Raw genomic sequence first — 144,179 nt, 5'->3', positions numbered from 1 at the left:
GTAAATCACATGATAGACGCACAGTGAAAAACCTGCATTTAATACTGAAGTAGTTGGGTTTTTTTTTCTCCTGCACGCTCTACCTCTTCATGTGGCATCTACAGGTGAGTAGCTGCAGAAACGGTGTAGGCCGAGAAGACAGGACAAGCACTGCATTTAAATAGACATGGTGTAACATTAACAGTATAATGCATAATTCAACCCCACACTGTGGATTAAGCCCTGTGCCCCAGCTGTTACAGAGAGCCACTTAAAAACAGCATGCAGCACGACAGCCAAGGCCCCGAACTCTTACTGATATCATGAGGTTTCTGCACAGTTGAATTTTAGTCAGGAAAGAAAGAAAGAAAGTCACTCATATTTATGTAAGTGCTCATGTTTGCCAGTGCTGTTTGGGGGAAAGAAAAAAAAAACTTTACTCTTCAAAACACACATTTCCAATCTGAGGGGGAGATGTGGAAAAAGTTCAGTTACAGAAAGTTCACAGACATGTTTTTTTTTTTTTAATACTCACACTTAACCAAACACTCTCTCTCTCTCTCTCACACATCCACACACACACACACACACACACACACACTTGAGGATAGTGTTTTCCATAGACAAATAGCCCCTATCAGAAATTCCAGTCCTTGTTGCCATGGCAATGATTACATTTACCCCAAACACCAGTTTCTTGGTGCCCTCCACCCCATCCTTGGGGAGAGTGTTTTCAACATAATACACAGGAATGCAACCATGGAACAATATTACATGGGGCCAATTGATCAAAGCTGACACACACACACACACACACACACACAGTTAAAGCTCGGTGTGCACACGGAGCTTGATTTGGTAATAACAAAGAAAAGAAGTACAAACCTCTGCCAACATTTACTCCCTTAGACTGGCAGTCTCATCTGAAGACATCACACCTGTCACTTACATCTGAAGAGTTTCTACATCTGCATGTAAGATTTAAAAAGTGCACACATCAGTGATCCAGACTGCCACTAAAGTCTACAGTATTAAATTCAACAAAAGAAGAGAACAGCTTTAAAAACCTACTACATTTAAAATAAATCTTTTTTTTTTTTATTGTTATTAAGGCAAAAGACAAATAAATGTTGATGCAATGTCCCTGCACAAAAACTAAAACCTGGTTAAATGTGATGTCATCCAGCAACATCCTGCGCTTTGTAATGTCATTAACATAATTGTACTGTTTACCTCACAGTCACTGAGATGGAGGATAAAATAACTGCCTCCATGATAACTTTCCAGACTTCTTCCCCATGGCATCATAAAGCACTAGCTGTGGTTTTTGGCCGCTGATAGGCCTTCTAGCAGTCAGGACTCTGTGGATCATATTTTATCATCTCACCAGTACATTTACACAGTGACCAATGCCACCAACTGCTATTTTTTTAATACAGCTCTGTTTTCATATTAAACGCCCAGGGCAAGAGTATAAACTCATAATAAAGTATATATATTTATTTATATAATTAGTATTTCAACTAACAGAGATTTGTATTATTCATATGAAATATATTTTCTTGATTAATCAATAATTTAGCCTGAAACATCAAAAAAACTAATAACTAACTAACTAAAAACAAATTGATGAACTAATCATCATAAAAATACACACAACCAGGAACTCTGTGCATCCCTGTAATGTTTCTGTTTTTTGTGAAATCTGTAACTGCACAAATTGTTTTATTTTGCATCAAAATCTGCCACAAACTTTAGAGCCCCAACCTACATTGTGTCACGATTTGTTACTGTCCATCTGCCTTTGACAAATCTATATTGGATTTTCGCTTGTTTTTGATGCATTCAAAATTCTAGCTGTGTAAAATGCATCACCTCCCATCAGAACATTCATTGCCAGATCAATGGTGATGCTAAACAGCGCACTCATATTTCTGGGGAGATTAAATGTTATTGAGGAACATTTGCCACATGTTATTCAGAGCTGAGCAAGTTTTCAATGACTTGCATGTAGCCTCTTGGCAAGTTTCCTTAAAAAAACACACACACAGCAGCCTGCAGTGGAAAAGCTTACTGTACAGCAATCACATCAGTCAGAGTCCCTGCGCCCTGACTGTATTTTAATGGGCGTAATAATTTCCTAACTGAAAATAAATCTCTTGGTTTATATGTACAATACCAACACTCCTTCACACACATATGCTAATATTTATGTGGTAAATTGCCATGATACCATGTACTGATTTGGTGTCAGATAATTTGGTGTGTAAAGTCCAGTTTCCATCTTAATTTTTCAGTTGTACAGGACCCAAAATGACTATTGAGTCAACACATTTTTGCCAGTTGTTTTATTTTAAAATACCCCCTTTTTTTAAATATTAAGGTGCCTAATGTCTTTTGTTTGCATTTGTCCACCGTTGCAATATTTAGATGCCTTAGCAAGAACTAGAACTAACAGGCAGGACCAAGGTAGGGTGTTGGAATCTTGTCTTTGGCACAGCAGGAAATGCTGCACCTATTTTTAACCACAAACATGCAGTTTTTCACCAGGGGCACATGGGAGGGCTCCAATTAGCTCACAGGAAACCCACAGAGGCAAACACTGAGATAACTAATAATACGTCTTTGCCCACATGCTGACATACTGCACTAGAAGGGAACAAACAACTTGGTATGTGTAGAATGATGTCCTTGGTTCTGACATATTTAACTAATGAAAATGACGTTCTAAGTTTGATATGTCTTTGTCAGCGGGGTCCAGTGTCAGGCTTTGTCCTATATGGCATGTGTGACGTGTATTCACGTGTATTTTATTCATGAGCTGAGTGTTCGTGAACTCACTCATCATGATCGACTCATTCATTCATTCTTTGACACAGTCATTTATTCATTCACCCCCTGTTTCATTCACACTCCCTGTCTCATCCATTCATTCATTGACTTTTTTCATTCATCAATACATCTACTGACTCACTCATTCATTTAAACCTTCATTCTGATCTATTGATTGATTCTTTAAACCACTTATTCACCCTCTGATCTGCAAGTCATTCATTCACTCATGTTTTGATTATGATTCATTCATCACCTTTTTTAGCCATTCATTAAATGAATGTTATTCACTGGATGACTCTATACAGTGTAACTCATTCATTTCATTCACTTCATCATTTATGTTTTCTTTCATATTGACTCACCATTCATTCATTTTTAATTCTTAATTTCATTTAGTTTACCATGCCTTGTTATTAAGTAATTATATGTCGAATGATTGATAGAAAAATTTTCATTTAAACTCGTATGTTCTTTCTTACCACTCTGTGATGGACTGGGGACCTGTCCAGGGTGGACCCCTGCCTTTCACCCAGAGAGAGCTGGGATAGGCTCTAGCAGATCCCTGGGACCCTGGTTAGGAATAAGGGGGTACAGATGATGGATGGATGGATGCTCTTTCTTACTTTTTTAATTGATTTTCTTTTGAATTTAGTGATAGATACTTTATTAATCCCTGAAGGGAAATTTCTGCATTACAGCAGAGGAAAGCAAAAAGCTTCAGAACTATATACAAAAAGCTAAGTAACTATAATAAAAAATAAGTTTAAAAAATTCACTAATTAATTATTTAGAAATTAAGTCACAGACAGATTCACAGACAGATTGATCGGAGCCAGTCCCAGCTGACAAGGGGCGACACTCCAGGACTGAGTGAGATGGGAAATGAACAATGATCTATTTATAATGTATAAATATGTAAATAGGGACAAAATTAATGGAAATTGGATAAAATTACATGTTAGCAAAATGATATAATTAGGAAGATTTAGTTCCACATTGACAGTTTAACTACACAGCGATATTAAATAAAATCAGTGTCAGCGTTATTTGCTCCCCTGATAATACCAATAAAAAGATTTTAACCTCCTATCAAATATTAATTGCAGATAGTAAAAACTAGTAAGAGCCACTCTTTTTTTTTAATTATACTGCTTTCAGACTGTGTGTTATGTGTGTTCTCTTCTGCTCAAACCTGTTATTACTCTAAAGTTTAAAGCAGTTTTTACTCCACAAAGTGTGATATGTTTATTTTATTATTATTGATTTTATCTCTATGCTATGTCTAAAATTGCACTTGCATAGCAGCTGGTGAGAAACAGTGTTTGAGTTTGCTGTCTGTGACTTTATGTATCCTGTTAATCCAAACAGAGTTAACATGCAGTGGTTAAAGCTCAAACTTATAGGCGGCTGAATGTGTTCTAATGTTGCACACGTCTGAATGAATGGCTTACTGTATTACAGGCTTAGTTAGCTTAAATACCTAAATAGCAAAGTCAATAGCCCCCATTTTCAAATCTGCCTAAATTCCAAAAATCATTACAATCCTATTCAGATGACTTTAATATGGTGAAATTTCACTGTTACAAATATTGCCAGGTTAAGTAAAACAGCTAAGATTAATTAACAAGAATGGTGTGAAAGAAGAGATTAAAGTGAAGGTATTATAATATCTATTATTAGATATTATCTGCACTAATGACAGATTTTGGTAATTGTCTCAGTCACAGTAAAGAGGCCTCGACTATGTGATTTATACCTTGTGCAGTAAAATAATTCACTTTTAACTGTAGAGGCTGTCTTCATGCAATAAAATCACAGAGACATCTGAATCATATTCAACGATAGGAATATTATAACATCTTATTCACATTTACTTGTTTACCTTATCTGATATTGCTGCTGTCTAACATGTAAGAAAAGCAACATGATCAGTTATTTGTACACCAGATAGTGGTGAAGATCTGTGGCCCACACAAAGAGATACTGTGACTGATGGAAAAATCAACAAATCAACCATTTGTTAACAGTAAAAATTAAATGGAATTTTCCGTCAGTGCAGTGGTAGTAATTTAAATCTGCCAACTCTAGAGTCTAATGTCTAACAAAGAGGCAGAAAACCATGACTGTATAAAACCAGGAGTTGGCTGGAGGGAAGAAGGATTTACTGTTAGTGGTCTGAGAAGTAAAACAAAAATCCTAAAAGAGGACGTTGTGGTTTCTCTGCATAATCAAACAGACGTCAGTGAAAGCTTTCCAAAATAGCTGCGTGGACCTGGCCCAAGGAAAATGAAACTGTAACGTCCCTTGAACATAAAGATGTTTTCACCCTCTGAGGTATGAGCACAGCCAAAACTGGTAATAGTTGTCCTGCTGGGAGAATTTATTTTTACATCATATTTTTAATAACGTCATAGCATTTACGAAATCATCTACAAAATTTATAAAAACACAACTAGTTGGTAAAACAGTACCAGCAGCTTTGTACTGGCCGTCCGACAAATTATTAACTGACGTCAGATCCATGAGAGCAGAACCAAATAAACATGATGGAAGTTGGTTATGATTTCAGCTCCTGAAAAAAGCTGGTGTCCCAATTAAACACTGTCACATGTATGTATACTCTACTTTCATAATAAGCTCCCCATAATGCTTCGAGTGTCAAAAGGCAAAGACAACGGCAATTCACCTAAAACCTGCATAGAATTTACAGCAAAGCAATAAATAAAATTAAAAATACACACAAAACAAAACAAAAGCTTTGGCTAATGTATAATTCAGAAATTAATCATTTACAGATATCGGCACAGAAAATAAAAAAGTCAAACAGAAACAATCAGGAACACTCTAATTTGAGCCAAAGTGGATACGATCAGCATAGAGACCCAGAGCAGAATGGCACAATAATAAACTGTCTGAATGTGAGGTACAAGAGCATAAATAAATTAAAACTGTCCCACTGCTGTAAATCAAACACAACAGGAGCCAGTGGGAGGGTGTGTGCTCTGTGTAAGAGCGTGTGATCAAAGGAGGCGACAGGGTGTGAGGGAGGGACTGTTGGAAACAGTCAAGCTGTTTGCTTAATCACACACACGTCTCGAGTTTACGTTGAACAGATATTTGCAGAAAAACTGTTATTTGGGGAAGAGAGGTAGCTGAAGTGAAAGGTCATCCAAGTCCAGAGACATGCACAGACATGTTTGTGCCTGATTCATTGCTACCCCACCACTGTGCTGTCCAGATGCTTCATCTTTAGATTTGTGTTTTATATTAAACATTATACTCTAAGAATAATTACTCTGTCTAGATTTACAATTGATGTATTTTACTCAGAATGATGAATTATTGTAGGACATTTTAAAATATGCATGTTTATATGCAACCAGTCATATTTATGTACAACTGATACAGGCTATTACAGGCTAATCTGCTTATTGTTTTCTTGATTAATCAACTAATCATTTAGTCATCAGAAAACATGTACTCCCAACATGTGGTACTAAAAGGTAAAATCCTTGCATCATAGTACTCCCAGACATGGAGGAGGAAACAGTTGGCTGCTGACAAATACAGGATATCAGGGCTGTCACTTCACACCTCATGCATGGGTGAAAATGTACAGAAGTTATTTCATAGGATTTAATTCCTTTCCTTCATTGTCCTCACTCCACAACACATAGAACATCATTTTCTACTCAGCTCGTCCTTTATCCTGTAGATCCTCCACCAAAACAGAAAACAGGTATCAGACGTTTTTTCACCATCCAGAGTTTAAGTAATAGGCCAGGTAGTAAACTAACTAGAGTAACCACACTAATCAACATCACCAGCCTTTATCCAGAGGAAAATAATGACAACTCATGTCAACTAGGTTAGTTCATGTTAACTAGCAAGCTAACCCTGTCCTTGTTGTCTGTAGGTTACACATACACAAAAATGTGGTTTTATTCCTCATTGACTTACATTCATTTCCTGGAAACTTGTGCAGTACCTGCCTAACCCTAACCTAAAAACCAATTCATCTCTTTAAAATGTAGTTATTTACATGATGGGGACCTGGATTTTGTCCCCACATGTAACTGTGTAAACAGGTTTCAGTCCCCACAATGTAGGAAAAACATGACACACACACACACACACAGGGATGGGGGGTGTCTGTGTTTAGACCAAACCTTTAGGCGAAGCATATAGCTGCTGAGTAAATCACCACAACCATCTCTCCATTTATTACCTGTGCCCAAACCACAGACCTTCTTCCTGTGAGATGATGGTACTAAACACAGCACCACTGTGCCATCTCATCTATGCAATGACAACTACACTGTGTGCACTCACACAATTACAGGAGAAGAAGCTGAACTGAAAAAAAGTGAATAGCACAACTAGTGATGAAAATGAACAACAATAAAACCAACACTCTTTGTTATAAATATATTTTTTAAAATCGGTTCAGAGGGGAACTTTAGCAAAAGACAGCAAAGGAGCAGTGAGGGGCTTCAGGTGCGATAGACACTGTTGTGTGCACATCATCTTGTAAAGAGCAATACAAAGTTAAAAACGATGTTAGATGACCAGGAGCACAAAGCAAGAGATGCCATCGTTTACAACCAACATTTCATTTCACGCTACTAATACTACACCTCTTTGATTGATTGATCAGAAACAAATATCTTGGTGAGGTTTTTACACCGAGGGTTGGTTTGACTTATGGCAGATTTTTCCTGCAACGCTGTTGGAGCACAAAAAAAAGATACTGTCATCTCATACAAGCAGCCAATTGCACTCTGACAACCCCACTGTTTTAAAAATCATGTTCTCTATCCCTTTTTCATCATTACTAAGCAACAATAACATTTCCCATTAAATAGGCACACTATGAATTTAATTGTTTGCAGCATTTTGCACACATCAGTCTCACCTTCAACCTCTTCCTCCCACTGTGACCCTCATCTGAGTGTCCTTACATGTGCATGTGAATTGGCACTAAAGCGTTATGGTACACCAAACCATTTTCATGGATCAAGATTAAGTGTGTGTGTGTGTGTAATGGGGGGGGTCTCGCTCTTTGTAGACCATGAAACTGACTCATCTTCTTTTAAACAAGTCAAGCCCTGGCACGCTGATTGGTTGCGTATAGCATTCGCGTGCGTGCGCACACACACACACACACAAATGCGCACAGTGAAATACACCCCGGGCCCTTTAGAACGAGCATTAGTCACTCCGCATAAAAGCATCTAGTCACTCCAAAGCAGGAGAGCAGAGCGAATGAGTAGGAGACGAGGGCTGTAGAGGTCTGGTCATGGCAGCCATTTCCCAACATGTACAAACGCTGCTCAGGCAGGACAAAAGCCGAGAAAGCTTTAATGTTAGAGAACCAGGCTCAATTTTACATAACGGTGATCGATACAAGAGGAGACACCCTCTGATACAGACTCATTTAGGATTAGTGTTTTCCATGTCCACGCCAACCTCGACTGACCATGGGGTGAAAGCTGAGGTCGTCTGACTATAATTCATGTTGACTACACACGTGGAACTTGCATAACTTGATATTGCCTATCAGCATTTAATATTAATTTAACATTACTGTCCAAAACTAGTGGAAAAAACTCATGCATGTATTCAGTTGTAGGTGTCAATAAATAATGTCCTGATTTTTGTCTCTAAGATAATGGTGGCATACTACTTACCGTATTTTCTGGACTATAAGTACCACCGAAATATTGGGCAGCATTTTTACTTGTGTTACACCAGGAATTATAGTTTAGTGTAAACATAAGCTTTTTTGCTTTTTTGCCTAAAAAAGGTTCCACTTATATTTTGGAAAATACGGTGCTGACAGTGCTATCAAATTGTGTAAGATGAAACCACTAAAAGCTTTAGTCAGGCTGCTGAGCTCTGAAAGGCCAAGAAAAGTGCAGGAGTTTTTGGAGAAAATGACAGAAGCAGAAGAGGGGCTGTTACTAGTATTACAGAACAACACAATAACATAACGTTGTGTGTAATGAAAAATCGGTTCTCATACTGGTCAGTGCTATGAGATGTAGCCTACAGTACATCTAACTGTAGACACAGCTTTTGTAGAAGAAGTTAGTAAGAGCACTCTACTCCTGCTTTGACTGCACCTCCAGTTTTTATAGCGGTAATCAAGCACGTTTTGAGGATAATTACTAAAAATGTCCTCAGTGGACAATTTGTTGGTCTGCTGTTTTGATCAGTGTGTACACTGGTGTAAACTAGTTCGCCTCGTGGCCTTTGTTTTGCATGAATCATTCAAAGAGACGATGTGCACTGACCCCTGTCTTCCAGAGATTTACAATTCTAGAAATTACATTTTCTATTAATCCTCTCAGAAAGGTTAAAAAACACAACTTCTTGTTTCTGCTTTATCAAACTGATGTTCACAACAAATGAAACTCTAATGTGGAATTAGCTGTAGGATGTGATCTTACCTGTGCTGTCGTCTTACATTGAGGGTCTGCATAAGTATCATAATTTGATTGACCATTGGTCAGAACTGCCAAGAAGCCTTATTTGTGTGACAATATTCTGCAGTATATGTCCACAGAGCAGATTTTTTGATTGAAAAAAGTTGAGTTATAAATTAACATGTTCAGTTTGTGCACTGCAATGTGTCCAAGTGTCTCATATTTTAAAACGGGACAGAAAACTAAAATCTAAAAATCACTTACAATAAAATTTAAAAAAAATCTAACAGCACAAGTGTCATATCATATCCAGACTGATGCATAATAATGTAGACAATCAGAGCACATTAATGTGATGCACCGCCTGATCCCACCATCACTGTGTCATCAGGTTCGGTTTGTCCTAGACAAGTCCTTGTGGTGTACAGGCAAAGGGGAATTTGTCTGTTGTCTAATGTAATCATGAATAGCTTGAGGTATTTTTAGACACACTGTTTTGACAGCATGGTCGGCATTTAATTGCAGTTCTGACCATCACTGAGCCGACGCGAAATGACGAGTAAAATCAAATTAATCAGCAATAACTTTGGGAGGCAAACGTATTGTGCTGACTGTGAAGGTCTGAGAAAAGTAAAAGTAGATTTAAATAGTTATTTTTTTCATGTTTACTAATACAAAGTCTAAAGTTGAAAGTCTTACTAAGAGCTATGAAGGTCTACCTTCAGAGACTGTCTAATGTGGGCTGTTTTTCCTATTTTTAAATTATAATATATATATAAAGTATCCTAAATGAATCTTTAGACAGCTGAATGTTTACATTACATTTCACAATAGGTGACTCTATTAAGTGCATGTATGGCTAACGTGTTTGTTTGTTGTTTTTTTTTATTCCTGCAGCTGATAATCAGCATCTGCAGCTCCTCAAATGTTTACAGGACCAGCAGGGTGCCTGTCCTCTGCTCAACAGCTCATATTCACAGGGAGCAGGAGAGAAAACTTTTTATGGTTGAGCAGCTGCTCCATTTAATCAAATCTCAAGCTTGTTCATAAAAAAACGCAGTGGTGTGAGGTTTTAGGTACCACTTTGGAAAATGAGGAGAAAAAACTCTCAACGTGATATGACAGATCTTTGAAATGCTTACCTTTCCCAATGCCATAACAAATCTGTAATCCTCTGTTGCCCCAGATTGTCCGTGTGTGACAGCAAACTTAATCAACATTTTGACCACACATAGTTCTGGGGACCCTGCAGGTAAACTGACAGTGCAGTATACTTTATTGATTTGGACATATTGATTCATATTGATTATTTCCCATCATTTTGGAATCTATAAAACCAAAACAGCACTTCTCCTTTAAACATATGAGATGCAACAACTGCTGTTATTAATAACTGTATGGTGATATCATTAAAAAACATACAAAAGAAGCAGATTTTTCTGTGGATGGAGAAACCCAACACGGTGGCGTATGTGTATATAGCAATACAATCTACTCGTCTAGAATGAAGTAGCATAACAAAGCCTGCGATACTGTCAGATTAAAGCAGCAAATTAGAAAGAGGAGATGCAGCGCAGGATGCAAAGAATCAGGTTGCTATGCTTCAACAGAGGGACGTTATGTAACTGCTACATGGAAACCATGAGCTGGTTTAAACTTACACTTGGGCTCTAATCCCAAGTGTGCTTTAATAATTGCCCTCATCAAACTATGAACACAGTGTTTCTGTGGAAAATGGGAGATAACAAACAGTTTTTGTGGAGTATGTGATGGGCTGGCGCAATAAAGATAACATGGACCAGATAAATGGTCAGAGGAAGGGCAAGTTGTCCAATTGACTGTTACATATGCAGTTTATAATAACAATTGTGAGAGATGAACCATTAAATTGGTCATTTTTGAAACAATAGAAACTTGATCTCAGATGGGTAAACATTAGCACACTCCTTATTTCTGTTGGTTGATTTTAATGACAACAGCCGCTGGCTGATTTTATCAGCTGTGGCTAACCAGCCAATTGAGCTTAGCGCCATGAGTAAGTTGAAAACACCTATTCCGGCTGACTTTTTAGTGTTTCCAGCTGACTCTTGTAAAAGGGATCTTAAACACTTAATAGCTACATACATAATATTGTAATAAAAGATTGAAGTGAACACTAACAAACCCCAGGCAAAATGTCAGTTAACTAATAGACATGTTTGGTGAACATAATGCAGTCTCAAGTAACTTTGCTGCAGTTGCTGTAGTGTAAACTTTCCCAAAGCCAATAAAGGGCAAGGCATCCAACTAATTGAATTTTTAGCCTAAACTCTGATAGCATCAAGGACCGGCTGCAACACAGTGGGTGAACTCTGCAGTGCAGCTGCCAGGCTTTTTAAATGTAACACACTAATGTTGTGTTCATGGGCCTTAGACCTAATGGGCTATAGATATACTGCATACATGTAGATACAACCTCTGGCTTCTTAGGTGCCATCCTCCTATATATTTATACACACAGAGTCACACATTATTTGCTATATACAGTGTATGTAGTCCAGCCATTATCTACCATCTATCCTGTGATGTTTGTGTTCAGCCAATCAGAAGCTGGAAGATACCAATTTACTTTGTCTTTCGTTCTTCAACCGTCATCTGAGATGGTATCTTCCAGCTTCTGACTGGTTGAACACCCCTGATCCAGGTAGTCAGCAGTTGGAAAACAAGTGTGGTGCACCCTGGACAAATCACCAGTCTGTCACAGGGCAGACACATAGAGACAGACAAACACTCACATTTACACCAGTTAACCTAACTCCAACCTGCATGTCTGTGGACTGAGGGAGGGAGCCAGAGTACTCGCAGAAAACCTGTGCAGACAGGGAGAACATGCAGACTCCACTCAGAAATGTCCACAATGTATGTAGTACACTTGACAAGTCTCTGAGTTATGTGAGCTTATGTGTGGACCTGCTGGTTTTATTGATGTATTAGGAGGCACAGCTTCCTTGTGGCAATGCAGTGGTTACTCTGACACATTTCTAACACTGATTTTTGTGTTTTGGTTTTAATAAGTATGTAGACACCATTAACCAAACTCTTTAAAGGTGCAATAACTAAAACTGGTTCCACTGTCTGATACATGAAGTGTTAGCTATACTATCACACTCTGCTACTTACAGGACTTCTGTTTCTATTCGAACTTCTCTTCGTCGCGTTGTCAAAGTACAGTTTGTAAATGAAGCCCCCATTTTGTACGTCCAGCCATGGAGGATCTCTTCGTAGCTACAACTCCAAAAAAATCCCTGCCAGACCAGAGGCAGGCAGGCAGCAGAAACAAGGGTTAAGATTTGTTTGCTGTGTTTATGTGGAGCTTTTTTAAATTGATTTGATTCAGATGTGACATTCTTCCTTTTGAATGCATTAGTATGGAATGTGCATTAGCGACCTAGCATGGTCATGATTTTAACTTCGTATTGAAATAACATGAGTTTCATTTGAGAGTAGTTTGACTCTTATGTTTACATTACGTGCTTTGTGTTGCAGTAGCAGCAAACATGGTGATCTACTGGATTACAAATGCACATGTTACACACTAGGTTTGGACTGGAGTCTCAATTTGTACAATTTGTCATAACCAGGCATCCGTAGTTCACGTCGTAAGTAGGAAACAGGATGGGATGATAAAGGAAACAGGATGGGATGTGGCGAAGAGCGGTAAGGAGTGTGAGTTTGTTTTGAATCTCACTAGCCCCTTTGGTTGAAAGGAAATTGGGTAGAGTAACTTTAACTTTAAACTTTAAAACTTGAGAGGACTGTTGTGACTGGTTGTAGTTGTTAAGTTGTAACTGACCCCCCCAGAGAAGCAGTGCCAAGAAAATGCTGGTCATGCATTCTCACCTGTTTAACAGCTTGTTTTTGCTTGTTTCTCAGCTTTCTCTGGGCAGCAAATCAGCAACAGTCAAGAAGAGTCTACCTCATTCCTGAGGTCAATGTGATTAATCAGTCCCTTTCTTTTTGGACCATTTGTTAATGATTTTAGAAGAAGGTAGCTCAAACCTTCTTATTTTTAAAAGGAACAATAATTATCGTAAATACTTGCACTATGACAACAGCTTGGATCGTCTGTTGCCTGTGTTGGCAGTGCAGCTCGCTGACAGCCCTTTATCAGGCCTGATTAATGTACTGGCAACACAAATGAGTGGGAAGATATTCCAGCCCCATGGAATTCCACTGTGTCTTTTTGTTTTTTCTTTTCTTGTTGCTTTGGCGACTTCCAAGGAAAATATTTTATCAGTAAGGCATCGTGGCTCATCTTTGAATACATAATTTCCAATGATTACTCAAAATAATGCATTTAAGATTCTTTACTCAAACAGGCATCGTTATGTTGTTCCAGGCGATGTACTTTTGCTTGATTAATGCTTTTTCCACAGAATCATTGTGTGTATGAAGGAAAGACTAAAGACCATGACCAACTTTCCTGGTTCAATTCTTAGCGTTTAACTGTTGATTTCTCCATCCATCCATTAGCTCTATTCCTTATTCCTATCATACGGCTCATAGGGGGCTGCAGCCAAGCCCAGATGACATTGCGTGAGAGGAGGGGTACACAGACACATAGAGAAAGGCAAACAGTTGCACTCACATTCACACCTATGGGCAATTTAGAGTCACCGCTCAACCTGAGCTGTATGTCTTTGGGCTGTGGGAGGAAGCTGGACTATGCAGAGAAAACCCACACAGACATGGGAGAACATGCAAAGTCCACACACAGAGGCCCTGGAGCTTTCTTGAGGCAACAATGCAAAGTACTGCTCAAGCATGACGCCCACAGTTTCTTTTTTCGTAGGCACTAATGTGCTCATGCAATGTTGTGTATGTGGTGATTTCACTTATTCAGTCCTGTTCTCAGGACTGTTATGTGAGCGTGTCCATATTGTTTGATTGAGATCTATCTTCTGTTAGGGTGGCACACTTTACAATGTTATAATACTATTATGTGTTAAGTGAATGCACGTATCACTCAACACAGAGGTCACCACTCAACCCAAAGTGGCAAACTCACAGCTGTAGAAAAAGTAATGCAAACACAGCAAAAGAGGAAAAAAAAATCTTTTCTGTTGTCTGCGAATGCTGATTTAGTAAGTTTCATTCATGGCAGCAGCAGTGGACCTACTAGGCATGCCAGTGACGTAGTCCACACTCCTTCCAGTGGTTTCACACTATTCCACTGCTCAGCAGGTGGTGGTGATGTGGCAAGAAAAGCAGAAATGCTCTACCAGAGACAGAAGACTGGAAGCTGGCAAACCTCAATCTAAACAATGTACATTTGAAATCAGGCTGAGCACATGTTTTATGAGGAAAGAATGGATTGAAGAAATTTGTTGGTTCTCAAGTATGAACACAACACATTGTAGTGATAAACACACAAAACAAACACAGCTAATGTAATCATTGCCCCCTCTAAGAAGTCTGGTATCACAGCAGTGATGTAATCAGCCTTAATAACTAAAACATAACGAAAACTAAAGCAATTCTGTTGTAAATTTACACTGAGAGATCAAATATAACAACTGACACTGCCAAGAGTGCACTAATAATATAATAAAAACCTGCTACTATATTGAATCATCACTGCATTTCATCACTTCTGTTGCCATATTAATGACAAAGTTGGCCACTGCTGCATGTGTGTAATGTCATACTACTTGAACAAATGCCAAAAGCATTACATGGACATATTGTGAAAACGTAACATGTGGTTTGAATGCCTTCTGTCTAGTTACTGACCACTACTATGCTTGACAAGGAAGAGATATCATGTAAAACACCTTAAATTTTAAGTAGGAGCACCAACAATTAAATGCAATGACTGATTTGATGGGATATACATTCAGTAACAAGTTTTTTAGATACATCTAGTTAAGATGCAACAAGGCAGCACAGTGGTTAAGTGGTTAGCACTGTTGCCTCACATCAAGAAGGTTCCTGGTTTGAAACCCATCAGGGGCCTTTCTGTGTGGAGTTTGCATGTTCTCCCTGTGCTTGTGTGGGTTTTCTCCAGGTACTCTGGTTTCCTCCCACAGTCCAAAAACATGTATGTCAGGTTGATTGGTGACTCTAAATTGCCCATAGGAGTGAGTGTGAGTGTGTGAGGTTGTTTGTCTCTATGTGGCCCTGTGATGGACTGGGGACCTGTCCAGGGTGGACCCCGGCCTTTCACCCAGAGAGAGCTGGGATAGGCTCCAGCTGATCCCTGGGACCCTGGTTAGGACTAAGGGGGTATAGATGATGGATGGATGGAAGATGCAACAGTATCTAATACAACAGCAGCAGGTATAATGACAGTTTGTATAGACTACAAAAGGTAGGACTACAAAGGAAAAGGACTACAAAGGAAAATTGGTGACTTTAGCTGCAGCCCCAAAAATGAAAACAACATTAAAATTAAAATAGTTTAATCAAAAACTGAAAAGTACAGGGAGGAAACTTGCAGGTATGTTCCTTTAGTTTTACTGTAGCTTGGTGTACAAACAGTAGGCGTTGATGTACAATGACTGTACGGTTGTCATAAGTGGTGGAGTATCATCATCAGCAGTGTATGTATGATCTCCCTGTCTGTGTGTGGGATGTCTTAGGGTGCTTCATGCTTTGTTTGCTCCATGGATAACTGGCAACTTGTGGTCCCTGCCTCTCACCTAATGTATCCTGGGATGGGATCCAGCACCCAGTGACCCTGAACAGGATGTAGAAGATGGATGGATGTCTTGGCTGAGCTAGCAGTCATTGTCCGAAGAGCTAAATGAGCAATTTGTCATCGGGGTCAGCCGTGACTTTGAACTATGGTTGTCAGCACAACCTGTTATGCCGAATAGGTTGTTTCAATCTAGAAGAGTCAACTGCTATATTAACTGTAGGTTGTAAACTGTGGCGTGTGAGCAGCCTAATTCAATGGAAAACTGGACTATTACTCTTAAATTTAAATGAGAAATGTTTTACACCTGTAAAGTGCGTCAGACATTTTCGCTCCGATACTGTTCTTCCCTTTGGTGCACACTCTTTTGCCAGTTTCTGGACATTGTAGCTACGTTACGTGAATGGTTGCAGGGCATACAGACAATCACACACACACCTCTGAAATAGGAATAGCCTCTAGTTTTAGTTTGAAATGTATGACTTTGTACTGACCGAACTCCATGTTCTTCATGTGTAAATTACATACTAGTGATAGACACTGGGAACGCGAATTTCAATCAATTTCCTTAATTGACAGTCGACCACTTCTGTCACTGTTCAGTGTTTGACCAGCTGAAATCCAACGTCTTAAACAAACAGAGCTGCACATTGTCCAGGCTTCAGTGAGGAACATACATTAGCTCAGACTAAACACCTTGGCCATATCAAACAATTAGAACAAAGTTTGTTCTTTATCAAATGGGCTGCAGCCTTCAATACTAAATAATCTGTAAGTTTTGAATGTAAACTGTTTCTTTACTGGTTTCACGCAAGATCATATTATAAGAAATAATATATTTGAGAGTATACCTCATCTACATGATGGGAGTGACTTGTTCATGCCGTGCTGGGACACACGTATGTTGGAGATGCAGAAATGTGGATGTACCAACTTTATCAGTCCAGGAAAATCATTCAACATTTATCATCACTGATAGAATGTATCTATAAAAAAACAGGGAGTTGTCACTTATACGGTTCATTACTTAAGTGGTGATTATGTTGGGAAAATGTTTAATTAATAATGCTTGCCCTGGTGTTATCAATCGCTCAATGACCTGTTGCCACCTGTTGCTGGAACATAGTTATGGCTCAGTAGGTCCCTGCTCACCTACTGGAAGGCTCAGTAGGTTGTTATAAGCCCAGAGATCTTCACTGCTTTATGTTTGTCTTTAGGTTTATGCACTAAAACTACACGCTCAGGTTCAGGAAAAAGTTCTAACCGTGATTGAATCAGTCTACAACCACCAGAGGACACATATGTACCAAGGATGCACATTAATCGATTATAACAACTTCCTGGGAGGTGAAGGAGGCCCCTCCTGAACCATAGGCTATTTATGGTGGTGATAATGGGTGATACTAGCCACTGAATGCCCTCACTACACTTGATAGTGTGGCATTAGCCTGATCCTAAGATAGCTAGATAAACTGGACTTTTGCCAACTAACTCAGTGAAATTGTCACAACCTTATGGCTCAGTGTTTATCTACATGTCTGCCACAGGGGGCACAGAAAGTCAACCTGACACTGGTATCTTTCTTATGATAAATTGTTATAATTTGTGTAGGCAGTCAGCAAACACAAATCCATAACTGATGAATCAATGACATCACTAAAGGATGCGTTACAGAAGCTTTGGCCAACTCCAGGTTGGTAAAGTTAAGGTTAAATTAAAATCTACCAAGGTACGGCCACAGTCAACGATCTCCACACACACACTGTAGTTGATCAATGCATTTTGCCTTTTGAGTCCTAGAAACCAACCACTACCACCTTGACTTTGTGATAGCAACCAAAATATTAAAGTTCTCTTTAAAATCATTTACAGCATTTGCATATAGCACTTATATTACTGTGCTATAATATTTTATTTAATGTGATTTAGTGTTAACTAGTCTTCACTGCTGTTTTTGCAAGGACGGTTACAGAAGAGGCTTCAAGCGTAATAAATTTGAGTATAGTAATAAATTTGACACATAGGAACTTTAAGAATTGAAGGAACTTAGTTACAGTTTTAAATTTTGTTTTAAAGTTGCATATTAACAACCAAATAAAGTGCAGCAAACTAGTAACTAATCCACCTTCAGCTCTCTGCAGTGTAAATGGGACTCTGACCACAGGCCTCATCCTACAGAACATCCCAATCCCTGCTGTTCACTGTTGTTTGTATTGTACTGTGTATTAGAATGGAGCACTATTTATCAATGAGCAGTCCATCCACAGGAGTAATATACTGTACCTGTGTGACTTGTATTGTTCTCATTTCCAGTGGAGCATTTTGTTTTTTAACACAGACATGTTGACTGAAGCACACCCCTAACCCACCCCAACCTAAACTCATACTGAAAGATGCTTATTTTCTAGTGACAAGCTAGAACAACAAATATTTAAGTGATTAGCAAAACCAGCTCATAACTTATCAACTTATGTGTGCAGTGTTTTTTTCCTATTATTACATAACCTCGTCTGACACTGTGTACTGCACACCCACTTTCTTTCCACTTCTCTGCTTTGTCCTTTGACAGGCATGGAATACCTTTTGAGAAATAACCATAAATAACTCTGTAACTTTGTCACATGGCCCGGCCATATGGTCTAAATCTGCACTACAAAGACTCACATTGCATGTGACAGTAGGGCGTTATAAACAGTGAAAACCATTCAGCTCTGTTCTGTGGCTCAGGATGATACAGAGTGGTTTTTTTTTTCACAGTCATCTCAGCAGCTACAGGCCTAAGAATATGCCTGACCCACACACTTTGCTTGAAAAATGTTTTGGATTGCGCCTCTTGCCATAAGCCACATTATGTAAGTGCTAAATGTGAGTTATCAAGAGGAGTAACCTAACCCCGTGTGTGTGTGTGTGTGCGTGTGTGTGTGTATTGTGGGTGCAGGGTGTATTGAAAATTCAGCAGTGAAACTGTAAAAACTGGCAGCTGAAGAGAAATCTTCACTGATAGCAAAGTGGAGAAACTTGCAATTCCTCTGGAGTAGTTTTATACTTATTTTTTGACTCTATATTATTTTTACTCTCTGTCATTTAAATTGTTTTGAGTCTTTGTTATTCGATAACTCTAATTCCCCACATCTACTGTATCGACTAACTTTAAATTGACCCATTAGGTCATAACATCTTTGTGGACACATTTAAAGTTGTACAGAATACTTTTATGTGTTTTATTAATACTTAAAACACTAAAATATTGTGAAGTTACATTTTGGCTTTTTATCCTTTTGAGAGCAACAATTATAATGTTTTCTCAACTTAACAGTGTGTAGATCGAAAACTTTCCCACCTCCAGCAGTAAAGGGATTGTTCCTGGATTGTATTATGTTCTTTTTCTTGCTGTATTATTTATTTCTTTAAATATATAAACCAGCAGCATCTTTGATCCCATCTGTGGGGCGAATGTTGCTGTACATAAACCCCTAAATACACTCTACTTTGAATAATACTTTGTGTTTCACATGATTTTCCCCTCCATAAAATTGAAATGGCATCATTAAAAAAATCCATATTCTGCAGCTGTTTAAATTCCGGACACAATAAGTCTCATACTGTACAGTGACAAGCCCATTCACAGTCTGTGTGCACTGGAGGCTTCAGGTTTTCACATCACATTTGTGTAAACTGGGCACTGGACCAGGGTTGTGATGCCACAGAATCCCCCTGATCTTGAACTGAGATTGAAGGTGGTCGCAGAGGAACTTTACCCATTCAGCAGCTGAATATAAAAACAGACTTCAGGTGTCAAACTGCACATACATGATTCTGCACAGTGAAACAAACAACTGAAGTTACAAACAACAAACACTATTGACCTGGAAGAAGGATTTAACTTTTACTTGGTCGTGTAATACCCTGAGAACAGTGTGTTTTCACTTAAGACAGAAAAAATGTTCTACCCACACATTTTAAATTAAAAAAAAGCAATGGTTTAAGCTGATAAATGAAACTGTATATCTGGCCTCATGTGTCACAATGTGACACCTACTGCACCTGCTGGAGAAGGTGAGAATAGTATCGGCAAGATGACTGGACAGCAGAGGCAAAACAAGGAAACTGTAAACTAAAATCTGATCTTCCAAAGCCTTTGTCACGTGCTGTCAGCTCGGCTGGCCTAATGTCACCTTAGATGAGATCACTGCAGAGGTGTTGGTGATATTGTTGAATATGTAGCAGAAACATACAGGAGAAACAATAACTGACCACATGATCACTGCATGTCCATCTATCTACGGTATTATTGGCGCTAACACGCATGCGTAATCGTGCGTCATCCTTTGTTTTTGTATATAGCCATGTGTCGAAAATAAATGTTAGGGCGCGATATTATTAAATATTCTCCTTATCTAATGATAGATAATGAGAGTGTTGAGCGGTGAGTGTTGCATGGATTTATCGTCTTTTCCCCTTCAAAAGATTCGGGAGCACTATTGGCTCATTACCATGACACTGGGTGTTTTCATCATCATCACTGAACATAAATCACTGTCACACACGAACTGCAGGCTACATACCTTGGAAGACATCCACATCCCGAAGATCCTCTGAGCTCAGAGATAATCATAGTCCTCGAGGAAAAAAAATATTTTGTGCATGAAGTCCAGCGGACAGGAGAGGAAGCTGCTCGTAAACTCCCCTGCCAGGAGTTTCCACAGCAGAGTCATTTTTGCTATAGCTTTCCATCCGCGTCCGTGTAAAGGGATATTGTCATTTTGAGGTGGTTTAAACAAAATTGGGAAAACTGTTGTCGCCAGGGCTCCAAGCCTGTCCATACAAAACGAGGCCGGGCGGGCCGTTTCTCCAGCCATGTGTAACTGATGATTCCTGTGCTTATAGCTCTGAGTGGGGCAACAACACAAGGCTTTTCTTGGCCTGTTATGGAAAAGCATATTTGTGTGCATGTCATAGAAATAATTCTAGCCCTGGTTTATTTGACGAAGACCAAATGCTACGTCTTATCATCGAGCTTTTTGTTAATATTAAGTGTTGGAACAATAACAAAAGTATTTTTTTATCTGTCTTGGGCTTTTCCTTTATTGGAGTCCAATTTTTACTGGCAGAGTATGAAAGGGGTTATTAATATCCGTAGTTTGCTCTCTTTGTGGAAGTTGCTGAAACATTCTTGAGTGTTCAGAGGATGACTAAATTATTGCCACTTGCATGGCCTACAGTTTCTGTCTCTAAAAGAAAAATCCGCCAAACCCAGCGCAAATTATTAGTGCAAACAAATTTTTGCTTTATTGCATAACAGCAAAACGATCATCCCTACTGTTTCTGACAGATGAAACTTATAAAGTGCGAATGCATAGCCTGTCTTCTCTAGAATTTCGATTATGTCAGATTTGGAAGCCCGGACAGGTTGAATTAATGAATCAATCCTTTAGACAAATCCTGGCTGTTGCTAAGGGTTCATGGGTGTGGAGAGGACTTGGAAGAAAGTAAGTTTTCTGAGGTGGAGAGAATGAAAGATTTTAACCCGTCAATTGGTGACCTGTGAGTGCGGGTGTGTGTGTGCAAGTGTACGTGGGTTCTTAGGCGTGCGTAAAACTTGTGTTAGGGGGACCACCTGCTGCTGGGCGTGCAGAAACTTTGGAGGGTGTATTCTTGATTAGAAAAAAAGAGAAGGGAAAATGAAAATCGACTTAATCACACGTCAGTCTGAATGGATTTTGAGTTAGTACTGTTTCTTCTGCTTATGTCTGTGCCGTTTCCTTTACTGGGACTCTTGTCAAGACCACAAAGCGACTCCGTCACACCCTCCTCCATCTCCATGTACTCCGCTTTGTCACCCAGCGAGGAGCCAGAAGGCGAACCTTTGAATTTCCTTAGAAAGTCTGGGAAATACGGGCAGCCCGGGGGCATGCTCTCCACCACCGGGGGCTGATCTTCGTTATCGGTCTCCCTGTGGTAAAAGTAGTTGAAGTTGGACACTATAACCGGCACCGGGAGCGCGATGGTTAAAACGCCAGCGATCGCGCAGAGGGAGCCCACTATCTTCCCACCGACAGTGATGGGCTTCATGTCACCATAGCCCACGGTGGTCATGGTCACCACGGCCCACCAGAAAGCGTCGGGGATGCTCGTGAACTGAGAGGTGGGCTCGTCCGCCTCAGCGAAGTACACCGCGCTGGAGAACAGGATGACACCTATGACCAGGAAGAAAATGAGGAGGGCCAGCTCCCTCATGCTGGCGCGCAGGGTGTGACCCAGGATCTGCAGCCCCTTGGAGTGTCTGGACAGTTTAAAGATGCGAAACACCCTGACAAGGCGGATTATTCTCAGTATGGCAAAGCTCATCGCCTGCTGCCCGTTGCCTTGGTGCTGCGCCAGGTCCGTGCCAAGAGTTATGAAGTAAGGCAAAATGGATACAATGTCTATCGAGTTCATAATGTTTTTAAAGAAAGCGGCTTTGCTTGGACTCGCAAAGAAGCGGACTATAATCTCAAAGGAGAACCAGATGATACAAACAGTTTCCACGATGAAAAACGGGTCGTTGAAAGGAGTAAATCCGTGGTCAGGCTGAGTGGAGTTGTGTCGTGGCTGCAGATACTCTTTTTCATCCCTGAACTCCGGCAGCGTCTCCAGGCAGAAAATGACAATAGAAATAACTATAACCAGGACGGACACGACCGCTATGCCCCTGGCAGGGCTCGAACTCTCTGGGTACTCGAACAGCAACCAAATCTGGCGCTTGAACTCGTCCTCTGGCAGAGGCTTTTCCTCCTCTTTGACAAAACCCTCATCCTCCCGAAACTTCAGTATCGCCTCCTCCCCGAGTTCATAAAACTTCACCTCCTCCGAGAAGATGTCAAACGGGACGTTTACAGGTCTTTTCAACCGCCCCCCTGACTGGTAATAGTAAAGAATGGCGTCAAAACTTGGTCGGTTCCGGTCGAAGAAGTATTCGTTCCTCAGCGGGTCAAAGTACCTGATTCGCTTGTCCGGGTCTCCCAGGAGCGTGTCCGGGAACTGAGTGAGAGTCTTGAGCTGAGTTTCAAACTTCAGCCCCGACACGTTGATGACAACTCTCTCGCAGCAGCCGCACTCGCTGTAAACATTTTCGTATCCGGACTGAGGGCGCCTGTCAGTGATCGAGACCGTCTCCTCCTCATCATCCATGTTACACAGAAAACTCGACCTCTTGCTTCCCCGGTCCCCCCCCTCCTCCTCCTCCTCCTCCTCTTCCTCGGCCCCCTCGGCCTCTTCCTCCTCAATCATGATCTCTTCCTCGGATCCGAGCAGCGCCAGCTCCGAGTGGCGCAGATCTCCGCCGAGAGTCGTCCGACTGCGTCTCCACCGTCCGCGCTGCTTTTTGCGCTCTCTGAGAACTCTCTGCTGCTGCTCGGGCTCCTGCTGGTGCTGTGGCGGCTGCGAGGAGGAGGTGGAGGTGGAGGAGGAGGAGGGGCGCGAGGCGGTACCGCTGCTGCTGATGTTGGCGTTCGTGGAAGAGGCGGCGCGAGACTGATGCTGGCGGTTGTTAAGGAGATGAGCGCTCGAGGAGGAGGTGGAGGTGGAGGTTTGCCCCCCCCACGCCGCCGCTGCCACCGCCGCCACTGCCGCCTCCAGCTCCTTCAGCACCGGATCCACCTTCGGCCGCGGCCGCTGCAGCCGCCGCTCTCGAGTGGGCAGCCTGGCGCTCCCTCTCGCGCTCTCTTTCCCGTGCGCGAGCTTGGGCATATCCATAAGGCAGGTGACTATTGCACCCGCCGTCCGCACCCACCATGGCAAACTCCATTTTAAGTCAGTGAGCGGTTCGGTCCGTGAGCGCTACAGTAACCGCCTCAGGGCGATGTGGGTGCAGGCCAGGGAACAAAAGTTGCAGCTCGGAGCGCGCACAGAGAGAAATGAGGCATCAACCGATTCGAGCAATCAGTTGTTAATGCCAGAATCACAACCACACCTCAGTTAGGTCCATGCTGAGTGCAGTCCATGTGGCTACTTACATGATAGGAGACAGGCCTCCGATGTTTTATGACATCATTACCATAACCAAAAACTAAGGGCCGGTGGCATAGCCTGTTACGCAGACGCTCTGTGTCAAACTTGCGGCGTGCTTTATTTGTTCAGCATTATAGACCAAGTCAACAAGCCACACCAAAACACTGTCCCTTCGCTTTCTCCAGCGCACATCAGGTGGTCAATTTCTCTACGACCAGGGCTTGAGCCCAAATGCGTCTTTTGATCCTCCGTGGTCACTCATGGTTGCCATTTTATGTGATGAGACGAAAAGCTGGATCTGTGCTGTTAGATTATGGAGCTCCGGTGAATCTGAATGACTTTATCCCTCTGACGGTCTCTGGGGCTGCGAGGAGAAGAGAAGACAAGAGAAAACAGCAGTTGGTTTGGGCAAATAAATGATGGATTCATTGTTTTGGAGACTGCACAGTCCAGGAATCTACGCACATTTTGCAATACGAGGTGGTAAAACTACAAGCTATTGTTATTATTAGGCCCTATAATTAGAATTGTTTTGTGTGAACATGGTGCTGTACACTGAAGACATGCTGAGCACAGACATTACAGATACGATATCGTCTTCTCATTGAAACAGCCTCCCTTCATTCTGACATTCATACTTACTGTCAAAAGGCACGAGACGAAATCGCCTTATCCCCTACAAACAAATCTGCTGGAGGAGGAGGAGGAGGTGGTGGTGGTGGTGGTGAGCTTAGGTGAGGATGCAGTTCTTCCCTTTTACCCGAATTCTCTACTTGATTTTGGGGGGTAATATCACAAATCCCTCGTCGTATCCAAACAGCGACCACATCATCCACTAATACACATCCGTGCTCTGACGCACTCCGAGGAGGACACTTTTTAGCTGCGCCTCGACGTCTTGTCTCAATTCAACAGGATCTATTGCCACTTCATCCCCCGTTTCTGCTGCATCGCTACTGGCAGCAATTATCATTAAAGAGAAAAAAGGAGCAGGTGTGATGGCAGCGAGTTGGCATCAATGACAGCTCCTCACGGTCACGGCGAGAAGATGCGAGCGTGGGTAAAAGTTTACCTTCTCACAGACGAGGCGAAACGGCCCCATGGTTATGTCGGAGCATCACACATCTGTCTGCCTGCCGCTGTAGCCCTACCTATACTCCTGTATCCCTCCCATTGTGTGCGTGATGATGAAGAGTCTCAGTGAGCAAGTCGTCCATGTACCGCAGCGCGTGCAGGCAGTGCTCGGTCCTCCCCCAGTGGACGCAGCCGGTCACTGCGCACCGTGCTGCAGTCCTCACAGTCGAGTCTCCTCTGCCCTTCAGCACAGCTGCTGGTGGCAACCGGTGTCCTTCCCCCCAAAAGGTAACGCGTTGCTCCCCATTCATTCGCAAATTAAAGTCCCAATATGTGCGTCAGACTAAGCGTACATGTCGGTGTACCCACGGTTGTCGATCCGCTCAATTCAACAACACATGGTGGTTTAAGTCCTGTTCTACCCTCAGAACTTATTCTACAAGAGCCGCCTTACACACCTGAGCAGCACACTGCTCAAAATCTCCCTAGTCACGCTGTTTTCATTTTTCCCTCCAACTGGTGCTGCATAATCTGCATGAAAGATTTCACCCAAATCTGAGCAGGTGAGAGTCCACAGTCACAGTTTACGATCAGAATTTGACAATTTACATCAATAATTAATGCTAAAATTTAGTTTTTCATAAAACCAGCTGTTATTCTAACTTTAACTGTAACTATAAATGACAAAAATCATATATAAACAAACAAAAAATAATTTGGATCAGTGATGATAATCATAGTTGCAGTCCTAATGGTTACTATATTTCTAGATGTGCTGTACAAACCTTTAACAATCTTAATGCATCTACAGTTTCTCTTGTGAACAAGCAAACACCATTCATTTCCATTCTTCCACCTCTTTGATATTTGATTTAGTGAACAGGGCCTTGAAAGAGGATTCTGCCCATTTTAGAAGGGAATTTGTTTGTTCATTTTCCGTTTCCTGTGTCCCAGAGCAGTTGAGTCAGCAGAAATCAGAAAGAAAACTACAGAATTTGTGTTGAGGCTGTAGGTGGAAAAACAGCAGCTGCTCAGACAAGTAATGGGCTGTTAAAATACAATACAATAAAGCATTAGTGTCTGCTATGGTAGAAAAAACATCACGCAAGACTTGAATGGCATCAAATCTACAGATACAGCCAGACAAGTGTTATTGTTAATTACATCCCTTGAAAACTTCACTTGTAAATATACTTTTTGCCAGAGACATAAAAATGCCTCCAAGTGTTATTGGCACTGTGTAAGTGTGAGTCAGTGGTGCAATGATAACCATTTAACCTTGTCATTATGATGGAGACTCAAGTTTTGCATCATTGGAGCTGAGGAAAGCTTCATTTGGTCAGGAGCATTTATCTTCTTAAAACTGAGCTAACAATTCAGTGCATGTGGGATTGGACAATATGGTCAGTGTCTAATTGTTGTTTAGAATAAATGGTTGTCCTGTGTTGATATAAATAATATGACAAATAGGCGCAAATATAAAGTAATAACATATAAAGACTAAGTTGTCACTGCAAAACACAACTTTGACATCTGTGAACAACTAAAAGGAAGTGAGTTGTTTCTTCTGTCTCCTTTAAAAGTACAATTCAAATATTATCAGGAGTCATGAGCCACCTCTACATTTCAAAACACAGGAATACGACCTGCTGTTCTTCAGTTCATTTCCAGATTGGTTGATGCAGAGTCTAGCACTGGACAATCAGTGAATTACCATTAACCATGATTTTTTATCATTTTCAATCTTTTAAAGGTTAGTTTGCGTTATATATAAGTGGCCTTTATTTTGAAATTATCAGCTGACAAACACAAAAGCAGGTTACTAATCTTAATTACAAATGTAAATCTATATTTAAATTAATATCACCCAAATCTGTGGAACAGGGCAGCACATCAAGAAGCAAGAAGTTTTGGGGTCAAACCAGTCAGTCTGGGGTCTTTCTGGTTGCATTTTGCATGTTCTGCCCATTGTCTGCATGGTCTGTCCATTGTCTGCATGGTCTGTCCATTGTCTGCATGGTCTGCCCATTGTCTGCATGTTCTGCCCATTGTCTGCATGGTCTGTCCATTGTCTGCATGGTCTGTCCATTGTCTGCATGGTCTGTCCATTGTCTGCATGTTCTGCCCATTGTCTGCATGGTCTGTCCATTGTCTGCATGTTCTGTCCATTGTCTGCATGGTCTGCCCATTGTCTGCATGGTCTGTCCATTGTCTGCATGGTCTGTCCATTGTCTGCATGTTCTGCCCATTGTCTGCATGTTCTGCCCATTGTCTGCATGTTCTGTCCATTGTCTGCATGTTCTGCCCATTGTCTGCATGTTCTGCCCATTGTCTGCATGTTCTGTCCATTGTCTGCATGGTCTGCCCATTGTCTGCATGGTCTGCCCATTGTCTGTATGGTCTGTCCATTGTCTGCATGGTCTGCCCATTGTCTGCATGTTCTGCCCATTGTCTGCATGGTCTGTCCATTGTCTGCATGTTCTGTCCATTGTCTGCATGTTCTGTCCATTGTCTGCATGGTCTGTCCATTGTCTGCATGGTCTGCCCATTGTCTGCATGGTCTGTCCATTGTCTGCATGGTCTGTCCATTGTCTGCATGGTCTGCCCATTGTCTGCATGGTCTGTCCATTGTCTGCATGGTCTGTCCATTGTCTGCATGTTCTGCCCATTGTCTGCATGGTCTGTCCATTGTCTGCATGGTCTGCCCATTGTCTGCATGGTCTGTCCATTGTCTGCATGGTCTGTCCATTGTCTGCATGTCTTTTCTCCATGTACTTCAGTTTCCACAGTCCAAAAATATGCAGTCTAGACTTAGGTTAATTGTTGTGTCAGCCTTGTGATAGACTGGTGATCAGTCTGGGGTTGGTTCCCGTAGGCTATAGAGATTATCAAGAGCTTTATCTTATACATGAGAGACCTGGACTAACCAGAATTTATATATATTTTTGAAAGTAGTAGAGAATTTGGACACTGTAACACAACAAGCAGTGTAACAAATGACACTGCTCAAGTATTAATTAATCAAACAATGCATTACGATTGAAAAAGCAATTAAGAATGCATTACTTTTTTGAGTAATGAGTATTGAAAACCACAGACAAATCAGTATAATGGACATCACGGTCATTTTTCACTCGTGTGGCCGCTTTGTTTATATGCGGGTAAATGTCCTGGTTTTGTGAAAATAATGATACACAGGAAAAAGGAAGATGTTGTTTGTGTTTTTGTTCATAGTGATTAGTGGCCCAGCAAATCCAACATCGAAAGGCTGTAATTGACAAGAATAAACCTGACAGTCAGTCTTTTACCTTAAAGATAAGGTCACGTATAGTTTTTTTCTCTCTTAAAAAGTAGATGTTTGTGCTGTTGGTGAAAAGTGCACATAGACACGTCTTTTGGGAGGGCAGGTGGACTGACATTTCAGCACCTGGCGGGGTTACTGTTGAGTCACTGTTATTGATTAACAACCCTATTGCCACCCCAGATTTATTTGGATCATTGTGTGCTGTGGGACAGTAAAGGGCTTATTTGAAACCTCATTTGATTGTGCAGGTAATTGGTTTTTCTGCAGGTCCCACTGCAGGCCCAGTGCTGGGATACACAGCAATCAGTAGCTAGAGCCCATTCAGTCCAGTCCATTTGATTCAAACTATCCATTTGGCTCAGAAACTCTAATTAGGACAGGAGCAGCCTCTTATTCCAGTGCAGAAAAATGATACAACATTCCTCCAAGGAATCTTACTCATTCCTCGAGGTATATTTTAAATCTCTAGATGTAATATTCCTGTAGGGATGTTTTTGGTTGCTTGTGCAGTCTTCTTCCAAAATAAATTATACAATCACTGCTTCTTCTTTCATGAGAGCAAATCTGAAACCAAATACTGTATAAAATCAATGTCAGGAGCTTGGTTGTGAAATAATAACTCTCTCCTCTGATTATTTAAAGAGCTGCTCTTGTGTCTCTCTCACACTGTATCTCATATACTTACCTAAGACATTAGAGCAGCTACTTTTCTGGTCTGCACAATATGTAGGCAAACTTCCACCTACTACACACTCACATCATGCATGCACTCACCCCCTGGACGTTATTGTGCATGTCTCTCAGTCACCAGCAGGGGGAGTTGTGAGATCAGTAAAAATAAGGGGAGCAGATTGAGGATGAGGTGCGTTTTTTACAAACAGGTTTTGATGCAGTTTGAACTGATTCCAGAGCTGCATCAGCTGACAAGGTCCTGCATCTTACTGACACAGACACAATAATAGACATTCTGTGCTGAGCAAATTGTTTTCACCTCATGCATGTAAGGAAGAACATACAGAACAGCAGTCAGTGATGTTGAGAGTGGTCAGAGAGACTCTGCTCTTTAGTCTGGCACCAAATGATGTTATCACAGCAAAGTGTGTTTACAGGTGTTGGGATTTTACAGCTGCAAAGTATAACGTCTTTTGTGGATCTTTGAGGTAGTTGTGTGAAATAGTTGTGTGATAATGGGACTCAAGCTGTGTCACCTGAGTCAGTAACAGATTACAAATTTTAAAATGAGAAAAACCTTGGAGTTAAAAATAAAGTCAGCTAACCAGACCTCTGTAGCCTGCTCCTCATCTCAGGCAGCTCAAGGCTACGCTCACTGCTACTAGCTTAACACACCTGAATCCTGTTGCTTTGTGGGTAATGTAGGCACTAGATTTAGACATCGAGCGATGCATGGAATTTAAAACAAACATGTCAATTGTAATGATTTTTTGATAAACTGTGCCCACAGATTTATACATCAAACTATTTTTCTTTGAATGTGTATGAACTTTAAACAACTTATTCTGTACAATTTGTAATACCTGTTTTCTTAGGGTCAGTATTTGGATAAGAGAATTTTGTGATGTACCACTAAAACCTGTTAAGGCTCATTCTGATTTGTATTCTTCTAAATATCTCTGTTTGACCGATTATTATTTATTTTTGTTATCCAAAAAACTAAAAATGAAAAGCAGCATTTAGGCCAAGGTCAAATTTATTTATATAGCACGTTTACAGCAACCAAGGCTGCCCAAAGTGCAGTTCAGTCAAGTAACATAAAATAAAAATCAAATTAGAAAGGCAATTTAAAAATACACAATATACATTATTCATATATATATATAGTATTGAATAATTATAAACCAAATAAAAACATATAAAATTAATTTAGACTGCATTGTGGTGTGATATAATGTATAGTTATATATAATAATGTCAAAATGGTTTAGATGGGTCAGGTTGTGTCTCAGTGTAGGACAGTCCTGACCCACACAGCATGTTCTGAACTGTGTGATTATAAGATACATAACAGACCAGAGATATGCTGGTCAAAGAAAACCCAATAGAGTCAGGCTGTAAATAACAATGGAAAGGGAACAGATATATATGCAGAGAGTAGAGGACTAGAGAATCATCTGCAGTCGATACAGAACAAAACACACCTACCACCTACTTCCACGCTGAAACATTCTGCACAGTCACCAAACAATGGTCTTGTCCTTGGCGGCCCTGTGGAGGTGTTTGCTCAGACCTGATGGATGGAGGGTGAAAACATGAGTGATGCACTGTGTTCAGGGCTCGTGCGTGTGTTTTTGCATGTGACACACTGATTTTAAAGGCAGCTGTGTCTGTCAGTGACTGTGATCATGGACTCGTACAGTAGCAGATGGAGCGGCAGAGGAGGCGAGGCTCTGCAGAGAGGGGAGCTAGGTGTGACTAAGTACATTTGTGGATGTTGTCAGTCGTGTTATGGCAGTGTTTACAATGTGTGGATAAAGAGTGAGAGGACTCTGTTCCAGAGCTCAATGACCCATGTCTCAAATGTGTGATGTCAGCAAGATGTACAGCAGGGAGCTGCTTTATATTTGGCTTCATAAAAACCTCATGTGAGCTTTTGCACCCAAAGGAGATTTTTTTATAGTAGTGCTTAGAGTTATGAACCAAAAAATCATTCTGGGCACTGAAACCATCACCTTGTCCATCATTTCCAAATGATTCTCAGTGGACATTACTAAGCAGGCCTTACTTTCTCATGGCTCTGGGAAAGAGAAATAAGATGCTCAATAGGACTCACTAAATCTTTTCCTTATTTGCTCTTTTTTTTCTTATTTGGTCTTTTTTAGCCTGGTGCAACTCCAGTTGACTATTTTAGCAAAATAATATTGACCTTGAAAGTTGTACCTGCCATTTCCACATTCCATGAAAAAGGAGTTTATCCAATTACCACAACAATACAGTAAGCACATGGATATTTCAGCTCTATGCTCACAGTATACAGTAAATTAATTTTCAGTACAGATGCACTTATTTTAAGAGAAATTACTGATTCTTACACAAACCACTCAGAAAATGACTAATGATGCGTTCTACTCCGAAAGCAAGTTAATCAACTGTGACTGCTGTTCATTAAGGACAAAATGCATACTAACAGTGATGTATTTCAGATGAGCTCTCCTGGAGGAAGTAACCCCTTAGAGGACAGAGCTGACACTCTGTAAAAGTCCTTACAGTCTTATTAGGCAGGTATGACAGCTCAGCAGGATGCCGGAGAACACGAGTCCCTGGTGGCTATGACGGCAGACGGAGCAGTGGTTGGAACAGCGATGGCTGCTGCCCAAGTAGTTATATTGTAGTGTCACTTCAGACTGTCCAGCACATGGTGCAGAACTTTTTACTGAAGGCAGCAGAGAACAGAATTTCAAAAAAAGTGTTTGGAAACTGACAGAAGCAGGCCTGGATGCACATTCAGCTGTATGAAGCAAACAGTGGTTTTAAAAATGTAGATTTACTCAATTACTGTGTTTAAATACAATTTTTAAGTTCTTTACTTGTGTGGTTCCATTGCATGTTACTTCTATGTTACTGTATGTTTGCAGCTCTACATTTGCCCTATATTCTTACTTACATTTTTTTACAAGTTTAGATTTTGCCAACAAAACATTTAATGATCTTAAAAATGGTATGGGTTAAACCAGCCACATCCATCCATTATCTATACCCCCTTAGTCCTAACCAGGGTCCCAGGGATCTGCTGGAGCCTATCCCAGCTCTCTTTGGGTGAAAGGCAGGGGTCCACCCTGGACAGGTCCCCAGTCCATCACAGGGCCACATAGAGACAAACAACCTCACACACTCACACTCACTCCTATGGGCAATTTAGAGTCACCAATCAACCTGACATACATGTTTTTGGACTGTGGGAGGAAACCAGAGGACCTGGAGAAAACCCACACAAGCACAGGGAGAAAAATATTTAAACTCACCGTGGGAAACTTTCTGACTGCAGCATCACATGGTGGTGAGATCAAAAAAGACACTCTGATAATCTGAATCTGACTCTAAGAGGCACTGGGAGGATCTATTTCAGCAAACAAAACCCTATGTCAGAATAATTTGAAAGCTATAAATAGATTAAATAATATATGATCTTGGAGGGGTTTGACAAATGCGTCTTAGTCAGACTACTTCATTCTTAACTCATTAAGAAACAGTCTCTAGTCAGACAGCCTACTCTGTTAGCATAATTCAGCTGATCATGAACTGATAAAGGTTTATTTTTTATGAAAGTGACAGAAATATAATAAGCCAAAAAGCGTTTCACCTCAGGAAAATATGTGGTGCGTCACCTCAAATTGAAACATAAATGACAGGCACAAAACAATGAAGACAGAGTACAGAAAATTAATTACTGATGCTCTTGTCAGTGTTTTCCATCTTACTGTGGGGGCAGATTTATTTCTTTATTTCTGTGGTCCATCTAAGCCTTTCACTCATGTAATCTAAACCCAAGATATCGGCTCTTTCCCCCCGTGTGTAGGAGGAAAGGCCTTGAACCACAGGCCATCCCTAAACTGTTGAAGGAAAGATACGAGGGTTTGCTTTTAAGTGTAAACGGGTATAGGAAAAATAGCATCAAGCCAAGGTTGACGAGATTAAATGGATTTATGAGCACAGCTATTTAAATAGCAGAGAGGACAGTCACGGGTTGAAAGCCTGCACAGATGTTTAGAGATTAACAGAAGAAACAGGATTTGCAGCTGAAGTTCAGAGCAACAGCAGAGCTCTACAGGTACGGTTATTTATCTAGACTATATGTTTTCTGCTAGAGTTGTTTAACTGATCTTTTACGACTCGTTATCTGTAAAAACACATGAGAGATTTGGCAGGTTTATAAGAAAAAGAATCACTTGCAGTACTACTTGTAATATTTTCAGGTGCAGTAATTGCCGCATATCTAAAGGTAATTTAAAAGTATAGTATATACTGATAAATATAATTCTATCACAGAATGGGAAAAACTTTAATTGCAAGATTTCTATTAAAATATTTAATTGATTATTGACAGTCTTTTCATTCTACTGTTATCCCTGATCGGCTTTGCTCTGCTGGTGTTGCTCCGGCATATTTGTTAATGTGCAGCTTCATCATACACAGCAAAAAGGCATTTTACTCAAATTACAAAAATTAGTTATTCAATTTGGAAACATATGCCACTGAGGTTTCTTCCACTGTTCTTTTGATTGATAAAATTCATTCTTAACCCCAGAAACAGTTGGTGACAACATTTTCATATCCAGCACATTGTTTCAAAGAAGAAATTAAAGACATTAAAATGTAGTTTTTTAGTATTTTAAGCACCTTAAACAAAATTCTGTTCACCTCAATTGTATTGAGGTGGAGGCAGAAATCTCAGAAACTATTATTAACAAATTTACTACTATCTCTCTGGACTTGAACCAGTGTTTTATGTCCCGATAAAAAGTTTACAAGGTAAATTAAAATATGAAGGTGAAGGAATAATATTAGTTGATCAATGTTCTCCAAAATACAATTTTTGTTTTTATTCTGAAAACACTAACTTACTTTCTGTATTATATATTTGATTACATATATTCTAGTGACAATAAAATTATACATTACATTATACATGGAATCAGTAGTATTATACTTGTAGTTTTACAAACTGAGTGACTGTAAATCTAGTGCTATTAATCAACAGGCTCCACATAGATTTAATCCAAATCCTGAGCCTCATAAAGGTGGTAAACATCACACTGTGCCACACTTTAATTCAAAATAACTTGATGGGTCTTTCGACACGGTTTGATGTGAGACCTGATCCCCTCTTGCGGCAGGCGCCTGTTCTGCACCCGACAAAGGATGCAGTTTGTTGTCATGGCAGCAATGCTGGCGCTGGCAAGGGCGGGACAGGGCGCCAGCTTCGGGTGTTACCCAGTGAACTGCAGCATCCCCGTGGACAGCTGCGGCAGCACCGAGTTCATCTACACCACCATATGTGCAGGACAGTGCTACCACGAGGTAACGGATGATTCAAACTCTCAACATAAGCCTGTAGCAGATTTAGGTGCTAAGTAAATAAACATTAGGGCACCAACATGTAAATGATCCTGTATTTTAAATATTAGTAGTTAGACATTCATCCATTTGTTTATTTTTATTGATTGTTTTTTTTTTTAAATTACGTTTTCACTATTTTAGGTCACCTGTGACGTACTTTGATTACACTAACTTGTCTGAAAGGTGCCATACAAATAAAGTTTGACTTGTCCATTTGCTTGTTTGTACTGTTTAAGTGAGGAGTGCAGGCAAAGGTCAGATGTGACATTAATTCTGTTTAGAAAAATCACAGCTTGATGTTTAAAGTTAATTATTAAAAACTAGAAATGTTTCTGAACCAGAGATCACCATTTTATTCCCATATTTTGTCATTTTTAGATGTCATAAATCACACACACGTGTAAGAAACTAGATGAATTGTGTTTATGCCCAAGTCTCTAATCACTGTCTTCTGTTGGTGACAGGATCCTGTCTACATCGGCAGCCATGACTGGCCTGAACAGAAGATCTGTAACGGGGACTGGTCCTATGAGGTGAAACACTTTAAAGGTTGTCCAGTTGCAGTCACCTACCCTGTAGCCAGAAACTGCGAGTGTACTGCGTGTAATGCAGGAAACACGTACTGTGGCCGCTTTTCTGGAGACATACCCAGCTGTCCATCCTTTTAGAGAAACCCTTGCTCCATCCTACATTTACTTTTTATCCCTGTGTCGTTGTACTGAAATAAACAGGTATCATTAAGTTTGGGGTTTTTCATTTTTACTTTACTGCACATTGTTTAAAATGACGTAGTGGCATCCATAAAAACAGCACTGTCTATAATCAGTTAGTATTATTAGCAGTACATTTCATCCTGCTCTGCTCTGTAGTTACCACCTCCAGCACAGGAGAAATCACATAATTCAGTGCACAAGAAATAGTCTGTAGATGTAGCAGTGATATAGCAGCGTGGCCTTAAAGTCATATATCACAGACTGAGATATTAAATGTTGGGCCACCAGCTTCACTTTTCGTCCTGACCAAGGTGACTGACCCCTAAAATTCAATAATAATTTGATCCATTTTCAGGCTGAAAAGAGGAGGTCATTCCATAAAACAAAGAAGAGGCCTTGCCTCTTTTTTGACAGGTGGAAATGAAAATATAGAGTTTGCAGTATATTCCAAAGCTGCACTGCAGTGTCTCTTGACAAGTGTCTCTCTTCACAAGGGGACTCTAAATTTATAAAAAGCATAGTAGACACAACTTACCGTGCCATGCATTGATTGGAGGTGGAAGATATCATAAGGATAAACAAGACACAGTGTGATGCAACATGAGTAATGACCATTGGATCATCAAATATACTTACCTTTACTGCACCGTTAGCTCTTGAGGAAACTGTTTGAAACATTTTTGGAATATGTTGTTTGTTGATGGTTACGCTAGTCATTACGCTAAAAACTATCACCCGGCTTTAGTGTCATATTTAATAATTCAGATATGATGGTAATTTCTCCCTTTAAGTGTTCAATGTTTCCCAAAATATTCCCTAATCTTTCCCAAACTTCCTTTAACAACTATATTTTCCAAATATTGGCCAATATTGTATTGTACCATAGTGTATTATTTGCCCTGTAATAGAGACAATTGCTCATTAAGCTGCCTGAAGCAACAGAAACTGCAAACAGCTAGTATTGTGTGTTTTGGCAAGAGGAAGTCATGGGTTAATAACATGAACTGTTCTCTCATTTATTACAAAAATCAGACTCTGGCCAGTAAAATCAGTGGATGCTTTTGGTCTGCAGGACTGCACTGATTTGATCTCAGACAGGAATTTTGCTTAAACCTGAATCCAGAGCGCCACAAAAGAATCTTTGCAGACATCAGCTCTGCACCCTGAAGCCCATTGCAGACTGTATTGGTTCTATGATACAGTATAGAAAAGGCTTGTTTTAGCCAGAGTTTCTGACTCTGCAGATAGTGGTAGTGTAATGCAACATTTTATTAATGAGGACCTGAGGCCTCTGCACTAAGCACTCACTTATTAACATGACAAATTAATTACTACCTACAGTGTTGTGAGTTGAAAATATGTCAGATTTACTCTTATAATATCTCCTTTAGTGTGGACAGTCGAAGTCAGGTTAACAGTTTATTGTGAAGAAAGCCATCTTGGTGTGTTTTCATTGTAGCATTTAGTGTTTACTCTAAGGCACAACAATGATTAGGGAGGGCAAAACACATATTTTTATAGCTTGTGGCTTTTAAAGAATGAGTAAATGGATAGAACAGTGACACCACACTGGCTAAATGGGCCTGTCACAGTTAAGTAACTTTTCATTAACTGTAAAATTGCTGTACCACCATGCATCCTTTCCCCATTTGATAAGGTTTATTTAACAAATTGGTACCATAGAAATGTAGTATTACATTGTGGGCTCACAAGAGACAGATTAAACAAAGAACTAGCAAAACCAAAGCTGCAGAGATATTTAAATTTTTAGGTCCAATGTGTCAAGGTCCAAAAGCACAAAATCCTGCAATAATGCAGCCCAACTGGTCTTTAGAAATGAAACTCTGAGAAATCATCAGGGTGAAACGTCAGAAAGCTGAGAAGTGCTCCTTATTACTGGTAAACTGAACTTATAATCGCTTGCTTTAAAACAAGATGTGGATCTGAACAACTGTGTCAGACTGGACACTGGCCATTAAACACAAACATTCAATATTTCTATACAAAGGGTCAATGTTTAAGCCAGCCAGCAGTGCACAGGCCAAAGCCAAAGCACCTTAACAAGTGAGACAATCAATAAAATGATTGATGACAGAACATAATGGAACAGGATCATCACTGACAAAGGCTGGAAAAGAAATAAGATGTGGGAAGATTGTAGAAAATATTTTGTAGCAGCACGAGCATATGGAGGCAAGTCCAGGAGGAAAATATATGAGAGACATGATTTATTCCTTGGACAGACAAGTTGGCTGGGAGGAGAAGTTTAGACTATATGAAGCAACGACAGACAGAATTTTAAATAGACAGAAATAAACAGCTGTTTTTATCCAGCAAAACAACAGTTTTTTTCTGACATTGGGTGAAAGTCACCAACTAAATCAACAACAAGCTCCAAATCTTCTTCTTAGGCCAAAGACTGATCAGTAATTTCCAGGGAAATCTGATATGTTGAAGAGATAAGCAGCTCACGAACCAACAAGCTTGCAAGTGAAAACAATTTCTTTCAAATTAATTTGTGGTATTTTGCCCATTAGTAAATGGACGGGACAAGAAATAAATTTAGTCCTAGAGGGGATAATTATCTTCGAGACTGATTAAGGTATGAGGGATTTCAGTTGTTTATTTTTTCTTCTAAAAAATATGTTTTCATAGGCTTAAGTTTCATATAAGACGATAGTGAAAACCCAAGATAGTCACTTTACAATGTTATAAAACAGAAAAGCAAGTCATTTTAGCTCAACTCCATATTAAACAATATCACTCTAAAACCACAAGCATCTTGTCACATCTGGAACATGAAGGATCTCAGTCATACACTTTAGTAAGTTCATCCATCCATCCATCCATCATCTATACCCCCTTATACCTATTTAGGGTCCCAGGGATCAGCTGGAGCCTATCCCAGCTCTCTCTGGGTGAAAGGCAGGGGTCCACCCTGGACAGGTCCCCAGTCCATCACAGGGCCACATAGAGACAAACAACCTCACACACTCACACTCACTCCTATGGGCAATTTAGAGTCACCAATCAACCTGACATACATGTTTTTGGACTGTGGGAGGAAACCAGAGTACCTGGAGAAAACCCACACAAGCACAGGGAGAACATGCAGACTCCACACAGAAAGGCCCCTGATGGGTTTCAAACCAGGAACCTTCTTACTGTGAGGCAACAGTACTAACCACTCTTCCACACAGAAAGGCCCCTGCTTCAAACAGTCAGCACAGAATATTTTTTTTCTCTCAAATGCCACCAGATCAGTTCTGTAACAACTATTAGATGGATTACCATGATTTTTCTGCTCATTCTCATGAGACTCAAAATGAATTGAAATAACTTTTTATGGTGCACCATCATCAGGTGAAAATTTACAGATGCTGTTTTTGATCACTGAGACTGCACCTGGAAATGGGTGATGGGGTGTGAGGGCTGCTCAGAAGGTTGTTTTCTGCTGCTAAATCTTTCACATTTTACAAATTGCACCTTTAGCTCTTGTCTTCTGATAAAGGGCTGAAATTATTTGATAATTTAAAGTGTCAATTAATTGTAGACTAGCTACAGATGTTCACTGTTTCAGGACTAATGGATTTATTAAAACACAGCCTGATCACTTTATTTCTTATGTCTGATGTATCCACACTCATGTTCATAGATTTGGCTTCAGGCTTTAACTCCTCACAGCATCACGCACTCACACAGACTCTTCTGTCGCATCTTCATTCCTGTGTGAACACAGCCAGCTGGATATCTGCTGACAGATGTGAGTCCGTTCAGGTCAGTGGTGTCCTTTAACAGCGGCTTGTTTTTATCTAGCAGCTCCCTGGAGGCCTGTGCTCTTTCCTCTCTAATGACCAGCACAGCCAAGATTTAGATAGACATTTTGTCAAGTTTATAGACGAATCTGTCCCTCTGCCTCCTTTGCTGGGGGGAGGGAATGGACCATGGGGCCATGTGGGTCATGGCTTTTTGATCAATTCTTCCTTGAGTTGAATTTTCTAAAAACTAAGAACAGGCATTTTTAGAAGTTTATACAACATCGTCTCAGACACATTATTACTACTGTCTTTTATTGGCAGCTGCTGAAAGCACATAGGGCTCTGAGTCGGCACATGAATACGTGTTCCCTAGGAGTGTTCAGGAGAAGGGTTTTCATTTGAATGGGATCATTATTCTGAATTATTCTCTCTTGCATTATCTTCAAGCTTTTTTGTGGTATAATGTGTGTTTTAAGCCAGTGGCAGAACAGATGTCAATCAGGCACAAGAAAGTGGCAGGAAATGGGGTTCTTTGTGTTAGCAAATGAAATGATGCAGTCTGTCAGGACACAGCTCAAAGGCTCTGTCAGGCTGTACTTCAAGCACAGTGACGTTTTGACCTAATGCTAATATCAGCATAACAAGCTCACATTGACCGTGGAAGTATGCTGATCTGACGCAGATGTGTTTACACTCGGCTAAGGTTTGTTAATTAGCACTAAAAAAAAAAAAAAAAGAGGTTCTGCTGGTCTTAAACCACCAGACAGTAAAACAGCTGATCTGATCATGAAGAATCAGAGGATCAAAGTTACTACAAATTATCCGTTGGGGAGCCTGAATGTTTTCAAAAATGGCAAAACATCCAAAACTAACCTCAAATACTTTATATAGAAAAACATGAGTGTATATCAAACTATGCAAAATTCATTAGGACTAATTGAAATTTAGGATTGCAGTTGACATATTTAACATAGTTAAATATTTTTTTAAAGCGTTTATTACCTGAAGGGAACATTAAAAAACACAACGGAAGAAAGTCAGTACACTTTATTTTAAGTCCTGTAGTTTAAATACATCAAATGCCAATTAGTTATAATTAATAATAAAGAAAATGTTTGTTCCTTCAGTACCCACTCCTTGTACTCACTTTTTAAGTAAAAATGAAGACATTATGCAGCAGGTAAGTGAAAATTCGTTTATAAACTGACATCATTATTCATCAGAGTTTAGAAGAAAGTTCTGAGCAAGATCTTTTTAAGGAAATTCACATAATGTTGATGTGTGTTTATGAACTATATCTCACTTACTTACAGTAGTTTTTTTTTCTTAAAAATCCAAATATAATGACAGGGCTCTAATTTACACTTTAGCACATGAACTCCATTTCTCTTATAATCAGTATCAAACTGTATAAAGCTTTCTTGGAAATATCCTTGTAATTTTTTAGTAACTATTATTAGAGACATTTCCGGAAAATTAGCTGGAAAGAAAGCAGAAACTGCAAAAACACATTACCTAGAACACTGTAAAGTAAATGAAAACAAAATAATGCATATCCAATATGGAGCAGAATAAGCTTGTTCTACATATTTTTTCCATGGGCAGTAACTTTGCAAAATGTGATAAGTACGCCTTAACATTCACGTAGATCCTTTAAAAAAAAAATTAAAAAAAAGCCTCTCAGAGTCCATCAGCCTGACGTGCAGCTGAGTTTAGAGGGAAAGGTTGATTCCCAGACGTTCACTGACACTATGCTTAAAAACTAAGAGTCACTGTTAACTAAACAGCAAACTTGTTCCGGATGATCTCTCCACCTTCCACCTCCACCTGTTCGTAAAGCCACTTCCTGTCGCAACGGCACTCGACTCCGCACTTGCGTGAGCCACAGTCGGGGCACGGGTAGAAGCAGCCCATACAGTCCACATCCAGACAGTCACACATGTCCTTTCCGTTAGAGAGCAGTTGACCTTGGCTGTTGTAAACTTTGCTTTTGGCTCCGACCGTCTGCCTGCATGATTGGAAGGAGAACACCAGTATCACTTTGTGAACTATTCACCAGGACTGAATGAATTAAATTTGGTTTTCTTGAAGCACCGTCCCTTAAGTGGCTCTTTAATTACTTTTATTTCTGACACTGAAACAATATAAAATGATCCTAGCTGAATATAAATAATGTCTTCAGTATCTACTATAATCTGGCCATGACAGTTAATATAATAAAGTGTTCAATGAGGAGAGGTAAAACCCTCAACACAGAGGTCTTTGATTTCATTATGAAACACTTGTCAAATCTAGTTTAAAATGTGAAAATCCCAATCAAACAACCCACAGAGCCAACTATAACTTTCCAGAACTGACAAACCAATGCTCACAAATCTCTTCAACTTTCATTCTTCGTGAAACAATTTCCTTTTGAGTTTGAGTTTGAGTGTCACAGTTTGGAAAAACTTTTCTGACGGGGTCTGACAGCACACCTGCCGTTATTCTCCCAACAGGACAACAAAAATGCAACTGCCAAGATTTCTCCCCAATATTGGGGAAAGAGCTCGATTAAACTATTATGTCACTTAATAGCACAGATAAAGAGATGCAACATGTAAAATAAGTGTTTCTTTGACCAAATTCAGTGGAGAGACAGTATAAATGAAAAATCTCCCATAAAGGGTCTCACCTGTCTGACAGTTGTTTCCCTCCACGGTTTCCACGTCCACTCTGTGACAATATAATTAAGTTCAATTTATACAGAGACCCTCACAGTAGGTTATTTATTTTAAATGGTTAATCATAAGCCATAAAAAATGACTGAAAAATGCCACCTGTGGTTTAATACTCTAAACAAAGAAACTGCTTTGTTCAAACGATCCACTTTGACCAGTGGATACTGGTCCTATGTCCTGCTGTAGCTCTAGCAATATCAATATTAATATCTCACTATTAAATTTAAATTTATTTATTATTAACTTATAATAAGATCCCCGTGACCCTGAACCAGGAAAAAGCGGGTATAGAAGATGGATGGATGGATTAACTTATAATAATAATGGCAATCTGACTGTTTATATGTCTACAATTGTAGGGATTTTTGAAAGAAAGATCTTTAGTCTCAACAGGGCCGTATATATATATATGAGACCACCTCAGCCTCAGTTTGTTCATTTAACAATCATGACACTTAGAAGTTAAAGTTTAAAAGCCAATTCTTCATGTTTTATTGAATTTACTAGATAAACCTAGAGGTAAAAATTCTCTGAAATGTCTACACAAGTTAAAGTAAATCAGTCCTCACTGTGATGCAGTGGTGGACCTTCCATTATCTCCCCACAGGACAGACACCAGTAACACAGCGCTCACCCTCGTCGCTGCTGCTCTCTTGTCTCTGCGTAGACTGGCAGCCTCTCTCAGTCTGTCTTTGTCTGCTTGTGTTCCCACTTGACCTGCCACGTTTGCCTCCTTCGGTATCACCCCTCTTTTCCGAAGCTCAATCTGTGGACATGTCAGTGTCATATAGTCACTTCTGTAAAACAGGGCGGCTTGTTGCTGCCTAACAGTCTGTACAATGATGTGAGTCTGCACCTTTGATGAGTCCTGCCCATTGGTGAATATGGTGGGCACTGCATCCTCCCTCAGAAACTGTTTGCCATTGTAGTCCCTGAAGCAGTCGGTCCTGAAGTGCTCTGAGCAGAGGCAGGTGTTGGCAGTGGGGGTGAAGTTTTTCATCCCCAGGCTGTGGACCCATTTGCTGGCAAGTTGAGGTTTGCTGAGTGGAAACCTAATATACAGGACAGGTGGGGATTGAACAAAGATGTCAGCTCTGATGCATCACCATCGTTAAGCTGTACCAGGACGCGTTTATTAAACATGCGGGTCTTATTTACAGTCATGTCGTCTTGAACTAATATTAAAAAACTAAGTCACTTAGATCATTTTCTGTGTTTTCTTATCAAATGTTACGTTTATGTGAATCGTTAGTCGCCACCTCCGCTCCAAACTCACCTGTAAAATCTTATTTCTGACCCTTTGACAAACTTATTGTTGCATCCTGTTGCCGCACAAATAACGGGCATGGTGTCCTGATGTCAGATCTATACGATATTGGTGGAAATTGCGCTGAAATCGAACAAGAAAAAAAAAAGTCACTAGCAATGTGTAGTTGTTGTCGTTTCCACTTCTTCCTCGGTGGAAATTAAATGAATATCCGACTTCACTTCCTGTTTCGCCCGGGGAGAGCCCGCCCTCTAGTGGCGGTGTACAATTCCTAAAAGTCGAGTCAGTCTTTTCTTCAGTAGGTTTAGGTCCAGTTATAAACAAAATCCTTCAGGTTTTCCAGGCACAGATGTCGAAAATGTATCTAAAAGAAACACTTCCTGTAAATGCTGAACTGGTAGAACTGGCAAAATCACAATTTTGTAATGTTTTTCCATACAGTTTAAAATAAACATAATTAGGAGGAATCCTATTTTATTTTAACTAATTTTCCTTCACTACATTTGTTTCACAGCTTCAGTCTCTAGTGATCTTAGACATTAAGATTTAAATGTGAATTAGGTCTAGCTAGACTTGTATGTCTAAGTATATACAAGTTAAATGTTGTGACCATTACCCAGCATTTTTTCCTGCTTGCCTGGACATAATAGTCATTTAGTCATACAGGCCAATATTGCTTTTTTTCTCTCTCTTTTTCTTAACTATACATGTATCTGAAGCCAGGTGCAACATCCTCCTGAAATATTGCCATGTGATTTGCAGGGCTTTACACGCTGGCCGATTGTACTATCAGACTTTTAGGAGTGCTCAGCCCCCGAAGGAGAATATGTCATTTATTCAGGGCCTTATCCTCTCTCCCAGTGATCTGTCTGCTGACTAAATCCTGCTCTGTCCCCTTGTCTCCATCACTGTCCTCCTCTCTCCTTCTCTGTGCTGTCAACCAAATAGCACCCTTAACAACCAATCACAGAATCAATAATATAATAAGCAGTATGCATTGATCATTATGGATTTAAAACATTGTTCTAATGGTATTCGGTTGATGTGAGCAATGCAGTCATCATCCATCCATCGATGGAAGAACAGATTTCCACTTATTGAGGGTTTGTCCATTAATCAATAAATTCTTTGTGTAGCTCCACAGCCAATGTGTTTAATTCCATCATAAAAACTGCATGCAACTCAGCAGTGGTTTGTTAATTTGCCATGTGGTGCAAATTTACCCTTAAATCTAAACATAAAACTAATTTTCTTTCATTTGTTAACGAAGAAAAATAATTGCAGTGCTTTATAACGCGAACTTTAACATTAGTCAAAAATAGGCCTAGAGACTAATCAATATGATGATTTTTCGGGTGCTGAGGTGAAATTTAGGCTACACGCCGCCTGTCAGACCGAGCCCAGGGCAGCACAGTCCCTGGGGCAACAGGATCGGGGCCGACGGGTCACATGATCGCACGGCGCTGGCTAGTGAGCTAATATGCTACCTGCGGTTGTCAAATCTGCTTCCGACACAAACGAGAGGACGGAGTAGCTCGCCCTAACTAATAAGGAGGTCGGGAGGAAAGTCGCGACGTCCCTGGCAAGTCAGCCACGTTTTACTGTCGTAATTTCTAAACGTGCTTGTGTGTGTAATGCGATAAGTGGAAGTTGTCAAACGGGAGTTGCTTTGGAGTGAGGCTAATGCTAACGCTAACGACACTGGCCTTGTTTGAAGCTAATCTCACCCAAATAACTCTTTGAAAATTTGTTGCTGTCACTGTTTCACAGTTAACGAGGTGGGTTTACCCTCGATGCATTCAGACATGGTTAACATTAGCTGGTGTCTATAAGCCAGCTGTTTGTTTGGCTACCAGTCAGACAACTTGGCTAATGTCAAAACACGGGGTTTAGCTAACGCAAGCAAGTGTCAGCAGAAACTTGTCAAGTGTGTTTTAAGGTACGACTTGCCCTGCCAAGTGTTTTCCAAGAGTTATTGTCAACCAGCTAACTTACCTGATCCTAACCACTGAGGCTAATTGGAAATTAGCTAGTTTATCTTGGCAGATGACTGCCGGGGTGTGCCAGTTTAGTTTTATAGCTTTGCTTTGTTCAGTATGCTTGTTTGTATGATGTGTCTAAAGAGGACTCTGGCTGAAAGCCTCCAAATTTCTCTCTGTTTCACTTATTTCTGCCTAATGTTTCACACCATGTGGTTTTGTAGTGCAAGATGATTTTAAAAAGCTCCTGACTCCCAGGCCCAGCTCCACTGGTGTTAACCTGAGCAGAGCTGGTCTCTATTCAGAAGAAGTGAAAACATATGGGTGGATCTGACTGTACTTCTTCTTCCACTAGTGTGTTTGTGGGAACTTTGATTTATTTTGGAGCCTCTGACAACTGAAAGCACTGACTTTTTGCTTTCACATCAACTTGTTGCTGAGTATAGTAGTCCGTTTTTGCTTCACCAGACAGGCCTACATCCGCTGATCCCCTGAGACTTCGAGAAGGGGACATTTCCCACTCATTCATTCTGACTATATTTGTACACTGTTTGGCTTAATGATTGGGAGGCATTTATCAGCCCAGCTTTCTCACAATGACCCACCCATGTAATCGCTGACATTGACAGTATTTGGGCCGTTGCTGCAATTTTTTCAGGCTTGGTTAATGTCCTCAGGTTGGTGTTTAGATTTTTCATTATCCACTAAACTGTCAGTTACGTTTTTGATTGATCATTAATTGCTTAGTGTATAATGTCAGAAATTTTTAATACAGGTCATAATTTTTTAAAAAGGCATAAGTTTATGATTGTTAAAATTACCTATTTTGTCTAACCAATCAACCAGAAACCCTAAAAATTATAAAAGAAAACCAGCAAATATGATCATTTAGCAATCTGGAACCAGTAAATGTTCAGCATTTCTGTTTTGAAAACTACTAAATCACTATTTTAGACCTAATCAAGTAATTATTTAGCACCTACTGCTGAAATAATCTTGAATCAGTAGTGATATTTACGCTCCATTAAGACTGCTTGGGCTATTTGTAATATACCGTGAAAGTGCACTTAGATTAGCTGTACAGAACGTATGTAAGTAATACCTCAAGGTTGACAAAATGTTGATAAAGCGTTTAGTTTTATTCAGTGCTTCATTGATTTTTACTTGTCCTTTTGTTTCATTTCCAGCTGTCTATGAAAACATGCACTTGCACAAAGGTGACTGACTGATAAGATGCAGGGGACATTGGACTTGAACAGAGAGATCAGGGTGGGGATGACATGAAGTCACAGGCAGGGTAAAAATGTTTTACAATCAAAGGAAATGAGTTTTCTCAGCACGTCTTATCACCTTTTGATTGCCAGACCTGTTGTCTGTAAAATGGTCTCCGAGCTTGTTTTAACAACTTTAGAATGATCGGAAATCTAATGGGTGTCAACCTGCAATGCTGACATGACCTTTGACATATTGATTTGTGGTTTCTCAATATATGATTAGACCTCTTTTGTATTTTGGTCCCCACAGGTTAGGCTTTCAGTTATACAACTGACGCCTTCGATCTAAATTTTGTATTGTTTTGGTGTTTTTTCGTTTGATGCAAGTGTGAGAGAGGTTTTGGGTGGTGACAGCCTTTACAGATTGGGATCTCAGGCAATGGACCTCAATACTGGTTTATTTATTTATTTTTTAATTAAGAGCATGGCATAAAAGATCAGGTCGTCCTTAGGTGGCTACACGTGTGGTTTGAGGTTTTGGTATGTGGCATTAAAATGGGCTGCTTAAATAGGAAAAGGCAGCAGCACCACAGACCTGGTGGGGATATAAGAGCCATGCAAATGACCAATAATAACCTTTTGTGTTCCCTCTTTCACCCGCCCTTCTACTCCCTCCCTCTTGCTGTTTTCCCTCTTGTCTCCCATAGGGCATGGTAGAAAGGGACTGAAGTTCTTCACGGCTCACACTCTTAAGATATTGAATCATTAAACTTCGAATAAGTAAAGGGGATTTTGGCATCCTACAGACTCATCAGGAAAGCAGGTCCTCCATCAGCGCAGGGATATCGACTGACTGAGGTTGTGGAGTCACATGGGCGAGATGGATAGGCAATAAATAAGACATTAACTTCAGAGGTAAGGTCAGCCCAACACTATGCCTGTCACAGAGTCACTGTGACAGATTTATCTGAGCTAAATGTGACTGTACAAAATTTTGTCCATTAGTTCTTATTTCAGCATTACCAGTGTTACCTAGAGTGAAAATGCTTTGTAATGGTCAGTGGAAATGTTCACTTTGTTTTGGTGGAAAAATATACAGTTATTGGAAAAATATCCTTCAAAATGTCATTGTTTTTTGCTGCTTAATGCTGACATGGGCATTTTGAAGGCAAATACAGTATTAGTCATAGTCAAACTTTGCTTCATTTGATCTAATATTAGCCAACATTAAGTGAGCACAGTCATAACTACTATTATAAAGAACATCAATACATCTGTATGCCCACCATTGTTAGGACTGTAACAATAACTGCTTAACTATAGTTCTTGATTTAGATTTTTCTGACTGGGCTTTCTTGTCTGCTGTTGTAATGCTATAGGCAAAACAGTCCTTGTGACGTATTCATCCAAACCCAGTGCTCTGAGTGCCAAACAAAGAGAGAGTAAATGCAAACATAAAACAAATAGAGACTCTGCAAGAAACAGCATAGTTTGAGTTTGATGGTGCACGCAAGCACAATCTGACAAGGCACCAGGTCCATAGAGATGAAAATAGGCTTGGAGATAATAATGCTATATCCCTGAGATGATAATTTGATAATTAGTTACTTGGAAACTTTCATCCATCCATCCATCCATCAATAAATCCATCATCTATACCCGCTTATTCCTAACCAGGGTCACGGGGATCTGCTGGAGCCCAAGTTTTCATGAAATGTTTACTGAAGTACACCAGTTATTTTTATATAATTATTGTACATGATAGCATTAATAAAAAATTAGTGGGTATTGTTTGCAAGAAAGGATAACTGTTGAGTGGCTGTGTTATCCTTCTTGCAGTATGGTTATTAATAGCCAAAAATCATGCATGGGTGTCTGCTGAATCAGTTGGCTGAAATGCATCCATACGTGGCACATGACAAACTTTCATTTCTGCTTTTACACCCATTTGGCTTTCCTACACAGGTTTTTTTTATAGACAGGGTGTGAGTTGACTCCAAGGCTTTTCGTGTTTTAGATCTTTCCAAGAACTGCTATATGATGTGTAAAATCATAATAATTGTCCTGCTTTTTAGCCACATCATTCTATCAATACACAACCTAAATATAGTAACACAATCTACCCAGCAGATTTTATTTCCTACCTTGTTCACTGGGTTGCTTCAGTATGTGTCTGTTATTGGTAAGGACTAATCATAAACCGATACAATTGGTCAAATTAATTCAGGTTTAAGTTAAGCACAGAGGGCAGACACAGAGGTTTCCAGCATATAATTTCTGTCGGCCTCTTCACAGGAAAATTGTTGTCCCCTTGACAACTGACTGCATACAATACAAGCAGATAGCCTGTCAAAGTGCATGAGTAGAGCAAAGTGGCAAAAATAATTTTGTGTCAGGGGATCTTCTTTTTGTTTGAGAGATTGTTTGGGTTACACCTGTAAAAGTGCCATTATAATTGAGCACGATTATGTTTCTTGCACAGGTATATGTTGATTTCGTAATGACAAGCTGCTGTGCAGAAGATGTCCACACTGTCTGTGACTGATATCCAAGATGTTGGTCATGGTAAGAGGAACAATTTCATTCACATGTTTTAATCTGGGATAGGTCTAATTCTATTAATACCTCTTAACTGTTAATACTCTCCCACAAAAGCTGTGTAATTTTCTTCTATGCTGTAGGTGTGGCTCTTATATTGTGTTATTTTCTCTACCTAACAGGAATGTCTTGATTTATAATGATACCAAGCTCAGGCATGGGTATTTGCAGTTTTATATATTTGTTTGGCTTGTAACTGCTTGGATTTTTACAGCCTCAATCCCAAATGCAATATTATCTTTACAATAGTACATTCCAAGAGTGCTGTGTTGGCTTTTGGCTAATGAATATAAACATTTATGTTGAACATTTGTAACAACTGAGACGGAGACAGGTGGAAACAAGTTGTCTTGAATATAACAGTTTTTGTGTCTCTTGTGTCAGATGAGAGTAAGGTGTTTGATGGGGCCTCTGAGCTGCAGCTGGACTGCATGGTTGAGGAGAGCAGTGGAAGCACCACAATGAAACATGATGGCCTGCTGTCACTGGCTGACCTCTCCCAGCCAGATGGCTTCTCCGCCCCCCCTCATAATGGCCCTTCACTTACTGAGATGAACAATCCTCTGCCGGTGGAGCCAAGTGACATCAAGCTGGACCCAGCTGCAGGTGACACATCAGCCAGCATAGGTGAGAGTAAAGTGCTGACTTTAAATAGATGGAGTACACACCTTTGTTACTTTCTAGAACTATGTCTACGAGGTCATGCATGTATAAACTAAACTGAAATATATGGCCCACATCATTATTAGTAGGAGTGTCTAGTTATAAAGCTTAAAAAGACGTGCAGTTTCTCTAAATGTTGTCGCTTTACTTACTATCATTAATCATCAAGACTTCACTGTGTCAGTATGCTGAAAATGAAAATGTTACAGCATGCGTGGCTGAATGGAGTCAGGACGGCTCACGCATTTTACACGGATCACATTTTATTAAAGTGAAGTATATATTTTCTAAACACACAGTTTGCTAGCACACAGTCAGCTGTTACATATATACCAGCTATAAAGTTAGAATCTGTGTGTGTTTCTTGAAGTATGAATGTGTGTGACAGCTGCAGTTTAGACCAACCAGTATTTATAATTTTTAATTTCTTTATCTCAGAAGACACACACAGTTGCACACAGTTTGACCTTTCTTATAATGCTGTGATATTGGACATATTCATTTTAATTTTAAAACTTATATCCTAGTTTCAGAGTGTTTTCTGCATCCACACCACAGTTTATTAAATATATTTATATTTTAGTAGTAGTTACCCCTATATTTACTGTCCATGCTAGTGCAGTCCTAACTATTAGTCCTGTGAGAAATGGGTTTTTTGTTTTAATCATCTAATCACTAATGGTGTAGTAAACCAAATACTACAAACCTTTAACAATAGGCTTTAAAAATTATCACAGCGTGTAATCTGTTGAAATTGAATTTTAGGTTACTGGATGGTAGTAGGTTGTACAAAAGTACTGAAAAATAACTTTTTGTTGCTTATAAAACGCTGCAATAATTTGCATGATAGTCAGCCAACAGTTATTTTGGTTGTTGATTTCAGGAAAATAACAAATTTTCCCCAAACAAAAGTAAATGATCTGTCGAGATAAAGAATAGCCACCATGGTGTCACACTTCTGGCCTATTTGCTCTCTGTTGTAGTCATCGTTGAAAAGCCACACCAGTGTTACTTCTAGTTTTGGTTCCTGCAGCATCCAACTTCTTTTTAGCTGTAGCTTTCTCAAATACAGTCTTCCATTTTTGAACAAAGCTGCTATGGGTTAACATGTCATTAACATGTCTACCTGCAAAGCCTTGTGGGAGGTTTCTGGCCTGAGTGTAAGGGCAGGGCGTGAGCAAGGACTCACGTTGTGAGTTGACAGGCAAGTTGGCCATTCATTGGTTTTATGCAGGTCACATAAAATGATTGGTCAGGCTTTTTTTTTTTTTTTTTTTTCAGCCCTGTGGCTGCCGCAGATGACAGACTTTGTTTTCTTTATGTCGTCAGTCTATTTAATTTATTCACTGTCATGAGGATGAAACACTGTAACAAAAAACTGCTCCTGAAAGCAATCACCTACACTGTGTCACCACATTACACTTCCAGGGAATATCATGAGCTGGAAAAAGTTGAAATTGCTTACAATGGTTTAACAACCTCCTTTTTTATATGTTTGTAGATGGTCAGCCTGTGAAGAGAAAGAAGGGGCCTGCTCCAAAGATGCTGGGCAATGAGGTGTGCAGTGTATGTGGTGACAAGGCCTCTGGTTTCCATTATAATGTGTTGAGCTGCGAAGGCTGCAAGGGCTTCTTTCGACGCAGCATCATTAAAAGTGCCCAGTACAATTGCAAGAATAACGGGCGCTGTGAAATGGACATGTACATGCGACGCAAGTGCCAGCAGTGCCGTCTGCGCAAGTGTCGGGAGGCAGGCATGCTGGAGCAGTGTGAGTGTCTGACTGCCAACTAAATCAGAGATAGAGAAGTTGTAGATTCCACTACATTTTTGACATGTCAAAATAAAAGGCATCTTTTTAACTTGTACTTTGAGCTTCAGTCAAGCTGTGCATCTTCTTGGACCTGTAGGTGTGCTCTCTGAGGAACAAATTAGGCTAAAGAAAATGAAGAAGCAGCAGGAGGACGAAACAGCCCGTACTTCCACAGTGGTCACCCCCAGCCCTCCACAGGAAGCACCTACACTGGATCCACAGCAGCAGGAGATGATTGAGAAGCTGGTGGCCATGCAGAAGCAGTGCAACAAGAGGTCTTTCCTTGATAGACCAAGAGTGACAGTAAGTGAATTTCCCAGAGAATTGGATTTGTTTTCCATAGTGTGCACAGTGATCTTATTTATTTGAGACCTGAAACATTAGAGTATAACTTCTGCCATCCTCTCCCCCCAAATTAACGCTTAATGTAACAAGCGTGTTTAAAAAGTATTTAAACATGAATAGCTTAAGGTTCAGTGGTTTGCAGTTGCAAAAGTTGATCGTGACGATGAAATTAGTTTCATTAAATGAATGAGTGGTGTGCTCTTAGGGTAGCTTTTCAGTGTTGATGATTGGTATCCTGCCAGGATGTGGTCAAGGCAAAAAATAGCTGCTATAAAGAGTAGTTATTGTCTGACAACTGGTCTGTGAAGATACATATTCACACAGAAATCTGGAGTCGGTGTCTGGTTTAAAGCTAGTTGATTTCTGCTGCCCAGGTTTAGCCTGGAATATGTTGGGGCGGCTGCTTTGTAAATGTATTGGCAGTTGTCTTGGAAAAATGTAAAGAGCAAGCTGTCGGACAGGAATGTTTACTCCATGCCAACCAGTTCGCAAGTTTGATTGTTTGTGTTATCACTTTTTTGTGTGTGTTCAACAGCCATGGCCACAGAGCCAGGACTTGCAGAACCGAGAAGTGCGTCAGCAGCGGTTCGCCCACTTCACTGAGTTAGCAATCATGTCGGTCCAGGAGATTGTGGATTTTGCTAAGCAGCTTCCTGGTTTCCTGGAGCTCACAAGGGAAGACCAGATTGCTCTACTTAAGACTTCTACCATTGAGGTTTGTCATCATTTAGGATGAGATATTGTTTCTTGTGCCCTGTAGCAGTTGCTTTTATTTTTGAAATGTGCTTGTTTTCCTCAGATTATGTTGCTCGAGACATCTCGGCGGTACAACCCTGCCATCGATAGCATTACGTTTTTGAAAGATTTCAGCTATAATAAGGAGGACTTTGCCAAAGCAGGTGCATTTTCTCTTTTCTGCCTGTAAAATATATATTATAGATATGACCACTGCAATAACTACACAAGTTACAATTGGAGATTAGGTGATTAAACATAGAAAGAAAGCCTGAAGGCCACACATAGTTATTGCCCTACATTTCCTTTGTCAACCCTCACCTCCTTAGGTCTTCAGTTTGAGTTCATTAACCCCATCTTTGAGTTTTCGAAAGGAATGAATGACCTGCATCTGGATGAGGCGGAATATGCTCTGCTTATTGCCATCAACATCTTCTCTGCAGGTCAGAATTCATAATCTACATAACCTACAGTGGATTTTCAGTATACAGGCCTTATTTGAAGCTCATGCTGATCCTTGTAATTCTCAAAGGGACAAGCTGGCTGTTTTGCATTTCTCAGAAAGTATGAATCACATTTTGCAAAAAAGGTGATCTGTAATAAATTATTGTGACAGTGTTTTTTTTTTTTGGTTTTTTTTGGGGGGGTTGAACTCTGTTTAGATCGACCAAATGTGCAGGATCATGATCTGGTAGAGAGGCTGCAGCAGCCTTACGTGGACGCACTGCGCTCTTACATCATGATAAAGAGACCAAACGTAAGTACCCAGTGGTTTACATAACCTCTTCTCTTTTGACCGAATGCATGTCACCGTAGCCTGTTATTGTCATCACAAGCACATTGGGTCAAGGCTGAGGTTACTTTTGTTGTTCAGACTGGTGGTGGGCTCGAATAGTTAGATAGTAGTTAAATAAAAGCCATTAGGAGAAACTGGTTAACTGTAATGCCACAGTTAGATGTAAGCCATCTAAATCAATTGTTACATTAATGTAAAACGGAGAATATACGTCACTCCTACAAACAGAGAATTGATCATAGGCCTGAAGATCTCTCATTTCCGAGTTCTGTTCCAATCCTTTTCCCAGGATCACTTGATGTTCCCTCGAATGCTGATGAAGCTGGTGAGCCTCCGTACATTAAGTAGCGTCCACTCAGAACAAGTGTTTGCCCTTCGCCTCCAGGATAAGAAGCTTCCTCCACTGCTCTCTGAAATCTGGGACGTCAATGAATGACTTCACGTGATGTCACACTCCGTGGCTTTATGAAGCCTGAGACAGACATGACATCCAGCAGGAACACTGACTCCTTTCTGCCCATGTGGTCAGTTTGGTCATAGCGTCGAGATTTTCTTTTCTTTTAGCAGGATGGCATCATTGCCTTTTCCTCTCAGACTGACTGCTAAATGGTTTTTGGTTCATAAGAAGAAACATGAACATCTAATTTTTTTCAAGCGTTGTTTGTGTAGATGCTGACATGATTGTGGCAATATTAAATACCTGCATAAGGCAGTTATATCTAAATTAATATTTGTTGAAAAATATGTCAGTCTCTAGTGCAGTTCCTTACTCATCCTCTAACAACTATAATCAGTTCTGCGCAGGTCTTGACTGTGGCTCTGTCACGTCAGGATTACTGCCGGACATTCAATAGTGATTTTTTTTTTTTTTTATATATTTTTTTTTTTGCAGTTGTGCATAAGATGAAAATGGATGCAGAGTTGGGCATGAGCAGATATGCTGTTCACTTTGTTGATCTAAAGGTAAAATGGTAGTTCATCTGGTTGGGATTGTGCATTGTGATATGGCAACAAATACTGGTGTGTTCCTTTGGGAGTAAATACAGAAATCAAAAGCTTTGTGTAGTCACTCAGGTAAAGTAATGTGAAGTAGACCTCTGAAAGCTGGAGGTTTCTTTTATTTGTATTTCAATAACTTTAGTTTTCTTCCAAGGGACCTTTTGTGGTCATATGGATATCCATAAACTTTACATAAATTGTATTTTCATTTTCACAAGAGAAATGTAGAGTGCACACAAGTTTCCACAAGACTGTACAATCACATACTAACGCACAAGAAAGTAAAACTCTGCAGCTGACTGGCAGGCTGTGCCCTTATTCACAGGAAATTGTGATGTCTTTTTTTCATACACAACACTTGTACCTTGAAACAGTTGGTACTAATGTGTCTTCATATTTCATATAAAAATACTGTCATTATTGATAAATCAAAATAGAAAGGTCTGCTTATATTAACACCTTATTTGTATGATGTAATTTCATTACAAAACTGCAGTTATTTTCATATTTTGATCTGTGATTACCACTAGAAACGTATAAGCAACACACACAGTTTGAACCGGATGCAGAGAATTTCTCAGCCTTTTATTTTTGATAATATAGTGTATAAGTGACGCAGAGAAAATGTTTCGTTGAACATACAGTGACTTGATCTAACTTGATCTAAAGGTCTACTATACACTGAGTATCTTTGAACAGGTACTCAACATGCAAACAGCTTTAACAGGTCAGATTTTGAAAACCTCACTAAAAATGTACCAAAATCTGTATAAAGGGGAAAACAACAGAAAAATGGGTGTGAATGTTCAAAGTTTATGTTATAATAAACATAACTACAAAGATTTAGATGTTAATATTTATGCTGTTTTCCATGCATTCTCAGTGTAAACTTGAAACGTTGCAAAATGGACGATAAAGTAATGTGTAGTTTCATCATTGTAAAGTTTATTCACACCATATTTGCATTGCATCAAGGGCTGAAAACTGGACTGTGTAATGCCATTACAGCCTGTTTTTGTAGTGACCATAATTTCATTAACTGTCTGTAGCACTTTCCGGTTTGTCATCATCAGATCTAAAATGTTGTTTGCTCTGTCCTAACACTGTCAACCATGTCAGCTTTTCACCACTCGTTCAAAATGCCCATTGAAATCGGCCATTATACATGACTGTTTAGCTTTTTGCCTTTTTTAGCCCCGTTTTTTTTCTGGCTTTAAATTATTAAAAAAGGTAACATATAGCTAAAATTGGATGTTAATTCTTCTCATAACCACATAAATGTGAGTCAGTAGCACAGGCCTTGTTTTGATTTGATTCATGTTAAATAAGCTTGCCCTAATTTACTTTATGGATTTAGTGGATTTTTAAAATGTGAATTTCAATGTTAGACTTGGGTTGTCTATTTCCTACTGTGACATGTTAAAATGTCTTCCGTGAAAAATAAATCTCGTTTAGTATCCACATCCATTCTTACCTGATCAAATGAATACTAATATTCCTACTTAATACAACTCTAATGGTGAAAGCATAATGGCTGGGTTTCCTGCCTAGGTTGTATTTACCATTTGATATATAAAAATGATTCTTTTGTTTTATTTTGTTGATTAAAAGATCTAATGGCTAAATTGAGCAATAGTCTATAATTTACTGCATCTGTGACTTAGCTGGCTGACTGAACACTGGTTGACTGATTTTTAAAAAAATGAATAGTAACCAGAATATATTTCTTCCCCTCCTCTGACAGTTGCTTAGAAAGACACCTGACAAAGGGGTACATTAATTTTTGCAGTACGTTAGCATAAAAGTTGCCAGAATTAAATCTCCATCTTGATATTAAATTTACATTTCAAGTACATGAAAAAAAGAATTTCCTGAGGCACAAACACAAAGTCAGAGTTTAAAGATGTCCAAACATTTTCGGATTATATCGAGCCTTCTGCCCTTCTTTTCTAAACTTGAGTCATCTTTTATTAATGATTTTTTTGTTATTGATTTTCTTAGAGCATTCCAGTGTTTATTAATGTATTTAATAGTTTTCTTTTTGACATTTGGATCAATATTAAACGAAGATTAATACAGGAGTGTACAGCATTGTTAAACCATACCAGTGATTTGTTTCAGTTGGCTCTGCAAAACTTTCTTTGGGGGCATTTTGCAAAGAAATGTGGGGTTTGCTTTTGGTTTTCAGGTTACTGCACTAACCATTAAATTCAAAGGTAGTCTGTTTAATACTGAGGTCACTTTTCCTGCGTGTCCAATGTAAACAAACCCACTTCAATTCACAGATGGAACTGGATGAAACAGAAATGTCTTGTTCTATTGTGCTATACTCTGATCAAATGAGCAAAAGGCATCAGTTGTTGGCTTAAATCTTCGTTTCTTAGTGAACATGGTATTTTAATGTTTTAGATATGAAGGTGGATTGTACTGTATATATTATGTAATAGACATTATTGATCTTGTTTAATTCCTGTTCTCACAGGGTGACACTGTAAACATTATTGATATATAGAAACACAAGCCTATTTTAATACTTGTAACTCTTGAAGACCACCTGTTTTGTATGTACAGTATAAATTAAAGATATGCTGTAGTGCTGATATTTTTGGAATCAGATTCACTTGTTTACCTGTCAAATTTTAGATGTGCTGATGATTTACACCTCAAATGAGACCAGCGTATTTAACGGGAAACTGCACTGTCTTAGTTTACTGGCTTCTTTTGCAGAAGAGTGAAACATTTCTGTAACTCAGTCGTCATCAGAAATCGATAAGTCACTGACAGTCAAATCAGTGATTCCCAGTGATGAATGATGGAGTGTAATGAGTCTGATTGAAGATCTGTGAAATAATACTATGTTTATATGCCTATGTGTTTTGATTGTCTCAGATTTTAAAATCCTCTCAAGTTCAGCGTGCATAGGACCACTTAGCCTCCAGGGGGCCCTTGAATGAATTAAAAATGTGAACTTAAAAGGGAACCCCACTGATTAAGTGTTGCATGGACAGTATTAAAAATGGATAAAAATTGATCAGGCAGAACCTGATAGCTTCAAGCCTGGGATTTACATTACCCAAGATGCAACTGCACTGCCCGCAGTTCTTTTGAGATGTTGGTCTGTTATAGTAGTAGTGGCTAATGTAGCCATAAGCTTCTATCCTCAAGCAAGCGATGTTAAGCGCATTAAGATCACTTCTTTCTAATTCCACACCCCTGAGATTTTATTAATTTTGAGAGTTGTAGTCTTTAAAGTAGCAGTTACTCTGATTTCATCACTACCTCTGACTTCACAAAAGGATTCATATTTTTTTGACAGGCTGCAGTAGTACTCCAAAGATCTATAAATAGTAATTGATATGTAAAATTTCAGTCCCATTTCATGTTCCTCTAATATTTTTTTATGTGTATTTGTATAAGGACAAATATAGCATGAATTAGTGTCACATACCACAGCATTTATATCTTTTGCTAATTTGTTGTGCCTTTAAATGTAAACCAAAATTCAACAATTAAATTTAAAGGCTACACAAAACTCAGCAATGCATAAAAACAGTCATGATACAAAAACATTTAAGCATCAGATTGCTAATGTCCATATGATCCCCCTGTTCCTACTTCAGGTTGAATTGAGATGCTCTCAGTCATGATCCATATATTTATATTTTAGAAAATGTCATCTATGTATCGAGTAGAATTACTGCAGACAGCATTAAGTGTTTTTGTCAGCTGTGTTTATTTTTTCTATGCTAAAATGTCATCACATTTAACATTTTAAGGTTTTGTGATGCTACAGAATAAAAATGGGATTGCTAGAAAATTTGGAGAGCTTTTGAGGGACTTAATAATAAAAGGCTAGTAATAGTTGGCACCCCTGACTCAGTTGAAGTTAATATTATACTGCTGAAAAAGTAAAAACATTTATTCTAAACTTTAACTCCTAGTGTAAGTGAAAATGCTATAGATCAATGTAGTTGATCTATACGGCAGATGTCAAAGTGCAGGTAATAAAGTCTGCAGCTGAAACAAAGTTTGGAGTGAGTGTCAACATTCAGGCAACCTGAGAGAGGAAGTGGATGCTATGCTTCGTCTGCACCCACCCAATACTGGTGCAGTTGTTTAACATTACCTAACATGGATGAATTAATTAATGTGATACACTTCTGCTTGTTGTTATGCCTAGTCTATGTTCTTCATAGGCTAATTTAGACAATAATTAGTATAATTAGAAATGTGACTTATACCCAGAAGCAAATTATAATTGTTTTTTTCTGTTCAACAAGGCTGTTTTTGCTAAAAGCGCCTAATATTTTATGTGCGACCTATAGTCCAGAAAATACGGTAGTTTCGGGGTGCTGGGGTGGCTATCCGACAGTACAGGGCCCCAAAAGGTTTTGAGCGGCCCTGTTAGTGGGCGCTATAAAACACGGTGGCAGCGTTAGTCCCTGCAGCTTTCAGCGGTTTTCGTCAGGCTTGTTTGTCGCTTCCGTTAGGTCGGGCTCTGAGTATGCGGAACTCCTAGCGGACAGAGGATGAGGAGGATGTTGTGAAGGCAGGTTGTAACTGACCGAGCCGCATACAACGCTCCTTCCTTTTATTTTACTGAGGAGCAGTTAAATGGGGTAGCTGGTCTTTTCATCCCGTGTTTCTAATTGTATATCATAATGTAAAAACTAATCAAGGCTGGAATCAGACAGACACCGCTGCTTCTTCTCCCCCTGTGTGACCGAGTAGGACTTCCACCACCCAGGCCGTCCTCAGCAGCTGGCTTCGCAGCGAGCGTTAGCGGCTAACCGGCTAATGTAAACAGGTGAATATGACCGTACTCAGCGCCTGAACTATTTAAACACGTCCACCACGTTTGTGACTCATGTTTTGAACCGTTTTCCGATGTGGCCCCTGTCGACAACACTCGACGGGTCAGTATTTGTGAGATGAATCGGTCAACCGTTAGCAGCTAGGCGGCTAGCTAGCTAATCCATCCGTGGCGTAGGAAGAGGAGGTGAGAGGATGCGTCGGTAGAGTGAACATCGAGGCCTGACAGCTTGTCTTAAACAAAGAGGGTAACACTGCCACAGGCTACAGGAGCTGCTCTGTCTGACCCATCAGATAGAGACTTATCACATTTGTTCAAACGTAACTTTTGATGTTATCACAGCCTGAGTCTTCAGTCTGTAGCTGCTAACACCCTCGCATGCAAGGTTAGCTCATGTGGGATTTAAAGCATCACTTGGTACTTGTGTGGTTTTGCTCAATGTCAAATGAACAGTGGTGGAGAGTAACTAAGTGCCACATAGGTCTCTACGTTGTGCTGCTCCACCTACACCATCTAGAATCAGCTTTAAAATGCTGCTCACACACAGATGCATCAGTAACAACCTAATATACAAAATACTACAGACCTGACAGAGGACATTTGTCTGCAGAATTGGTGCTTTCGATACCGTAAGTACATTTTGCTGAGAATACTTTGAGAATATGTCTATGCTTTCACTTATGTGGAATTTATAAGTCAAGACTACACATGTTAACGGAGGAGATTGATGTAGTGGTATGGGTCAAGGATCTCAGGGTTTCATCCACCACTAGCTTCAGACAAACACATCAGTCATTTACTGACGTGACCAACTGCAGGACTGATGAGATAAGGCAGATAATTCACTTGCAAATGGACTGAATAGGCATGATGTACAAATTCAGAGGTAATTATGGATGTTAGCAAGGTGAAGATCAAAATCCAGTATAGAACCTATTTCTTGCTGACTCTAATTATTGTCTTACCGTCTACTGTTTCTTAGCAGTGTCTGAGCTCCCTTCTGGGCATTCAAAACATTCAAGTTTGCCATGTGATTACTTGCATGGTGGCACATGATCCAAATGCAACCTGTCACCACACCAGTGCACCCAACTACCATTTTTATAGTACAAGTGATAAGTGAAAATTTGAACACATACAGTGATTCTTCTGTGGATAAACAGAACTCTGTAAGTGGTTTGCTTATGCCAGTTTCATGACCAAAAATTTAGCTCCCAAGTTGGAGAAGATCTAGGAACCTGGTCATGTGCCAGATGTCATTGAGGAATTTTTAGAAATGAATATTTAATTTGTTTGTGTGGTACTTTTGTCATTGTTAGCCTGAAAAGGTCCAGAAAAGCTCTGTTATTTTGTGGTAACCTGTTTTATTGACAGGGGACCAAAGAAGTTTGTTTATTTTTACAGGCAAGAAAAGATTGTAATCTAAAAGTGAGAATGCAGTGATCAATACTTTTTTAAAATTTGCACTTGATCACTCTCTTTTTGTGTTCTCACTGAAATAATCCTAATTCACCACCAGTTTTCTCTACCAATTGTCACTGCCTACAACATGGACTGGCTGTAAATGCTGTCCATGTTGGAGTCCTGTGAATCATATCTGTCTCATCTCTGTGCTTACATAATCAGCAAGTGTTGCCTGCAGACTACTGACCAGATTCATCAACCTACACCATTATCATGCCTTTGACAGTTGTATAGCATTGTTAGTTATTCTTTTATCTCTCTTTTTTTTTTTTTAAGAGACAAAAAAAGTTCAATACCAAGCTTGCTCAGTAAATAGAATCAGTGAAGTGATGTAGTCCTTCCATCCTCATCTAAAAATAATCCTCTGGTCCTGGGCTTTGTGCTGGATGAGTCTGCCTCTAGCTCTGCTGCTTCACTGAAAAGCAATTCTGGCTTAGCACCAGGAAGCATTCATGTTGCCAGACCTGCATGTTGATTCACTGTCCTGATGATTTTCTAAGATAAAAAGGGTGAGGACTGTATTCCCTATTGGTTTAGCCTTCTTCGTTAGAATATACCATGTTATGTTTCTGCAGTTTTTTTCTTTGTGTAATTATCTATTTCAGCAAGGAAGGTTAAGGTTTTGACTATTGCTCACAGTTTTGCCCTGCATTGTAGAAATGGTATGGAGAACTAGATCTTACAATGCAGCATTTCAGCAAAGGCATATATTCTTACCAGTCGAAGAGAGTTTCCTGTACTATATGTAAAATGCCAGTTTAGTTTGGCCATCTTGCTCATTGACATGCAAAAGCCAGTAGAAGATTATCAGGTTAGCAGTGTATTTAAATAATGTTTATCACGTGTTATGAGTGCTGACACTAAGCTTACTCGAATAGACGGTGTAACGCTGTTTGAACTGTCTAGTTTGGAACCACATACATCAAATACTGTTGCATTGGTCGGTATTAACTAGTTTACTCATCCTGTATTATAAGCTTGTCAAGTACAGACCAGCTTTTCTTCTAAAATATGAAAATATTTTTATTCCATAACTACATTGTCTTAGTTACCTTTTTATCTTAATAATAGGATTTAATGGATCCTCTACTTTCAAGTGGAGCTATTAAATATAATTAGGTCTGTAATGTATCTGAAGCCTTCTGTGATAAAGTCGCCCCTAATGTCCACTGGACGAAGCTGCTTCACACAATGGCAGTGCCGTGGCTGTCGGGGTTAATGACAGCCTGCATCAGGATGTGTGATTGTAGTGGCCCAGTCCTGAATTATATGCAGTTCATTTGTCTGCCCTGTTATCTTGTGAGCCTCGTCTGTTTTGCTAAATGAGGTCACATTTCTGATGCATGAAATTCATATTAACATTTCTTCATTCAACATAAATATATAATAAATGATGTATTTCTTGTATTAATCACATTAATGGTCATATAGCCAAACTATTTTCACATTAAAATGATCTGCTTCTGAAACGTGTCCAGTGGATATTAACACTGTTGTGAACAATAACACAGCCATGTCAGATCGGCTGTCGTTCATAGACAGCTCCAGTGTCACCAGTGAAGCAGGAAAATCTGTGCAAAATGAGCACAAATTCATGATTTCCACTGTTAATAATTATTTTTAATGGTTCTTTTGTAATTTGACAATTATGAACATATAAATATTTTAATGAGCTGTGGCTTTTTTTTTTTTTTTTTTAAATTGAATAAATTCACAAATCTAGTAGGCATTTCAAACATTTGTCTGATCATCTAAACCAATAAGATTTTGCTGGCATGTAATGGAGATATGGTCATTTCAAACCTATGCCACATTTTCTAGTAGAAAATCCTCCCAAGGCAGTCTTTTTGATTTGAATGCATAAATGGTATGAACCACTGGCTGACTTATAAATCCATTAACTTATCGGTGCAGGGATAACAGCCTGACAGTGAAAAATTGCTGTCGGTTCAGAGTGTTTGTGTTTCAGGGTGGAGGTTCTCTAGCATGTGGCATTTGTTGGTGTTGGAGTAAAGACTGCTTGCCATGGTATGACACTGGTAGGTAGGTCCTGTCACTGTAAGTTATATTTATTCATCATGTATTACAGCTGCTTATCTGTGTAAGCTGTATATATCATACAAAATATAGTAAGTATATTGTATTAAGTGTAGTACAATAATGTATATGTGTTTGGTTTTCATGAGTCTAAAGAATCAGGTGTCTGGTGTTAGCATTTGTCAGGTTTTAGTATTTGTCCTTTTCTGAGCCAGGGCTTCTTTGAAGAGCTGCCATTTTGTTTAACATTCATGCTGGGAGAAATCTGTTGGGGAGACAAACATGTAATTGTTATTGTCTTTAGATGCGTCATTGTGGATGTAAAACGCAAGAGTATTAAGTAGTTACCTAACAGAAATGAAGCCGGGTGAGTTTCAAGCTTAACCTCTGACCTGGGAGGGGCAAGTTCTATGTGTATGTCAGTAAGATGTCATTGCAGCTAGTATAACAATCCAAAGATTTGCAGGTTAGGTAAAATACCCAGAGATTTGGATGGTTGTATATCTGTATTTGTCAGCACTGAGGTAGGTTGGTGAACTCTCCAGGGTGTATCCTGCCTGTCACCCACTGTCAGCTGGGATTGGCTCCAGCCCCCTGTGATGATCAAGGATAAGCAGTAATAGCTGATGGACGGATATTCCAGACCCTCTCCTGGCTTATTTGTTTACTTTTGTAAATAGTGTCTTATGCTCTCTTCACCTTTACAAAGAGTATTTCTACTGAACAGTGTTCCTTTGAGAAGATTAGGCACCACTTTTGTTTGTGCAGTTTACATGACTTGAGCACAGCGTTACTCTCTTTGTCGTTTCACCAAAGTGGTTGAAATATATATATTTTTGTGATAGTCTGTTATGTTGACAGGAAGTGGCTGTTCTCCTGTACTTGTCCTTTACAGCCATATAAGAATTTTTTTATTAAGTGGCAACTTGACTGAGAAGATACAAGGCTGGAGCAGTAAGTATGTTGGTGGTGGGGAATAGCCATCTGTAGAGGGGCTGTTGTGGAGTTGTGTTGTAGCGCTTATTCCGCCAGGGCACCTAATCTGCTTTACTATGTCAGCAAGCCTGTGCTGAAAAGTCTTAATCCTCCAGCAAAAACAGTCAGACCGGTAAACACTGAAACACTATCTGAATGTACCACACAGTCAGATCTGTTCAGAGGTATGACTTTATTGCTTTTTTCATTTGTGGTGAAATGTAGGTGACATTGTTGTACACTGGAAAAACTAATATTGTCATGTCTGGTAGAAATGATCAATCACCCTGTAAAATGGAAGTTGTCAATACCTGCACAAAATAATATCTTTCATCTGCAAAATAAATGTAGATGTGACATTATCAATTATGTTTTAAGTAGAAAAACATCTCACAGTACATTAAACATTGTCTGTAATTGTGGAGGTCGTCTTTTCTAAGTTCAGGGTTTGCAAAAACAAAGAACTATCCAAAAAAGGTTACGAGTAGTCGAAATGGAAACGATTTCCACTGGCTTTAGCTTTACTAAGCTAGAATTCATTACAACTACATTTTGCTCATTTGCTGATTGTCATTGGTACAAAACCGTCTCTAATGGATTATATGTCACTGCTTTGAAGAAGCAAAGATGACACATTGTTCTCGGTCTACTGTTTTTCCTCTACTTGTAAAACTGAAAAAAATATGTTTCATGCTTCTCCAAGCTCACCTGTGTATGTGGACAACATATCGTCATGTGGGGCAGAAAGGCATCTTGTGAAAAGTAAAGATTAGATGGATGAAGGTAGATTAGAGACTACTGCAAATCTGAGTGGAATTACAGTGCGTTCATGTTGTTTTTCACAGGTTTTTACACAGTTTAAAGACAAAACCTGAAACAAAAGTAATAATTTTGTTTCTTTTGTGTCTGTCTTGTAGGTGTGGCTTAGGCTTCGTTTTGTTTTGGAACCATTACAATGATGAACAAGAAGCTGTGTTTCAACTTTACACCTGAACCTTCCCAGCTGTAATGGAAAGACACCGCTGACTCCGCTGACTCCGCTGATAAATATCCTGGATGCTGTGACGTACAGGACATCCAAGATGGAAAAAAAGAAAGTGTGCCCTCGCCTTCTTGACTATTTGGTGGTGGTTGGAGCAAGGTAAGGACATAATCTGACTTCTAGTATTTGTTTGGGTTCAAATTAATGAGTCAACCTATTCAGAGTGTGGGCTTTGCATATTTTTTTCTAACACCAATCTCTGTGCCAGTTGAGGAAATTCCTGTCAAGTCTTGGAATTATATATTTTTACTGGTTAATTACAGTTCATTTTCTTGATGAGCCACTTTGATTTCTTACCTCTAACACAGCTTATAGTGTTTTACAGCTACTGAACCCACAAATGCTCTGTCAGACCAGCTCTGTGCCAAAATGGCTAAACATCATTCATTATATTGGCACTTTGTGTTCCTGCTGGTGTATATGGGATGTTATTGCAGTCTCCACCAGAGTAACGTTGGGTGGTTTTATTAAAAAAAAAAAAAAAAAGGTTTGCCACAGCACACCTTATACATCACACATTAATCACTATATGTGTATGCATATTTAACACATTCTGTAAATGACTATCTAATTTGTAACTACTGAGACTTGCAATGAAAAATCACTAACTGCTTCTGACCTGGCACAAGGATTAGCTGTGGGTAATAGTGTTTCGTGACTGATGGTATGAAGGACATTGCAGAAAGTCGGTGTATGGCGTTTAAGAAGAGAAAATGAAACTCAAAGAAAATATTCAGATGAAATTACAACACATTTGTCTGGATCACATGGATCCATCAACTATATGTTGGTGCTTTCAAAACAAAACAGCCTGTCCATTATCTTCCAGGCAACCAAGTAGCGACAGTGTGGCCCAGACACCTCAGCTTCTTCGCCGCTACCCACTGGAGGATCACCATGACTTCCCACTCCCCCCAGATGTGGTGTTTTTCTGCCAGCCAGAGGGCTGCCTGAGCATACGCCAGCGTAGGGTTAGCCTACGTGATGACTCCTCATTTGTTTTCACTTTGACCGATAAGGACTCAGGAATCACTCGCTACGGAATCTGCGTCAACTTCTACCGCTCTTTTCAGCGAGGCCATCACCGTACTCGTGGGGACAAGAGCGGTCACACAGAGACAGCAGCGCAGGTGACGGAGACTACTAGCGAAGGGTCCGATGGTAGTGGTGGAGGCCCACCATCAGCATTGTCTCCACCTAACAATGTGGAGTCCGCACCGCCGCCTGCCTCAGGAGAAGAGAGTGGACAACAAGGTGCTGAGCTAAATGCTGGCAAGTCCCCACAACACAGACGAAGTGCTGCGAAAATGGCAGCTAGGAACCGGAACAGCACGCTGACCTCGCTGTGCATACTCAGCCACTACCCCTTCTTCTCCACCTTCAGAGAATGCTTATATATTCTCAAGAGGCTGGTAGATTGTTGCAGTCAGAGGCTAACGCAACGTGCTGGACTCTCTCGTGCCACCCAGAGGTAAGGCTAAAGATTCCATTTACAAGTGTACATACAGCCCTTCTGCAGTATGAGTTTTATTTATTTTTTTCTCACAGGGTTCACACTGGTTGATGATTAAACATATCTTAATTGTTTTAGTTTGACAGAGGTATCATTAGCTACACTCCCAGGCAGTGATGATTTGGCTTGAATGTGGTGCTACTGAAGTTCCTAGTGTCACTATTAAAACAAACCTGGCACACCATAAACACCGAGATCTAATCACTAATTGGTATGAAGTTACTGAACAAAAAGCATTAAAAGCATTTGGCCAGTAGTACATTTGTATATAAACGCCTTTAAATAGTTTAAAAAGAAGAAATAAAGTTAATAATTCATCTGTAAGCGGTTGAATGGCATCTGTGCATTCATATTGGCACTGCATCTGAATTATTGAACAAAAAATAGCTTTTACAGTATCTCTGCAGCTGCCAAAGCAACACCTACTGCTTTCTTTGTTTCCCCATTTGTTTCTCATTGTCCACCTGTGACATGTTGTTTTGTTGCAGAAATATTACAAGAGCTTTTGTATGTGGCACCAGTTTTGCAGGCCATCTGCAGCGTGTGTCATGTTTTCACAGTATGCTATTATGTGAACGCACTCCACCTTGATGATAAATAATGGCAAACAAATTATCCACAGTGCATTTCATTGTTTTTTTTGGATGATATGTGTCACAACAAATATTGCTTCATAAAGTGTTACAGGTTCATTTCAGTACCAAGCCTTTTAGTTGGATGTACATTCTGTTAAAAAGGGCATGTTTACCCTGGAAAAACCACATAAAAATGTAATAGGAGCTGCGTGATGGACCATAACATTTTGCAAAGTGTTTTACTTATTAGACTTAAAGCAAAGAGCTGTTTTTTATAATTAAACACTAGGGGTGATTGTTCGTATTTTAATTAAAATTGTGACAATACAGCACAGGTACATATGGTTGGTCAACACAGCTGTACACAGTATTTTGTTGTTGTGTTGAGATGTGGCAGTGTTTGAAGTGCTCTTTGGGGTATTTTGTTGCCATGGGTGACACAGTAGATGGTAATTTTGGAGTGACAGAGTGTTAATTAGGCTGTCACTTCACACTGATTTAGGCCCAGTATGACTGTTGGTTTTCACCCAAGGCACACATGCTTTGTTTTTTGTTTTTTTTTCATCTGTATGGCTTTTTGTTGCTGTAGAACCAGTTCATCTTATCCACTCATCACTAAATGGGATTCTAGGAATGTCTAATGCACAGTTAATCTCATACTTGGACATTTTCTTCTGGTGAAATGCTGCAGTGGATGCTCATATTAATAAAGAACTGTGGCATCCTTGAAATGGCTATTGAAGCCAAAGGCTGACCAGACCTGAAAATCTTTTTTTTTTCTGACAGGGTTTGTTAAAATCTGGTGTGGCCATGACGGAGAAAGAGGAGAGTCATTGCATAATGGCCATGAGCGCTTTGTGCTATGGCGGCCGTGACAGATTGAGGTCTCTGGCTGCCTTTAGGTAGCAGCTGTAGTTGGTGGGAGGGCTCCATAGGACTAATGATTTTTCTCCCTCACACACACTAAGTAGACTCTCTAGAAAGGGTTTAATGACACCACGAGTGAATAGAGTGATGATTTTCACATCAATATATTGGCAATTGCTCAAGAGCTTTCCTTGTGTTTCAGTCTCATTTGCTCATAGAGTAGATATTCTGCAAAAGGCTTAATCTGTTTCTGACTAAGTGTATTAGCTTAGTACATTTTGGATATCAGTGAGAAACTACTCAAATTTTCTTTTAACTACATCACTCCTCATAAGTCATCATAGTTTATTTTTGTCCACCAATTTACACTCAATGATCCATAATGACAAACTTTTGAATTTTCCTGGGTAAGTCTGTTCAACCTTGATTCAGGCATTTTATTCCATCTTTCCTGAAGCTGCAAGATGAGGGATAGAGTGGGGGAAGACAAAGTTAATTGGTGTCTTCCAGCTCCTGATTGACTGAATGCACCTGATCCAGGGACTCGGCAGTAGGTAGGGCAGGGATAGTGGGAAAACAAAAAGATCAGTGTCCCTCGAGGAACATATGTTGCCCACCCATGATCCAGGTAATGAGCAGGGCCTTCTGTTCTCCAGACATATTGCAGGTGTTCTGCCCTGACATGGATCCCTTACCTGAATAGTTTGATTTGATTGCCAACTCTAGGAAGAGTTCTGGCAGCTCTAAACTTATTCCATTTCAAAATTATTGAGCCACTGGGCTCCTGGGAACACTCATGAAGTGTGAATTGTTGGACCATACATACACTTTTGTCACTTTAATCTGCTAAATGTGGATTCTAGTGCAGTTCTACATACATCTCAAACATATATATGTCATATGCTCCGCTGGCTTGGCTTGATCCGAACCTTAAATGTCCAACAGCTTTGAAACTCTTGACTGACCTGTGCTTCTATTGTAGCTGAAAAATTTAGTGGGTGCCGACACTGATGCTGCTGACAGCCAAAAAGGAGTTCAGTTTTTAAAAACACATACACATGGATTCTGACAGCAGTCACAGTCAGAGGTTGTCAAATTTTGTGTTTGAAGACAATATGTGCTATCACATCTTTGTATGTTTTTGTTGTTGTATGCAGAATCAGGTGCTAGAACCTTGTTAGCTAAGTAAAACTCACGATCAGGAATGAATCAAAATCTTGATTTATGTCCTTGTCAGGGACACCATGTGGCGAGTATTCACTGGTGCATTGTCGGTGGAAGAGAAGGGCAGCCAGCTGCTGGCTGACCTGCGGGAAATTGAATCCTGGGTGTACCGGTTACTGCGTTCACCAATACCAGTGGCGGGTCAGAGACGTGTAGATGTGGAAATGCTGCCCCATGAACTCAAACGGCCACTCACCTTTGCCCTGCCTGACAACTCCCGCTTCTCCATGGTTGACTTCCCCCTGCACTTGCCTTTGGAGCTGCTGGGTGTGGATGCCTGTCTTCAGGTCCTCAGCTGTGTCCTGCTAGAGCACAAGGTAAGAACATGTACAAAAGTGATTTCAGAATCTATAATGTCCCTTATGATTTATTTATATGGGGCAAAAGATGTTTGATGGTTGGCCTCAAGCTACAACCTCTTCAACTTTGGGATTTTATTATAGACCAAATGAGGAGGAAAAAAACATCTGGTTTCTCAATGAAACTGTCACTCACCTTCCCAAGATGTCTTACTCGTGTTTTTTGTGTTTTGTTTTATTTTATTTATTGTGTTTTATTTGCCAGTGGGTATGATCTGAGCACGGCATGTCAGACCATTCCTCTCTGAAAATACGATTTCACCAAGCAATTATGTTTTCTTGTGCTATCAACAGTGGAGATTGTTTAGGCTCCTAGCATCTGCTGGTTCTAGGTGGTTTACACACAAAAACACTTAAGACTCAGCAGCATGAGTGGAGAAAACTTGCATCACTGTTAACCTGGTATCTCAGTCTTCAAAGATGAGCTGACATCTCTCTCTTATATATCAGTACATCTTACTGTATGTAGTGAAGCACCCACTTACAATTTGGCACAAATAATGACCCATTATCGATGGTCAATGGTTTTCTCTGCACTGTAGCTCTGGGTCCTGCCAGAAAATGTTTTCCAAGACCACCTGAAAAAGGCTTTGAGTCACTTTTGTCATTTTTTTTTTTTTTTTTTTAAAAGCCATTTCACTGCAGAGTGTACAAAGCATGATGGGTAAAATACATGTTGTACACTGTATGACTGAAAGGAAAGACATTTTCTCTTAGTATTCCCCCTGCACTTGCCTTTGTGCATTAAAGAGGTGATAGGAATCCTTGTTTGGCTGGTGCTGGTGTTCTGTTGCTGCTCTTACTTTGACTGTGACATTGATACACAGGCTCATATGCAAATAATGCCAAAGCATCAAGACTTCACTCACACCGCCAACAGACAGCTGTGTTGAATAAGTGCTGGACCCTTTCTTTGTTTATGTTTCTCAAATACAGACTACCTAGATGTCCTGCCACTTACAATGTGTTTATTTACTAATCTGTGTAGTCTTGCAGTTCAAAATGTTCAAATGATGCAGTTATTAATTAGTTGCAGTGCTGTTTGCACCACTCAGCCTTCTCCTCAGGGCCAACCACTGCAAATAAATTTTGAATATGTATGAAATACAGCCATCTTGTATTTGTCCATTTTGGTCTTTTGAATATAAATTCAATGCATCATTAAATTTAGTCATGCTGGACTAAGTGCTGCCTGGAAGCTTTGAGTGACTTCCTTTCAAGCACTATGCACTCCCAAATGAATTTTTCATAAAAGCTCAGATTTAATATTTCTCCTACAAATCCAAGGCAGAATTAATGTTCATACATTTACACTATGGACAAAAAGAGGAAAAAAGAATAGATCAGTGAAATCATCAAAACATATCATCTTGACTGTTGGTCTGTTTAAATATGATGCTATGTACATGAGAAATACACAGGAAATAAATGGTTGTAATCTTGACTTATGAAGCTAATGTGCGTGTTGTGTGTAATTTTATTTTCTTTTATTTTCAGATCATTCTCCAGTCCAGAGATTACAATGCTTTGTCTATGAGCGTCATGGCCTTTGTGGCCATGATCTACCCACTGGAGTACATGTTCCCTGTCATCCCCTTACTGCCAACATGCATGGCCTCTGCTGAACAGGTACATGTATCTTTTTTTTCTACATCTAGTTCAGGTAAGCTGACCATTTCTTTGGTTGTTTTTCACCAAACATGGAGTTTTCTGTTGTAAATGCTCTTTGTTGTGGTAAATCAAATTCTGACTGACTCTGTGCTTTCTCCTCCCCATAGCTTCTTCTTGCCCCCACTCCCTACATTATAGGTGTGCCAGCCAGCTTCTTCCTTTACAAATCTGATTTCAAAATGCCGGACGATGTGTGGCTTGTGGATCTAGACAGCAGCAAGGTCAGCACATCATGATGTTTTCCTCGTTCTGTTCTTGATTTGTCTGTTTTCATGATATCCAGTTTAAGATGACAGATAATGTCTGATTAATTTGCCACTGGAGGGAGATGTCTGGGCTTAAATAATGTGTCATTTTATTCTTTTCTATACTCAAATGACAATGAATTTAGAGGACTGTTTTTTGCCTGCAGGTTATAGCACCAACCAGTGCAGAGATTCTACCGCCTCTTCCAGAGCCTGAAGCAGGAGAGCTTAAGAAGCATTTAAAACAGGTACTGCATGTGATTGTCTTTAATCAGTGTGATGTTGTTAGATTCATCTGCACTGTAACAGCCAGGGTGAACTACTGGCAAATTTTGGCATTTTGTTGAAAAGTGCCTGGACTCCAGCTACCTCCTATACAGGTGACCTTTGTTGTTTCCCCCTCTAGTCTGTTAGTTGATTGAACTTTACATATACATGTAAAATATCTCTTTCAGCAGTGTGAAGAGTAAGGGCTTCCATCATCATCAAAGTTGTATGTATTATAGATGAGAGCATTTGACATGGGTTTTGTGGTGCACTAATGTAAACAAATGTTTTTCTTTTTTTCTTTCTGTGCATGTTCTAGCTGTTGGAGGTAAAATCAGATATTAGGACCCTGCTGTCCAAACAAAACCTTTAGTAATACTAGTATTGATTAACTTGCTCCTCTAGCCATATTATCTAACATCTGAATCTGGTTCTGATTCATGGAAACACCTCTTTTTTTTTAAAAAGTAATGATATATGATTGCTCAGTGTCCTCATTCGCCAGGAAAAGTTAGCTATTGCTGTTATAGGTTTGTTTTTCCACTTAAGTATGCTTGTATCCTTCAAAATTGGTAAAAAGTGTTTTTAAAGTTACCAGTTATGTCAAAATCCTATTAAGAAGTACAGGAACAAATGTTTGAAATATTCCTTATCTATGGCAGGGCTCACAAACACATATTATTTTATCTTCAGTGTGATATGAGACTGAACATTCACTTTTTAATCCCAAGTTTAACTGCTACAGGGGCATCACTTTAAAAAATAATTGTTGTTTTATAGATGAGTACTAAAGACTTTCAAACAGCCACCAAGCTTCACAGGCTGTGTACTCAATACATACACTAAGGCTGGTTAATCTGTATAAATAACTATAACACTTTTATTTTATTGTCTCATTGAATACATGTAACATAGAAATGTTCCTATATTTTTAATTTTTACTTTATAATTTTGAAAACAAACAGTTTCTACGTTAAATTGCTTGCTTACTCTTATTGTGTGCCTTGAATCAGAGCCAGTTCATTAGCAACTCTCTCCCTGTGTGTGGATGTGTGGCTGAGAGGCTGGTGTGTGGGAGTGTGTAAAGCCTCAGTTTAGCAGTTGTATATTTGGAAACAAGTGCACAATATTTATACATGTGAATGTAGTAAATATCACTGAAGGTGGATTAACTGTTTATCTGAAGACTGATGTGAAGGCAGAATGCTGCTGATGTTGAGGGTGGCTGAAAATACTTGCACTTAACACTGGATAACTGAAAATAAATTGGTCCTATTGAGGAACTGATTTATTTAGTTTTGCAATGTTTGCTGTAGTATTTCAGCTCACCTAACATTTAGATAGTTGTTTTATTTTGCTACTGATGCTTTTATTGTGCAAGTGTTTTATCTGTATGTTTGAAAAGATCTGCTGTTCTGTATCTGTCACCACCAGTCCATTGTAACCACCGGTTGAGTTGGTCACTATGGATGGTCTTCATTAGTCCTTTAGTGGCTGGATTCTTTTTTTTTTTTGTCAGTGTTTCTTACTGCCTTTCATGTTGAGCAGAAGAGAAACATATCCTCTTTCCTCATTGTCCTCTTTTGGTCTCACTTTCTCAACAATTCTCTCTCCCCACTCTCCCTTGTCTTTCAAGTTTTCTTGCTTTCCTGGCCCTTCATCACCTGTTCAAAACAAACAGAAATGTATCTTTTCTTTTCTCCTTTCTTCAGTAAATTGTAGACTTGAATGCCCAGACATCTCTTTGGTTTGGACAAATGAATCAAAATATATTTTTTTTCATGAAGTTACATCTATTCGATTCACCTGTGTGTGTCATCTAAATATACTTTACTGTCAGCATAAAACAGACAAATGTAGAAGTACTGGAGAAAGGAGACAAAAAAAAGCGAAAGGGCTGTAGTTGTGACCTTACCGTCATATGCTGTTCCAGTGTCAGTCACAAAGTTGTCATTCCAAGCCTTCATGTGATTCTCCTCGCATCTCTCTTATCCCCTCCCTAGTGTCTGGTTAGGTTGACCGTGATCACCCAAAAGCAGATCTTCTCCTCTGAAAATAAGGTTACTCATTTCTCCTCCTGTGGAATGTGTAATGACCCTGCACGGATCTCTCACCTTATTTTGCTTGTCACTACTACTTGTCTCCTGTTCTCAAGACTTGAATAAAACACATACAGTGTCGCAGAATGTTGCAGACAAGTCTTTTGATACACTGCTTAGCTCTGGCTTGAGCATGACTGAATGTGCGTGCATCTATCTTGGCATCAGTGAGTGTTCTCGTAACCAAAACGAGATTTGATGAACCTAATCATTTTCCCAAAGTTAACATTCATCCAGAACTGGCAACTAAATGTTTCATTATGCTAAGCTAAACATTGACACTTGAGATGCAGCAGTTCCCTCAAAGCAAACCATGCATAGTTACTTACTTCCCTTGTGCTCTTCCTCTCCAATGTGACACACCCACTACAGGCATCAACATGCAAACTGCTACGTGTAATACAAGTAGCGTAAAGTTGTAAAAACAGGGAAAAACCTCATTTGTGTCCTTGTCCTCTCTTATCTCATGATGAGATGCTTGGGAGTTGAAGGGATTACTATTTGGATTAATTTTAGCAATTTCAATCATCTAATTTCACCCCTTAAACCTTGACATGTTCATGTCCTTATTCTAGAAGTTATTCAGTTTGGGACTAAATGTTTGTCCACTTTAAAGAAGTGCAGTATATGATATATAATTATATAATATTCAATGTGAAGAAATTTGAATGTAGAAAATCATATGATTAACTTAATGTTGATGCCATTTGTGGGAGTGGTCCATCCCAACATAGTGTTACTGTCTTTAGATTCAATGCTGTGTTAATAATTTGTGTCACTGTCAACTGTTCTAGGCTTTGGCCAGTATGAGTTTGAACACCCAACCCATTCTGAACCTAGAGAAGTTCCAGGAAGGTCAGGAGATGCCGCTACTCCCACCTGGACGAGATAAAGCTTCACCGTCCTCTACAGAGTTCAACCCTCTAATTTACGGCAATGATGTTGATTCTGTAGATGTAGCCACCAGGCAAGCCTTGACCAGCTGTTTTGTCACTATGTTTATAAGGTGCTAAAGGGCGCGTTTCAAAATGAAGAACTGCTAAACTGAAGTTATTTCCTTGTCTTGCAGGGTTGCTATGGTACGGTTTTTCAATTCTCCAAATGTTCTTCAGGGGTTTCAGATGCACACTCGCACCTTGCGCCTCTTCCCTCGGCCTGTGGTGGCATTTCAGTCAACGTCTTTTCTTGCGTCTCGGCCACGACGCTCTGCCTTTGCAGATAAGCTTTCTCACACCCAGGCAGTGGAGTTTTATGGAGAGTGGGCACTCAATCCCACCAACCTCGCATTTCAGAGGATACATAACAGTAAGACTTAGTCCCATTGACCTCAATATGGTTTCCTGAAATGTGTTATGAATGTTATATTCTGCACTTTAAATTCTGTTTCAGATGTTTTTGACCCTTCCTTAATTGGAGACAAGCCCAAGTGGTACGCTCACCAGCTACAGCCAGTGGTCTACAGAGTGTATGATGGAAGCTCCCAGCTGGTAGAAGCTATGGCTGGTCCTTTGGAGGATGAGGGCAATGAATCTGACCCCACAGACAGGTTAGAAAGAAGGTCCTTCTCAGCATAACAACAATCCACTTTAATCTGCTTAGCTGAGTTCTTGGTTTCTGTTTTCATTTTCTGTTGATCCCGTTTTCCCTTGGTAATACATTTAATGTATTGCAGTGGTAGTGACAGTGAGGCGTACGATGACTCCAGCTCATCCTATTCCTCACTGGGGGACCTTGTCAGTGAGATGATCCAAGGTGACATCCAGGGTGATACACCAAGTAAGTTGCTGTTACGTTAAAATATATCAATTGATCATATTCACACTACTGACTACATCATCATATTTTAATTCTGTCTTAGACTTGGACCCGCCTACCCATGCTGCACTGGGAGATGCTAGTGAGGTTGAATTTCAAGACTTCCATGACTTCAGAGATGGTCCTGGCTCGGAGGGTCCACCCAGCGGGGATGGACCTACCGAACCATCTGATGGACAACCTCTTCGCTCAAGCTCTAGCACAACTGCAAGCTCTAGTCCCAGCACAATTATCCAGGGAGTCAACCATGTGTGTGATTTTTAAAATTAGTGTTAAGTGTAAAGTCACTTTTGGAAACTACACTTTTCCTTTTGTAGAAAACAAATGAGCAGGGCCTTATTTATTTATTATGATTATTTGTATATGCCAATTTTAAGGTGCTGTATATTTGCACTGACGTATTCAGCAGAAGAATGAATATGGATAAGCTAGAGTAATGCAGACCTCATCTATTACATATTAAAATGCAAAAACAATATTTAATTGTCCATTTACAGAAATCTTATTACTCTGTGTGTTCATTCTTCCAGGAGCAAGGTGAAGCACCTGAAATTGAAGCATCAGCAAGTGCTGCTCTACAAAACCCTGTCCCTGGACTGGGCAGTCAGCCGTTCCTCAGACCTACAGCTGATGCTGCCCTGGTGGACCCAGCTAACAAAAAGCAAGAGTATGACAACCCATACTTTGAGCCTCAGTATGGCTTCCCCTCAGAGGAAGACCCTGATGCAGAAGAGCAAGTGGAGTCATACACCCCTCGATTCAACCAGAACCTCAATGGCAACAAGTGTGTTAACCTTGAATGCGTTATCATCATTCAAACTGGCTTTCTGATCAACCATGCAATTTTTGTCCAAACCCAACATGCTAATTGGTGTGAATGCTTAAAAGGTTCCCTTATTGTATGCATTTATTCCTGTCTCCAATATGTGGTAATGTCTTTCTGATTTTCAGGGTACAGCGTCCTCTACGTCCCAGTAGCCTGAGGCTCCCAGGCGAGTCCGATGGGGAGGGAGACTCCCACAATAGCTCACCAAACTCGACCATTTCCAACAGCAGCAATGATGGATTTGGAGGACTCATGTCCTTTGCCAGTAAGAATATTTGAATTTTGTTTGGAGTCTTTCCAGTTAAGTCATAGTTGTAAAACATAAAAGTGGGTTAATTTACGTGAATGATGATAATCAAAACTAAAATTGGTGGTCAGACTCACTTCATCAATTCTTAAAGAAATAACCAGTTTACGCTATAACATACTCTCACACACAAATTTATAGTGTACGACTGATGCTTTTACTTTTTTTTTTTTTTTCTTTTTTTTTACGATTTAGTGTTATGCTTTATTTTTACAATGTCTGTAATCTATATATTTATATCAATAGTGATGAATCCACAGAGAATTATCATCTGACTTTTTGGCTTCCCTAGGCTCTGCGGAAGGCTTTATGATCTTTTAGCTTATTTTTTTGTCTTTATGCTTACAGCCACAGCAGGCACCTGTTTTTAGTGAAACCTTTCTAAAAAACAAAATGCACTACATGCTTTACCTTCTGTGGTGGAGCACTGCAGATGTTTTCCTGAGATGAAATGAAGATCAAAACTAATAAAAGCAAAGTAAATGGACTGAAATACATCATGTGACCAGAAGCACAATTATAAATAATTGATAATTTTGTGCTTGATATGTAGGAAACAACTGTATTCTAATAGATTCACCATATCAGCTTAAGGTAAAATGTCAAAATGGTAAAATGGAAATGTTGTTTCCATTGCTCCCAAAGGGCAAAAAGTTATGTCAGGCTTATGATATGGGTTACAGTAGTAGGTTTTAAAGAGTGAGTTTAATTCTGTGATTTACATGTTTGACACAGCTGTAGAAAAAAACAATCAGTTACTATATGCCCCCAAGTTACAATAAAGGCTGCTTTGTCATTGTTGGAAGTAAAACATATTAATTATCAGACCTTTTTGCTTGATAATTTAAAATGCATTTCAATTGTCTTTATATTATTATCACTCCCACTACAGGCAATCTTTACAAGAATCATGGCACCAGTTTTAGTCTGTCCAATCTTGCCCTTCCCAACAAGGCAGCCCGGGAGAAATCGACACCTTTCCCCAGTCTAAAAGGTATGGCACCACAGTAAATATGACCAGTTCTCCACCTCTTGAACTTCCTCATGAAATTGATTTTTCATCTTGTTGTCTGTCCCAGTTGTTCAGTATGGTTTTAACAGTAATAGGAAACATTATTATAAAATGTTTGTTTAGGATTTACAGCCATAGCAGTAGACAAAGTTAAGGAATTAGGTAATTTGCTTTTATGACTAGTTAACTTTTTTTTTAAAATCATCACTGGCTTCATGTTTACTGTCATGTACCTGATTGATTAAGGGATTTAATAATGTTTTCACCATAGTGAACCATGGTGTTCTTTTGTTTCCACACATTTAATATTATTTCATAAAAATCTAATAATTTCCAAGCTCTAAATTATCATGTATACATTTATGGCCAGTATTGCTTATACACTAACAAAAGTAAACCATTACTAAGGCACACTTGTGTAAACAGCATAGCATAGTATTAGTCTATTTGACTGTGTGTCCTTCTCTGCCCTTTGTTTTTATTTTTTTGAAAAGAGTATTTTAATTTTGATATTGAGGAGGAAATGGAGCAAGCAGGTTTGTGGAGCCATTTATAGCCTGACTTTCTTCCCTGTAGCTTGCCAAATGGTTATGGCACTATTTTCAAGGAGAGTATTGAGGATGTGTCAAAGTTTTTCTCTCAATGGGCTTAACAGGAAAATCCACTCAAAAACAGGCTTCACATTTTTGCCATGGTCTTCTGTTGTTCATTTGCAGAGATTAGCAGCTCTTACTCTTGTGTAGTTGTGTTAAGGCTACTGAATAATTTGCCTTTTTGACAGTGTTGTGCTATACATAATATGTTCAGCCTAGTTCACTGATATTGGTACAAATATGCACCCAGATGTCATTTAGAAGCAGATAAATGTGGCAAACCAGGTCTGTCTTTTCCCAAGCTAACGGAGGAAGCAATTAATCCAAACTGCAGGATGCATGGGTTTATGGGTATAAGGACTCAGATTGTGGATATGAGATTATGTACAGTTACAAATGAATGGAAACGTAAACATAACGCAATAAATCCAACCACAGTAGCAGCTGATGCTCATAATAGGCTATTGGTAAAAGTCTTATCGGTTGTGACGCAGCACAGACCTGCCAGTTGAAGGGACTAAGATTACTACTCTTGGTCAATAGTTATTAAAATGTCTGAAATATAAGATGCTAAAATGAAATCTGTTTAGGCTGGATTTTCACTTTAACTGAGAGAGAAAACAGATGAAGCATGGTAGTTTAAACTCAATAGCTCCACTCCGTGTGGAATAGCTGCCATAGAAAACGTTCTGTTTCTTTGATTATAATGTGTTTTGTCTTTGTTGTTCAGATGCCCCTGACAGCCCGGGTATGTTATGTCTGCTGTGATAGTTTGTTTCAGCCCACTGACTAGACATTTCATTATCCTTGAAGTGACCTTTTCCTTTCCTATACCATGTCTCTCAGCGTAGAACTAAGATAAAGGACTCACCTATAATCTGCTTTATGTATTTCCATAACTTCCCCTCTGTTCACTTGCCATTCCTTTGTGTGACTGGTGGGAGTCTTTTTGATGCGCTATGATACACACATTTATGGTTAAAAGAGTTTAGCTTTGACTACAAACTGTTAACTGGTGTGGCATCTGCACATTCTTAATACTACAAGAGGGATGCTGAGTCTTTTTTTTTAATTATTATTATATTTAGATAATTGCTCTAATAATTAATAGGTATGTGTATGTCTTTGACATTCACAGACAGCTCTGTACACAGTGAATATTTCCCACCTGACTCTCACATGTGTTTTGCCTTGCTTGCTTGTTTGGTGGCTCCCATTGTTCAGTGTTTCCTTCCTGTTTTAAGGTTACTCACTATTTTAACAAAAATAGTGATGAAACTTTGAAGGTCAGGGGTTTTCTAGTGGTGCACAGTGTCTCAAAACAACATTTCTACCTAGTGGTAAAATTGCCCCATGCTTGAAATAAAGCAACTCCATCCATTGCTCTGGATTTACATCCCCGTTCATTATTGAACTGTGTTGTTCTGCATATTCATGTGGTTCAGGCTACTGATGTATATACAGTAAAATGTGAGCTATGTACTGTCCTCTTCTTTTGGTGCTGCAAATGTTGAATGTGTTGCTAAACGTGGCATTATTCATCTTAAACACTTGCAGAGTTGATACCACCATCAGTACATATTGTCTTTTTCTCTTTTCTGTCTACTCTTGTCTTTACTTTTTATTTATTTATTTTTGTTCTCTCTATTTTGGCGCCATGTTGAGTGTGCATGTCGATTGTGTTATGGGTTGATGTTCAGACTGGTTGTGTCTGGGCCGGTGTCCCTCTCTCTGTCCACCTTTTTGCGGCACTAATTCTGGATTTTGTGTGCAGTATTTGGGCTAAATTCTCTAATGGAGATAATTACAGAGGCCGGCCCGGGGAGCGGAGAAGGTGGGTTCTGCCCTTTTTATTGCGTGAGCTGCATGCTTCTCCAAGCCAGTCAACTACATCTCCCAGCATCCCTCTGTGTCTATCCTCATTTCAATCACTGTGTATATCATCAGCGATCTAGTGGAGCATTGAGTGTCTTGTCTCACCATGTTACCATTCATAGTGACCGTCTCCTTCCTCAGACTAACTATTTTTTCACTCCACGGTATGTTTGATATTATTTTTGAGCCAGACTTTATCACAAGCAAGGACCTTTGAGACAAAATATACCTAATGAGCAACAAGAAAAAGTGAACCAACACATTATAAACAACCACAGGGACGCAAATGATGCACAAGACACAGGACATGATGCTAAGATTCAGAACAAGAATAGAATAGAAAAAAAGCTAATCCACCAACACTCTTTGTCATTGTTTTCTTGTCCTTTATGCTCCCACGGAGTACCAGTGGGGTTGGGCCCAATCATGCTGTAATTGTTCTCTACACAATGAGCAGTGCCTTCATTGCCTACAGTAAAATTATACAGTTTTTAAAATCTAACTGGCAAAAACATGTTAGATTAGGCTTTTACCAGAAAAAACACTGGTTGTATAGATGCTGGTCTTATGTAATGAAGACTAGAATCCATCATATTAGTCAGGAGTCTGATGTGTCCCAACATTACATTTATTTAGATTATACTCTCCAGACTTGATGAGGCATCATCTTGTAAGATAAAGAAATATCCCATCTCTTAACAGGTTTGTTGCTGGAAGTGAATTATTGTCATATTCACAACTTTATTGTGCGTTTTCACACTTTTCTTTTAGAAATAAAAACATTTGGCCTATACTGCAGAATTGCACATGATGAATGTCCCATCATGCAGTCGTCCAGCCTGTCTCCCCAGAATTTCTGAACATTTCTGAATATCACATGTAATGTTTGAATCCGGTTGTTGTCGATACTGCAATGACTTTTCATATGTCAGGGATCGGCTGAGTGTCTTGTTGTGGCCAAGCTAAGATCGTTTTCTGACTCTTTTTTTTTTTTTTTTTTTTTTTTGCCATTTGACCTGTTTGTGCAGTTGTATTTAAGCTTTTGTTGGTCCAGACATTGAAATTGGCTTCAAATTTGTTAATCGGGTCAACAAATCATTTCACCCCTTAGGTCAAGGACCATATAAGAACAGCAGCTTTGGAGTGTTAAGTAAAATAAAATAAAAGCTCTGACGATCTGCAGGTCATCCCTCAAAAATATTAATGTAAGCCTCCAGTCAGCTTCCACTGGAGCTACAACTGTTACCAACAAAGTTTTTCATCTAGCCTCAAATGTATGTGGCCATATTCAAGGTGGACCTCATCCAAAATCACATTTCATCATTTATCATCCCCATGAAGAACAGTTGTTTCAAGTGCTGTTTCTTTTTCAATCAATTTTAAAATAAATCATACTGTAAACCGAATAGCACTGCATCATAAAACATGCTGAAGAATTGTGCTTATGCAATCAGAGTTTTGGTATTGACGATAAAACCAACTTTTTGTCCCCATGAGACTCCTGCAACGATAATAAACAATAGATCCCAGCTGTCACATAAAACCAACAATAAAAAAGCCTGTAATGAAACGACGTGAGATCAGAAAAACTTTCTGTCCTTTTCTTGCTGGAGGGTGCTCCTGCCCCATCCTGTCATCCATTGAATCATAAAGTAATTGGAGAACTTGTGAGCTCATCCTTCTCAGACTTGTCATTATATTCAAACTTTTCTTTTCCTGACTCGGGATACAGTCAATACAGTGCTGGACAGCAGACCTGTGGGTTTGACAACATGGATTTTACCTAATGACAAAGTTCTCTATGCATATTTCATTTCAAGTGATTTTTTTATAGAATTTGCGTCACAATGAAAGTGAAACTATGCTCATTTAATTGCTCCAAGTTGATTATCAACCCTGCTGTAACGGTCTGTGATAGAGAACACTCTGTGGTTGCGAAATTATACTGTCATAAGTGCACACATACTTCATACTTCGTGAAATGTACAAGTTCCCTGGACATTTATCTCTGTCTAGACTCGATTAGGCCCGTCATCCTCTACTTTCTGACTTTGGACAGGTTGCGTTTTCGTTTCTTCGAGGTTCTTTTTCTTTTTGTCGTTTGATGCAAAACCACTGTCCAGTTGTCCAACTCTAACAAACTGTACTGAACAAAATAAACAAACTCGCAATGCTGAAAGGCTCATTAAAATGTACACTGGGTTAATACAATGTACATAATTGCTGAGCTGTACATGGGAAGAAAAAATGTACTTGAGGAGGATTCATTTTGTTCTGATTTGCCAGGATGTACATTTGAGTCAATTCAGAGCCTCATTAATGATTATTTTATACTGTAGTATAATGACAAGCTAATTCACCCAGCACCAACAAGTGGTTCACTTACAGATGGTGGGAAGCCACAGCAGCAAACTATTGAAATGACTCAGCTTGTGACGTTGCAGCTCATTTTCTTTGACATCCACTCATCTCTTTTTGTTTCATGCATGATGTCACTGATGTAGCTGCTGTGCAGGCCATCCTCTGTCTGACCTCACATCTCTGTGCTGCTTATGTGTGATGCCAGCACCAAATGCACCACTTGGACTCCTGTGTGTGTGTGTGCGTGTGTGTGTGCAGACCATGTCTGTATATAATTTGTCCTTCACCTCTCTTGCTGTAATAATAGACTAGCAGCTCCAGTAATTCAGTTCTGTCTGCTCAGCAGTAGATAACCTTCAGTAGGTTTTATGTGTGTCTCTCCTTTTCACAAAGTCATTTAAATGGCTTTCTTTTCTTTATGATATAGTAGCTTAAAAACACTGGAGATGTTTGAAAAATGTTCTGTCCTGGTTTACAATCCCTGGTGACCCAGGTGCCTTTGTTTGTTGTGTGCAGTCCACTTCCACTGAGTGCTCCTCTGTCTAGTGATCTAGTAGCCCTAGTAGTTCTGTTCTGGTGGTTTGATTACCTTGCTCTGTGGTGTTCAGAAACCTGATTGTTTTGTTTCGTCTTCCAGGTGCACGTGCACCTCGAGCACTTGTGGACCAGAAGTCTTCAGTAATTAAGCACAGTCCAACAGTGAAGAGAGAATCGCCCTCTCCTCAGGGTCGCATCAACAACACAAGGTAATGAATTGTTTCAGCTTCTGTGTTGCAGCAAGATGTCCGTGGTTATTTATCTGCATCTGGTGAATATAACCAATACGGCGTTATTTTGATTCAGTGAAAACCAGCAGTTCTTGAAGGAGGTGGTGCAGAGTGTTCTGGACGGTCAGGGAGTTGGCTGGCTCAACATGAAAAAAGTGCGCCGCCTGCTGGAGAATGAGCAGCTTCGTGTGTTTGTGCTAAGTAAGCTGAACAGAGCCGTCCAGTCAGAGGAAGATGCCCGACAAGAAATCATACGTGATGTGGTGAGAGGCTTGTTTTTCCCTCCTCACGGTCATCTGATATGCCAAGAGATAACCAATATTAACAGCAAAGCCCTAGGAATTTAGGTGCAAATGTACATTTTGCAGATATTGAGCTTTTTTTTTTTTTTTTTTTTTTTTTGTGAAAGATTTTTTTTGTTTAATCAAATGTGATTTTAGTTAAATAGGGGCTGTAAATAAGGGTAGCTGTTTTGTCCTTAGAATGTCACAAAAGAGTGAAAAATGTCCAATTTAATTTTCCACAGACCAAGGTGATGCATTCAAGCTGGGTTGTTTTATTCTGTACTGTTACCCACTGGTGCTGTAACACTCGAAAACATAAAGATATTCAGTTTATTGTTGTGAAAATATGACAGAGAGAGGTTGGCTTGAAAATGACAAAAACAGTTGCTGTAGGTTAGTTTACCCCCAAGTTACTTGAAAATTAACACTATATGAACTTACACCAAACTTAATTAAAATGCATTTACATTATAATCCCCTTTATTCTTAGGACATGGGGCCTGTGGCATTGCATGTGTTTGTCTGTCTTGTTGAAATGGTTACAAACCTTGGAGCTATGTTTTGTTTCCAGGAGGTGAACAGAAAGGTATACAAAGGCATGTTGGACATCTTGAAGTGCACAGTTTCCAGTCTGGAGCACTCTTACACTAATGCAGGCCTTGGAGGAATGGCCAGTGTCTTTAGCTTACTGGAAATAGCCCGTACACATTATCAAACTAAAGGTATGTCCCGTGCTGTATGTTCGTCACAGGAATGTGAAAATGTAATGTTGGATTGTGTGAGTTATTTAAGTTCATTTTGAAAATGTTGTCACCTTATTTTTAAAGACTTTTATGTGCTGAGAAGCATAAAATCAGTGGGCTTGTGTTACTAACCTTTGTCCATGTCTTGTGTTTAAGTTTAAATTTATAAGCTGCATGCTGGATGTTGACTCACAAAAAAATGAATTAGAAATGTAAAGTTTTTAGATCTCATCACTGTTTTTCCTTCTTCCTCTAATAGTCTTTAACCCTCTCCAAGTTTAGACCTCCACATAATTTCGTTATCTGTAATTGTGATGAACTCTTTCTTTGGCCCCTTAATTTTGGTAACTTGGTAGACCCAGAAAAACGCAAGCGAAGCCCAACAGACAGTGCTGGCAGCCCAGGGAGTAAAGAGAGTCCTTCTGCTCGTGTGGAGACTGCCAGACCTCAGGGCCTTCTGAATATTCCCCATCTGCAGCTGCCGCACCACACAATGGGCAAAGGAGCCCGGCATTTTGATACCTGGAGTCTGAATGAGGAGAACTTTATTGCCTCGATTGGTGTGTACACCACTCCAGCCCCGGTTGCATGTGCACTGTGAGATCCTCTTCCCTGCCCCCTACAAGCTCATCAACCTAAATACCAGTCTACCACCCCCCTGCTCCTCTGACCGTCTCAAAGAAAGATCCCTTCACTTGTCCAAACAGATACTTACAGGTGTTACAATATTCCACACACTTGGAAGTACTGGTAATATCAACTGGAGTGGGCTTCAAACACTGTTCTGAAAATGTACATGTGGGATCTTACACCAATTTAAAAAAAAAAAAAAAGAAAATGAAAATCTAAATACAGCATTTGGCCCTGGTTAAAGCCGTCCAGTTGTAGATATGACATAACCTTGAAAAGTGTCTGGAATATTTCCCTGTCTTCTAGCCTGAACTGCGTGTGTTTGTCTCCCCTTCCTTAAGCATTTGTGCCCCTGTTTGCCTCCTCTCTGGAGTTCTGTTGTCAGCCTATTAGCACCTTGAATGCATGTCTTTTGTTTTGGTCTTCCAGTACCTAAATCTGCAGTAGTGGATGAGGGAAACCAGAGGTACGTGCATCGATAGTCAAAATCGGTGCTTGACTGTGCCTTTACTGCAGGTTTCTGCGAGGTGTGCTGTAGAAAATGGCAGCTCCCTTTGCGCTGAGCATGGAGGGTGGAAGCATCACTCCCCACTACACAGTCCCAGCAAAGCCACAAATTTCACTGAAGAAAGTTTTATTTTATTGGTCGACAAATAACCAACTGATTATAAAATCCCTAACTTTAATACAACCTGATTTTCTGAGAATAATTCTGGGTCTGTATACAGGGGACACTTTTAGTCAACCATCCTGACACCCCTCCTACCTGCACCCCTTCTCTTCCTGTTTAAAAAATTGCACCTTCAATTCTACAGAATGCTGTGAGACTTGCATCCCGGCTTCTGCAACTGCTCCATTTCACCTGCTGACTAGTCGGCCTCTCAACCCCATCCCATGCTCTTTTCCGAATCAACCATCTCTCTCACCTTTGCTCTGAAGAGCCAGACAAATACACTTGCTGAAATCAATGGCCTGCGGTCAGAGCCAGAACTAATTCTGATGTCACTGTGTGGCTCTCCAGGACTTTGGACCAGGAGCTTTGGGTGTGTTGTAATGTAGTAGCTGTTACACACAGTGGATTCAACATGACGACAAAATGCTTCTTTTTCACTTTGTCCAGATTAACGCACAGCTACACGCAAACATTACAAAGCACAATTCAACAGCACCAGATTCTCAATGCTCATTTTGTTTTAGTTTTGATTTTAATGCTCATCCACCATACATGCATTTTCAGCCAGCTCTCTGACTCTCTCTCTGTCTTTCTCTCCTTGCTTGCAATGCATCTTGGGTAGAATTGTGGAGCAAGCACCAGGATAAGCAAAAAGCTATGGAAAAACCTCAGAGTAAGAGACTTCTCACACACCAAAAAAAAAAAAGAAAGAATAAAAGAAGATTGGAGTTTTGAGCTGTTGACCTTTTTTCACCCCCTTTTTCTCTAACTTCTCAATTTCACATTTATTTATACATAAATAGAAATGGGTGCTCCTAACAAGCATGTCGAAATGGATAACTGGAAAAGATAGGCGTAACAGTCTTGATGTAATATCCAGATTTTATGTACTACAAATCAGATGTGGAGCTGGATAGTTTTGGCTAAGAAACTGGAGCTGTTTTTGATCTACTTTTCACCAGCTGCTTATGATAGTGGATTTATTATATACACCAGTGCTGGTATCCTTTAGTGATCTTTAAGTTGCTGTATTTGCTAAATGACAACTTGAGTCAGAGAAGCTCTTGCACATATAGCACTGTGAGAAATTACACCCTTGTTTTAGATGCAAAAAATATTTCACATTGTAATTAATTGCCATTTATAGTATTGAGCCTTTTTGTTTTCATCCTTGCACATACTAATTTAGTCCCTACTGCAATATGTGCCAATTTTACTATGATACAGTATGCCTCCACTTTAATAATTGTAGCGCACAAGGTGGGATGCAGAACTTACTGTAGAAGTCAGCATTTGTGGAAATACTCAGTTTAGACAGGTACGTTATTTATTTTACCATTTAAAATAAAAGCAGATGTTTTAGTGATTATCTATTACAAACCTCTGGACTTACGGGTTCATGAAAAATTATAGGAAGTTAATGTTATAATCCCTGGGTTAAACTCAAGTAGTATGTAATTTTGTATCCTAGTGTATTTTCTTTTTTCTGGACATCATGCATCAAGAGCAGAAATAAAGTACCTGCTGTCCTGTCCTGCTATTTTAAACTATTTTTTATTTTTTACCGGTTTCAAGTGGCTTGCCATAAACTGTGTTTTAACAGCCAATATTGCACAGTTGCTGGCATGTTTTATTGCTTTATCAAATGGTTTGCAAAAGTAAGGTGTTGCAAAATAACTAAAAAACAAGGAAGTGTGAGGATCTATTTGTCACCATATCTGCACATAGGGAGGTGGTAAATAACAAAGGTGAAATCACACTTGAAACAGAAAATGTCTCCTTTACCGTCCTTCAGTTTGTCTGCATGCCTAACTGCCTGTGTATGTTGTTATTTTGGTGTAACTTGAGCCACATTTGCAGCAATGATTGAGAATTAATGTCGCGCACTTGCAGTTTTGTTTTCATTTGTAACTTTTGTCCCCAATGTTACTGCACTCTCTGCTTGCCCCTTTGTCACTTTTGCCTGAATTTTTTTTTAAAACTATGTTACTTAACTCAGTTAAGCACCAGGATTGTATACACAAAGTTGGAAAAAATATTAATTTAACAAATGTTCATACCTCATTATATGTATTAGTCAACTTGTATAGTTTTACTAAAGTCTGATATTAGTCATTTTATAAATATGAATAAGGTAATGTTATATTGTGCACTTTGCTGCAGCACAAGTGTTATGCAGTGTTTAACTAGAAGCTTTGGCACTTTAGAAGGACGTAGCCTCAGTGTTGCTGTGCTGTGATTGCTTTAAATGAGCTGACTCAGCAAGGTAAGAAGGTTAAGTAGTGCTCTTCAGGAACATATGCTAATAATCGTGTGTCTTACAGGGTCTGAAGGTGTGAAACAGCAGCGCCCACAGGTGACCGATGCAGAGGAGAAGAAATCACAGATCAGTGCTGATAGTGGCCTCAGCGTCACCTCTGGATCTCAGGTTTGTTTGTGGAACATTGTCTGAAAAGCTAAATGAGGAATGAAATGAACCTAAAAACTTCGGTAAACTGTTGGTTGTGAGCCATTAGTCGTTTCTGTCTGTGGTGATAAGCAATAACTGCCGTCCCCTTCATACGTCCTAAGGTGCAGGCTGATCCGGTTTATGACTACATTTTCAACATGCTCATGTTTTGGCCTTCTGGCCTTCAACAGGGTTTACTTGATTACATCCTTGATTTGCATTGATGGTCTTTGAATGTTAAAATCTGGTGCAGCTTGTGTGCAGCACTTTTTACTGGCTACCACTGAATGTTTCTCTTTGGGTTTACAGAAGAGTGACACAGAGTCTGTAACCAGCTCCGAGCCACCGATCCTGACCAGAAGCACCAGCCAGGACTCAGAGGCCAGCACAGTGGTAGGGCATGGCCAACTCAGATATTGTGCCCTTTATTGCTGTTATTAAAGCAGAAATAAGAAACCGCATATCAAACAACCACCAGACATTTTGAAATAAGCACCCATTTAAAAACTTATTTTAGAATACTAATAAATGTATAACTGTAATATACATGTATGTGATGCTGTCAGACTGTGTGATGTTAGATGGATTCAGATTATAATTTTTTTTTTTTTACATAGAGATGATCCGTGAATATGAATGCCAAAACAGCTTCTGTATCAGACCTGCTGCACATAAAACCCTCCACACACACAGTATGTATTGTTCTTTTAAAGTGGATTTTTTACTTTTAGATCAGCAATAGCTCTGGAGAGACTCTTGGTGCTGACAGTGACCTGAGCAGCACAGCAGGAGACGGCCTCGGTGGGAGAACTGCCCCTCATTTGACTCAGTCCAGAGGGACTCTTTCTGATAGTGAGATTGAAACCAATCCAGCCACCAGCTCAGTCTTTGTAAGTATAAGTCATGCTATAAGGAAGCTTTGCAGATTACACACTTACATTGTAGTTTGCAAACTAAGGCAAATTAATCCAAGACGGTTCATCCATTTGAACCTATGAAATTATGAACTAGGTGAGAACAGCACAAGAAGATGGAAGTTGGATTTCAGGGTTCTAGTAGTAGAAAAAGTGGAAAACTGTAGAGTAGTTTCCCATCATTTAAAACAAACAAAAAAAAACAAATGTAAACAAAAGAAAAAATGTAAGAGAAGATTTAATGTGCTGGCCAAGAATGAAATATGTTAGCAATTATGCAACTGCGAACAATTGAAAGTTTGTGGTGTGTTAAAACAAAGTGCACTTCAAATGATCGACATCTGTTTACATTTCAAAATGGACTGAATGCACCTCAGGCCTGGAAAATTGGATGCATGATGCTATGAACAAAAATGGGTTGAGAACACATGCAGCGACACTTAATATATGAAAATGTACAAGGGTTGTCTTTTTCCATGTGTTGTATATTTCAACAAATTTATGTAATCATTCTGGTCATTGTACTAGCTGTTGGTTCACAAACATGACATTTCCACAGGGAAAAACCCACACTCTGAAACCAGGTGCAAAAGATCACGTACCTGCTATGGCGAAGGGTCCACCCCCGCAGCCCATGGAGGACATCAGCATGAGGATTTACCTCTGTGAAGGCCTACTGGGTATGTTCTGTTCTCTTCTTTGGGTCCTTTCTCTTATAGGTGTGTCAGCTGTTTCCTAAAAACAGATTAGGGTCTATAACGAACATTGTTAGGAATTCCAGTTTTTAATGCTCGCAAAGGCCCATGGTCTGCTGCAGGTCACAAGATGCACATGTCCTGTTTTTTTTTTTTTTGTTTTTTTGTTTTTTTAATTACTTGTGTGTGCTGGAGTTCCAGCTTGGCACCTAGATAGAAGTATGAGCAGAAAACTTTGCACAGAATTACCATTTGGTGATTCTAGCCTGAGGACTAAGAAACATCACTTTAATAATCTTCCCATTATAATTATTCTCTTACCTTTTCTGTCACCGTTGATTGTTTTGCATTGCTTTACTAACATTTATCTTTGTCATTGTTGTTTAATGAAAATCCTTTGAACCATGCTGCCTCAAATATAACAGGGTGGATGAATTAAAGAAAGCGTTGCCAGATTTAAATTCTGTTACCTTTCACTCACTTGTGCAAGCTCCTACTTCAGTTTGTGTATGAATGAAACCATGGTGAACTTTCCTAGTTGTGAAAGAGTTACTTTAAGAGGAAAAAAGCAGAACCTGGAAATGTGATGACCCAGAGGTGGTGCAGTGTTACATTTAATTGTGAAATAATGGAGAACATTAGTTAAAAAGGTGAAAAGTTATGCCCTGATTTGTGTTTTGATTCAACTGTACATATCATGCTTATCCATTCTTACGTGGTGAAAGACCGCACTGAGCAAAGTAGTCAGCTGTCTTGCCTGCTGTCTAAAAATCCTTGTCTGTTTTAAAAAATTAACATATAGTGTTATGAAAGACATGTAGGGACATTTAATTATGGTACATGTCTAGTTAAAAATGTGAACAGACTTTCAGTTCAGTGGTAAAATGTGTCCAAACTTCTGACTAGTAACATAAATCAACTTCGACTGCAAAGATCTAGTTTTTAATTGAAATTTTATGCTTAAGAAAACCAAACTGGATTTATTTGTAAGTAAACTGCAGTCTCTATGCTATAAAAACACTAAGGATTTATAGTCAGTATTATATTTAAACAAATCATAAACATACAGACTCATCACTGTATTAATATAATTCATCTAGACTCCTACTCTTTTTTTTTTTTAAAAAACCTCTCAATGTGAATAAAATAAGATGTTGACAGTGAATCAGTGAGTAACTGAGCATGGTACGTCACTTGTCCTTGTTTTTGCTCTTTCAATGTGGTTCTCGTCTCGCTCTGCTCTGGTTTTTGCCATTAAATGTACTCACCTTTTCGCCTAACCCCTTCCTGCTCTCACTGCTTCTCTTCCCTCCTGCTGCTCCTCCTGGGAAATTTTTCCAGGCCGTGATAAGAGCTCCGTTTGGGATCAACTAGAGGATGCTGCCATGGAAACCTTTTCTCTAAGTAGGGCTAATCTCTTGCGTTTGCCCTTTTCCCCCTTTGTGCGTGTGTAGGGGGTGTGTGTGCGTGTGTGTGTGTGTGTGTGTGTGTGTGTGTGGGGTGTATTGTTCACCCAGGCTGGCCCTGTGTTTAATCTTTGATGTGGTGTGGGTTTTTCCTGTGCACTCTTCAGCTGTGTGTTAATATAAACAGGCCTGCAGTATTTTTGATCACAGTATTTCTGCATAGAGAGATCAAAGACATCAAGTCTGTTCGCTTTTCCTTTAGCATTTATTTTAATTTCTGCTCACCTAGCTTATCGTTTCACTGAGCGCATGTTGCCCTCAAGTGCTGTTAAAAACTTCAAACAAGACACCAGTATGGTAAATAAGGTTGGGGAGATGCTAAGATTTTTAATGAGTTCTTCCTGATGGTGAAAGTGAAACTGGCTCGTGTTCTGATTGTGTAAGTATAAATGTGAAAATAATTTTACTTATTTCTTTGATCATGCATTTTTTGTTTTGTTTTATGTTTTCAGTAATTTTCTAGCTCTTGGCAATTTTATTTCTAAATTATAAGCTGCTAGCAAAATAACTTCTATTCTGAACTTCTTTTTCTTTAGCACTCTCTAAATTGGCTGATATAGAGGAATATGCGCTTGTGGCTGTGCATGATATTGTCAAGCCTTGGGAGCTACATGTGTACTGTCTCCATGTGTTCAGGCAAAGAGCGCTCCACACTGTGGGACCAGATGCAGTTCTGGGAAGATGCCTACTTAGATGCTGTGATGTTGGAGCGTGAGGGCATGGGGATGGACCAGGGACCCCAGGAGATGATTGAAAGGTTCAACATGGCTGTTGTTTTAATTTATTTTTTAATTTTATCTGTTATTCATGCCGTCTGACTTTCAGATTTGATTATTTTCATTGCCATGAAGTATCAGTGATCAATGGCTTTTTAATTCTGATGTATCCCACCTGTGCTTTTTTCTTTATGTGAACAACACAGATACTTGTCACTGGGAGAACACGATCGAAAGCGTCTGGAGGATGATGAAGACAGACTTCTCGGCACTCTGCTGCACAATATGATTGCATACATGTTAATGATGAAAGTAGGGAGCCCTGTTTATTTGAATTTCGGAACACTTAAGTCAGTGATGCCGTGCCATGCTTAACATTTTTACTAGCTCATCCATTTTTGTTTTTTCCTGGACTGTTTAGGTGGGAAAAAATGACATCAGGAAGAAAGTGAGGCGTTTGATGGGGAAGTCCCACATTGGCCTCACATACAGCCAGGAGATCAATGAGATACTGGACCGACTGGCTCACATGGTGATTATTTGTTTTGTTAAGTTACTTTAGCTGTTTTGCTATGTTATGTTATTTAAATATTATTTTGTACTATACTATATTTGTAGAATGGCCGTGAACTGTCCATCAGGCCCAGTGGAAGCCGTCACATCAAGAAGCAAACATTTGTTGTTCATGCTGGCACCGACACCACAGGAGACATCTTTTTCATGGAGGTAGACAACATCTTGCCTATGTCGTGTTCTTCATTGTGCGAAATATCAGTGTCTCTTTGTTGAAAGGCAAGATGGCAGAGTCCTTATATTACAGGCCTTCATTTCTAGTTCTCATTTCCCTGTTGATGGAAAACTTGATTATCTTTTGTCCTGGTCATTTCGATAAAACAATATTCATTTCAGTCACATCAGGAGCTCACTTGGTTTTTTGCCTGAGCAATATTAAACTACTATGAATAAAACTTTATACCCCCTTCAGAATTTCACATTAAAAGTCCTTCAACCTCCTTTTGTCCATATTTCTTTTAATGTGAAAATTCCGAGAGGGGTGATGAGCTTATCATCAGTCAGTAATATAATAAGGAAATAAATATTATTTCTGTTAAAGAAACTAAAAACTGCAATGTAATATGACTGTAGATTATACTTAATTGGCCATATGGACTGTTTGTATTAATCTACAACTCCTTTTCTGTGTTTTTCTTTCATATAATATGTAATTAATGCACCTAAAATATTGTACTTGTTTCAGGTTTGTGATGACTGTATCGTCCTGCGCAGCAACATCGGCACAGTTTACGAACGCTGGTGGTACGAGAAGCTCATCAACATGACTTACTGCCCCAAGACCAAGGTGCTGTGTCTCTGGAGACGCAATGGCCAAGAGACCCAGCTCAACAAGTTCTATACCAAAAAGGTCAGAAACGACAACAAAACTCCTTGCATCCTGTACTTTTGTTCACTTCAGATGAACATTGGTTTGAATAACTTTTTCCCTTTGTGATCTAGTGTCGTGAACTCTACTACTGTGTGAAGGACAGTATGGAAAGAGCTGCAGCAAGACAGCAAAGCATTAAACCAGGTATGGAGAGAGTGAGTTAGCTGACCCTAACTTTGTCCTTTTTCTTTTTTTTCGCCTTTCTGTCTTTTTCAAGAACAGCCATTCAACCTTGCCTGTTGACATTTTAACAAGCCTTTTTCAAGGATGGCTGAGCATAGTTTCTGATGAGGTTGTTGGCAAAGGGCGTAACAGTACATGTAACTTGATTTCTACTTACCATCCCATACCCAAGGTGACATACCACCCTGAACATAATGAAATATACTGTTTGGATAATAATTTAAGAACCATTGCCCTTTTGTCGAGTGAGTGCAGTGTTGTGATTTCCTTTTCAATGTTCTATTAACAGTATTTACTTATTTTTTTATAATGGTGAACAAAAATTAAAATCCACAGACAGGACAAAGTGAAACATTTGTGGAAAAAAACACTAAAACACTGATTTTATTTGCTTATTTATGTTTCTGTATTTGGGGACTCTTTTAAGAGTTTGGGGAATTTATTATCCACATTAGCTCTAAATTCAGGTGTGTTTTCCTCCAGGTCCAGAGCTCGGTGGGGAGTTTCCTGTCCAGGACATGAAAACTGGTGAAGGTGGACTTCTGCAGGTCACACTGGAAGGAATCAACCTTAAATTCATGCACAGCCAGGTAAGTGGCCAGTACCACAGCAGAGAATCTGCTTCTCATCTCACACAAGGGCATGAAAATAAAAATCAACATCATGTCGATTCATTCCATGTCCTTCTGTCCACCTTTCTCCCCATCTCTCCTGTTAGCCTCTATCATTTCATCTTGTGACATCTTCCTCTATTGTCATTTAAAAAAATGTCAGATTACCATATGCTTGATTGGCATTTACTCATACCTGATATTCTCCTTTAGAGGAAGATCTTGTTTGTGCTTTTGCTTTTTTTGAATTAGCTTTTTTTTTTCTTTTTTTTTTTTTAAGTTTCAGATTGTGCTTGTTTGTGCGTGTCTTCGTATGCATGCGTTTACCAGAAAAAGATTAACACATCCCTCCACACTGGGTTTTTTTTTTTTTTCTTCTTTTTTTTTTTGACATCTGTGGTGCTCAAACTTCATGTTCATTTACTGTGTGGGAGGAGATGACGTGTTAATGAATGTGTGTGTGTGTGTGTGTCTGTCTGTCTCTTGTGCGTCAGTGGTAAGAGAGATGACCTTGAGCAAAGACTTTTCATTAATAATTGGCTATTTAATAGCAACTTTGGACCCTTGGACGTTGTCATGTGTTGTCTCCTCTGTTTAGGTTGTGATAGTCAGGGCTCATATATTTGGGCTGTAGTTGAACAATCTGAGAAGTGGCCCTTTGCAGCTAACAGACACTTCTTGCAACTGAGCATTAAAAACATTAAAAGAGGGAGGCACTGACAGTAAAAATGACTAACGGCAGTATTCCCCATCAGACATCCTACACATTTTCCCCCCGAATTACTAGTAAAAAAGCCATCTTGTCACTTTGTCTCTAATAGTATCTCACCATGTAGACAGCTAGGATTGAGTTAGGATTCAGTCCAGGTTTTGAGATATTTGTCTCAGAGCTGCCTGCCACCAGCCTGTTCAGCGGAGGTGAATGGAATCTCATTTGTGGTGCTCAGCAGCAACAATGTCTTGGCTTACCCTGGAGAATTCAGACCTCTCTGCAGAGAGTTTTCATTGGAGCACTTCCACCTAAAACAGTTTTTTTTTCTACCACATGCATTCCTGCTCTGTAAAGTGCTTCTAACACACTATGCCCAAAAGATAAAATGTATACTTCAGGATCTCTTGTTTCAAGATGGCACCCGCTATTGGTATCATGTCAGTTTTAACAAGGCCGCAACTACCAGTTATTTCATGAAGTAATTTGCTGATCCATGAATAAATTTTCTCTCAACTGAGTTGATAGATTAATAAATTGATTTTCAACTATTTAAACTATTGAGCTGCCTACTGGCATTTTGAATTGTGATCTGATAAATATACCAGATTTGACTAACCTAATTGTATCGTTATACCTCGACTGTGTTCACACGTTTGTCTAATACACTAAAGTCTTCGCTGGCTCAGCTAGCCTCAGATATCCATCCATAAGAATGGCTTCTTTATGGCATGTGCCATGTCTGACAAGTCCAATATGTAGACTTAGTTACCAGCTCAGCTGTCAAACATACATTGGTACATCGACATTGATTTCAGCTGTAGTTTAAAGCTGTTGTAATGTTTTATTTTTGATTCTAAACTCAAATAGCTGAATAATGTGAAAAAGTTGGTCATGGTGATGATGACAAAAGATCGATTAAGGGTTGACGTTTTTCACTCTTGTTTCTGGGTTAAATATAATTCTTCTCCATTGTGAGCACCACAAATATCATTTCATTCATCTCTATAATAAAATGTTGGTAGAATATACATGCTCAGTTTTATATCATTGTATTCTTCATAATTTGGTGAGGCCCGATCGTTAACTTGGCTGTTTCACTGAATCACTGTTGCGATTGCTGACTGCTTTTCTTTCAGCCTCTGGCTCAAATCAAATTTTTGCCATTTTTACATTGCCAGCAAACTGAATACACTTAACCCAAGATATGAATTTGTCAGGACGCTCAATGCAGAGAACTGAATTGCAGAATAAACAACTTTGCTATCAGCTCATAAAACCTCATGGGTAGCTTTGTTGTGTTTGTGACAAATGGTCAAACCCCCCCCCCCCAGCAGTTGCTTTTTTCAGCACTAGATTCAGCATTATTGTGAGTGAGCACTGGGTTGGGTCCTGGGCCAGCCCTGCAGTGAGATGGTGTTGGAGGTGACATCCTGCATCGTAGTGGGATTTACTGTCCAACAGTGACTGCCCTCATTTATCTGTTCTGCTGTGTGAGCAAGTGTTGTTGGTGCCAGCCCTTGTTGCTGGAGGAGGAGGCATGGAGGGCTCTGGGGGACTGAGATGTTTAAAGTCCAGGAGAACAAAGGTGAATCCAGCTCTCAATACCCTAGTCAAAGCTCTAGTCCTTTTTATTATTCAGTTATTTTTATTGTTTTTATTTCCCCCTTTATCCTAGTGTAGTGTTTGGGACTGATTCTTGTGACAGGATTTCAGTATTGGCTCTGGTAACCACTTAGCTAGATTCTTGATTTGAATCCGTACGAGGCTCCTGTGGATAGCGCCCTCTTGGAGTGTCGTCGAGTGTTTGTGCTCTTCTGTCCGATAATAATCCAAACCATTTCTCTCCCATGCTCTCTCCCCCTGCAAGGAGCGGAAGGTACACAACCTCTGCTGTGTTTGCTTATTAGCAGTTACATCTTATTGGGTTCCTTTTGTTTCTTCTGTCTTTTCTTTTTACTCTTGTAGCTGTATGGCAAATCTAATTTTGTGTCCTTGTCTACATTTTTATATGGAACTTCCATGTATATGCATCATGTGGGCCTTATTTGCATCTGAGCATAAAGAGAAATGTTTTTTTTCCCAGCTACCTTTGCTGTTTCCATCCAAATATAACTATACAATTTCCAATTCTGATAGACTTCATTGATGAAACAAATGATGTTAAATTGATTTTGAGCTTTGAGCAGACTAACTGCATTTCTCCTCATTTACCCGTCGCCCATGTGTGTGTTTGATCATGGAAACCTCATAGTGTGCTTTTCTTTTCTTTTCTTTTGTTAGCTGTTAAAAGCTTGCATTCCATGTGTAGTTCTTTTGTTTTTACCTTTCATACTGAATAAAGCAGGTTTAACATTTTTATATATGAAGTGTTTACTTTTCATCCAGTGTTGTTGAGTTAATAATGTTCTGTCTTGTTTTGTTTGTTTTGTGTTTGTGTTTAGGTTTTCATAGAGCTGAGTCACATTAAAAAGTGCAATACAGTGAAGGGAGTCTTTGTCCTGGAGGAATTTGGTAATTACACCATCTATTGATTCTAGGCCTGTACACGGCACGGCAGTAACTCAGCTTCATGGCAAACATATTGACAAGAGCTAATAAGGGTTCACTAAATTGTAGACTGGCTCCTCGAGGAGACGCCGACACTGCAGGTGTTTAAGTGAGTGATGAATTCTTCGGAGGATGGGGGATTCTTTGAGTCAGATGGCAGTGGTTAAGGTCAGAGTAGCATCACTTTATTTAGCTGATGAAGAGGGACAGTGAAGAGAGGAGGCAAAGTCTAGCTGTCTAAAATACACGGTGATAACAGGATTAGATCACATTTATATACACACACACACACACTGTAGTGTGTAACATTCCCAACAAATCCATCTTTCTCAATGAAGGCTGCAGTGCCTTGATTTTTTTGTGTGCGTGTGCGTGTGCGTGTGTGTGTGTGTGTGTGTGTGTGTCACATCAACACCACCAGTAGATGAATCGATCAGGACAAGGGTTAAAATATCACACCTAATGATTTAATCTGAAGGTTCCTGGAAAGTGAAAATCACTATTCTGAAAAGAATAAGCAGTAATTTTAATATCGCCGTCGTTGTTGTAAAGAATTAGATCAGCACATTAACAGCATTAAAACGCTTCTTCCACTACAAGATCTAATTCTACCAAATGTTCCTACAGTATTTCATTACAGCTATGCAGACGTTAAGCTTTAAGACCATAACAGGAACCCAACAGTATCTAGGGAACACATTGTCCTTCAATTTATAGATAAATAAATCAATAAATCCTTTAGGCATTTTCTTAAATAGCTTAAATTTCAGAAGTGAGACTTGATTGTCAGATCATAATAAAATAAGACAGCGAAAGGTTTTTCTCTAGTGGATGAGTGCAGTTTATTTTTCTAGAGAGAGAAGTCAAAACGACAGCTGTCATTGTGACGGTGCAGGGATCGTAGGAGGTTGAAGCTGAGTGCCAGTCTGGGTTACTGCCGTGTCTCTGTGCTGCTTTTGTAATGTTGCCCTCATCTTTGCCACTATGAAAACCTTCATTCTCCAGCAGGTAAAGTGTTGTCACCTTTCTTATTCAAACTAATTCTGTGCAGAATATTTCCTCACTCAGTCCTTTTCTTTTTTTTTTTTTTTTTTTTTTTTTAAACCCCCTTCTCTTCTATACCATAACTTTTCCTCTACACCACTTCCTTTTCATTTCGGAGATCACCCAGACTCCATCTCATCATTCTAAGTCTGCCTCTGTATCTCAGCAAGCAGAGATCTTTGGTGGGACTTTTTATTTATATATATATATATATTTTTTTTTTTTTTTTTAGGGAAGTGGAGGATGTTTTAACATTGTCCCCCCCCCCCCCCATCATCTGTCCAGTTGTCTGCCTCCTCATCTCTGCTGTGGGTTCACAGTTACTAATGAAAAGTCAGTCTGTCCCGTGGACAGTGACATGGTCCTGGGTCAAAGGGTTTTGGCCTCTCGTGGCTGCTTTTCTGTGATGTCTTTTGACTTTTAGTTCACTGGGGGTGGACGGGGTTGGGGAAGGAAGGTTATCCCAGTTTTTTTTTTTTTTTTTTTTTTTGTTTGTTTGTTTGTTTGTTTTTCACATTTGAAACCTTTGGACCTTTGTCTTTGATTTGTCCATTTTGTGGGCCATGAACTTGTCACCAAGTCACAAGCTCAGATTTAGTACATGACAAATTGAAAAATAAAATCGGATCATTTATTTGGTCAGAATATTAATATATTTTAAAATGAATAAGATCTATTGACTGAAGTAGACGAGCCACTCAAGCGCTTGTCACTGTCAAAGTTCAATGTACTCCTGACTGTTGAGGTGGACTCTTCTTGGCCCACATCCCATTGTGCACCCTGTTCAAAGTTCACACCTGTAGCCCCCAAAGCTCTCAGAAATGAACTCATTGTGGTTCCTGCTGCCTTTGAATTCTGTGTTTTGTCTCTTGCACCGGCATAGTTCCTGAAACTAAAGAAGTGGTGATCCACAAGTACAAGACCCCCATGGTGAGTTCTCACTTCTTCTGTCAGTCAGTGCATGGGGACTACTAAGCACAAGGTGTGCACAACAGACATGTGCCTCACCAGTGAGTCAGAAAATTGTGGTGTCAAATTTAGTTTAGGCAAAAGCAAAGTTATTCTTATATTTGGTTTTATATCCTCACCTGTGTGTTCTTGTGGCCGAGCACCGTGTGTTGAATGCATTTATTTAGATCACATTCAGAAAGTCCCTTAAATTGCCCTTGTTTCCATTGATGGTTTCCTCATAGCTGCCTTTGTCAAATTGCTACACTTCTGTTGATTAGTGGAACACAATGAAATGAAACAGGACTCGCTTGTAAAAACACTGTTCCTAGTGTCAGTAACGGTCAGAGCACCTTTATAAACACTAGCGTTTACGCAGCATTTAGAAAGATGGGATCTTCTTGTCTCGTTTGTTGCGTGTGTTGTTTTTAAACTATAAACCGATATATAACGTCTGTGGTTCTGTTTCACCTCTGCAGGCGCATCAGATCTGTTACTCAGTCCTCTGCCTTTTCTCCTACGTGGCGGCAGTGAAGGGAAAGGAGGCAGAAGGAAAACCCAAGATGCTATCGCCAAGGCCCCTTCCTAGCTAGTCTACACCCTGGACCCCCGAGCCTTCCCCCAGCTCCCCGTCTCCCCTTCTCCCCCCATCCTCAGCGTGCCTCTCTACTTGAAACGGCATCTTGGCTCTAAAACCACAGACTTCTGACAATCCCTAACTTAATTCTAAGCACACAGTTCCTGCTCTCTCTTCCTGTACATACAAGCCTAACACCCTTTTTAGATCTCGTTGTGTAGACGTGTCTAGTCTGTGATGTTGTGTAAATACTTCTAACCCTATCATTGCTGTCGTCCAAATGTTCACACCAACTAGCTCAATGTTTGCCTTCCCCCTTAGCTGAGTAGAAGAGACTCTCCTGGAGCTCTTCTCCTCTGTGTGAAAGTCATCTGTTGTTCCTAATGCCAAGACGCAGCTGTTTCTCTGCCGACAGGAGATGTGAGGGATGTCCCCGAGGCACACAGTGCATGCAGGTCCCGTGCACAGCCTTGACATTCACTACAGAGTAGCTTCCGTCCCCTCCCATGCGTCTCCATACAGTCTGTGTTATTCTGTGATACGTGGTTACTGTAAAGTTCCAGGCTGTCCAAGTTTAAACTGGTGAAACATCCAGAGACCTTCTTGTAGTGCAGGATGTCCCGTGCTGAAAAAGCTACCGTATACTGCACCAGAGCACCGCATGAAAACGCTTCTTCAAGGTGTTTGAACCCTAAAACAATGTGAGTGTTCTCTTGCTCTAGATCGGCCACCAGGCTGAATTGCTGTTCTAGTTCTACTGTAAAGTTTCTCGTCTGTGGTCTGCTGTTATTAATTGCATGTTACTATGAGGATTAAAAAAAATAAATATTATATATATATATTTCTATATATAGTATTTATTTAATATATACATATATTGACTGTACATTTCTCTGAAGAAAAAGTTGATTTGCTAGATGTGCAATACTAAATACGTAGTTAGCCATTGCCAGAGCCAGTTTTTGTTTTGTTTTTTTTCTAAACTGGTTTTCAAAGGGTGAAGAATGTAAGTTTTTTTTTTTTTCTTTCTTTCTTTAGTACATATTGATTGACGTGGACATGATGACTTAAGTGTGACATGACTGTTTAAAGTTAGTCTTTTGGTAAATCCAAGTCACAGATGGAAAAAAGTGGCTGCGGTGTTGCTCTGTGTTGTCTTTCACTAAGGCAAGTAAATGATGTCACAGCAGGTGCTGGAGAGACAGTGGTCAGTGTTGTTGTCAGTACCTTTTCCATGAGCATTCAACCGGGACAAGTGTATCTGAATCAGTTATGATGGCGTGGCTACGTATTTCTCATGTTACGTCGTGGCTAGAGGCATGTGCCTTTTTGTGTGCCGAATTGAAATTAAGTGAAAACCAAATCCACATGGCTCAAATCAGGTTTTACACTGCTGTTAATATTGAAATAGATGAGTGTTCCCAAGTAGAATTTATAACTGTATGTGAATGCAGCATAAGCCATATGTTCAGTTTATTATTTGGTCTTTAAAATGTTCTTTTTTTCTCAAATGTTTTACGATGGCCTGTGTTAGAAATATTGACCTGTGTGCTGCTGCTTCTCTGAGCTGCAGATGGGGAGAAAACAAAACATCTTTCAGCATTTAATGACAAAATCTAGTGATTTATAGTGAATAATTGAAGTCAATTTCTGAAACAGGCCATTAGAAAATGCGACACTGAATTTATAAATTAAGAATTCAAGTATTTTCATCCACTTGGTGTTCAAATCATTTTAAAGACAATATTAACAGCAGTGACCGCTTGTAAAAAGTAATTATTTTCATTATTGCGCATTTGGTTACAAATGTCAGAAAATGTTAAACATCTAAACTGTCTTACTGTAATTTGTTTTGCCCAATTGAGTCCAAAATTCAAAGAGATTCAATATGCTTATGTACTTACTCAAAGAATATGGAGCCAAGGAAAGGAAAAATACGTTACAGAGTAAAAACAAAACCCCCAAAAAAAAACCCCCACAGCCTCCAAACTCACAGCAGCAGTTTTCCATTCTGTGATTGTTGATTTACTGCTTGGACATGCTGAAGCCTACAGCTGTGGTCATTTGCTCTCTGAGGCCATCGAGTCTTAATGTTTCTGTTCTGTGATAGTATGGATTCTGGTCCTGTTGTTGGCCCCATTAACTTTCACAGCGAGTGTGTGTGTGTGTGTGGGTTTGCGTGTGCATGTGCAGTCACGTTGTGAACCGTTTCTTCAGATCAGCAATATCTCAGTACAGCTATATGTCACTGGAAGATGTCTTATTTTGATTCTGACGTGCTTGTATTTTTAGTAATTTAATTGTGCAAAGGAAAACAAATCAGGATACTCAGAAGACGCTGTTGCATTAATAACGCCACACGTAAGTCCAGAACGCGATAAGCATCTCGAGAATTAGTTTGGGGACGGGACACGGTTCTTTCTGCTCAAGTTAAAAGGACATTTTTTTTAAACTGGATTATTACAGCTCGTCTGTCATTGTACTAGGAGGCTGCTGTAACGAGACATAAAAAAGAAGTGAGATGCCAGGTGTAAGTAGTCCAGTGTTTGAAAATGTATTTATAGAATATGTACAGCTTTGGCAATATAATAAAGATGTCCTGAATGAAGCCTTTTCTTTAGTCTTTTTTTTTTTTTTTTTAAACAAATTATTGCACCAATTGTTTCAATTTGTTTTATTTCATCAGTTTGTGCAAATGTTAAGTGAAAAAGTTTTTAAAAGTTTGCACAGTACTTTGAATCTCTACACTGGTTTAATTACAATTAATATTTAAGACAAAGGCCTGATAAAATTAAATGTGCAAAATACAAAGGCAAACAAAGCAACAGCTCCAGCTGCCACAGGCTGAACTAATCACTGAGTATTTCTATGTGAGTGTCTGATCTAACGTTTTTACTACAGACAGTATATCCAGTTTGTCTTTGATCTTTTCGGTTTCAGGTAGTGGTTTTACTGGGCTCTTTGGCTCCACAAAAAGCTTTGAAGCTTGCAGAAGAAAAAATGCTATTTGTTTTTACAGTAGTGAAGAAGTCGTCATAGAGAATGTCAAATCTCTGGCAGCTGGAGAATCAATCTAGTTAAAAAACTGGCATTGGGCACATTGTACAGTTTAACAAACATGATTAAAACCTTAAGTGGATATTTAAAGGATCAGTTTAAATACATTACACAAATGTCATTAAAGGGTTGATCAATAAACCCTTTTTTGAAAACGCCTCCCACATCTCACTAATGGGGGTTGCAAATGAAAAACTGCACATGATGCAGCACATTGAGCATGTCACTGAATGTGCTTTACATATTTAAGCTAAAAAGAAAAACTTAACCCTCCCAAAAGAATTAACATCACCAAATTTGGAAATATTTGATGTTAATTAGACAGATGACATATTTCTATCTCCAAGCCTCATCAGATAATGCCACTAAAATAAAGCAGATAAGAAATATATCCTTGTAATTTGGTTGAACTGACCCTTTAAATTTACAAACGTGACACACTCCAGGACATCACATCTTTTACGTAGGCACGGGATAAAACAGTAGAGGTAGGAAGATAATATAGCAGGAGGTAAGAAAACTTGTATGGCATAAACTTGATGTAACTACTGTTAATATCATTCACATAGTAAACCAGGAGTGATTTGAGAGACAGAAGGTGCTAAGTCAAACATTTTACTGGGAATGACACTTTTAAAATCACATTCTCATCATGTGAAAAACCCTGGACAATGTAAAAAACCTTGTAGTTACATACACTTATCTGTCACTAGTCACTATGACTAATCAATCCAAAACCACCTTAAAATGTCAATGTAAGGTGGTTCCTTAGTCTTTGCATTGCAGCGTTGCACTATTGCATGTCTGAAAAGTTGCTATCAATATTTAAACTAGTCTCGCTCAAAACAAAAGCATCCTAAGTAACTATTCCAGTTATGATTTGATTCTCGACTACCTCACAGTCAGAGATTTACGTTTGTCCTGATATTTCACTACCTTTGCCTTCTGTCTCATCAGTGTTTGAAAAGCCACATGTGGCCTAACACGCATTTTTAGCCTCCAGACACTGTTAAGATTCTCTCCAAAGGCTGTGAAAGGTGCCTGTTTAAATGTTAACTCACATGTCGCCACAGACCAACTTGCGGAGTATCCGGAGGCGAGACATGACTTCATCCCAGTCCAGGTAGGCTCCTTCCAAGTGTCTCGGCTTGTCTGGCCTGCTGATGTAGCTCCTCCGTCCATGCAGCAGACGCCAGTTATCGAAGGTCACTACATCGCCTGAAATCACACAAACCCCCAGAAAAAAATTAGTTCTGTGGTGTATTTCCTCTGATTTTAAGAGTTACATTTTGCCATTTGTCTAATTCAAAGGTCAAAGGTTACAACAACACAAACTGCTGCTAGCAGGTGGCAAAAAGTAAAGCTGAGCCTCATACAGGTTTATATAAATAACAGAAGCCTGACAATCTAGCTCTGCAGATTTCAGCAACGTGATCATTCCCAGGTTGAAGACTATAATAATATCAATCTCCAGTCTGACCCACTTGATGTTACTGACCTACTCAAACACGTTATAATCATCCATAATGAGGTCTGTGATGGATTCATGATGACTCCTCTTTCTGAAAACTGGATCTTCCTTGTTCTGCCACACTTCCCTCAGGTGCTGCTCCAAACCCAGGACTCTTTTGAAAGGAGGTGCCGATGTAATTACTTCTCAGAAAATCTCCCCTTCAGTACTCGCTTTGCAAGTGGCTGATGTCCTCATATTTTTCTTCTTTGGGAGTGCTCACTCCATTAGCGCACTGCCACTGCATAGCCACTTCTACTCCAGACGGCCTTAAGAACTCTGCAGAGCTGCTGACAAAGCATGGGCTGTGTTTGCAGATGTCATAGGTGCTGCCATTCAGACCAGGAGCTGTTCAAGTTGTGGTTTTCTTGATCTGAAAGGAACAGAAAGGCTCTTGGGGTTAAAAACCTTCTTTTGGCTCTATAGGAGTGCTGAGGGCATCACAGTCTCTCTGTTCACACTGTGCGTCTGGGTCTTGGAAGGTGCTCCGCAGGTAAGAGTCCGACTTCTCCCTCTTGCCCTGCTCTTAAAGCAGATGTTTCAGCTACTTCTCTCCCTCGGTGTCGAGTCTTTCCACACAGGCGTCATCTTCGTTGTCCCCGTCGACAGTCTCACCTTTACCTGTTGTTTCAAGCATCATAGATTCATGTCCATCAAATATTTGCCATTGAGCTGTCTGACATGCTCTAGGTCACCTGATCCACACAGTCTGGATTTCACTGCTGGGATGAACAGCTTGGACCATGTGCAGGCTCAGAGATGGTTTCCGGCCTTACTCATCCTCCAGCTCACCCACTGTGGTCCTCTCTGGTTCTTACAGATGTACTGAAACTTGTATCCTTAAATCCTTCAGGCTGGGAATCTCTTAGCATTCCTTTGGATTCTCCTTCACAGACGCTCCATTTCGGGTTATTCACTCACTCCATAATTATTAAAAATCACCAACGTTAAGCTGCTTTTCAATGTCCACCTAAGTGCCTATTTTACCTTGGTGAGCTTCCTGTATCAACAGTGTTTGCTGCAAGTCTGATGGCTCAGATTGAAACTACAAAAAGGAGTGAAAATCCTCCTGCAGCCCACTGTATCATCAGCGTTACTTGTAGTTTATAAATGGAAAATGTCTCATGACAGCCCATAATCCCATAGAAAAAAAAAAGGGCTTTTTAAAATTAAATTCAAGATGCTGTAATATCTTCTGAACTGAATGCTTTTAGGGACTTGAGCTATGTCCTTACACATTCCCTGTAAACACATTTTCCTTGAGACGTGGTTATAAGAAATAAGTGTATACTGATCCCTGTATTCGACTTCAAGGACATGCCATCAGGATGGATGCTTTCCAGCATCGAGCCCTGAAATATGGGTAGTGCTGTTGAAATGCTGTCTCCTACCATCCTGATACTATTCAATGTCCTTAATTTCAAATACAATGGCTTTACCTCATCTCTGTCACTTAATGTTATTTAGAGAGGGTTATAACAGACTTAGGTCATATGATTAGGTCTATTGTGACAGAGATGACACTGACACCCTCCGATGTCATGGTGACCTTGATGTTTTTGTACATCGATGTACCTGTTCATGATCCATTTACCAAAAGCCTGTGTGGATCATTTTGACATTGCTACATTTTTCTTTTCCTTTCTTCTGTCTTATTTTCATTACATAACTATCAGTATATTTTATTACCCGATTCAAAACTCTGGGCACAGAAACGTGATTTTACATATTCTTATACTTGTGCACACTCACCTGGCTCCATTTTGTAGGTGACAATGTTCTCTGGTCGGTTCATAATATCCACAAAGGCCTTCAGCGCTCTGTAGAATGGCTGAACCTGGTGTAAGGGGAGGTCCAACACTGAATCTCTGGTGGCGTTGTTGTAGTTTATCCTCGCAACTCGGCCCTCGGCATCGACACTGATCGGAGAAAGGAGTTTTAAGAGTTGAGCTGATTAAGTGATCAACAGAAAAAATAACCACTCACTAGCAGAAGTCCAATGAAAAAGTCATCTGGTTTAATCTCTGTTGGTACAGTATACTGTACATATAAAAAGTTCAGATAATATGAAAACTGATGCCAAAGCCTTTAGTGGTGTCTTCAAATGTCTGTTTTTTTTTTCTGATCAACACAATCAATAGATTTATCAATTCTGAAAGAAATGTTAAAGGTCTTTATCTATTTATTATTAATAAAAATCAGCTTTTCTACAGATCTCATCAGTTTTTTATGTATATATGTCTGAACAGAATGTGAATGGATGAACATTAGGCCTAAATGTGGCTGCTGAACTTTTCAGTCTAACACAATGTGTACTAATATACAGCCATAACACTTTTCTCTAGGGGCCATATAGAGTTAACAGAGTTATAATAACTCTGAACAGCAGATGGCAGTGTCCCTTTTCATATCGCACAAACCAAAACTCACTCACTGTACTACAATATGACAGAATTTTTACCTCACAAAGATTGTGATTGTGTGTATATACGTGACTTATGGAAAATAACATCAATCTCCACTTACTCGATGATGCATTTCTTGGATTGCAGCATGAAGTCACAGTAGTCCGTCCCTGTGTCGGTGAAGTCCACGAGGAGCGAGGTGAGTGTTTTGAATGCCTCTGGGTCTTCTCTCTGCAGCTGCTCCGCCATGTGAAAGCCATCCACCACTTCACTCTCCCCTCCTTCCATGGCCTGGTTGATGCAGTGCAGAAACTGCACCTAAAACAGCCCAACACACATGCAGCACAAATGCTCCTTTTACAACAACAACAACAACAACAACAACAACAACAACAAAAAAAAGCCAACAACTGAAACAAACTTATAAAAGCAGGATATAAGTGACACCATCTCTCTTTAGTGCTCTGTAAAACTTTAAATAGAACATGTAAATTAAATTTCACTCACTCCAGGTGCGAAGTGCAAAGCGGGATAGTCCGTGTGCTGACTGAGCTTTCCTGAAGTGTAGGCCACATTGTTTGCCATGTTTTTGTCCTGGACCTGCCATGTGTGTCTGAGGAAAAAAGATCCATTGATAAACACTGTGTTAATTTCTTGAACTTTGGTTTTAGAAGATCAGCAGTGACAATAAGGCTGCATATAAAAAAAAGGATGAGAGAAACTCTGCAGAGATCCTTTCACAGCAATGCTTAGACTGTAGGCTCTGAAGTAGATACTTCATTGAGATGCAACAGGAGCCAAGCACTAATGAGGTAAAGTTATCTTCCCTCTTCTGTTTGCATGCCTTGTTTGGATGCCCAACTCGTAAAACAGTGTAGTTTCTCTAATGGCAGGCCTTCAGCTTTAGTCTGCAGTCTCTTTACTTCCAGCAGTATGAGCTCATCCACTGGCAGTGGAAAAGATTTACGCTCCAAACCTCTGTTCTGACTGAGTGCACCAGGTAATTCGTCTGGCTTAAAAAACTTGGAATGTTTTTAGGTTGTTTTCCTCCATCTCCGTGCTCAAGTAATCAGCAGTGCAATAAGTCAAAATGAACTCTGGTATGTTGAAAGGTCCAACAGACACTCTCTCAGCTTCTCCATGGATCCAAAATGAATTAAAGCTACAGACAATTGACTATGGACACATTTTCCTAAAGATGAATGTTGTGACAATCCGTCATCAAGACATCGGTCTGCCTTTTTGCTTCTCTGGAAAAGGGATGTAAACAAAAGGTCTTTTGTATGTAACTTTTACTAATAACACTCCCCAGGCTCTGCTTCAAATAAATTATGATCAGTGGAAAATTCAACATTTTGTGGAGAGTCCAATTATTAAACAGTGGCTTGGCTGCAATGACTTGAGCAAAATGAATGAATGTCACACAATCTTACCCGTAGAATGTCAGCCTGAGATAACCAATCCTCTCAGCGAGTCTGGCCACTTGGCCTTGCTCCGCCGGAGCCCCAGTCAGGTAGACGATGCCAACACGACGCAGGGCCAGGAGCCAAGCCAGTGCGGCCTTATCGTCATGCAGGACTTCCTGGTAGTTGGCTGTGGGAACACGCAGTGTGGAGTCCCAGTAATAACGCTCTGAAATGAGAACAAGGACATGGGAGAAATGTCATTTTATTGCAGCAGAGATTTACATACACACTGTGGTTTCGTTTTTGTTTTGTTTTGTTTTTTGTTTGACAAGAAATGTCTGCAGTGAGCCAACATGAAGCTTTTCCACTCGACACAGTGTGTCTTTGTCCTGTCCCGTGGCAGCTCCGTTAAACAAACAAACAAAATGCTATGACCAGAACAGAACTGGTCTGTATCATCGCAGCTTTATCAGATGTTACTTTCATTTTTATCTTCTTGCTTGTTTTCTATAAACCTGTGTTAGCTTGTGCAGTAAAAACCTCCATCTACTTTTCAAACGCACATTCAAACAAACAAATCTTGATGGGTGGCAGAGGATGTTGGCAGTTTTTTTTCCATAGACAGCCATTGGACGCTACTGTAAGGCTGAATTAATCAAGACTCACAATATTTGCACCAAAGACGCCTGGACTGACATTCACCTATTGTTTGGTTCAACAGATAAAAATGGACCTAAACCGTCCCTGTGAGCAGCAGGGATGAGCTGCATCAACACACAGGCATAACCGCTAAGATACATGATTTTCCATGGTGGCGTAAGAAAAGCTGAATAACGTGTGGAAAATGCTCTCTGGTGTGCCATTGGTAAAAGAAATCATGCCAGCAACACACACTTTCAATCAAATAAAACCCATGATCAGTGTGTAGCTGCAATTCTCAGGTACAGTTAGTAAAACTTATTTTAAAAAATATTTTAAAAGTTCCTAATATTAGATGAAAGTAAAAAAAAATATATATATATATGTTTGTTATAAAAATGAAGTTTATTATTGATTCCCTGCTTATCAGAACCATCTCATCCATATATGCTGCAGCTCGCCATCGTGTGCAAAAATCTGCAGACTTAAAGATAAATAGCTCCCTGAGACAATCAGCATGTACTCGTCAGACAGACAGAAGTGGAAAAAAAAAAAATCCTCCCACTGCTCTCCACCCAGCTGGCTCGACTCCTTTTTCCATGCAGTCTCTCTTCAGTGACTTCCACAGAAACAACTGTTAAGTACATCTGCGTGAGAAGGAGCTGTGTTTAACGGAGGAGGCTGTGTACCTGTGTGATGTTTGTGGCTCTGACTCTCATCTCTTTTCAGTACTCAGTAAATGGCTGCATCGCAAAAAGATTACAAGGCTGAAGCTCACAGGTGAGGGACACAGGGTGAGCTTCCTCATCCCTGCACATTATTTAGCATCAGCTGAAGTGTCTAAAACTCTGCAGCCTATGAAGATTCACAGCAACAAAGAGACTTAAACCTGTGCTGTGGAGTTCCAGTGCCTCCAGGCAGAAGGGTACACAGCACTGTGATGTGTACATCAGGCACAAACACAATGATCATCAGGACTTCCACGACCCCTACAAGGTTGTTGTCACACACAATCAGTTTCTGGCTGCACAGTTCAAAGGGTCAGAAACCCTGTTTGTTAAAACATGTCAGGTGGGCGGAGAGCAACAGAGGCTGAGAATGAGAGACCCGGGCAAAGGTCAAACCCGAACGTTACACTTACTCCTGTGAAACTGGACCTGCATGTCTCGTACAGGCACTGCGGTTTTTCAGCTCTGTGGTTAAAGGGTGACGAAGAAGCTACAGTGGTGGTTACAGTGTGAAATGTATATCAACTGTGCAGCTCTGGCTCCAGTTCAGCCCGAATCTCATTTAGAAAAATGATCACGCCTGCTGCTGTCATGTAAGTTCACGCTGCGGCGCCTGGGTCGGACAAAAGAAAATGAGAAATCTGCATGAATATCTGCCTTCTAATCATGTCATCAGTCCCTCACATGTGCTTGTTTTTAACTGCAAAGACTAAGGATCACAAGGAAATTCTCACACTGGTGGCAAATTAAAGAACAAATAAGGGCCTTTGTCACCTGGACCGCTGCAGATTAAAATCAGAGAGTCAGTAGTGGACTTCATTCAAGTAATGCACCTGAATACAGTACAGTACAGAGACACTATATACTAGTTTACATAGTGTATTCCCTGTAATTCTACTCACAGGGAAATATCTGTGCTCTTTACTCCACTGGAATTATGTTCCTTTTCAAAATAAAACGTTAATTAAAATAATAAAAAAAATTGTAAAATGCAGGATATAGTTTTAAGTAAGTACCTTGACCATAAAATGCTGCATAATCCTGTATTTTAATTCATAATAAAAAGTGAGACTGAACAATCTGCCTAATTCATATTACTTCTTTTTTTGGTACATATGTACATTTAAATTATGATACTTTAATATTTGGCATTCAATATCTTCCGTATTTTCTGGACTATAAGTTGCACCAGAGTCTAAGTCGCAAAAACAGCCTTGTTGAACAGAAAAAAAACATATATAAGTCACTTTGGTGTGTAAGTCACATTTCTAATTATACTAATTATAGTCTAAATTAGCCTATGAAGAACAACAAGCAGAGGTGCATTAGGAAATTCATACATCCGTGTCCAGTAATATTAAACAACTGCACCAACATCAGGGTGGGGGGAGATGAAACGGCGTCTCCTCCTCCTCTTTCAGGTTGTCTGAATGCCGACACTGACTACTTGACAAAAATCACTGTAAATATACACATATAAGTCGTAGGACAAGCCAGAAGAGTAAAAAAAAGTGTGACTTATAGTCCAGAAAATACGGTAAATGTCACTAGAGTATCTACGTGCGGCACAACACTAAAGTTCATCTGCAAACAGATGTGACTCATCCTAAACCTTTAACTTATTTTTTAAAAGTTCACCTTGTCAAAATGAAATGATGTGCAAGTCAATGTTCTCAAAATTTATAGCTGCCTTGTCAGTAGCAGAGCAAGAACACAAAATTCAATCAGAGTGACGGTATGAAACAGAAAGGAATGGCAAACATTGTCCAAATCAAATCAAATTATACAATATTACATCAAAGAACTGAGTCACAGGGCATCATGTCAGTCCTGTTTGGCTCAAGATTTCCATCAATCTCACACCTGATATTCACTCTAGTGCAACAGCGTGCGAACAGTGGGCTTTTTGCAGATTTCCTGCTTTGTAAATGTGTTTAGGAAAGGAAACAAGCAGCACAGCGGAACGTGTGGGAGGTGGGGGTGTGTGAATACTTTCGGAAGCATCTGTATCTATGCATGTGGAATTGATAACAGAGCTTGAGAGCTTGACATAATTTTACAATTGCCTGAACTAATGTGCATGTGATGATGTTAGTGACATAATTCTTAAATACTCTGGAATATAAGGCCATTCAACTTAGAAGAAACTATGGTTTCATCAATACACATGGAGTTCAAACTGTAGACAGCTGTTACTTCATCCATCCATTATCTACACCCACTTAGCTCCAATTGATGCTATTATGTAGAAATGACTAGATGTTATGGAAGTCACTAATGTTCATATTACCGATCATTTGAAAATTCAACAGTGATAGTAATGGAGAAAATGACCACATGTAAAGTTTTCACCCAATTCCACCGTTTCTCTTAGCACCGTCTGATGGTTTTACAGCCAACAACTGCACCGTTCAGCTGTACACCCACACTGTTGTCATCTGGACTAGGAAGCTGTTTTCAGCAATAAAGCTATAAAACCTGAACAGCAGACAAGCTGAGTTATTGACTAGTTGGTGAACATGAACAATGCAATTAACAGCCAAAGACCAAAAATCAAAACTAGAAGAATGCAAACACATTAGTCAGTAAAAAAATATTAGCATGCAGGAAGTCCAATTTCCATCTCAGGCACCCTGGACTCAATGTGGAATCAAATCGTTTAACAGCACTAATTGGATTTATTACTTTGCTATTTACCAAATGGTCTTATAAAGCTCTACTCAGCATCTTTCCAAAGAATAAAACAGACAAGGTGTGTAGGTGGTTTTGCCATATATGACTGATCTTTCTCTTTGTAAAACAAACCCTCAAACATCCAAAAAAAAGAAAACATGCTAAGAAATGCTAAGCTAACAAAGTAGTTCCTTTCAGTAAGGTAGGGGGCACAAAGTGTCGTTCTCTTCTTTCTTCTTCAGTGACTGCCTTTCAGTAACTACTACAGTGAAACGGAGTCAATGAACACACTTCAGGTTGACTAAAGTAACGTGAGCATTGACGATTATTACTGACGAAAGCATTGTGTCTCCTTGCTGCTCTCCATGATCCTCTGGTGTTTAAAGATGCAGAGCAGCAGCTACTTTTCATTTCTCTTATTCTTAATAATAATCTAACAATTAATGATAAATAAAATGATGATAAATAATGATTTAATGATAAAAAAAGGCACATTGACAGGTGCAAAAGCACAGATGTGGTTTTACATTGTAGAGCAAAGGCCACAGATAGACAACCTCTATAACCGTCACTGCAAAATATCCATAGAAATATTAAGTGTTTGTTTTGTGTGTTTATCGCCACAGGCAGAGAAGAAACATGGATTAGTAATGGAAAATACTGCCCCCATACTAAAACCTCTTGATCCATAAGAAACACTGACTTTGCTTTGTTTTGTTGCTGACATCTGCTCCAATCTCCTGCCAGAAACAAAAGCAAAGCATGTGGCACACAGGCACAAACACAAACACTGGTGTCACAAACATTAGCTCCGCTTTTCCACAATATACAAAATAAATGTCTCAAAAAATGTATTTTTTTTCCCCAAAATTCATTACTATTGCATTCATCAGCATCCAGATATTCATGCTCGAACCCAATAATCGTATTTCTCTATAACTGCTTCTTGTACACATAAACAATTGTTTGATAACAAGCTAATCATATCAAGTTTTTAGTATGTTAATACAGTATGTCAGTGTTGTTTTCACAGCATGTTTCCTGTGCCAATAAAATGTTGTTGTTGCATCATGTTTGTGTCTGCCTGTCCAATGTGAATTTAAACATTCACTGGGTCTGTTTTGTCCTTAATCAGAACCTGCTCTACTATATCTACATGTGTTTGTACTGGGCAGATAGTCCACATTCAATTTTTAGATTTTTTTTTTTTTTTTTTTTTTTTTTTTGCTAAAAACATCTTGCTGCTGTAGCCACAACTGGCACGAGTGAGAGTAAACCAAAGTGGTAAAGATGTGGGCCAGAAAACCAAAAGAGTTCGTTGAAAGATCCTATAAATCTCTGTACTGCTGAGATGAACTGTAGAGCCAGGTGATAATTACCTGTGGTTTCATTATTACAACTTTCAGTTGCAAGTAGTTATCTGATCCTTTTAAAGTATAAAAACTATTGGAAACGAGCTGCCTCAACTAAAGGACAGGGATACTGAAAAACAGGCTAATCAGGGACTGTGGTGATTAATGTCTTGAGACTGTGCTGTTAAGGCACTAAAAAGAAAAAAACTGAAATGAAAAATGTAGAAAGCAAAAGTAAAGTCAAGAATGCGGATGAGTGTTAACTGTTTTGCAGAGCCAAACCCTTGATTGTACTGTAAGGTCCAAATCAAGCTGGGTGCACAGTGTTCTGAGTCGTACCGGTGTGCAAAGCTCAACACTCGTATCCACCAGAGGCAAATTTATCACAGTTGTCTTTTTTTCTTCTGGAAAGGCCCGTGTCCACAGAGCCAAATCTGAAATCAGCCCAGCTCACTCGTGCATAGTTTCCAGCAGTGGTTGATAGATACTGTGTCGAAATTAGCAAGTGTGTTTATTTTAAGTATTTGTGTGCTTAAAAAAACAACAGAAAGGAGCTTCAGACTGAGACAGCCTTAAGTTTTGGCTGTGTGCTCGTTTGTGTAAAATCACTGGGTATTTCACAGGAAGGACTGTACTGGCATGTGCTTGAAGGGACACCACTGACAGCCTGACAAGATAGTATATGTGCATAATCCCCTCCCCTGCTTCCCTCTTGGTCATGGTCTGCTACAGTGGCTTTTCCAGATGAGGAAACCTGAAGCCACGGCTCCTGTGGCTGTCAGGCAGCTCATGGCAGTTTGGCTCCACCATCACTGTGCTCTGTTTAAGCTCGGAGAGCTGTGTCACTTTCCTCTGCAGCTGGGAGTGCCTTCAAAGCCCTGCTCGAATCACTGCCGTTATCCACAGCATTTGTTTTGACTTGGTCAAGTTTTATCGCAGAGCTCATATCGGCTCAATTCAATGGGCCGTCTGTGGAATGTGGCGCTGAGGGCACAGAGCCAGAAGGGCATAAACAAAGTTTTTAGAAAAAAAAGGGGGGATTTAAAATGATCTGTGTTACTGTTTACTAAAAGCACATGTTACAGATTTCTCTAAAATAAAATGATTGCCTTATTTCAGATGCAAACTGATATCACACTCTTGGATACTAATTTATCTTAATGATGTCTCAGTATCAATAAAGCCAGTGGTGAAATGTCACGAAGTACTGCCCTGATGTACTTGTTCTTTCTTTCCTGAGTCTTTCAGTTTCATATGTGTTCTATACATTTATACTACTACTCTACCGCGACTCTCAGTGAAGCACTATCTATTTTACAGCTGCAGCTACTTTAGTTATGAGTTTCTTGATTAAATTTGAAGTTGATTAACTTTCTACATACACATTTTTTCACATAAAACTAAGTAATCCTATAAGATGTATTACAGTTAGTATAGCATTACTGTTACAGGGGAGTAAAATGCATATGAATAACGCAGGCTCTGTGTCTTTCTTTTGGGGGGGCGGGATGTGGCCTTAGCGAGGTTGGCAGCTCCACCAAATGAATGGTCGCAGAAACACTGATTTCTAAAGCTCTTTGGGTTCCCAGAAACAATGAGCACCTCAATACTCATGAAATGGAAGATGTTTGGTACCACCAGGGCCTTCCTAGAGTTGGCTGTGTGGCCAAACTGAGCTACCCAGGAAGAAGGACTTTGGACACAGAAGTGACCAAGAACCCAGTGGTCGCTTTAAGATAGCTTAGAAGTGGAAGGACGATCATCTCAGCAGCACTCCATCAATCAGGTCTTTATGGCACAGTAGCTAAGTGGAACACAAGGCATATGAGGGACTACACAGAGTTTGCATTTACACAAGTCAAAGCATAAGGAAAAATATTTTCTGGTCCGAGGAGACAAAAATTTGGACAGAACTCAACACTATGTCTGCAGAACAACCTGTATTACTCATAATCTCACTAGTTCCATCCCCACAACACTGAAGCAGCTCAGTCCTTGAGTGTCCTAGTCAAAGGTCACACTTCAATCCCACAGAACATTTGTGGGGAGACCTGAACATGGCAGCCCAGAGATGCTTTGTATCCAATCTGATGGAATTTGAGAGGATCTGCCATGAAAAATAGGATTAGTCCCCCTAAATCCAGGTGTACAAAGCTTGGTGACACTCACAAAACATTTCAAGATGTAATTGCTGTCGAAGCAGCTTATACTGTACAAAGTGCTGAATACTTCATAAATGTGATATTGCTGCTTAACTAACATCATATCTGGCAGCATGTTTGCTATTTATTATAAGAAGTGCATTTATTTTCCATTACAGGTCAAAACAGTATTTGCCACAAAAAGTTAATTTTAAGACCTTCATTGTTTCAACAAAACACTGAAGTAACTAAAGAAGCTGGCCAAGCTTTACTTGTAAGAAAAGGTCAAAACAGGCAAAGGAGGCTCTAATAAAATGATTTATATTGTGAACAGTTTCCAGCTAATAATTAACATGTATGTTTGTTAGTGTGTTTTTTTTCCCCCCACAGCGTACGTAATGTATGCTGTGCTGCAAAAACCTCACACTACTCCCCACTAATTTGACAAACCAACCTTTATTTATGAAGCAGACCTGAATGACAGGGTAAGCAGGGAAGCCAAACGTTGCATTCCCACTTTGGTGGAGACAGAGTTAGCAGTGTTTTCTTGCTGAAGAGCTGCAGGCTCTCCAAGCACACTAATCCAAATTCAACTCCTTATCCATTATCAAGTTTAGGTTCATAAATTCTACTGAGCCTTGTGGCAGTTTGTCAATTAGTGAGAGGTCTGGTTTGCCAATAAAATAAAACAAAATAGATATCCAATCACCAAGCAATCCACATGATGTAAAGGTGGTAACTAAAAAAAAAAAAAAAAAAGCAATAAAAAAGGATTTAACCCAAATGATGCCATGAAGAAATGAACTAAAACAGTAAAAACATATTGTTGTAAATCATGTAACACATGATAAGTACAAGGTTTAGGATAACCCCTATTATTTCTGACACTAAGTTCCTGAGTGTAAATTGATGCAGCACAATGATAAAAGGCTTATTTGGACAAATGAAAACACTTAAGTTGTGGCTTACAACTTGGATTCCTCAAATTCCTTTCAGGCTGATAACACAGCATGTCCATCTGTATGAGATCACATGTTTGGAAAATCTGTCTGCAAAAACTGTAAATGATGTGTAAAGTGAGGGTCAGGCCTGGAAGACCATACAAGTTTTTCCATTGCTGGACCCCCAGAGCTATGTTTCCAGGATCTTTCCTCTCAACAGAGAGGCGACGACACAGAGGGCTAAATTCAGACCAGACGGCAAAGAAGAGACATCAGCCAGAAAGGGAACTGACAAATCTGCTGCTACTTGGCTGAGTAACAGACTTAATGAAGAAAAATCCAAACTCAAGTCTGTTTAGGAGAGCGTCACACACATCAGTGAGGAAGTTTATGATAATGTCACAATTTAAACTTAATACTGATCGACTTAAACTAAGGATTCTGACGCAAAGTGCTCAACGTCCGACATTTTCATCTGCACCAGAAGCTGTAGATCAACTCTGATGAACAATTACACTTCAAGTATACACTGCTGGGAAATATTTTCCACCGTGTATGTAGGGCATGTATGGCCTTTGTCAGATTTTTGACAGCCGTCTTCTAGCAGATCTATTGCTAGATTAAGACCAGATATTTGAGATATGGTGATGCGCAGGGGATTTTCTGACAGACAATCCACAGTTTAAGGTTTGAAATTGTTCACATTTTGGCTGCAAACAGTAACTAGGGATGTTTTGGCAGGCCTGGGAAGCTATAATAATGACAACAGCTGTTGAGACATCTCATTACATCTTTAGTGTCATCACTGTTTTTTGTCACTCAAAAAATGTTCCTACAATAAATTTCAGAACATTTACACAAAATGTGTAAGACACAGATAAGTTAGATACAGATAGATACAGATATGAATAGATATTTTGTCACTTTTTGTGTTCATGCATTGATTGGGTTTTTCTTGTGTTGCGAGCTTTTATTTAAAAATAAAATTGGCCATTTACAGCTGTGTTCTAACTATGTGACTGCGCTCAATAAAAGATAGAGGACGAGGCTAAATCTATACCCATTTCCCAAATGCGATGATACTACCTGGAAATCGCCTTAAATTTCCCTCTAGTTTACAGTTTGAGCTGTGATATTTCACTTCTTATGGCTGACAACAATGGATTCTGGCCAAAGGACGGCAAAGGATATATCAATTATGGGATGAGACTTTGAAATGTGATAGGCCTATTCTGAAATATTCAGTCCACAAATAAAGGTGTCTGAGTCTTTAGGTCCTCAACTGGGACACCACATGTGTGTCTAGTCCTCATGGGATAATAGTTTAAGTGTCAGCCATGTTGTGGTGAGTATGTGGCATTACTCATTCTTAAAAAAAAAAAAAAATTTAAAAAACCCTGATGGAGGCCATGTGCTGAAATCAGTTAGCTGAATAAAATGTACGCTGTGTTGCCGAATTATCTTCCACAACATTTATGAACACTATTCAATTCCTGCCCTAAAATATTACACATTGAGCCTTTGAGTCAAAGGATATGCAAATGTTAAGACAGTAAGAAGACAATAATCCTTATTAAGACTATATATCAATTTAATCAGAAATACAGAGCTCATATTTTCTATGTTTAGGTTGAGTAGTAATACCCAATTTTTCAGACAAACCTGCAGTTTGTCAACTCTGCTTTCAATCCATTACTAAAATTTTAAATTAGTAATTAACTGAACAAACAAGCTCTTATATTTCTCAACTCCACATATCCAAAATACAGTCTGAGAAAGAGAAGCCAACGACTGGTGCTTACTTCCATTAGTACAACTGGTACGCGGTTATTCTGAGTGATCACAGCAAATGACTCAAGTTGCCACAAAAAGGACATGCCTTTATGCTCTGCTCAAAGCAATTCAAAAAGTTCAACGGATTAAGAGAAGAAGAGATCATGGAAAGAAGATTTGACTACATCGTCAAAACATCAAGTGAGTTGTTGGATAAGTACTAAAACAAATCTAAGAGCCATGTGTTTAGGTATATTTTTGCTTTTGCCATCTTTTAAATACCAGTGACACTGACAATTAGTCGTGAGCAGTAAACCAACTATATAAACATGACAAGCGCAAAATGAGAGGCCTGAGATGACGATATGGCTCAAATGTAAAAGGCATCTGGCATGTGTTGGAACAAATCACTGACAGATTTATCAGTGAAAGGACAGAGCCATTGCAGATAAGGATGTGACTGACACAAGCCTTTGGTGCTCCTGGTAGCAATTCAGCCTCATAACTGTCCATCAAGAGATGTGAAAAGGTTTCACGTGCACATGCCAGCAAGAAAAAGACACGTGAGAACTGCAAAGGTCCTGAACACATGTATGAATGAGATGTAAGATGTGACGAAGAAGTCTGATGATAACGCATATGTTTGGCAACCTGCCGGTTTGCTGCCTATTTCAACATTACCAGTACCAGGTGGTCCATGAAGACGTTCGTCTGGGGAAACACGGTACAGTACAGTATACATTATTGGATGTAATGAAAACCAAACTCTTAGATAAACATTGCACAAATTCCAATTCTGGCCCAATGATCGCATTAGATGAAAAGTCAGCATGTCATCTGTTTTTACAAAGAACACGGATGTCGGCACAGAATTGCATTGTCGTTCCTCTGATGTTATGACATTTCACTCTGAAGCACAAATGTCAACATGTGGTATCATTTGAGGAAAAGTCATGGGATCAGCAACGGCCTTTGATTTACTGTTTTTCCGGCACAGTGAACTACCAAATGTGTCACAATCACATGCGATGCTGGTAAAATTAAAAAAGCTGATTGCAAGAGTCCAAACAATAACAATTATACATCGGAAGATAATGCTTTAGAATGAAAATGTCTGCGAGAGCTCTCAGACACGAGGCAGAGTTTAAATTCCTGGTTACATGTACCTTCAGGTTCAGGGGTTTGTTCATTCCCAAGGACGGAAACACTGACAACAGTGAGAGTGTTTGCTTAGAACATGCAGATCTTTTCTTGACCCTCACTAAATCATTTTTCCATATGGCAGAGGTAGAAGGGAGTCTGAATGAGACTCTCACATCTGTATAAACGAGAACATTTATACAGTTGTCAGCATTCACATACTGTAATGCACGTAATGCACGTCTATTCATTTTTTTCTGAAATCAATGTGCGACAACAATGAAGTAAAGATGCTGACAAATCACATGTGCACCCAATACACATGGTAGAAAATAAAGACCTACATGAAGAACTGAATGGAGATTAATGGTGTGTGGAAATCCATTTAATGGCAGAATTTACTATTTGAGAATGATAAAAACAGGAATTTGCTCAACTGCATCCTAAAATTAACCTGATCATTTGTCTTCTTCATACAAAACTGTTCTAAAATGTGTGAGAAACATAAAACACTAGAAGAATCCTATATTTTGGACTGCACCAAACACAGATATTACGTTTCATTTAAAATTTACCCTTGAATAGTATTAGTTCCATGTCTTGCTCCAAAAAGAGCTGCTGCTGGACTACATACTGTGGTTTGAGTTGCACAACTCCATAGAAACGGTAAAAGCAGAAGAAAAAAACATTACTTCAGACATGAACAAAGAAGGTATAGCACTGGCTGAATAATATCCCCAGAGCTCCAATTATCATATTGACCTCACTGTGTCCTGAGTGCGCTACGCTTTCACTGTTGAGAACACTTTAACAGGCAGACCTGGGCCTGTAAAATCTAGATGCACTGCATGACAAAAGAAACAAATTCAAACTGTGGACTATACTTCAGTGAGGTAACATCATGTAGGCGGTGAATGCTGCTCATCATCTATCTTTTGAGAGTGTAGACCTTTCCAGTATTTTTTGGTGCAAGGAATTTCAGGCTGCCACTCAGGAGGAAATAATTAAACCCAGAGAGAGAGAGAGAGAGGGAGAGAGGGAGAGAGGGAGAGAGGGAGAGAGGGAGAGAGAGAGACAGAGACAGACAGACAGAGAGAGAGAGCGAGAAACAGAGAGCGAGAGACAGAGAGAGAGCGAGAGACAGAGAGAGCGAGAGACAGAGAGAGAGAGAGAGAGACAGAGAGAGCGAGAGACAGAGAGAGAGCGAGAGAGAGACAGAGAGAGAGAGAGACAGAGAGAGAGTGAGACAGAGACAGAGACAAAGAGAAAGAGAGTGTGTGAGTGTGTGAGTGTGTGTGTGTGTGTGTGTGTGTGTGTGTGTGTCCACATGTCATCTTTTATTGTGCTTTGGTGTATGAGCTCAGCAGTGTCTTCAAGAAGTGCTCCTGGCACTGAGCTGAGAGTAGTTGAAAAGATCTACACTACAAAATGTCTGTAAATTGCTATGAGGGAGATCTGTTTACATTTCCACATGAAATGAGACAGAGACACACACACACACACACACACACACACACACACATAACCTTAATCAGTCTGGAACAGAGCAGGAGCCGCTCAGCCCTGTGGGTCCTTCAGGACCACGTGTGTGTACACAAACCGACTACAGTTCAGCCCCCAACCCCCCTTCAATGAAGTGCTGCTACCTTGTTCCACAGCTGAACTTTCTCCTCTGCTGTCTGGCAGACTGTAAAGCACACTGGGCCATTGTAAATGTGCTGTAAAATGACTTCTCTTTCCAGTCTTTAGAAAAACCTCCTTCCTTAAACACACTTTCATGTTACTGAGAAATAAATACGTGGGAAGAAGAGTCTAAATCATGGGCACTTTTTTTTTTTCATCCAGAAAAGTTTAACAGCGTAAGAGTCATTTTAATTTAACAGCTACACACACATCACAGAGCTGCTGCTTAATTACATAATGGAGGTGAACACGCACTTTGTTCACTCACACACACACACTCAAATCCACTTTACCTATTATCTTTAAAACCAAAATGCAGGCTGCTTATTTGTACGATGCCTCTCCTTGACAATTAATTGGCTAACAAACCTAATTTAGACAATTTTTATGTCCTTTAGAGGTAAGGCTTACTGTCGTCTGCAGAATCTTTTGGAAAACATACATCCGACAAAAACACACCAATTAATAGATGAGATAATGAAAACAACGCCTGAAACTATGAGTGACACAAAAAACACAGAACAAAATCACAAACTACACTTCGTCATTTTACACTAATGTCAGGGTGAAATTCACTTTAGCTAAGTAACCTTAATATACCCTTTCTTTACCTAAGAATAGGTATAGATACCAGAAAACATAGATCATACAGTGGAATATCAAAATGACTACGTTGCTCTCTAATACTCTGCCATTCTGCCAAACCAGAAAATCTTACACTCATAATGAACTAAGAACAGGAATTAAATGTTATGCAAGAAACTACACAATTATTTACAATGTCGATATCTGTCAGAGTACTGAGAACCAGAATGGGATACTTGGATTTAACACACAGCTTTTGGATGTTGGTCTGAGAAATTAGTATATATTTTGGGATTTTATTGTTAAAGCCAAACATGTGGATTCAATGTAAAACTTGACATTCATATGGTAGAGGGTCACAGAATAGAAGGTGGTATCCATGACAAGGTTCACTGGGCCTGTTATTTATATATATATAAAAACATACACTCAGTGGCCACTTTTTAGGTACACCTAGTTAAAACTAAGTGACTCTAATAAAACAGTCCTGCAATAAATCCTCTGTTCGTGAAGCTGATAATCAGTTTTTGTTTTAACTGTTTCAGTGTTTGGAGACTGTAATTTGTGCTGCTGTTGAACTGTTTTTCATTTTACATGATGTAAGGACTGATTGATTAAGGACAATCTGATCAACACAAATTCAATGTTTAGAAAAATAATATATAACTGAGGCCTGTTTATAAACACGGAGCAGTGTGGCAATCTCCAGCTGTGATGCTGTATTGGATACACGCTTGGCTAAAGCGAACTGACATGGTCTCATGGAAAAACCTTAAAGGCAGTGATCCCTAGTGCCAATTTATGACAAAAAAGTTCTGAAATACAAAGTTCTACAATAAAATTAAAATGACAAGTAACACTCGACTCACCGTTGAGGAAAAGCTCTTCTTGCAGTGCTTGTCTGGCAGCAGGAGAGAAACAGCGTTTCTTCAGCCACTCTGAGTCAAACACACTACTGTGCTGGTCGGGCCACACAACCGACACCTGTTGAAAGACCAAAAGCATATTGAGCCCAGCTGAGTTCCTAATTTTTCAACCATCCCTTTAAAAGGTTAAGCTTAGAAGCCTTAGGCTATCCACTATATCCATGTGGTACAGGATACATTACAAGAAACACTGAAACATTAAAGGTGCAATGCATAAAATGTGAAAGATCACAGAATGCAACCTTTTGAGCACCTGTCATACCCCACCCCACCCATAGATATGTGAATAGAGGGTACGGTGCCCATCACCTTTAAAACAAAACGCAATTCCCTGTTTAGAGCCTTTAGTGTTTGGTTTGTCTGTTCTGGGCTATTGTAGAAACATAATGGCCCAACATGGCTGTCTCCATGAAAGGAGACCTGCTCCCTATAAAGATTTCAATGGCTCATTCTAAGATTAAGAAAATGCAACATATTTATAAATACTATGTTCTATTTAGATCGCTCAAAATATTTCACATTGAACCATTAATCAGCAAAAGCAAACAACATTCAGTATCTTGGCAGCGCTGTCATGTGAAAGTAGTCCGTTTATAGCCATTTTGCATGTCAGACAAAATCCTCTAAAACACGTGATTCCTTTAAAGGTCAGAATAATGATGTGCTTTTTAATGTCGATTAGATTGTATAAGACCACAGCACTTAACACTGAGGCTTCACAGCAAGAAGTTTCAACCTTGGGGCCTTTCTGTGTGGAGTTTGCAAGTTCTCCCAGTGTCTGTGTGGGCAGTGTAGTGTAATCTGATAAAGGGCTGCACCTAACAATTGTTCTCATAACCGATTAATCTGATGATTATTTTCCTGATTAACAAATGAATTGTTTGGACTGTGAAGCATTAGAAAAATGTGTGTTAATGTCAGTAAAAGCATTTTCTACAGCCCAAGGCCTCACCACCTACAACAGCAAATAAGGCGTAACAGTTATATTGTGTCACTGTGATCACCACATACAAACATTTCCAACACACCAGTTTAAAGCCCCCCCAACAAAAAAAGTAAAACATTTAAAAAACAGTCCTCTACAATGTATTGCAAAAAAGAAAAAGCCCAATGGATCTCACCAGTGAGGCAAGTCTTGTCTCACAGTAAGGTCCACAGCAAAGAGTTCCCTTTTTAAAATCCTTTTACACCCTGGTAGAAAGTGCACTTTTGATGGGAAGTCTTCCCAGGTTTCTTGATGGGACTTTAAGATCTTCCCAAAAACTTCCCAAACACCCTCCACGATTCCTCTTCTCTCCCAAAATTTTCTTCCTTTTGTTTTTTTTTTTCTCACTTCCTGCTTCCAGGTGGAAGCCACAGTAGCCCCACCCCTTTTCCTCCCAGGCAGACTCTTAAAGAACCACTGCTCTTATTTAGTTAATTCGTTTTGCAAATCAACAGCATAAATGTCCATTTCACAGTATTGAGGCTTTTATAAACAATAAAAATAAGCACTCCCTAGAGATGGTTCACCTTGCAAGGGTTTCATTCATTAAACATCTCTATATATGGATGAGCTTAATACATACAGAAAAACAACACCCTATGTGGCAGTGTCACAATATTAGCTTGAAAATTCAACCAACTAATTATCAAAACAGCTACAGTTTAATTTGCTACTGCTCAACTACTCAACCAGGTAATTTCTGCAGAGCTGATGTGATGTATTGGTAACTAGGTTGGATGGTTGCTAAGGGAACTTCATGAATGAACTTTACCATTTCATCCTGTTATTTACATTTGCTCTTGCTGTGGGCGACGAAGTGTCGATACACAACACCAGAATTTCAAACAAGACAAATCTATGGATGCCCAGTGATAAAAGATGGGATGCCACACTGCTTAGACTGATAAGTGCCTGGGAAATTTTGCACTTGGATTTTTGTTAAAACAGTGTTTTATTACATTAACTTCACTGTTTTATCTGAGATTGGTGCAGCACTATTTTTACAGAAAGAACAAGCAGCAGAAGCACTCAGATGGCAGACAGGGTTTAGTTTTTCAACAAAAGCCAAGATTGTTTTCTAACTTATCCACTTATCAAAAAGTGAATGGGAAAGTTAATGTGCCCTAAATGTCTGTTAGTACCACCCAGTGGAATTGTAAAACTGTGCGGAGGAAGTAAACGTTAAACTAAGATGTAGGCTCTATAAAATTTATTGGACATTTACACAGCAATTCTGGGTAATACTGTAAACATTCATCTCAACCGCTTGTTGTAGAAAATCCCATCTGTATTTAAACACTGAAAACAAAAGTCAGGAAGCGGCAGCACCTACAGTACCTTGTTGTCATTGGTGACCTCAACAATGTCGACTCCTGCGTGGATATCAAGATCAGCCATCAGCAGTTTCCGGGCCTGGGCCGACTGCAGCGTGCACAGGGGACACTGGCAGTTGTCTCTCAGCCAGGTAAATGGATACAGACTGTGGCCTCCATCCTCCCACTCCACCTCTATCAGCCTCTCCTCATCCAGAGCCCGGACATGCCTCACTGAATGGCGAGCCACGGGGCGGGAGGCCGACCCCAGTGTATGCTGCCCACGAAGCTGCACTGAAGTTAGACAAGAGGGTAGTAGCCCTGGTGTACGACAAGCCCTCAGTGACTGGCAGACCATGGCAGACGTGCTCCTCTGCAGGGCAGGCAGGGCAAAGCGTGCCAATGTACTCATCCACATTTCTGAACAGTTCTCTCCAGGCAATTATATCACCAGGTCAAAAAGAGCCAGTAATTCTGTAGTTAAGGAGAAAAAGAAACAATAAAAATGAAAAAAGAAGAAAAAAGGGAAAGATACAGCACTTTCACCTTTCATGTGTTAAACAAGGTGAGGATAATAAACTAAACTTACTAAGTTACCAACATTAACCATCCTAAATATACTTATGGCACAATTGTTTATAAATGTATTGTCTGATAATTAAACTGAATATATCACGAGTCAACGTTAGATAGCATAATCCACGAATTAAAATATATATTATGAGCTCAAAGTGATATAATTGTTTTGTTCCACCGACAGTCCAAAAAAAATTGATGATTTAGGAAACAGCTTGAGCACAATCTGGCATCTTTTTGCTAAAAATGTAAAATATTCTACACATCCCAGGGTCCTGTACATGAAGCGATGCAACATCTTCGTCAAATAAATGACCTGTCACAACATGCTGCACAATAAAGTCAGGGCAGTACTCAAGAAATATTATGTTAATGTGCATGAGCCATTTGTCACAGAGATTTGTTGAGCTGTTTCATAATGTAATGTGATGACAAAGGTTCAGGAACCTGGTGGAAGAAGAGCAACTCACACTACCAGTCAAAAGGCTGGAGACTTTCTCATCGAATGCTGTGTTAAAACTCTTGACTGGTAGTATTGATTAGCTGTTTGGTAGATGATTACTTACCACCAGGTAATATGAAAAAACACACTCCCATCAACAAAATCAGGTAAATGATGTACATAAACTCTTTATCTGATTTCATTCCATATCTATAATGTTTTCTTCATCTTGTTTTCTCTGTCTAGAGCCAGTGTTTGGTCTGTCCAAACCCTGTAGAAACATGGCAGCACAACATGGCTGCCTCTGTGAAAGGAGACCTGCTCGCTGTGCAGATTTAAAAGGCTCATTCTAATGAACAGTTGGCATTTTCAGGCTAATGAAAACATATTTATAAACACTATATTACACTTCTGCTAATAAACTACTCCAAATATTACACATTGAACCATGTGAACCTAAATATGACTTCAGACCAATCCCAAGTTTAAGCAGCCATCTCTCATCATAATACCCAAGGACTATAATGTTAAAAAGGCAGGAAACCAGGCGCATGTGTTCCTATCCAGAAACTGCTGAATGTTCCTGATATTTTAGGTCAATATGTTAATAAAATGGTGCATGAATACATTATAGGGGAAACTGCACATGAACCCGCATGACGTGCTAACCAGGAACACCTGCCTCATTACTTCGTGTCGCCTTTCACAAGTTCACTTCAGGCTAAGTTACAGGTCGGTAGCCGAGCTAACTTTAACCAGCTAACGTAGTTACCAGACCAACCCAGCCCATCGCGGCTTTATTGTGCATTACAGCGCTACAAAGGGAAAAGAAGCGAGGAAACGCTACCTGTGTTATTTTGACGACGGCTCCTCTTCACACAAACACCACCAGCTGAGCGAGGCGGAAACTCGGTGAAAGGTCGACGGGCAGCCCGGGTGACGTCATCGCCGCGTTGTGGCGAGGGAGTCCTGAGCCTGCGAAGGGTGTGCGTGCGCGTGCGCGTGCTCGTAAACGACATTCGTGACAAAGCACAGTAGCTACATTATTACGGTTGGTTTGTTTCCTAAATGTAGGAGCATTTCCGGTTTGTTTGAAGCCACGGCTGTGTCTAAAGAGTTTGGCTGCGCAGGTTCATGGCTCATGGTTTTTGTGGGATGACTCAAACAGAGTGTTGTTGGTAATTTAACAATATTAAAGCTGCAGCCTGTCGATGCAAAAGCTCCGTGACCACTGCAGGAACAGTGGTGCTAATGTCAGCATGATAACATGCCCCCCCCCCCCAGTAACAAAGTGCTAACATTCAGCAGTCAGGTAACACGCTCGTGTTTACTCAACACAAAGAACAGCTGCGGACATGTCATAATGAAAGTGATCTAGCTCTGCAGGTATTTTGTTATGAAGGTGCCAAACTTCATTGCAGCTTGTCTCCTAAAGGTCCTCACCATTACTGGAAAAGTCATTCATGCAGTAACTGTATGCAATACAACAGCCCAACCAGTCTATCTTTATAAAGCTCATGGTGTCCACCTGTTCCAGGTAATCAGCAGTGGGTAGCGCAGGGATAGTTGGAAAACAAGCAGGACAGTGGCCCTTGGGGACTTTATTTAGAGACTAGACCATACAAACATGTCCAAACTTTATGGTAATCTGACATTCACATGTCAGCAGGAGTCTGCACCAATCCTATAGGTCTGAGGGACCATAAACCCAGTGGTGATGTTAACACTGGCAGGTTTACATGCTGAAAGTGTCAAAGCTAACATGCATAGGTCAACCTACCAGCTTATTAGTCAGAAGCACCTAATCATGACAGATCTGAATGATGAATTTTCCATGCAGTGATTTAGTCAGAGGATTAGAGGAAGTCAGTAGGATTCATCCTCTGGACAGCGTGAATATAAGTACACAATTTAATGGTAATGTGTGGTATGTTTGATAAAAGATGGATAAATTACAAACTGCTACAAATACTAAATACAATATGTCAATAGTTTGAACAATATAAATACATCATATCATTAATACATACATTCAAATACTAAACATGGCTGGAATCCAGTTTTAGAAATATAGTATGTTTACATTATTTTTGCATTTCAGGTGAACAGATCAAAGGAAATTATCAGGCCAACCTTCGTAGTACTACAGTAATAGTTCATGTTAACCATTGTCAGACTTTAATATGATGAAACAGCAGACTTTGGTAACATATTTAGTCTTCTACTGAGATCTATCTGAGAAACTGAGCTACAGTAGTTAAGCTTTCTCTGGCTGAGAAGGAGCCAACGTGGTATTCAGTGTAATTCAGCTGTAAATGACACTAAAACTTGCATCATAAATTGAAACAATTTATCTAAATAAACCAAAGGTTAATCTGAGTTCAGGTGAGTTCGCATTATGCAACACAACTGATATCACACAGTGTGATATAAAGTACAGTGTAGAACAATGCATCTCTATTAAAGACCATAGTTTACATGATAGCTGTGCAGATGTATGTTATATGTGGTTGTTACTTTACATTATGCCAAATATCTGGTTCCTTCAATGAAAAAACAGGGAACTTTCCCTCATGGAAACTTACAATCCAGGGTAAAGGTTTGTGGACTGTGTTAGTTGTCTATCATGTGTCCTTTATCATCATGAGTGGAATCAGTGCACTCGGTGTAACCAGGCGTGAACCTGAGTTACTGTACTTTGCAGTATTACATAGTTACTGTACTTTGCAGTATTACATAATTAACATCAGTCGACACTCTTCAATACAGTGTGGAGTTGGGGATAGTTTGTTAGTTACAAAGCCTCAAATTGTTTACTCAAAATTCATGATCTTAAAGAGCTGAAGCATCATGAACAAATGTTTTCAGGCGACAGAACACAGGTAAGCTGTCTCCCTCTATACCGCTCACAATACCATCTACACCACATTGTCTCTGGTTGCCATAAATACCAACATGCAGCTTCTAATCTCAGATCAATAATAAATACGGGCCTCTGTTTGTATAATCCACAGCAGATCTCAAAACCTTGTAAGCATCTTTGTGTAATTTTAAAGCATGTGGCAATACAGTATTCAGTATCAGTGGTTAAGGGTTTGCTAAATATCACCAGGTCCAGGGAGCTCCTGGATGCAGCTCCTCAGGAACCCTTACCGACATAAGGAATTATTTAATCTCATTTTACAACATTAACTACTAGAGAAGCTCAACAATGGTAGAGTTGCAACTCTAAGGAATAGCTTATAAAACTGCTCATTTCTGCTATAAAAACATGCTCCTGCAACAACATTGTACTTCAAACACAAACTCTTTATTTGAGAAGACACTAACACAATCCTTTATGAATGTTGTCACACATTAGTGTTTTAGTGTCAAACGTTAGTGTTTAACACTGAAGTCCACGATTGCTGCCTGCAGTCTTATCCACCAAAGTATTACATCTCACCACATATTTTAAAGGTAAACAGGAATAGATATATGTTCTGCTCGATTTCAAAACTTTATATAAAACAATGAATACATATTAAAGTGTTCTGTAATATAGATATTAGCACTCACAGTATTTACTTCTAATAATACACTGTACATTTTACAAGATTATACTGTCTGTGCAGTACAGCACAGTAAAGGCCTTGCAATTTAAACCATGTCACAACCTTTAGCACCAGATCAGTAAAGAATTGTGCAAAGTCTGCTAGCCTATAAAGGAAAAAATAAAACTGGCAGGTTTCCATATGTAAACATTCTTTGATAATCTTAGAAACATTCATCTGTAGTGTCAGAAAAAGGCGACAGCAACAATTGATCATCAACCAGGCTGCTACACAAGGTCAACTCTGTATACCTTCCCTGCTATATAGGGAGTTTTCAAAAAGCAGTTTATTCAACTTTTGTGTTCAAAGTCAAAATAAACACGTAGCAGTCACTAGAAAATACAGACACGGATACATACGCATTGTAATGTGTCCATAGTTTTACTAAACCTCTCTTAAACACACCTTGTTTTTGTGATGACAGAAGAATTTTAGGAAACGCTTCATACTATAGTCAGACAGGAGACAACTTAGATTTTGAAACTCATTAATTCCTTGTAGGGACTTTACATTGACTTATATTCATTTCCTGAAGATGTACCCTAACCTTAACTATAACCGCTACGTTCCAAACCTAAACCCTTAACCTAAACTTAAACCAGCTTGTCACCCTAAGATTAAATTATTTACATGGTGGGAACCAAATGCTGGTCCCCATAAGTAAAGCAGAGTCCCAACAATGCAAGTGTTCATAAACAGAGTTAGGTCCCCACAATGCCGTTAATAGCCAGCTTACACACACACACACACACATACACACACACACACTGTGCAACTTAATTCAATGCACAATCCAAAAATGACCATCCATCAGAAAGAGCCATTCCTTGTTATATCAGTTGGCAGAAGGATGAAATTTAACATGTAGTTTAGGTGAACATGATGTGTAATGTGTGACTATCACAATGGGAGCAATATCACACGCATGGTCACATAATATAAATTTGCCTACAATCAACGTGCAGGTGAAGTATGACATTTAGTGTATGTGGTCAGACACTATTTAAAGGATCAGTTCACCAAAATTTCAATAAAACATATTTTCTGGCATTGGCAATCTGTCCAGTCTGTAGCCCACCTCTCGTCCAGTCTCAGTCGGGATTGGCTCCAGCTACGAAGTTGAATTGGATATTGTGTCTGTCACAAAATAAAAATTCAATATTTTAAAAATCCTATATAAACATCACTTCCCAATGTCACCGAAAAGCATACGCCAAAGCTACAGACATTGAGAGTACATGGACCTAAAGGTGGGACTGTTTTGTAAAAGTGATGTTTTGACAGTTTTGACGGGGGATATTTCTTCATTATTTTGCAGCTTGACTGAAAACTGCAAAATAAATAAATAAATAACCAGTAACTGGCATGTACAAAAGTTTGCGCACTCTACTAATGTCAGTACTTTCGAAGGCCCTCTTGCAAATATCACAGCTTCCAAAGACTTTTTGGAGCATGCAGGTAAGAGGCTTCCTGTTCTTGATTTAGGAAGGTTCACTCACACTTCTGCAGATCGCTTCAAGTTCTCAGACACGTTCAGGTCTTCCACAGCATGTTCAGGTTCTGCTCACACATTTTCAATGATGTTCAGGTCAGTCGACTGGGAGGGTTGTTGCAAAAGCTTCAGCTTGTGTTTCTTGAAGTAGTTCATGAAGGATTACGAGGTATATTTAGGATCACCGTCCTGCTGGAGAAGCCAGCCTCTTTCCATCTAGAATCGGCTTAAGCTACATTTTAGATAATACATTCTTCCTTCTATCTGTGCAATGCTTCCTTTGACTCAGGCAGCCACACAGCCCAAAAGAATAATACTTCAACTTTTACAAAGTACTGGCTTATTAGATGAAAGACTCGTTTTTAATGTATGTTTGCTGCAGGGGGTGTATTACTTACATTTTGGTAATTTTGGTGAACTGACCCTTTGAAGCTTTGGTTTTATATCCCTGACACCAATTTTCACCTCTGCCTCATGGACACATTTCACTTTACATAAGGGCAAATGTTTTATTTTTACAAATCTGTCACTTTCAGTTTATTTCCCAATGATCTCCTGAGAAGTTTCCTGGAAAAAAAAAACAAAACTAATTTTTTAATAATTGCAGGTAAAATAGAGAGTGATCAATAAACTTCCAATTACATTGTAGGACAGGAAGTGGACTAAAACATCACATAGGATATTAATGGAAAAGGCTAAATTAATCTGGAAATCATTAATAAAGTCACCACAACCAGCTGAAATAAAGGAACCAGCAGCGTCAGAACCGTGTCTGTAGTTTCCCTGTAATTATCAGACCCACCAAAGTAGGCTAAATGCTGCTTCCCAGGAAACTTTCAAGAAACGATTAGGGAATACTTGGTAAATTGTGCTGTAATGTTATGAGATACTTTCAGTACTTCAAGTACTCGTTCTTCAGTCTGCTCAGCCTCGTTCCGTGGCTGCGGATGATCAGAGACAGGAGCTCATGTTTGTCCTTCAGTCCCAGAGAAATGTCCAGGGTCTCCTTCAGGGCGTCCCGTGTGTGGACTATCATGGTCAGGAAGTCGTCGCTGAGCCGGTGGTCCTGGTTCAGCTCGCTCTCCTGGCTCTGCTTGAATTTGACCTCCAGCTCCAGCAGCGATTTCTCCGAGTTTGTAAACGCCTCACTTATCTGCACCGTCTCCTTCCGCAAGTATTTCCCGTAGCTGTCCTCCCCGTCCAGGTCGTACGAGATGCTTTTCCCGATCCCCTCCAGCACCCTGGCCGAGTCCTCGATCTGCCTCTTGATGATGGTAAAGTCGTCCCGTATGACGGCGTCCTGGTCCTCGTCCAGACCGCACTTTCGGTCGTCGGTCATTTTGAAAAGCATCTGACATTTCTCCGGGTCGTCGTTTTCCTCGTAGTCTCCGTCCGGCACGAAGTAATGATGAAAGGTGCCATTAGACATCTCCGGGTGTAGAGGTCCGCTGAACAGAGCCCCGCACATCGGTAACATCCAGGCGCACAGGAGCAAGTGAAGGAGAGCCATGCTGCCCACTTGTCCCGAACACGCTCACAAATACAGATATGAGTTTATTTCACTTTGGCTGTCAGGCTGATGGACTATTCAAATCCAGTCCCTCTATCCAAAACAAACATTTCACTAACACGTCTAAACGTCCAAAGTGCGCAGCTCTAATTGGGACTGCGTTGAAGCGTTCGCGTCCTCCTCAGTGTCCTCTTTGTCCAAACACATTCAGGTTTGTATCTCACTCCCCTTCCTTTTAATCGCGCCTGCCAGTTTCCATCCCTGCTGGTGAAAGAAAGTTTGTTTTGTTTAGAAGTTTGTTTCAGCGTGGAAAACAGTTGTTCACTTGGTGCCTCAAACGCAACATCTGGACGTCTCAAGTGGCGTGCTCGTGTTTCTGGCTAATAATACCCTCACTGCTCCTCTCAAATTCCAGCCCCACTTTAAAGGCTGCGTTCAGTCTGGAACCCGCTGCCAGCAGGGGCCAAGCTGTAAAAGCGTCACCGAGGCCAGGAAAGACCAAGTTTGTGTCGATTCACATGACCGTGACAAGTCTGCGTCGGAAGTCATTAGAGAAAGCCACAGTCCTGTGATATGTCCAATATGAAACTTATAATTTCTAACAGCTCATGAGGCTGAAGCCATTTGGATCAGATTAGCCTGTTGCATTTGTTATTTGACTGGTTTATAAGGTGGTTTTAATACTTAAGCCTCCCACAGGATGAGGTGCACAAAATATCAGTAGGTGTCAACAATGATCAGATACATGAAACACCAAAAACTACAAGACAAGGCTTTTCTGGTTCTGCTACCTGAAGAGGAGCTGGGCAAAGTATTTAAAACAGCACTGAATGAACCATCTGAGGGGCCTGAGGGAACCAGTTGTTATTAGGACTCTACTGATGCCAAGTACTCAACTCCCAGTATACATGACAGTGCCAGTAAACATCACAGTATATATATGTACTTATATCTAAATCTATCTAATAGACCTACCTGTGTCTGAACTGTGAATATTTGCTAATTTCCCATGTTTTCTATAAGAGCAAACCCTGTATCTTTATGTCTTTGACTGCTTGTCACAGAAGTTGTGTTGTATATCACAGTTTTCTGAGATTTTATATGCTGAATAATCACTTAATAAACAAAATAACTGTTTGTTGCAGCAATACAGTTCTTCTGTGATGGAACAAGGTTTTCTGTGTGCATTTCTTCTGATGCACTGTTCAGTGCTCATCAGTACCTAAAATGGTTAAAAACCTGTTCCCCTTCACTCTGCTGCAGCATTTAAATGATGTTTACAAGTTGAGGAATCAATAATGTTCAGACAGTATAATGCATAAAGATGAAATCTGATAGGGGTCATTCTGCTGCTGCGTAGTACATTTTAATGATTGCACTTGTGCATTTTAATAACATTTCAAATGCTGGACTCAAAGACTGCCTTGTAGCCTGGTACAAAATCTTGCTATATTGGTTATTTCCGATTTATTATTGTTTAAATGATGAGATTTTTGTTATCAGCTGTGTTTTAGGACGTGAAAAACATCGAGCGACCACCTGTTTTTTTTTTTTAAAGTCACCTCCTGGCATCAAATAACTCCAGTTAAACTCAAAGGAAATATAAATACATGGCCACCTGTTGAATAATGAGACCTAAAGATGTTTACTCTACTACACTGACTATAGATTATTTGAGAAATACATGTGCAATGTGCTGCCTTATTATTGAAACAGTGGGTCAACAGTGTTAAAGGTAGAAGAAACTTTTTAAAATGTTAATCTGGGAAATGTATTTAATTTATTAAGCTATTATTTACAAATATAATCCCCTAAGGGAATAATCATGTTGTTTTTATATGTGATATTACATTTCAAGAACTAACATCTAATTTGCTAAACCCACATTTCCATTCATGGCCTGCATATCTTTCCCATGGAAACAGCAGACGTTAGACCTTCACCTTCCCCTGAGGAGTCCTGATCTCATTTTTCCACAGTATAAGTGATTATTCTGGGTTGTGTCCTGCATACATTAGGCTTGAGTGGAACGAGTGCTACATGGCAAAAACACAGTATAAAAATAAGCGTATTTACAGAATGAGAACTCAACACAATACAAGAAACTGGAAATGAATTACTCTGTTACATAAGCCTTACATAAACCAGGGTCTGCAGTGGGGACAAAATTACAAAAATGCTTCACTGGTCATAATGTCTGTAGTAATAACACAGAGAAACTGAAAGAACATAATTAGATGTTGTCTCTCACCAAATCCTCATCTTTTTGCACCCAAGAGATTTTACAATTCCAAATTCTACCCTCTATTATGTGCACGGACAGGTGTGCACATCCACCTTTATTAGAAAGCTGCAGTGCAAACTCCACTAAAAAGGGAATGTAGTGTCAGAGACCAGAGAGGCAATGAGCAGAAACATATTGCCACAGACATTATTCTGCAGAAGGAATTTCAATGTGGTGTTAGACAGAAACAAAAAAAAAAAAAGAAAATGGAAAATGAAGTCATGTTATGGGTTCAGGGTGTGTCACTCGGCCTTGATTTGAAGTCTTTTGTGGCATGCTTACATTTACATTAAATCATTTTGAACAGAACTCCACCTACTCTGTACCACAAGCTCCTAAAAAACCAGCAAGAAGCTATTGGAAACCTCCCTCTTTTTGCACTGAAGCTGGAGCTCCAAACACGATACAATCCAGTTTTCTTCCTCTCACTAGTTCTCTGCTGTGTGGGCTGCTTAAGTGGCTATTTTTGTCCTATCTGTCCGGATATTGGATGAAATTATAACTTAACAATACATAGCAACGTCTGCCAACCTCACTCATGATGAATTGCCTCCAACTTCGAGCTAAATTGGCCAAGTTAGGATTTGATCCCAGCCTGGAAAACCTGTGTTTCCAAATTAAAGCTAACTCAAAATGAATCAGCAACCAAGTCCAAAAGTGTACTTCCTGAGATTGCAGAAAGGGGTTTGTTTATTTTAAATTGTCAGGACCAAATGAGCACACTGGACTGTATCATGTTTTTGGAAACCTTGTTGCTGGGTTCTTATATTTAATATGACATGATCATTATTAGATCCACTTATTTTCACAGCTTGGGTAGATGTTGTGTGTCACCTTGTGCTCCTTGGTCTGTGTTCAGAGCAGAAGCCAGGATCCATCAAAGGGAAAATGAGTCCATAATGAAGCAAGTGGTCAGAGATCAAAACTTATAATCACGCCGGTAGCCAGAACAGGAACAGATGAATGAAGTACAAGGGCACAGAGCTGCAGTGAACAATCTGGCAAATGGCTATTGTTTCTGGGCAAATCTGTAAATACTAAGTGCCTGATTGGGGGCATGTGGGTTTGCAGGTGATGATCATTTGACTGGGGAATGATGGAGACTGAGTATGAATGTTAGTTTTGTTGTCATTTGTTTTGTTACCGTTTTGTCTGAAAAGTTTACTGAACTCCATGTGAACTACGGATAGTTTAACGTGACACAATGCACCCGGGGCAGTTAATCAGGTGCACATTTAAAATATGTGGCTAATTTGGATGTTAATGGGCTCAAACTGCAGAAATACAGCATATCTCTCCTGAGCAATGAACACAGTTATCATTACTGTTCTTTTTAGTGCTGCTTTCAATGTAAAGATGTGTGACCTTATTTGAGTAGTCAAGAATAAAAAATAAGTTTGACAGAAGTGTATATCTTTGAGATTAAATGTAACACCTCAGATTTAAAACTACTGAAAACAGATGACTTGTGTGAAATCCATGTCCACTACTGCAACAAAGTTCTACCACACTCACTCAGTCTCATCCAGTTATATCTCACTGAAAATTCCCTGTGAAGATATTTTTTCTCTGAGCTTTGAACGCTCTTCCACAAGCCCCCGGCTGTACGCTGAGTAGCCCCAAGCCAAAGAAATGCTGATCCAGCATGTTCGGTGGCTGGTGGCAGTGACATAATACGTCATGTGAACTTTAAAGTGCATGTTGTGCCACAAGTCAGACCCTATAAAATGTAACACAGAGAAATTCCTATATTCGTTCTTATCCTTTTTCATTATCAGCTGTTTTTTGACGCCAGGCATTTCTGCTGTATTTGCTGACAGAGTTTGGGCCAAAGAGGATTTAGATCAGAGACAACCAATGGTGAAGATGCAAACCAGGAATCTGTATAGTAAAAATGTCTTTGTGTCTGTAAAGCCACTGGCACTTTCATGTTAAGTGTATGTACAGCTTGCCAATACTGTTTGGTTTATTCTTTTAGAGTAACATTTTCATGACTTTTCATGAGAGTAACTAATAGAATTTCTGGTTCCTCTCCAAGTTGCACGCTGGGCTTATGTAAGAGCAATATGCAGAAGCCACCATAAATCCTTTTCCATAAAAACAGATGTGGATACCCAGTTGGTGTATTTCAGACAGGCAATGTTCTGTTGTTGTCCTGCACATGCTGCACAGCAAGCACACTGGTAAGTCATCCATCTCCTGAACTAGTTAGAAAAACATTTTCACATAAAATGTATGCACTGCAACAAAACGTCTGTTCTTAACCATGCTAGGCCCTCGGCTCTATCTATAGATAGAAGTGTTGGTCCACCAAAGTTTGGAATCAAAAGAAAGACTATACTATATCTTAGTCCCCCTACTGCTCCTTTAGATTTCGTACCCACCTCATCATGCTTTTCCGGCCTTTAATTCTTACGACTCTAGTATCTCGTACTAATTAATTCACTACCTAACTAACTGCAGTTTTATTTTTGCTTCTACCTAAATTATTCCTTGTTTATTTTTTTATTCCTTTGCTCTTCTTGTGTCTCCTGCCCACAGTTTGCTCCTCACTCTAATGAAATTATTTCTTTTCAGCCTGAGTTTATGATCCAAGGATAAATCCGTTTGTCTGCACTCAGTGTCCATGTCATTACAAAAGACCTTTCAGGAAAACTGTGGGTTATATGTAATATGTTCTTTTTGCTCTAGTTCTATTGTATGTAAGCATCTTGTGTACTGATATTCTAAAGTGCCAGTGTGGAGCCTCTGATGGTGATAATCCCTTTCCACGAATGTTTACTACAAGATTAAGTTTAACTGTCTGTTTTGTAAAACATTAATTATATTCCCCAAGAGATGTGCAGGATTTAAATAAGTTGTTTCTTGTTATGTCATTTTGTTTCGGTGACAATTAATGTGAACACAACGTTGTTAATTACCATGACTTGTGATTTCTAATTGCGCTCCTCAGCTGTAAAGGAAGTGCTCTATGCCTGCCACTGTCATTTGTGTTTTAAGGCCAATCCAAATTAATGACCCGCTTCTTCAGATTGTTGATTTCTGCATTTACATGTGTTCTTAAATCTGAATGATTTCTTTGACAACAGAAGATAAACTTCAGGCATCCACCACCAGTCATATTTCACCAGTTAAGAATACCAAGGAGAAATATAGTCATATCTCATTTAAAAAAATGTATTTCAAATCTGTTTCACAGCCTCGGTCTTTGAAATCTTAGTCTCATCCAAAGTTTGGATCAACTAAAATGTTTAAATATTTGTTCAACACATTCCTGAAGCAGTAACCTCTGAGGGGTTCTATGAAACAAAAGATGAGAAGGACATTTTCTTTGACTATTCGCAGCCATTTTTCTTGATGTCACATATCTGGATTTTTATTTGAAATGTGAAAAAAACATGACACTCTATCAGTGACTGCAAATTTCCAAGTCCTTGCCTGTTTCAAATCATGGTCTTCCCTGCAGCCACTGGCAGGCCTCAGCTGTTGCGTTTCAGGCTAGCTCATATCCTTTGACTCACTGTGTAAAATAAAGACAGTTCTGACTAACAGACAGCAAAGGATTGGCATTGTGGCCGTGCACATGTGGCTTGATTGATCTTCGAGCAACAAGGAATACTTCATCACTGTGAACCTCATGTGAACTTGTCTTCACGCCAGAAAAGAACTGGATTTAGAACAGTGGGCGTTTCATCGTTATTGTGAGATGCTAAAGACGCTGAAGGCGTTCAGGTTTCTGTTTGTGATACTTGTGTTGTACTCATTAGTACTCACACTTATTAGCGTATCCTCAGACGGCAAAAATTATTCACTACCACATAAAACTGCAGCAAAACACAATTATTTTCATTAGCTCTCCAGGAGCAATGGCTTAAGCTTGAATGGACAAAAAAAGCACATAATGTTCCTTGAACATGGATGACATCCATCTTTTATCAGCCACACTGATGCAAAATGTTGACATTTTAGGGAATGTGCTTATTCCCTGAGAGAGGAATATGTAAGACAAACTATCCACACTGTACAGTTTAGAAGAAGCTGCAGTAAAAACAAATTGTTTTACGAGGGATTTGGTGCCTTCATGTCCATGCTCAGGTATGACTTGATTTTTGCTTTTTACACAAAAACAAACAAAATAAAACATGAATTCGTGGGCAGAGATTCTGGCAGGCAGGTTCTGTTACAGCTAAACAAAGCCAAGCTAGTTGTTTCCAGGCTAGTTGTTTCCAGGCTAGTTGTTTCCAGTGTTTGTGCTAAGGTAACTGACTGATGGATGTAGCCTTGTTATTAATAGTCAAGTGAGACGAGTGGTATCAATCCTCTCAACACACACACTCCTCTGAAGCAAATGAAAATATTTCCCAAAACCTCTTTTACACAAGGCTGTTATATAGGCCACCACAGTAAGTACACATTAAACCATGAGGATGAGTTTGCACAGTGTGATACTAGAATTACTTGTATTTCTAAAAGCTTTGACATGAGTTTGACAAATTGGTGATAAATGACATTGTGCTTAATAACTATGAAATCTTTATCGCAATTATCAAGCCTTTTAGGGTGATAGGATTTATTTTGTGTGTGTCATGTTACATCACCACTTACTCATATTCCAAGTCTAAAAACCAAACCCGTTTAAAGCCAATTACAAGGCATAAGACATCATTTATATCTTATCTCCAGTTATATTACAATTACTATAACATAATTATTTCCATTTGAATTTTCATTACATCCCAATCCACACTTCAGCAGAGCAGCAGTTTTATCTGTGAGTGACACTGGGTTGTTTTTTTTTTTTTTATGATGTATGTAACAAAGAAAATATATCAAACCAAAATTAACTCGGGAGCAAACTGAGTGCAGACCGGATGCTGGTTGATGACTCGAGCAGTTCTCAGCATCCTGCACTATAAATTTAATAAGACAGCTGCATGTTAAACGTAGTCTTCCTCTGAGTGATCAGAGACATAATGCGCCTTGTACCCTGCCCAGTCCAGACTTTAGTAATTTAACTACACAATTATTGCTATAAAAGACACTACAGTGAAAAAAAGGACCTTTAAGTTGGACCTTTATTGAGACTTTGTAGAAAAGAATGAAGTTAAATTGGTAGCAGCTTTGAGATATAGCCCTCGTAGCTAAATGGATGTCTTCAGCTCTTTTGTAATATCCTCAGTTTATCTAACGACTCTTCTTATTTTAGAGTGAAAGCAATCAAAAACACATGCACACACTGCATCATATAGAACACAAATATACATATTTGTTCCAAAGAATAAATGAAAGAGAAGGTAGAATACAGAGCGAATATAAACTCTAATGATACAGACAACAGCTTTTTCTCAAAAAGTAAATGAGACCCGAGATGTGACCTCTTTCCATCTCAAACCTGCAGCCTATAACACCAGGAGACCCATAATCATAAAGTGATAATGCCTTGCACATGCAGTGAGGAGTGGCGTCATTCGGTACATGTCTCATTCGGTAGATAATGACTTCAGGGACTCTGTGGTATTTGAACTCAAGAGGCATAAATAATGCACTGCTTCATCCAAAGTCCAGGAAATTTGGAAAAATAAACATACACAGGAGCCAGCTAATTCTACAAAACTTGGTTTTATACTTTTATGATGCAGTTCTGATGTTACTAGATTTTCTCAGGAGCCAAGGTTTGCTGATTGTGGTTATATGTTCTCCAGCAGGGTTGGCAAGGGTCTAAATTTGCAAAAATCTGTAAGGACAGCTGTTTAAAGTCCGATCTGAAGTGTGTATATTTGAACTGATGTAGGAGTTTGCAGTCACCTGGTGCTGTTGTGTGACTAGTTAGACTTAAAATTTAAAGGTTTTTTTAATTGCATTATTAATGATAATTAATTAATAACTTTGCACATACATGTAACTTGATATGAAATTTTTTTACGCCTGATTGTAAATTTTTGTGTGTCCTCATTGCGGACCGAGATATAGAGAGAATTTGCCTAAACTACAGTAACAACACTGAGATTTTATTTGGTATATTCTGTTATGTTAGAACTTGGTGGGAGTTGGTACAAAATTTCAAAAGCAGGTGTGATGAATACTTCAAAAAGATCAGTGAGTCTAGTTTTAGTCCACATGGTGACCTTCTTGGGGTTTCTCTGTCATTAGATAAGCTGTGGACCATGTATCCTGATCACTAAATCCCATAGAAGCTGCAGTTTGTACTGAGACAGTAGCAGAGTTCACTGTACCTGAGGTTTAAATCAAACCTGCTCCAGACATCTGAGGTGAGATTTTCACAGCTCTGTTGATTTTATTTTTCTAAAATTTTAAATATTTTACCATGTGTCATCTTTTGTAGACAGTACTACGATTGAGTATCAGACCTGAGTATCAAATTATGTCCACAGTATCCACAGGAAATATATATGACATATGGTCAATTAGGAAAAACTGTACAAGTCAGGAAAAAATCATATATTATATGTATTTTTAAACCAATACTTACCATAGTTTTAGTGTAAATGTATATTATACATATTAATGCAGCAGGTTCATTTGAATCACAGGAGAATAATGTGCTACCATGTGTTTACATTTGACTGAAATATAGTATTTATACCATGTTCTGTGTTATCAAGTGCAAAATGAGGTTTTATCCTAATAGGCCAACTATGATGTTTCTCACTACAATTGACTGATGAGACTGAATTCACTGTCAGTCACTGTCACTGTCTCAGTGTTGTACTAAGTCATCACATCACTGGCAAGGATGACTAAATGATCGTGCACACAGCATTACTCACTGTGTAATCGGTTCCTCGTATTAATTAATTGTACCACAAAATGGAAATGTTGATAAGAAACATTGCAGAGAGCACAGTGCAGAAGCACAGAGCAAAGCAGGAACCATCCAGAAATACAAATAAATAATTTTTAGTGCAAGCTGGCAAGCATTTAGACATGTCTACTCTGTGGGCTACAAGTCGGTGAGGCGCTGTAACACCTGCGTTGGGAAGCTCAAACATCCAGTCAAGCACACAGCTGCATTTCCAACCCAGCTGGACCTCTTCTAAACCACTAGTCAGATGTTAAGTAACAAAACAGCAGCTCCACTGGCTGTAAATATTTTATATTTGTCTGGGTTGGCTGCATCCTGTGGGTGTCACCTCAGTCACCTGACTTCTTCATCCAGGCTGCCTTTAAAGTGAAAGTGGACTCACACTAAAAGCCCATTAACTGCCCATTGTACTTCTGTACAGTTACAGTCTGTTCAAGTCATTTGTGAAATGACAGGCAAAGATGCTGGTGTTGTGTCGAATACAAGTTTTAAATGCCAACCACTATGTGCCCTTTCCAAAGACATGTAAACTTTCTTTTTAATCGAGTAGGTACAGGCAACTCTTACTCCTCTTTAATATTCTAATAAGAAAATACTTTAGCTGAAAGTTGTTGGGACATTTTCTATGTTTCTGTAGAGTAAACACCATTGTATATCTTTTTATCATGAACAGTATACAAGAGCGAATGAAGGTCAGTAGTCACAGTGTTTTTAAAATGTTAGCTAGTCGGTGTAAGAAGAAAAAGATGGTATCTCTATGTGAGACTGGAGCTAACTTCACTTTGCATGAGAGGCTGACAGGACTCTAGTAGTTTTATAGTGTATGTTAAACAACACAGGGCAGACTGACACACAGCAAAATTGGCCCAGATACTATAGAGCTCCAGGGAAAATATAACTGTCTGCTGTATATAATGTATTGTGCACTTGTAAGTGGGTGTTCAAAGGCAATTGGGGACATATTGTAGAGGGTCAGGGCATATACACAAAAATGTTTCATTATATTAGAAGAGATAACCAACCCTGTCCTCATTGCATGAAGTCTGTTTCCTGAGCACAGAATAAATACATTATTATATGTATCTGCTTCTCACGGTTCAGTCCAAAGTGTACAATATTCATCAGTGCAAAATGACACAGTGCAACTGTAGTTTGTGAAGTCAGTAGCTGTAAAGCCCCAAATGACTCACTGGAACAACCCTCTAAATTGCGTGTGAAAAAGAAAGTACAGAGAAGGAGAAACAGAAAATGAAGAAAGCAAAACTATGAGAATAATCCAACTTGAGATAAAAGTTAAAATACCATGTTTTCCCCTACGCCCTGTGCTGCACGGAGCAGGAGTCAGTGGTAACAATGACTGCAGTGACCGGGAGGCTGCCTGTTCCAAAGTGTTGTGTTGAATAATCTTTTAAACCACGGTCAAGTTTGGACGACTGGTCTCAAAAGGTTGAGAGTAAATAGCACTGATTCATTTTATTCAGTAAAACAAATTATGTGCTTACGATGTAAAGTGGAAGATGACAAATATGAGCAGCGAGTCAGGATGAATCCAACCACATTGTTACACAAATTCTGATCTGTACACTCACAGTCGTTTGTGTAAAACATACTGCAGGCTGAAAATGAGTATTTATGAACAACACTCAAACATCTTTGCTAACAATAAGATTAATGCAAAGTGTGGAGCAGATGGACATTTTTTACAATGTATTAGGTGAATGAACAGATGAGTCAGAATCTACAGCACACACACACACACACGCACGCACACACACACACACACACACACAGACCCAGAGAGAAGAATGGAATAAGAATTGGATTTACCGAGAGATGATTCATTTAGCCACAGTGAATCAGTCTGGCAGTATGTTGAGAGGATTGATATGAACCATGGAATCACTTGGACCCAAACAGAAATGACTCAAACACCATATTGCATCAAGGACTGTGTTTAAATCATAGGCTGTGATAGAGACAGGCGTGAAAATCTTCAGAGCTGCAGTATGTCCACATTGGAAGACCAAACCTAAGTCGGACTGGTTTTTATCATGGATTGTCATAAAAAACACACATGGATATTGATCAGTTTTAGATCACTTTCATACAGTAAACGACTAAATTCAAAACAAAATAGAGGTGAATCCCAGTTTGCTGGAGAGTCCAAAATATTTTTTGCACCATTTGTGGCACATTTTGATGTTAAATCCAGAGTGCAATTAGACATCTGTGACTGCAGCATGAAACATGACTGCATATCACTCTCCTCAGTCCTCGCCGAATCTGCTTGATGTGACCGAGGAGTTAAGCACCGTGACTAAACGCTAAGGCCTTGAGTGCAGGAGGATACATCTGTATTCCTCATCTAGCCTGCAGCTGTTTGGGTTTGTTTGCATAGTGTAAACATTCCTGCTGTTACTACAGCAACCCTTGCAGATAGAGGTTAATGATACCTGAACCAAAAAAACAGACACAATCACTGACAAATAGCAGCATGCTATGAAGATTGGATTTGATCTTTGCAAAATGAGATTTGCCATCTGAACATAGAGCATAGCAACCAGAGAAGTGGTGTGGGAAAGTGCAAGCACACTACCTGAGAAGAAACCTAGAGAAAAATTGCTTTCAAAACTAATTTCTTCTCATTTTTTTGCAGACTTAAACATTTCAAATCTCATTAAACGTTATTTCTTTTGTTCAAAACATCAGGCTGGTTATCAAATTAAATTTGCTTCATAAGAAAAATATACAGTAACTTCACTTCTCTGAGATATTACTGTATATGAATTTAAACGCCTGAGCGGAATTATTAGAAATGAAAATAAATAATTGAAAATAAATGAAAATCTTTGTAATTTTCTATGTTCAGAAGAGCAAAGATCAAAACTAATGTTTTTTTTAGTGTAGA

General features: G+C 39.5%; 7 protein-coding genes across 14 annotated transcripts; 3 read left to right on the top strand and 4 right to left on the bottom strand.

Annotated features, from left to right (window-relative positions):
- Nucleotides 1–21,407: 21,407 nt before the first annotated feature.
- On the bottom strand, nucleotides 21,408–23,704 carry kcna4 (potassium voltage-gated channel, shaker-related subfamily, member 4). Its single transcript, XM_026320047.2, is given in 2 exon segments — nucleotides 21,408–23,490; nucleotides 23,492–23,704. Coding segments are annotated over 2 exon segments (2,088 nt in total). The 3' UTR covers nucleotides 21,408–21,615.
- Nucleotides 23,705–34,150: 10,446 nt separating this feature from the next.
- LOC113138036 (gonadotropin subunit beta-1-like) lies at nucleotides 34,151–35,025 on the top strand. Its single transcript, XM_026320158.1, has 2 exons — nucleotides 34,151–34,318; nucleotides 34,822–35,025. Exons 1-2 carry the CDS (start codon nucleotides 34,160–34,162, stop codon nucleotides 35,023–35,025), a joined length of 363 nt encoding a protein of 120 aa, XP_026175943.1. The 5' UTR covers nucleotides 34,151–34,159.
- A 4,835-nt stretch (nucleotides 35,026–39,860) lies between these two features.
- arl14ep (ADP-ribosylation factor-like 14 effector protein) lies at nucleotides 39,861–42,995 on the bottom strand. The gene is made up of 5 exons (XM_026319867.1): nucleotides 42,822–42,995; nucleotides 42,402–42,597; nucleotides 42,180–42,311; nucleotides 41,500–41,540; nucleotides 39,861–40,836 (listed from the first exon to the last, which is right to left on the bottom strand). Exons 1-5 carry the CDS (start codon nucleotides 42,890–42,892, stop codon nucleotides 40,608–40,610), a joined length of 669 nt encoding a protein of 222 aa, XP_026175652.1. The 5' UTR covers nucleotides 42,893–42,995; the 3' UTR covers nucleotides 39,861–40,607.
- Nucleotides 42,996–44,282: 1,287 nt separating this feature from the next.
- On the top strand, nucleotides 44,283–56,553 carry nr1h3 (nuclear receptor subfamily 1, group H, member 3). 3 transcript variants are annotated; one of them, XM_026319865.2, is made up of 11 exons: nucleotides 44,283–44,398; nucleotides 46,713–46,920; nucleotides 48,488–48,570; nucleotides 48,988–49,230; nucleotides 50,768–51,034; nucleotides 51,174–51,379; nucleotides 51,957–52,136; nucleotides 52,221–52,320; nucleotides 52,486–52,599; nucleotides 52,819–52,913; nucleotides 53,242–56,553. In XM_026319865.2, exons 3-11 carry the CDS (start codon nucleotides 48,528–48,530, stop codon nucleotides 53,386–53,388), a joined length of 1,395 nt encoding a protein of 464 aa, XP_026175650.1. In that variant the 5' UTR covers nucleotides 44,283–44,398; nucleotides 46,713–46,920; nucleotides 48,488–48,527; the 3' UTR covers nucleotides 53,389–56,553. The 3 variants fall into 3 exon arrangements, with proteins under 3 accessions (XP_026175650.1, XP_026175651.1, XP_026175649.1); XM_026319866.2 differs by lacking the exon at nucleotides 44,283–44,398 and adding an exon at nucleotides 45,285–45,468; XM_026319864.1 differs by lacking the exon at nucleotides 44,283–44,398 and adding an exon at nucleotides 45,979–46,088.
- Nucleotides 56,554–58,379: 1,826 nt separating this feature from the next.
- On the top strand, nucleotides 58,380–101,902 carry madd (MAP-kinase activating death domain). Of its 6 annotated transcripts, none has more exons than XM_026319656.2 (34): nucleotides 58,380–58,758; nucleotides 64,158–64,381; nucleotides 65,112–65,753; nucleotides 68,475–68,778; nucleotides 70,318–70,449; nucleotides 70,599–70,712; nucleotides 70,904–70,984; nucleotides 73,007–73,063; nucleotides 73,897–74,069; nucleotides 74,172–74,407; nucleotides 74,492–74,648; nucleotides 74,775–74,878; nucleotides 74,961–75,166; nucleotides 75,448–75,701; nucleotides 75,869–76,008; nucleotides 76,943–77,044; nucleotides 82,529–82,637; nucleotides 82,735–82,921; nucleotides 83,514–83,664; nucleotides 84,042–84,245; nucleotides 87,313–87,416; nucleotides 87,747–87,827; nucleotides 88,169–88,327; nucleotides 88,911–89,031; nucleotides 91,149–91,269; nucleotides 91,435–91,540; nucleotides 91,650–91,760; nucleotides 91,847–91,954; nucleotides 92,487–92,651; nucleotides 92,744–92,816; nucleotides 93,339–93,445; nucleotides 96,620–96,689; nucleotides 98,653–98,699; nucleotides 99,197–101,902. In XM_026319656.2, the coding sequence occupies exons 2-34, from the start codon at nucleotides 64,323–64,325 to the stop codon at nucleotides 99,308–99,310; spliced, it is 4,899 nt and encodes a 1,632-aa protein (XP_026175441.1). In that variant the 5' UTR covers nucleotides 58,380–58,758; nucleotides 64,158–64,322; the 3' UTR covers nucleotides 99,311–101,902. The 6 variants fall into 6 exon arrangements, with proteins under 6 accessions (XP_026175441.1, XP_026175439.1, XP_026175443.1 ...); XM_026319654.2 differs by having other exon boundaries at nucleotides 58,381–58,758; nucleotides 87,747–87,830; XM_026319655.1 differs by lacking the exon at nucleotides 58,380–58,758 and adding an exon at nucleotides 59,279–59,393 and having other exon boundaries at nucleotides 87,747–87,830.
- Nucleotides 101,903–102,049: 147 nt separating this feature from the next.
- On the bottom strand, nucleotides 102,050–126,511 carry bbox1 (butyrobetaine (gamma), 2-oxoglutarate dioxygenase (gamma-butyrobetaine hydroxylase) 1). Its single transcript, XM_026319605.2, has 8 exons — nucleotides 126,417–126,511; nucleotides 124,577–125,025; nucleotides 122,197–122,311; nucleotides 107,700–107,898; nucleotides 106,774–106,879; nucleotides 106,388–106,584; nucleotides 105,614–105,780; nucleotides 102,050–103,569 (listed from the first exon to the last, which is right to left on the bottom strand). The coding sequence occupies exons 2-8, from the start codon at nucleotides 124,967–124,969 to the stop codon at nucleotides 103,409–103,411; spliced, it is 1,338 nt and encodes a 445-aa protein (XP_026175390.1). The 5' UTR covers nucleotides 124,970–125,025; nucleotides 126,417–126,511; the 3' UTR covers nucleotides 102,050–103,408.
- Nucleotides 126,512–128,860: 2,349 nt separating this feature from the next.
- Nucleotides 128,861–132,640, bottom strand: fibinb (fin bud initiation factor b). The gene has a single exon (XM_026320537.2). The coding sequence runs from the start codon at nucleotides 132,162–132,164 to the stop codon at nucleotides 131,547–131,549; it is 618 nt and encodes a 205-aa protein (XP_026176322.1). The 5' UTR covers nucleotides 132,165–132,640; the 3' UTR covers nucleotides 128,861–131,546.
- Between the last annotated feature and the right edge of the window lie 11,539 nt (nucleotides 132,641–144,179).

The sequence above is a fragment of the Mastacembelus armatus genome, chromosome 3 (genome assembly GCF_900324485.2).
Source record: "Mastacembelus armatus chromosome 3, fMasArm1.2, whole genome shotgun sequence".
NCBI lineage: Eukaryota > Metazoa > Chordata > Actinopteri > Synbranchiformes > Mastacembelidae > Mastacembelus > Mastacembelus armatus.
The sequence above is the reverse complement of the archived record's forward strand: the minus strand, read 5'-3'. Positions and strand labels throughout refer to the sequence as shown.

Excerpts from the sequence above, each read along its gene's own strand:
- fibinb (XM_026320537.2), bottom strand. The coding sequence starts at position 132,164 with ATGGCTCTCCTTCACTTGCTCCTGTGCGCCTGGATGTTACCGATGTGC.
- madd (XM_026319654.2), top strand. The coding sequence starts at position 64,323 with ATGGAAAAAAAGAAAGTGTGCCCTCGCCTTCTTGACTATTTGGTGGTG. Across the intron at positions 92,652-92,743 it reads ACAAGTTCTATACCAAAAAG|TGTCGTGAACTCTACTACTG; the intron begins GTCAGAAACGAC and ends TTTGTGATCTAG. Across the intron at positions 96,690-98,652 it reads CTTTGTCCTGGAGGAATTTG|TTCCTGAAACTAAAGAAGTG; the intron begins GTAATTACACCA and ends GCACCGGCATAG.
- bbox1 (XM_026319605.2), bottom strand. The coding sequence starts at position 124,969 with ATGTGGATGAGTACATTGGCACGCTTTGCCCTGCCTGCCCTGCAGAGG. Across the intron at positions 105,781-106,387 it reads TCCAAGAAATGCATCATCGA|TGTCGATGCCGAGGGCCGAG; the intron begins GTAAGTGGAGAT and ends TTCTCCGATCAG. Across the intron at positions 103,570-105,613 it reads CACCTACAAAATGGAGCCAG|GCGATGTAGTGACCTTCGAT; the intron begins GTGAGTGTGCAC and ends GTGTGATTTCAG.
- LOC113138036 (XM_026320158.1), top strand. The coding sequence starts at position 34,160 with ATGCAGTTTGTTGTCATGGCAGCAATGCTGGCGCTGGCAAGGGCGGGA. Across the intron at positions 34,319-34,821 it reads CAGGACAGTGCTACCACGAG|GATCCTGTCTACATCGGCAG; the intron begins GTAACGGATGAT and ends TGTTGGTGACAG.
- arl14ep (XM_026319867.1), bottom strand. The coding sequence starts at position 42,892 with ATGCCCGTTATTTGTGCGGCAACAGGATGCAACAATAAGTTTGTCAAA. Across the intron at positions 42,312-42,401 it reads ATGGGCAGGACTCATCAAAG|ATTGAGCTTCGGAAAAGAGG; the intron begins GTGCAGACTCAC and ends ACATGTCCACAG. Across the intron at positions 41,541-42,179 it reads AGAGAGCAGCAGCGACGAGG|AGTGGACGTGGAAACCGTGG; the intron begins GTGAGCGCTGTG and ends ATATTGTCACAG.
- nr1h3 (XM_026319865.2), top strand. The coding sequence starts at position 48,528 with ATGTCCACACTGTCTGTGACTGATATCCAAGATGTTGGTCATG. Across the intron at positions 51,380-51,956 it reads TTGATAGACCAAGAGTGACA|CCATGGCCACAGAGCCAGGA; the intron begins GTAAGTGAATTT and ends TGTGTTCAACAG. Across the intron at positions 52,321-52,485 it reads GGAGGACTTTGCCAAAGCAG|GTCTTCAGTTTGAGTTCATT; the intron begins GTGCATTTTCTC and ends TCACCTCCTTAG.